The 130736-nt window shown below is 37.0% G+C and overlaps 1 protein-coding gene and 1 non-coding gene across 9 annotated transcripts; one reads left to right on the top strand and one right to left on the bottom strand.

Moving 5' to 3' along the window:
* Nucleotides 1-16773: 16773 nt before the first annotated feature.
* TTC21B (tetratricopeptide repeat domain 21B) lies at nt 16774-115161 on the top strand. Of its 8 annotated transcripts, none has more exons than XR_009009063.1 (32): nt 16774-16891; nt 21790-21919; nt 22008-22118; nt 24872-25038; nt 27512-27634; nt 30406-30563; nt 34423-34507; nt 35614-35712; nt 37119-37311; nt 37756-37853; nt 38161-38361; nt 41824-41953; nt 46099-46256; nt 48118-48342; nt 49941-50179; nt 51969-52041; nt 53011-53121; nt 53862-54000; nt 59680-59786; nt 63984-64172; nt 68670-68780; nt 69743-69824; nt 86559-86709; nt 86912-87073; nt 89191-89386; nt 93260-93484; nt 97195-97315; nt 101045-101112; nt 102338-102391; nt 102526-102588; nt 106236-106361; nt 115071-115161. XR_009009063.1 is itself a non-coding variant. In XM_057551467.1 (31 exons), exons 1-31 carry the CDS (start codon nt 16871-16873, stop codon nt 106302-106304), a joined length of 4059 nt encoding a protein of 1352 aa, XP_057407450.1. In that variant the 5' UTR covers nt 16774-16870; the 3' UTR covers nt 106305-108145. The 8 variants fall into 8 exon arrangements, 3 of the variants coding, with proteins under 3 accessions (XP_057407450.1, XP_057407451.1, XP_007183275.2); XR_009009064.1 differs by lacking the exon at nt 115071-115161 and adding an exon at nt 107128-108145; XR_451083.2 differs by lacking the exon at nt 102526-102588.
* On the bottom strand, nt 61231-61337 carry LOC114238059 (U6 spliceosomal RNA). The gene has a single exon (XR_003623487.1). It is a non-coding gene; the product is annotated as a U6 spliceosomal RNA (small nuclear RNA).
* Nucleotides 115162-130736: the final 15575 nt, after the last annotated feature.

Here is a 130736-nt window from a genome sequence, read left to right as displayed (position 1 = left end):
TTTTGAAGCCTGAAACAGGAACGTGAACTTGATGGAAAGAGGAGAGGTCACACACAGTGCTTCTCCCCATCCTTCAACTTCCTGACCTTGTCTCTTCATGACATCATCTCCCTAAAACACCACAACAACTAATTCTGATTTACTAGTGTGTGAAAAGAATTCCCCATCTCTAACCAACAAAAATAAGGGTTATAGGATAATCCCGACAGATTTTTTTTTGTATTCCACATCCATACCAGTACTCACTGGTACCTTTCCAAATACAAAACATAATCATATAAATCACCATATTCATTTTGGTATTTTTTGCATAGCAAATAATGATAGTTACAGCTTTAACCCATTGAATAAAATAAGAATTCACAAGTATATACTGACATAAATAAATGGAGAAAAGGAAAAATCTCTTCCTTACAGTTGAATGTTAACGAACAAAGGTAGAAGAAATAATGAAGTTAGAAAATTATCACTTGGCAACCATCATAATTACAACTGATTCATGCAAGAATAATCAACGAATACTAAAACTCATGGGTGAAAGTTTGATGAGGAATAGGACATTTACATTGTCTCAAAGTATTCTGTATTAATTAAAATTTTTTTTAAAATAAGAAAGCTTACAGTGGAGAAAACTAGCAGACACTACCTTCAAAGATAACATCATCAATTATGGGAACAACTTTACTGAAGAAGACACATCACTTCCTGGTATCCAGTCAAAATGGCATAACCAGAACTTAATCATAACGAAAATCAAATTGAGGACTTTCTATGAAATAACTGGACTGAACTCTTCAAAAATATCATGAAAAACAAAGAGGCTAAGGAATGGCTTGAAGTTGAAGAGCTATGAAAACTAAACACAATGTGTGATTCTGGATTGAATACTAGACTGGGAAAATAGTAATAATTATGGATATTACTGGGAAAACTGGCTAAATTTGAATATAGACTATTGATTATTAGCATTATAAAAGTATTAATTTCCTTAATTTTAGAAAGTCTAAATGTGACTATTACATAATTAAAGGTAATACCCTTGTTCCGGAAAATGCACATTAAAGTATTTAGGGATGAGTGTGATGATGTCTGCAACTGACTTTTGAATGGGATCGAAGGAAAATAAATTATATGTGTATATGTGTGTATATAAAGGTTGATATAGATATGTGTGTGTGTCTTTGGGGATGGGAAGGGTTTTTTTTGCCCTTGTGTTATTGAAGTGTGTGTGTGTGTATTCATTGTATCACCTGTTTTTTGTGTCCTGGAATTTATGATTCTACCCTTAAAATTAGGTGTACTAGCTCTAATTACTTCAAAGAACCCTGTATTTTAACTACTATTCTTGTTCCCTGGAAGTCATCTTTCTGAAGAGACAAATGATTACATTCCTTGCCCTTCATGATAATCCTTATAGTACTAAAAATGAGAATATTTTAGGAGAGATCTGTGGCTTAGTGGTTAAGACCTCAGTATTTGAAGCTAGACAGATCTAAATCGGGGCCTTTTGATCTAAACTCTGGGGATTCTGCCCATATCATAACAGAAGGTGGCTTATTGGCTATATGAGTTGGGGTACGAACATTGTGTCAATCAATAACCCCAAACATATTTCCACAGACCAGCACCCACATGGCAAGGGTTTCATATGCCTGCAGTTAACCTAGGAAATTAAGAATAATGTCACAAATATTTATAAAGCTAAACATATTCAATTTAAAGAACTTTATTGTAAAAGTGTGACTTTATTTTTTTTTAATTCCAAAGACTAAAAGCATTTTATGTTAACATCCTCTTTTTGAAATGATGGTGGGAATAAATGATAATAGGTTGTTTTAATACTTTATTTGGCCAAATTAAAAATTGGCGACCCTGGACTTCCCTGGTGGCGCAGTGGTTAAGAATCCACCTGCCAGTTCAGGGGACACGGATTCGAGCCCTGGTCCGGGAAGATCCCACATACTGAGGAGCAACTAAGCCCGTGTGCCACAACTACTGAAGCCCCTGTGCCCAGAGCCTGTGCTCCACAACAAGAGAAGCCACCGCAATGAGAAGTCCGCGCACCACAAAGAAGAGTAGCCCCTGCTCACCGCAACTAGAGAAAGCCCACATGCAGCAACGATGACCCAACGTGGCCAAAAAAAAAAAAAAAAAAAAAAATTGGTGACCCTGTGTTGGTCCTCTCATTTTATTTAACTGGTACATGAAATCAAGAGTCCAGGAACCAGTGGGATAGACAATCACTACTTAACCTTATAGGTTAATATGTTTGTATGTGTGTACCAACAGGTTCAGACATTAGAACTGTATAACCTGTATTAAAGTCTACAAATTTGTCCTGTAATTGTGTATTCTATCATGTGTGCATTAGAATTTCATATTATTATGTAAGAAGATAAATGTTTCTGAGTCACTACAAATTTATCAAAATGTTCATAGTCAAGAAATATTATTGCTTCGATCATGTACTATACTACTCATAGTACTGTCCTTCCTGGAACATGGGAATATTCTCCAAGGTTGTCAATTAACATTGATTCAACCAGTGTGGCAGCAAAGGCACTAGAGGAGAAAAATATTACAGGCAGTCAAGTATTGTTGGGGAAGATGCATCACCAAGAAATTCTTGACATCACTAGTAGATAATCTTCAGTGTCCACTGAGTACTCAGTGTTGCTCAAGTCCCTTACTACCTTCTCAGAACACTCATATTTGCAAATAACACTGCCTCTTACCCCACCAAGAAACATGAGGACATTATCATGAACTTCCTCAGCTTCTTTCCTCTGCAATGAAAAATGTCTTCCTTCCCTTCCCTCTGCTTCCCTCCCCTTTCCTGCCTTGCCCCCTCTTTGCTTTTCTCCCTTTCCCTCTCCCCCTCTACCTCCCTCTATTCCCTACCTTCATATCTTTCCAGAGATCATTTTCCCGCATTCATTTCTACATACTCTGATACCTTGCTCCATGAGTTATTCACCTTCTCTTGTGTCTTTATTCTCTCCTTCATGATTGATTCTTTCTGTCCAGCTTCGCACTTTCAAAATTGTTTCTTCTAATTTTGAAAATTAACTTTTCTCAACTGTGATGCATCTTTGTTCACTGTCCCGTTATCTCTTTCCTTTTAAAAATTACCTTCTAGGGACTTCGCTGGCGGTCCAGTGGTTGAGACTTCACCTTCCAACGCAGGGGGTCGGGTTCAATCCCTGGTTGGGGAGCTAAGATCCCACATACCTCGTGGACAAAAACCAGAAAACATAAAACAGAAGCAATATTGTAACAAATTCAATAAAGACTTTAAAAGTGGTCCACATCAAAACAAAATCTTTTAAAAAATAAATAAAAATTACCTTCTAAAATCAGGGTTCTGTACTCAACACTTTCACTCTTGGTTAAAATTAAATGAAATATAGGTCTTAATGATATTGATGAGAAAACTTGGCTGTAAATAATCTTGTTGATATAAGCACATTGAGTTTTCAAAATACTGTGCTGGCTATTATTCTTCTCAATAACATTATGAGGAAAAGACTGGAAAATATTTTCAAATGGTGAATATAGGAACAAGGAACATTAACCATGTAGAGGAGAGCTGTATATACTCTGTATCTGGTTATCATGAATACCTCCTCTATTTAATGTTTACTTAGAAGGGTAAGATGTTCACAGAGCTATTCAATTGTTAACTGCAGCATTTTGTTTGTTTGTTTTCCAGGAATGTAGCTTTTATTTATGACGGTGTGGAGACCAGAAAGTTCTTAAAATAAATTTATAGGAAATTATATTTCAATTATATTTTGAAGTATAAATTCTTCATTAAAAATATGTTGTTATAGAAAATTCAATTTACTTACTAAACTTTCATGAATCACTACCCTTCGTTAAACTGCCTACAGTGTGTCTGTGTGTGTTGTTGGAAAGCATTAAGGTGCAGGTTTTATGTTTCTTCTTCAAGCTGTTTGAAATAAACTGAGACTAACAGATTCAAATACCAAACCAATGTTGAATCTTATTCTTCCCAAGCACCTTCTCACTCTCTTTAATGCTCTCGGATCTGGCTCCTCTTCCCACCAGTCTACAATTAGCCAAATTCAATGATCTTTATTCAGTCTTTATCATATTTGGCAGATTTTTAGAATTGGATGAGGATGGTCATCACCACCTCCTTCACTGAATTGCGTCTTCCTTTGTCTTCCATAAAACTAAACTCTTCTAGGTCTCTTCTTACATTTTAGATTCTTTGCCTTTACCGTTTATTAACTTTTTCCCACTTCTTGCAGATTTATTCAGCAGCATCAGCCTTTTTGTTGAGCTGGTGCTGCAATTCCAACTTTCTGTTGGTCTTTTATACTTGCATATTTGCCTATCATCTTCAACTTCATACATCCAAAAAGTGATTTGACCCTATTCTATTCCTCTCAACCACCAGCAAAACTGACCAGAAGTCAACCTGCTTTCTCAATATCTGTTATTGTTTGGGTCCTTCTTCAGGCTCAGCAAAAGAAGTAAGTACAAATTACAGAATATATAGAGGAACGAATGAGTAACTCTACAGGCGGATTCAGGGACAATTATAACTGTAAACTCTAATCTGGGTTTGAAGAATGTGAGGGATAGGGCAGTCCAAACAGCAGAAATATTATAGAAAAGTGGTCAAAAGTATAGATTCTGCAGCCAGATTGCCTGGATTCAAACATCAACTATACTGTTTACTAGCTGAACAACTTTGAAAAGTTTCTTAGCCCCTCTTTGCCTCAATTTTGTCATCTGTAAAATGGTAATAATAATTTGTATGAGGATTAAATGAGTTAATACAAGTAGAGCTTTCAGATCAACAGTTCCAAGCCTATGGTAATTACTATATAAGTATTTTCCCTGATGATGATGAAGACCAAAGACACACATGAAAATCAGAAACAGGATGGCATGTTTAGAGCATTCACAATAGTTCAATATGGCTACAGTGAAAAATGGGTATTGATACTGACAGAGAGGCAAGCAGGGGCCAGGTAATGAAGGGCCCTAAGTGCATGTTGGCTCTTTGGCTTTAACATATGACATAACATAACATAATGGTGATGAAGAACCATTAAGACATTTGTAAAAGACATAAAGGTAGAAGTGAAGATGCTAGAGTAGATTCTGACTTTAAGGAAAAGGAAACAGAGAGCAGGGTCATAATCTGAGAAGTTACTGGAAGAATACAGGCAAGCAATGATGAGACATAAGCCCTGACTACTTCCTCATCTATCTTTCTACCTCTGAAATCAAACCCATCCTTCAGGATTCAGTGACATTTTTCTTATGTCTTATTACTGGAAGAGAATTTTCTCTCCTGTGAACTTCTATGGGACTTTGATGTATATGTTCACACCCAGACAGTTTTGAGAGTGAAGGAGACTATTAATAATTATAATAAAGCAACAGGCATAAATGAGGACTCTCCTAGGCAAAGCAGGACATAGGATCACCACTGTATTCCATTTATATGGCACTTAGCCATGAAACAGTGGTTTAAAATACAGTTTTCTTCCTCTCATCACCCTCCTTCTCCAATTTTTGCCACAAGAACACACACACCAGAAAGTGTATGATTGGCAGAAACTGGCCTTAAATACTTCTGTATCTTCTGTACTTTGTACAGAGAAAGTGTTTTCTAGGTATTTAGTAAAAGGTCAAATTAGTTAATTTTTAGCATTGCTCTAAATAGTTCTATTTTTAAAAGTCTTTTATCCCTCTAAGATATTTTGCCCTTTGCTTATATACTCTAACAGAGGGCTGTCATTATATGCAAGATATATAAAAGAATAAAACATCAGAAAAGTTACAAATGAAAATTGACCTTGGTATATTATAGTAATATTGGATATATGTAATAAATATTTAAATGGACATATATTACATCCATAAGAGCAAACATACTACCTCTCTGTTACCTATAAAGAGATATAGATATAAGTGTGGGTATATGTATAATTATGTATATACATAAATATTTCCAAGGTATAAGGTCCATAAATTGATTTTTGACTCTTTAGAACTTAAAGATTATATAATACTCACCTTGTTCTTTGCTGTGATGGAACTACTGAGTTTGCCATTTAAAATTTATTCCTCTAAAAGGAATTAGGGATTCTGGACCTTGTTTTCTCTTCAATATCACTTGGCCTGATTCTTATCTGCATTATTAATGTCCATCGTTCATCAGGGATGGTAAAGAAACGTCTTGTTCAGCAGTATTTCTTGCAGTCACAGAAAACACACATTTCTAAAGGCAAACAGATTGCGCCTTTGGTCAACCTTAGTCATAAGTGCAGCCATTCTCCCTACCTCAGGAAAAATGTCTATTGAGTTATGCTGACGGATATTGTCAGTAGGTGCAACGCTAGAGCAAAATATAGTATCTATAAGATTGTGATCTTATAAATATGCAAGGAGGTGGATAATAGGATTTATGGAGAATGGTTAAAGTATGTAGACATATTTCTTTCAGAGACAAGGATAGGAGGAAGGACTTCATTCAAATGCAGCAGAGGTTTCCAATTTGTAATGTTATGATTTGCTAAAATAAAACTCATTAGGCAGTTAACTGCATGAAATTTAGTCTAAAACTAGCCAGGTATGTCTTAGAATTTTATTCTACCATTCCTCTTTCCCCACCCCAAAATCTTGGCATTTCCATGGCATTCTCTCTGGACTATGCCTTAAATGTCCAACTCAATCCAAAGATAACTTCAATGTGGTGAGCTCCAAGTCTCTGGGCTTATTAGATAACCTCTCTTACCTTTCAATCTTAGAGCATTAAAAACAAAACAAAACAAAACAACAGCAACAACAAAAACTCGTCTAATTCTAAAAGCCTACCAGGGCAATAGTTACAAATACAGTTCCAAGTCTCATCTCAAATTAAATCAGAATCACCATAAAAGGGTCTAAAATGTCTAATGAGTTGTACTGTTAGAATGAGGTAGAAGAAAGCTATAGCAAGCTCCCTAGGAGGGTCTTATAATCAGCAAGTCTGGGAAAGCCTAGCTTAGTGGTTGGTAGCCTGGTAAGGTTCAAGGCCTTCAGGAACTCATCATTAGTTGATTATAATACTTAATTAATAAAATACTCAAAAGTCAGAATGGGCACATCACCAAGTATCATCCCTGAGTTACAGAGTTTGATTCAGTATGATACTGTTATGTAACCAAAGACTTCCCAGCAATATGGGCCGAATAAAGAGAATAAAACAGCTTATCCTTCAGCCTACATGATTTAGATATACTAAAAGAAAATGAGTTCTAACATCAGGGACTTAATTAGCTCGTATAGACCTTTGTAAAAAATTAGGGGAAAGTCTCCTTTTCTCCTCTGGGGAAAACAGCTCTGTGCTGGGACAAAGGATACAGTAAATGGATTTCAACTGGCACTTTTGTGCAGAACAACCTGAACAACTGGTTGTCATTATTGATCTAAACTACCAACACCAAGAGAGATCACAGAGGAAAAGATTAACTTCTAGGCCAATAACCATTCTAATATTTCAAGGCTGTGGAATGCTTTTATACACCCAAATGGCATATTATGATTCACATGAGGACTAAAAAGTTATGATAGGGAATGGGACAAGTACCCATAGGTCTTTGCAAACTTCATTGAAGTTTGCTGTTGCTTTTTGGTTAGACTGTAAAAATATTACCTATTATTTAAGGAAAAAAAACTAAAATAGTACAGAAAGGTATAAAATACTATTATCCCACTCTCCTCTCAGAGCAATTTCCTGAATAACTGTCCAGGCATTGTTTCTTTTGTTTCTGTTTTTTAAAATTTATTTATTTATTTGTTTATTTATTTATTTGTTTATTTATTTATGGCTGCGTTGGGTCTTCACTGCTGCATGAGGGCTTTCTCTAGTTGCGGAGAGCGGGGGCTACTCTCCCTTGTGGTGTGCAGGCTTCTCATTGTGGTGGCTTCTCTTGTTGCGGAGTACGGGCTCTAGGTGTGCAGGCTTCAGTAGTTGTGGCTCGCCGGCTCTAGAGCGCAGGCTCAGTAGTTGTGGCACGCGGGCTTAGTTGCTCTGCGGCATGTGGGATCTTTCCAGACCAGGGCTTGAACCCGTGTCCCTTGAATTGGCAGGTGGATTCTTAACTACTGCGCCACCAGGGAAGTCCCCAGGCATTGTTTTACACATATGCAAACATACTGTTTGTTATTATAAATAATGAAACGTTTTTACATCATTCTACACTTGACCTTACCATTAATATAGCTTAGATATATTTCCATTTAGCACATATAAATCTACCTCATTCTTTGTAAATAATGTGTAGCATTCCATTCTGTAGATTTAATTAAACACTTATTGATGGACACTTAGATTTTTCTAGTTTTGCTCTATAGCTAGCAAGGCTGTAATGAATATCTTTCTTTCTGTATTTTTGTGAAATCTATGAATATTTCTGTTGGATAAATTCTTGAAACTGGATTTTCTAGGTCTAAAGTATTTACATTTTCCATGTTTATTTTAGACAGCTGGATTAAGTGTAGGTGCTTCTCCTTGAAGCAGGGGCCATCATACGATCCTCTTTAATTTTTCATCTCCCAACATATCTTCTAGGCCAAATAATTCTACAACCATAACAACTGCAAGGGGAGGAACCATGCCCATCCTACATGGTATAGAAAAGTGCCTGCATTGCACTTTTTAAAAAGTTGAATAAATGAATAACCTACCAACTTGAAGAGTGATTGCAAACTGCATTGAAAACATCCTTCACAATATCTTGAAATTTAGGACCAACCACATAAAGCCAATAATGCTTTTTTTTTTTTTTTTTTTTGCAGTGAACCCAACACAATCAGCATGTACAGCAATGTCATATTTCAGATGGTGGGAGCTGCATGACATCATATTAGTATTCAAAAACAATGACTACTTGAGAATGAAAATGAGGAGGTATGGCAAATACTATCAGGACATCTGATGCTGTTAAATTTTTACGTATCCTATGAATGAGAAATAAAGAATGTAATTTAAATTATCTTTTAACAATTATACTTAAAAGAAACTATCTCATTCAGCAATAAAGTTTTTATTTTAAAATACTGAAGAAGATTGGAATATTTATTTCTAAGATAGGAATTATCTACATTTTTTACTACAATAGCAAAACATGGTTATCATAATAAAGTCAAGACTACAAAATTTACACAGTAGAAAATAAGAAGCCCAAAGACAACTCTTGCTAAAACTTGGTTTATATTTTTTCATGAGTTATTACTACCTGTAACATTAGATCAAAAACATTTACTTAACCTTTCAAACTTCCTAAGCTGCTGTTTCTTAATTGATCTTCCAGAAGACCAGAAATACTATTGTTATAAAAACTATAATACCTGAAGCTCATCATTTAACTTTCCTGAACACTGGATTCTTATTGACATAATGAAGTGTTTGGAAGACATGAATTTTCAAGGTCCATTCTAGTATCAAAACACTATTTTTCTGAGAATAAAACCAATTTCTGGTGGCATAAAACAATAAACTATCATAATTAACATGGTGAATCTAGTAAACCTCACATTAGTTTTCTAGGCTTCTAAGACAATATACAGAGGATTTCTCATAAGGAGGGATAGCTGCTGTCTACACATTGATTTTGTTATAACAACTGTCTGAGGGAAAAGATGTCCACATTACAGAAGGTCACCTGGTTCTTAGGAATCTGTGGAAGATGATTTCCTTTCTGCTCTGTGAGGCTGTATTTCATCAGGCAGCCCACGTTCCAGCCTGTAACGCAACTCTAAAATAAAACCTAACTCTGAATTACCCTGACAAATCTAGTCTCCTTGGTATTACCTGAACTACAATTTGGAAATGAATTGCTGAATTTTAGGGCCTTTTATAGCCAGGTACAATTTTTGAGAGCATCTCCTAAATCAATAGTTTAGGGATCAAGTTCTGCCTAGACCTAAGTTAACTGTGTCTCAGAAGCCATTTAGTTTTTTGGTCTTAAACTTCATTGCTGATCCCCTTCCGCCATATATATAGAAGGATGAACGTCAACTAAATAGAAACTATGACTTGCTGAAGTGCTCTTACTATTGACACCTTAAAATCACATATAACCTTTTTCTATGCTAGACTAAGGCCAACTATTAGTACAGCATGCAGATTTTTCTCTGTGTCCATTATAATATCCTAATGATGAAGGAAGTTTGGTCAATAAACAGTTTTAATATCATATTTTTAAATTGTTATTAAAGCAGTGGTTTTCAAAGCATGGCCCCCAGACCAACAGCATCAGTATCACTTGGGAATGTGTTAGAAATTCATATTTTTGCCTCCCCGTCCTCATTGAACTAGAACCTCTGCAGGTGGCAGCCTAGGAATCTGTGCTTTAACAAGTCCCCCAGGTGATTCTGACATGTGCTCAAGTTCAAGAACCACTGCTCCAAAGCATTCTTATGCATAGGGCAACAATGTTACCCAGTGGCCAAACATATACACTATTTTTCAAAAATTATATATATTGTGTATATATATATACTATATGTAATATGTATACTATATTTTTTCACAATTTTCGCTCTTTTTAAAGTGGGCTTGGAACTCAATCCCAAAATTCACATATGTGACAAATTTCTACCTCTTCTTCTTTTAAATCTAATAAAATCCAAAGTTGAGCACTAGTCTCACTGGATTGCCAGGAAATTAAATCTCACTCAGTATTACAACCTTCTCTCCCAGGACTCAACCAGAATCCAAGAGGCTTATGTGGTGTTCAGAAAATAGGAAGTCCATCATAGCCTCTGATGGCATCCTTATTTTCCATACTACTGTGGATCCCTGAGGCCAGTATTCCAGATTCAGCTCTGCTGGGCACACCATGCAACCATTATTCTGAAGTTTTGCCTCCTTCTGGGTGCACTGTCACAGATTAGGGGGTGGAGCCCTAGAAATCACAGGACCCTATTGCATTTGGTCCCTGTCCCAGTTTCTGAAAAGGGCTCCTCCCTCTCTTGCCTCAGAGGCACTTCTCTGGCTCCTTCTACCCGCCAAGAAACCAACTCATTTCTTTAGTAAACTTAGTCCTTTACAAAAGACCCCAAAGCTTAAACTGCTTTAAAATAGAATTTCCTGAAATGATGCAAATGTCCTCTATCTGTCCTGTCCAATCCAGGAACCACTAGCCACAGTGGTTCCTGAGCATTTGAAATGTGGCTAGTGCAACTGATGTATCTAATTTTTAATTTTAATTAACCGTAATGTAAACAGCCTCATGTGGCTAGCGCCACCTTTCTAAAGGCTTTTGCTTTCACCCTGCTACAAAAATACTAATGGCCTAGCCATCCTCATGAATCTGGCGAATGGAAAATATGGAGAGCAATACGATACAGCATCTCAAGAAAGTTCTCTGGTGGTGAGTAGGGGGGTGTTCGTTGCGCTGTTCAAATTTCCTGCACGTTTGAAAATTCTCAAAATAAAAATTTGTGGGAAAAAATATCCTGCCGTAAAAGCCCATTTGTAAAGCCCAGTTACAAATGGATTTATGAGCAGGGATCTTGAGGGATGAGCTCCAGCTGTTTTAATTCAGCCGATTCAGACAAGTGGTAGGACTGATGAGGAGGGCCCAGTGCCTGAGAAATCAGGAGATGGCTGTGAAGAGAGAGAAAACCTGGGTACTTTGACGTGAGAACAACAACAACAAAATCTCAGCCGTCAGGGGAAGCAGAAGCTCCTCCTCCAGGCACGCCTCCGAATGGGAGGGTTCTCTTCCCAAGGGAGACGGAGGCGGTGACTTCGGGGTGGAGGGGCCGTCAGCGAGTCAGTGGGAGGTGGTGCGCTGGTGAGCTTCTGGCCAAAGTTGTTACAGATAAAGAAGTCAGGCTGGCGGAGTGAGAGGTATTTAGGGCAAGCAAGTCGGAACCAGAAGCTAGGAAGAGGCAACCTGGTGGAGTAGAGACAGCACACAGCGGCTGTTAACACACAGATGCTGAAATGGATGCAGGGAGGGGAGAGACCAAGGGAAAAAGGAGAGAAAGGAAGATGAGTGAGAAGAATTGCATTTGAGGTACCCAAAGAAGATCCTGCTAGAGCATAACATCCTGCGTAACCGAGTCTGCCGGGCAGGCGCGAAGTCGCTCTTGGCTCCTTTATTTTTGCAGACTGAGCTCTTGACATTAGCGTGTATTGACTCCAAGGAGCGTTATGACTGCTTGGAAACACTGCCATAAACAAAGTTTCCAGAATCAGACACCTAGAAAGCTAAGGCCTGATTCTTCTCAACCTTAAGATAAAAATTAGAACAGAGCTCTGGTTATCTGACATCCAGAAATAACAGTGTCTAGGAAGATGTGCAGTGTGAATTTGATGTCAGGGAAGATTTTTCAGATGTGACCTTGGACCTAAGTGAGTAGAATCTAAAGCAATGTACTGTCTACCTCAATGTCACACCAGGCAGAGGGGGAGTGATCACTATTCTTTGTTCTTATTCTATCGACCAGAAAAAGATTCTTTAAAGAAGTAGAAGGAAAGACAGATGGCATCTTGACAAGATATTCAGTATATCACAGTTGTAAACATTTAAATAATTCATTGTTTCTATTTCAAAATACCAGACTCTTTTTGAAATCTATTTTTCTGTGTTTTCTCTCTCCTACTTTTGCATAGATGAAATGTCAAGATATAGTCAAGAACATCAAGAAAAAAATAACTCCTGGTAAGTCTGTGTCATGGTATTTGAGTAGAAACATTCCTTTCATCTGTTAGTTCAGGTAAGCAAGAAGCAAATTTCCTGTTATTAGAAGTTCTTAGCCATCAGATATCTGAGCTGCTCAGGTATTTTTAAAGAAAAACAAAGTATCATTCAGTGGTCTAAAAGAAGTTAATTGTAGGAATTGAGTGGAAGGATTCCCTGGACTGCCGCAAGTTAATGTGAGTTTCACTTCATTATTGATATATTAATCCTTAAAACTGGGCAAAGACCACACAGTTTAGTCTGTTTATTGCACTTACTAAAACAGCTATTAAAGCTGTCACTACTTGTCATTTATTCATGTCCTTTTGTGAATATCTCTTCAAGGTCTGTCTCCTTTTACTAGACTTTAAATTCTGAGAGGAGAAGACAAGAATTTTATTCTCTGCCATCAGCACTCATTAAACGTTTGGTGAATAAATGAATGATTAAGTAACACATGGTTAGAAATCTGATCACTTCCTCAACTTTCTCCATAGTATCATTTAGCAAAAAAAAAAAAATGTGAAAGGTAAGTGACTGATGATTATCATCGTCTCCCTAATTTACTTAAATGAATAAAACTGGAGAATTTTAAAGGGATGAGTTATGACAACCATCTTATTTTTTGCATCAGCAGACACCATGCTTCATGCACGATTCAAAAGAACGGTACGTTTGTTCTGTGTTATTTGGAGAAGAAAAGAGCACTAGATAGCATACGGAAGGCTGGATGATGTCAGGGAGGTAAGATGTCTTGCCCCATAGTCAGCTCATTCGGTAAGAGGCTTTCCTGTAGCTGTGGTATGAACTTTTACAAGGTGGTTTTCAATTTTTGAAATATTTTCACATAATCTCATTTAGTCTATACACTAACAAAACAAATATTACAATCCTAGTCCCAACTGCCCACTGCAAATGTATAAACTAAAGCAGAGAAAAGTTAACAACTTTGCCCAAAGTTGCAAAGTTATTAAGGGATAGAGCCTTAACTCAGATTCAGCAATTTTGACTTCAGTTAACTTCTAACTTTTCCATGGTATCACCTGTGAGACTAAACTCTGTGCCAATTTATTTGGATTTCATACATATTTACTCTCTATATTTTCTGCTTCAACTTTATGGTAAAATAGCCTTAAGAAGAAAAGACAAACACCTCATCTCTTTATTATTCATAACTGCTTTGAAGGCTAGATCGGAAGTAGAAAACTGTGAAACCTTGGGTAGATTATTTCACATCTTTGGGCTTCATTTGTAAAATAAAGAGATTGGACAATCGTTTCTAAAGTTCCTTCCAGCTCCCAAATTTAATGAGGTCATAGATTTATCTCTGTTTTATTTTTTGGGTACTTACTTTTACTTTTTTCTTCACCAGAACCACCTATTTTTCTTAAGGGTTTCCTTTAACTTCTCGGATAAATGATAAAATAATATATATACAAGTGAATCGGTGTAAGAATTGGGGGGAAGAAAGCCAAACAGAGGCACAATTGAAGGGCTTCAACAGTCCTGTAAGATTTACTAAATGCTTATGGAATCAATACTATGCTCTGTGTTCAGAGTAGTTGGGAGTACAAATAATTATAGGTTAAAGTTATTCAATGCCTACCATGTATCTAACACTGCTGTGTTCATTAACTATTAACTCATTTAATCTTCTTAACAGCTTTCTGAGGTATTAGTCCCACTTTACAGCTGAAGCACAGAGAAGTTAAGTAGTTTTTCCAAGTAAACAGCTTGGGAATGGTGGTGTCAGGATTTGATTGCAGGTGGCCTAGCTCCAGGGACCAAGATGTTACCCATCTCACTATATTGTGTGCCTTTAAGGTACTCCCCATTTAGTAGAAAAGATTAAACAAACAAAAAATACACCATAACTATAATGCAAAAAATATAAAAGTGTGTTAAGTCTTACAGAGCACTATGTGTTTTACGGAAATTAATGGTTATGTCTATTATGTGTCAGGAACTTTTCGTATGTGGTTAGGTGTTTAGTTTCTTTAGTAAATACGGAAAGTTAAGCTCAGGAAATTACTTTCCCGAGTCACAAAGATAATGGCATGCCAGGAGTTCCATCTCACGTCTGGGAGACCATATTCTTGCTACTGCACCAGGCAATCTCACACATCCAATCAGTTATGGCCATCCCTAAAGGCTTCATAGACAATGAGATTTGAGATGAACTATGAAAAAAAGAGTAGGTTTCTTTTTTCAGATGGAGAAAGAGCTCAGAGCAAAGTAAGGAAAGGCACCCAGAAGAAGGAATGGTTGTCCCATTTGCCTGGAATAAAGGCTCTATGAATGGAGAAGTAGGAGATAAGGCTTGAAAGATGATGAAAGGTCTTAGATGGCAGACTCAAACGTTGGTAGGTAAAAGTGAGCCAGTAGAAATGCTTGAGCTAAGGAACACTTCAGTTTTTCAGGGAAGACAGAGTTTTTCCTGGCCTGAGATCCAAAAGAAACTACTCACGTGAGGCCTTATGCAGGGAACAAGTTTACCAGGCGTGGCAAAGCAAATTCCCAAAGTAGTTTTAATCCAACAAACACTCATGGAGTGCCAGGCATGGTATTTTGTGCTAAATACTTTAACCTTAGAACAAAATTCAACAAAGGAAATTTTATAAAGGGCTAAATTAATAGGGCCCAAGTGTGCAGCCTTCCAATAGTCCGACAGCCCAAGTTTAGGCTTTAAAGATCTCAGAAAGGTAGTTTGATCATCTGTTCCTTTAACTATGATCCTCAGAAATTTTCTTCTGGATGAACTCTTCACTTGAAGCCAAAAGCATACAGGTTAAGATTATACACTCGGATGAGCACCTTAGTTTCTGATATTCTCTGCTGCACACCAAGTGCAGATTAATCCACAGGCTTTGAAAATCAGACCAGCAGGTATTACCAGCTGTCCTTTATCACAAACATTTAGCTTGACTATGAATGATGGAAACAAACAAAAGCAATCTTCATGAAAATAATATGTGCCTCTCTGGGTAGAATGCTCTTTTAAGGGAAACCAGTGAGAAATATTGCCTGGCACTGAAGTCTGTAATCATACTCACCCTTTCCCTCAAGATTGTCATTACCTAACCTACTGGCATGGAAAAAGCTTAATGTTCGTTGACTGCTTAACAGAGTTAAAATCTGATTAAGGCAACTACGAATCACATCAACTCAAGTAAGATAATTAGAACTAGGATTGAAATTTGGGATCCATGTAAAAGATTCCACAAAGATTACTTAAACCTCAAATCTTATTTTAAAAATATCTTTAGGCAGAAATAGGAAATCTCTTTGTTCATTCTATTTCAATTCAATTCACTAAGTAACTGAAGAAATCTACGAGCAACAGACAGTTGCCTGATCCGTGCAAACATAAACGTTTGCGTAGGGATTAATTTTATTCTCAGTTTAAAATCAGCAGTGTTATTTTTTTTTTTAACTGAAAAAATAGGTTTACTTCATTGGTTCCTCCCACTATCAGGGCTGGTAAAAAAAAAAAAAAAAAAAAGAAGACTAATTTAACGTGCTTTCTAACAAAAAACACGGGATTGCAGCACTGCCTGCAAAAATGGGCGCAAGAAGCTCATCCCTTTCTGTTAAGAACTTGTGATTTTTCTGCTCCACCTTGTGGCCATAATGCAACTACTACATGTGAAAGTTAAAGGTTTTTCTCTGAGCTGGTCAGGCCTTCTAAATAGCCGCATTGCGGGAACCCGCCTCTACACAAACGTGTAGAAAATGGTGTCTTGCTTTGTAGCCGGAGATGGAAAACAGACTTGCCCTTTTTCCTACGTCCTCCCCCATTTCCTTCATTCTTTAATTCCTAATCCTCAAGCCCGCCCACCCACGGTGCCCCTAGGGTCGTTTCGCTGTTTGACCTCCGCCTCACCCAGCATCCGGTTGGTCGCGCCCCCTTCCCCACCCTCCGCCCTCCCTCCGGGTCCCCGCCCTTGCCTCGACCCCCGCAATCCCTGCCGCGAGGGCCCGCCCCCTCCGCCGGCAGCCAATGGCGGCGCGGCCCCGCCCCGCCCCGCCCCTCCCGCCGCGTCCCAAGCTGGTTTGGGCCTGGGCTGCGAGACCCTGAGACCCTTGGCTCTTCTGCTGGGCTTCGGCAAGCGCGCGCCCAGGAGGCACGCGGCTCGGCCTTGGAAGCCATGGACTCGCAGGGGCTGAAGGTGAGCAAGAGCTGGCCGTGTGTTGCCGTGGGGGGTGCCGGGCTGGCGAGGGGCCGGGGGGCGTGGGGAGCTCGCGGGCCGACCTGGCTAGGCCGTTGTTACCCTGCGGTACCTGCCGCCCCGGCTGGTTAGGTGCCCCCGCCTGGGGTGCGGGCCTGTAACCTACATCACTTGCTCTCCCTCCGCGGGCCCTGCTTTGCAATCTTGAGGTCTGGGCAGCCTTACCCGCGCGCTGCTTTCCGAATTGCCGTTAGTGTGCTTTTCCCACCCTGTTGGTCGTGTTTACTTTTACTTTTGTACCCTGTTTATTCGGAAGGTTTGGTCAACATAGGACGCCTAGTGCGTCTCCCGGGTGCAATTTTTAAGGACTTACAGCAAACTAGTGCCAGCTCCCCCCGTGGGACGGTAGAACGAGCACGGAAAGATGATACGAAATCAGTTAAAGACATAGGCTTGAAAATGGAGGAGTATTTTAGGGTGATGGTCTTCTCTGTTTATCAGTGATGCATCCGTTCAGCAAATATTTAATGACGGTCCACGTAAGAAATGATATGAAAACAAAGACATGAGACTTGAAAGTAAAAGAAGTTACTTTTTAGGATGATTATCTTCTCCATCCATTTGTTCACTGATTCCCTTATTCAACACATATTGATGGAGGGCTCACTGTGTGTCCACTGGAGCTGGAGATAGTGATGAACAGAAAGGAACAGTCCCCGCCTTCACAGGGACTGTGAATTTATAATCTAATGTTGGCGAAAACCTTAATTAAATTAATTCAACAAATGTTTATTGAATGCCTCCCATGTGTCTGGCACTATTCTAAGCCTGAAGATAATAAGCCCTGCAGTAATAAAGCTAAGAAACCCCCCCCCCCCCGCAAATCTTTCTACATTTGGCGAGGGGGAGTCAGTCAGTAAACAGGTAAATGCAATGCGTACCATGTTAGCTGGTGAGGAGTGGTTGGAGGACAGTTTGGCAGTGATGGGGGTGCTGGAGTGTCTTTTGCTTTTTTGCCTAAAGTTTTGCATTACCTTCCTGTGAAGCCTTCCCTCATCCCCTTAAGTATTTTCATCCCCTTAAATTTATCCTTTGTACTGCCACCCAAATGAATTTTTTAATAAAAACACTTTCATGCTAAAAACTGATTTAACTCCTCATCACTTAGACTAGAGGATCAACTCAATAGGAGGCCCTTCTTGACCCTAGCTTTCTTCTAACCTTGTTATCCAATAATCCCTGTTCTACTTAACGTTCTAGAACAGGAGCCTTAAGTAGAACAGCAAACTTTAAAGGGCCAGGTGGTACATATTCAGGCTTTATGGGCCATAGGGTCTCTGTGGCATCGAATCTGCCATCGTATCATGAAAGCAGCTATAGACAATACTTAAACATGGCTTTGTTCCAATAAAACTTTACTTACGGACACTGAAATTTGAATTATTTGAATATAGCTCCCTGTGCTATACAGTAGGAACTTGTTGTTTATCCATTATCTATATAATAGTTTGCATCTGCTAACCCCAAATTCCCAATCCATCCCTACCCCACCTCCCCTCCCCCTTGGCAACCATCAGTCTCTTCTCTGTGTCTTAGTCTGTTTTTGTGTCGTAGATAAATTCATTTGTGTCATACTTTCGATTCCACATATAAGTGATATCATACGGTATTTCTCTTTCTAACTTACTTCACTTAGTATGATAATCTCTAGGTGCATCCATGTTGATGCAAATGGCATTATTTCATTCTTTTTTATGGCCGAATAGTATTCCATTGTGTGTGTGTGTGTGTGTGTGTATGTATATATACACACACACACCACATCTTCTTTATCCATTCATCTGTCAATAGACATTTAGGTTGTTTCCATGTCTTGGCTATTGTAAATAGTGCTGCTGTGAACATTGGCATGCATGTATCTTTTTGAATTTTCTCCGGATATATGCCCAGGAGTGGGATTGCAGGATCATCCGGGATCATACAGTATCATCCAGATATATGCCCAGGAGTGGGATTGCGGGATCATACGGCAACTCTATTTTTAGTTTTTTGAGGAACCGCCATACGGTTTTCCATAATGGCTGCACCAATTTTGTTCCCACCGACAGTGTAGTAGGGTTCCCTTTTCTCCACACACTCTCCAGCATTTGTTATTTGTAGATTTTTTAATGATGGCCATTCTGACCGGTGTGAGGTGGTACCTCATTGTTGCTTTGACTTGCATTTCTCTAATAATTAACGATGTAGAGAATCTTTTTGTAGAGAATCTTTTCATGTGCCCGTTGGCCATCTGTATGTCTACTTTGGAGAAGTGTCTATTTAGGTCTTCTGCCCATATTTTGATTGGGTTGTTGGGCTTTTTTTTTTTTCTTTTCTTTTTCTTTTTATTTATTTATTTATTTATGGCTGCGTTGGGTCTTCGTTTCTGTGCGAGGGCTTACCCCCGTTGCGGCAAGCGGGGGCCACTCCTCATCGCGATGCGCGGGCCTCTCACCATCGCGGCCTCTCCTGTTGCGGAGCACAGGCTCCAGACACGCAGGCCCAACAATCGTGGCTCACGGGCCCAGCCACTCCGCGGCATGCGGGATCCTCCCAGACCAGGGCTCGAACCCGCATCCCCCGCATTGGCAGGCAGACTCCCAACCACTGCGCCACCAGGGAAGCCCTTTTTTTTCTTTTTTTTTCCTGAGTTGTTTGAGCTGTTTGTATATTTTGAAAATTAAGCCCTTGTCAGTTACATCATTTGCAAATATTTTCTCCCACTCCGTAGGTTTTTTCATTTTGTTTGTGGTTTCCTTTGCTGTACGTAAGCTTTTAAGTTTGATTAGGTCCCATTTGTTTATTTTTGCTTTTAATTCTATTACCTTGGGAAACTGACGTAATAAAACATTGGTGCGATTTATGTCAGAGAATGTTTTGCCTTATGCTCTCTTCTAGGAGTTTTATGGTGTCATGTCTTAATATTTAAGTCTTTAAGCCATTTTGAGTTTATTTTTGTGTATGGTGTGAGGATGTGTTCTAACTTCATTGATTTACATGAGGCTGCCCAGCTTTCCCAGCACCACTTGCTGAAGAGACTGTCTTTTCTCTATTGTATATTCTTACCTCCTTTGTGGAAGATTAATTGACCGTAGGTGTGTGGGTTCAAATAGTCTTTAGATTCTAGTCTCAGTTGAAAATTTTAAGCTTTTCTGGGACAGGAACCATATCTTATTCATCTTCATGTTCACCGTACCTAGCCCAGTGCTTGGCACTCGTAGCAGTCAGTAAATGTTTGCTGGATTGAACAACCTAACCTGAACCAAGGGAGTGGAAATAGGTGCGGGGAGTGGGAAGCAGACTAGAACAACAGAAGAAGAACCTACTGACTGGTTAAACTTATGGGGACTGTGCAAACAGGAAGAGAGGATTCCTGACGCCATGTCTGGCTTGGGTTTTGGGGAAATTGAAATAGGAATCTGGAGCTGTGATGAGAGGTCTTGGCTGGACACGTGTTTTTGTTTTTTTTTTTTAATATCAACATTCGGGGTTTGGAGGAACTTTTTTTTTTTTTTTGGAATAGGAGTTTTACAGTATGATATCTCAATCCTTACAATGACCTATAAATGACTACCAGCATTTTACAAATGAGCAAACTGAGTGGCTATAAGATGGACCAGAAAATTGAAAACAGGTCTTAAAATCCATGCCCTTTTTATGATAGCATGCCTTTTAGGAGAGTTATAGTTGCTTAGTGATACTAAACGCTGGACAGAAGTCAAGTAAGATGATATTAAAAGTGTCCTTAGTTGTGGCAAGCTAAGAAGTCATTTGCAACCTTAGGGAAAGGGCTCTGGAGGAAAACTGCACTTTCCTGAGGTGTGCTGCGGGGATCTTGGAATTGGTGTCCGGATCACACTTTGAAGAAACAGTGGCTGAGAAGGGACTGGAGAACAGTAACCACAGGAGAGAAGCAGAGTAAAAGTTGGAGGATGTTTGCCAGACTGTTCTAGAGAAACACATGGACTGTAGCCCTCCAGAAACAATGGACTGTAAAAGAAAAAAAAAAAAGCTGTTCAGACACTCATTTTAATCCTGTCAGTGCTTCATCTGTATTTCTTGCTCCTGCTGAACCAGCTGAAGAGTCAGACTAGGGAGGTATGGGATGGCCCGAATTGGTTTGTGGGAGTGAATCAGGTATATCATGGTGATAGTGAATATGGCTTCCCTCTTTGATTAGGTTAGCAACTAAGCCTTAGATGTGATCCTGAGAAAAATGGTGTAAAGCATAGCTCCAATTAATCAGAACTTTGTATCTCCTGATAACTAGTTTTCTGCCTCATGTATAAATAATATCATTTTGAAAAAAGCCTAATGATAGTGATTTCCATTAAAAAATAGATCCTTTGTTTTACTGACAGTTATTTGTTGTGGAACTCAGAAAACAGGATAACCTTTGACAATCAATTGCTGCGTTTAATTGGTCATTACTTTGTGAGGCTATAAAAACAAAATAGAAGGGTTTTTGTTTTTAAAAGAAATCTGGTCTGGCAGTGGAAGCCTCTTGTCTTTTTTTTTTTTTTTAATTCCTGCTTTTTGTCTGTTTTCCCATTTTCTAAAACCTTAAGAAAATGTGGGGAAAGGAAAGAGGTGAAAATACCCTGACTTCAGTATTGTTAAGAAATAGTTTAGGAAAAAGAAGATGGAAATTATTAGAAAACATTGAGTTATTTCAATAATTTTGTGTTCACTGTGTTCTACATTCCTTAAGTGCTAGCCTTTAACAGTATTTAAGGAACTTGGAAGAAAAAAACACGTTATCGAAGTTTTAGATTATTCAGGATCTTAGGTTTATATCTGCTTAGAGTATTTCAGAACATCAGAATCTCTTTTAACATTTAGTCTTTATTTCCTCTTAGACTTTGATTAATTACTATTGTCAAGAGAGATATTTCCATCATGTGTTACTTGTTGCCAGTGAGGGAACTAAGAGGTATGGCAGTGATCCCGTCTTCAGGTTTTATTATGCCTATGGTACATTGATGGAAGGTATGTGCTAATTATTAAACATTTCCATAAGTTTTAAATTCTTGTTTTGCACGAAGAACAATTTTCACTTCGTAATTTTGATTTTCAGGTAGAACTCAAGAAGCTCTTCGAGAATTTGAGGCTATTAAAAATAAACAAGATGTATCACTTTGTTCTCTAATTGCACTGATATACACTCATAAAATGAGTCCCAATCCAGGTATAGTATTTAAGTACAATGCTTAGACAGTTTTTTCTACTCAGTTCATTTTGATTTTTCTCAATTACCTTAACATTCAGTCTAATCATACTGTATTATGTATTATCTGTAGATACTATTTATGTCATAGTTGTTTTATCTTCCTGACAAGACTTAAGTGTATCAAGCATGAGAAATATGGGTCTTCTATTGCTTTCATATTCCTTATATCCCATGGCAGATGTTTCATTAGTATGTAGGGATTGTTTGAATTAATGTAAAGGTGAATAAATATTAGCAATGGTTAAACCAAAAAAGGACAGCTCAAAACAGGTATATACAAAAATTACTCTGTAGCAGCCAACTTTACAACTTGTTTTGTGCATATATAGCTACATGCAGTTTCTCTCTTCTACTATATCTTGAGCTTCTTAAAAGCCTTTACATCCACCAGGGGGGCTAGCTCTTTGGAAGATATTCAGTAAATTTTTATCCAGTAGTAGGTTGGGAAATATGATTAGATTATAGGAGGAACTTTATACATAAACCAGCAATTAAAATTGTGTGAACTGTCTTAATACATAGCATATCTTAATGGCTGAGGCAGAACAGTATTGGAATTATAGGTAATAAAAAAGAAATAGTATTGTATTCATCCATCTATATCCAGTAACAGCTAATAGCATTGTAAAAATAGGTCTTGTTTCAAATAATTAAACCATTACCAAATGTCATAACTTTTTTTAAATATTAGGAAACAGTTTTTTCTTAAGCAAAGTATCACTTACATCCTTCACCCACATATACTTGTACAAATAAATAAAAAGTTATTTAAAACACTAATATGTTTAGTTCATAAACAAATCTAATGACTAGATGCTTTCTAAAACTTTTAAGAAAGTGTGGGGGAAATGGCCTGTACTGTTTATCCATAGGAGTAGGCTGGGAAGACTTTGTGGAAGTGGGGACTTGATCTTCTCAGACAGGAGAACTCGATGGGCAAATATGTGGAAATGGTTCAGGATTAGGTTCACCTCTGGATCCCCTTCCTCTGTGTTCCAGCAGGAGTGTGTAGCTGGAGCAGAGAATTGGTGTAGGAGAGCTGTAGTCAGTAAGCCTTAAAAAAAAAAAAGAGAAATTAACAAAATGTTTTCTTCCTAGAATCAAGTTTTTGTTTAATTGGTTACTCCCAAGAGTACTGGTTCTGTTAGAAAATGTGATTTCCAGGATTGTTTAGAGACACCTGAGTACTCACTCCACTTTCCTCCATAGATAATGCTGAGTGCGCTTGAGTTCAGGAGAGGCCCAGATGTCTGTCTCGCGTAGGAAGAGCCTACATTGTTCTCGTACATTCTTCCTGAATGCTAATGTAAGCCCTGTTTATTAAAGGGCTGTGATGCATTAAGAACTTGAGCTGATATCTGGAAAGAACTAGCTTTATGCAGACTATCACAGCTAGCTGATGCCCCACTAGGGACTTGATGGAAATCTGGGCAGGAAGGTACAGTGCCTGCTCCTGCCCCGATAAGTTCTGTTTCTGTATCACGCCTATTTAGTGAGAACTTCTGAAGGTGTTGCAGTGGGTGTGCTGTAGGCAGGGCAGAAGGGGTCCCTTGCCAAGCAATCTCTAGCCCTCCAGAGTACAATTTTGTTTCCTAAACTCCTAAAGTTGTACCTTAGTAATTCCACATTTAAATGTAAATTTGTATCCTTAGAGTTAAAAGGAAGAGTCACGTACCTTTCCTTGGTAGCCATTTCCAGAAAGGTGGTCTGTTAGAATCTCAGTCCTCAACTTTGACATTTCTTCTTTCTATTGCCTAGCTGATCCACATTTTGATTCGACCTGGGATTTGGATCTAACTGACATTTGTGTCCCAAGCATTTACATAACAGATTAAAGAGAAGTGATTAGAGTTCTAGGCATAGACCATCTTTTTAAGGGAGCAGTCAGGCAGTCAGTATTAACTATATAAGTAGCAGTTTATACCACCTTTCATTGACCTGTGACAGCAGCCTGGCTTGGTTATATGTTTTAGAATTGGATTAGGAAGTAGGGTAATTTGACTCCTAGTTCTGAATTTGCCCCTAATAGTTGTCTCATTTTAGAATCATTGCCAACTTTTTCATCTTATTATTAAAAAAAAAATATTTGCATATATAGCCTTTATGTCTTGAGAATGACATGAACTGTAGAACTGTAGTGTGGTCACAGTGGTCATTAGCCACAGGTGGATGTAGAGCACTTGAAATGTGTCTCGTTTGAGGACGTGAATTTTAAATTTAATTCTAATTAATTTACTTTAAAATTTAAAACTGATACTTGATTCAGTTAGAAAAATTATGTTTAGAACAAGTATATGATTCTGCTTTTTCCAAAATAAATTTTATGAAATCTAAGTATAAAGATTTGCTGAAGAAAACTTCACATCTTAATTGAGATGTGCTTTGTGTAAAGTGCGTACCAGATTTTAAAGATTTGGTAAGACAAAAAAAAAAGTATCTTCTTAATAATTTTCAAATCAATTATGTGTTGAAATGATAATTTGGATATATTGGGTTAAATAAAATATATTATTAAAGTGAATTTTACTTGTTTCTACTTCTTTGATGTGACTACTAGGAAATTTTAAATTACGTATGTGGCTTGCATTTTATTTTTATTAGTGCTGCTGTAGAGAGAAGAACTATATTCTCTGCTGTTAATTATCTGACCTATTATAAACTCTTAATCTAGAATTTAATTTTCACTTAATGTCTTTTTCTCCTTCTCCCAGATAGAGAAGCTATTCTGGAATCAGATGCCAGAGTGAAGGAGCAGCGTAAAGGAGCTGGACCAAAAGCTTTGTACCATGCAGGCTTATTTTTGTGGCACATTGGTCGTCACGATAAGGCGAGAGAATATGTTGACCGAATGATCAAAATGTCAGATGGTAGTAAAGAGGTAGCTGGTTTTCTTATTTTGAAATACTAACATTAAAGGAAGCTTATGTTATTTATATAAAAGCTTTGTTATTGCCCACTCTATTCTCATTTTATAAATAACAGCCTTATTTTAATATTTTATTATTTTATAAAATTGTAGTTCTCTAAGGTTTTTTTTTTTAAATGTTATTTATTAACTCTTGACAAGAGCCCTCCCTGGTTCCTTCCCTCCCTTCCCTCCTTTTCTTTCTCCTTCCTTCCCTCCCACTCTCCTTATTGAACTGCTCTAGGTACAAGGCACCATTATTTGCACTGTTAATAATAGAAAGATAAAAAATACATAAACTTTACTTTCACGACTGGATCATCTAGCAGTGTTATAGAGCACACACCCAATTAACATTGTGAGAAAATTGACAAATGGAATGAGAGAAGTGTGATTAAAATGTGCAGGAAAATAATAGTTAACATTTATTGCTCATTTACTTTGTGCTAGGCACTATTTTATGTACTCAAGGGGAGATCACATCGATAACTGTTAGGCGAATGAAGAAGAATTTCTTGAAGGAAGTAGCATTTGAGCTAAAACCTGAAAGATGGATACAGTTTCCACAGGCAAAGATTATGGAAAAGGGAAGTAGATACTCCCAGGGTGGGAGATGATAGATAGAAAGGAGAAGAACAAGGAGACGTGTAGGTCTGGGTACAGTGAGAACCTCACACCTGATGGGAATACAGGGTACAGAGAAGAAGAGTGTGAAAGAAAAGGTTGGAAAAGTGGGTTGGGACAAATTGAAGGATCTTGATGGCTAGGTACAAATACTTGTATCTAATTTGATATGCACTGAGGGTCATTGAAGATTTTTAATCATGTCAGTGATGTTATTAAAGTGCAAATTCAGAAGATTAATTTAGCAAATGTTTATAGGATGAACTGACCTGGGAAGAAACCAGAATGCAGGCCCCCAAAGATAGTACTTTCTGGCAGAAGGCTTTAAGGGCCTACACTAAAATACTATTCAGTGGGTAGGAATTTGAGAATTATCAAATACCCACAGGACTTTTCAACTTATTATAAATATTGGGGGAAAGATATTGAGGTGTCAGATATCAAGGATGTCTCTCTGAGGTTTTAAGCCTGGACAATTCAGAGACCAGTTAACGTGACTAGAAAATACTTTGGGATGAGAAGGTAATCTTGGAGGGAGGTGATGTGTTTGGTTTTAGACATTCTATATTTCAGGCTCTGACAGAACAGTGAGATGGAGACAGTAGATGAGCTTTTAGAAAAAGAAGAGAAAAAATTAGAAAAGGTATTGGACTAGAAATAAAGGTTGGGAATCATCCACACAGTTGAAATGATTCAAGAAAGTACAGTGATCTAATGAGTGGAAGTAACATTGTTTAAGTATTCTTACCTGTCTTTTCAGGTGAAATATAGGGAAGTAAATATGATCTTAGTTAAAGATTTATAAGGTTTATTAATTAACCTAGAAATTTTTTGACAGACGAGCAGTTTTCATAATTTTTTATTTGGCATTAAAAAGAAAAATAATCAACGTGTATTCATCTTCTTTCTAATCCTATAAACCTTACAGTCCATTGGCTCACTAACATTTCTGAAGGTAAACGTTCATGGCTTCTTCATTTTTTAATTTCTGAGGCCATTTTATCCTTTCACTTGAAGCTCACTGGACTAGTCAAAGAGGTTGAGATAGTTGCCAAATTATCTTAATTTTTAATAAATGTGAAGCAAGGCACTTCTTTTTTCCCATCTTAGTTCATTTGGTCTGTTTCCCCAAAAAGAGGTAACAAATTCTTATTTACGTATTGAATTACATGTTTAGCAGTTATTAGTAATTTATTAGCAAAGCCCCATGTAAGAATATTGGTTATTTAGTATTAAGGGAATATTTTACAAGCTCCTTAATATTAATATCGACCACGGTAGTAATCTTTTTTTTTTCTTTTTTTTTAAAAAAATTAATTAATTAATTAATTTATGGCTGTGTTGGGTCTTCGTTTCTGTGCGAGGGCTTTCTCTAGTTGTGGCAAGCGGGGGCCACTCTTCATCGCGGTGCGCGGGCCTCTCACTATCGCGGCCTCTCTTGTTGCGGAGCACAGGCTCCAGGCGCGCAGGCTCAGTAATTGTGGCTCATGGGCCCAGTTGCTCCGTGGCATGTGGGATCTTCCCAGACCAGGGCTCGAACCCGTGTCCCCTGCATTGGCAGGCAGATTCTCAACCACTGCGCCACCAGGGAAGCCCCACAGTAGTAATCTTAAAGGCTGAAATTCATAATAGTTCCCAAGACTGTAGACTAGCAAGGGTTTGAAAGTGATTTTATTGCAGTTTTATTTTTCATAACATTATTTGATAGAGTGATTTTTGTTACTAATTACAAATAAGAATGATGCTTAGTTTAACTTCTTCATCAACATTTATTTCTTTCATTTCCAAAAAAATGAAAATATTAGAATTATTCATTTTACAGGGACAGGTTTTGAAAGCATGGCTTGATATTACAAGAGGAAAAGAACCTTATACTAAAAAAGCACTGAGGTATTTTGAAGAGGGATTACAAGATGGAAATGATATTTTTGCTCTGCTGGGTAAGGTGAGTTGGCGTTACGTTAATAAAATGAAGTTTTAAAATTTATTTGTAATATATATGAAACCCAACAAAACCAAGTAGCTCAAAAAGATAGTTTTTATGTTACTTTTATCAACTCTCAACTGCAGGGAGGGACTTGCATTTGTATGGGACGATGAACAGTAAGCTAGAGAAAAGTACTCCCTGCCAAATTCCTGAATCCTGGATCAGTTTTAATTGTTTTTGTTGTTGCTGTTGGTAGTTGTGGTGGTTCCTATATTATTTACTCACCAAACATCTATGATGTATCTAATATGTGTGAGGCATCACTCTACATACTAGGGATGCCCTAAGCAAAATAAAACCTCTTGCTTTTATGGAGCTTATGTTCTACTGGTGGAGACAGACAATAAAGAAAGTAAGTGAATTATATGCTATATTAGAAGGTGGTAAGTACAATGGAAAAATAAAGCAAGGAAAGAGGGAGAAGTACAACTGGGGTATGAACTTGCAGTTTTAAATGATGTGGTCAGAGAAAGTGACATTTGAGCAAAGACATGTAGGAGGTGAGGGTTAAAGCCCTGTGGGCACCTGGGGAGAGCATTACAAATAGGGGAGTAGAGAGTTCAAATACCTTAAGGCATGTTGAAGGCATTGCTAGGAGGCCTGGAGACTAAAGCAGAATGAGTGAAGGGGAGAAAAGTGAAGGCTAGAGGGAGAGAAGGTGAGTGTCAGGGCAGGTGGGCATGGGGGAGAATGAGGAGAGGCTGGCTGATTCTGTAAAGCCTTTGGCTTTTGCTTTGAACCAGATAGATGGGCAGCCGATGAAAAGAGAAATAACATGATCTAACTTACATTGAGAGGGATGACCAAGTGGCAGCGTCATTAGAAATCATTGGTGGGTAGAAATGTTTAATTTGGACTTTTTCTTCAATTCCATGGATGCCGTCTGAATGCCTTAAATTTAAAAAAAATCATTTTTTATTTCAGCAAAAAATTAAATTTATATTAGGAAAACAGTCTATTAAATTAGCAGTAATCTGGTGTGGGGGGATAAAAAAGAAAGCGAGGATTATTGGTGTCTTGGCTATTGCCAATGTCCCTACATTGCTTTTTTCAATTTCCCTGGCTAGTGAGCTTGTTCAGATGTTTGCCACCGGTACAACTAGTATTCGTGCTGCTTGGACTCAGGTTTTGCCTAATGGCACTGCTAGAGGTTATGGGCATTTAAGCAAGTTTTTAAAAAAGTTTTTCTTGATCATTTCTGCTCCCCTCTATTCCTTAAAGAAAAGCTAGTAGGTAATCTAAGGTAGGGCTATTTCAAGTGTCAATATAAGCAGCTTAGGAAGGATTTACCTTTTTCCTCTAATACTTTAGACTGGTTTAAATTCTTTTTCTGATATGACCCATTCCAATTATGTATTTATTTTTCAGTTCATTCAGCAAGAGGCTTGCATAAGTTGAATTCCAACTAGGAATGATATGAACCAATTATATAGCAAATTTAGTTTCATTTAATATAGTATGTTGCATTCATATGGGAGGTGATGGTCTAAGGAAGTATTAGATGTGGTCTATTTGCATGATTTTTGTTATTTTATGTTACCAGCTATTTAGGCAGATTGCAAAGGCATATATATTTTTAAAAATTATCTGCATTAATCTTTTTTGCTATTATTGTCCACTATTGAGAAATTTAAATAATAATTTATTTTGACATAGTGGCATCTTTGGATGGTTCTCATACTTTCCTTTAATTATATGGGAACATAATCTCAAACTGATTTCGGGAATATATTGCAGTTTTACTATACATCTGTTGAGGCTGGATGCTCATTTTGAACTGAGATATTCTAGGACTAAATTTATTCCTAAAGGAGATTCAGAAACACATTTTTAAAAATCTGACATATAATAAATATGCCTCATCATCTGTTCTTAAAGCACTTACTATATTTATAGATTTATATTTTCTGACTATGAAAGTAATACATGTACATTGTAGAAAAATTTTAGAATACAATAATATCTGAATTAATAAATATCACCATTGGTGATAACCAGCTAAACTATTATATCGTAAATGACATCGCTTCGTGTCAGTAAATATCGATCTACAAATTAACAGAATGAGTTTTAATGGCCACCTAAAATTTTATTAAGTAAATATGCTATCATTTTATCCTAGGTGGCCATTTCAGGTTATTTTAATTTTTTCTATTATAAATAGTTCTGCCATAAATATGCTTCTTTTTGGTCTTATCCATTTATGTCCTTAAGATAATTCATAGAAGTGAAAATATTGAGGTAGTTTTGCACTTTATTTTGCTGATTCTTTAAAGTCTTATCTTCTTTAGCCTGAAAGTAATTTTTTAAAAAAGATACAATATCTATTAGTTTTAAATGCTACTTGCAAATATCCTGGAAATATTTTATTCTAAAAGGTAATTTTTCTGTTATAAATAGAAACATTCCTTACGATGTTTCTGAAAATATTTCAAAATTTTCATCCTGTAGTTATATATTTCTCAGTTACTTAAAAGCGGATTTCAAAACAGTCGCTTACAATGGAAAATATTTTTATTCTGTGATGTTTCAAAATTTTGTTTGATTAAAACTTATTTTGTTTTTTCTGATCATAAAAGTGAAAACTATTTCTTACAGAAAGGTCAGAAAATAAAAATATAAAACATGTTAAACACTGGAATCCTACCTCTTCCAGGGTAAGTGCTGTGAGACCCTTAGTCTATATGATCAGAGTTTTGATGTCGCTTTTTTCTTTTTTCTCCCATTAGGCACAGTGCCTTGAGATGCGCCAGAATTACTCCCGTGCTCTGGAGACCGTGAACCAGATAATCATGAACTTTCCCAGTTTCCCTCCTGCTTTTGTAAAGAAAATGAAACTACAACTAGCCTTGCAGGATTGGGACCAGACGGTTGAGACAGCACAGAGGTTAAGTAAAAAAAAGCTGTCACAAGTATCTTTGGATCTGGTTATAATTTTGAGAAAAAAAGAAAATCTATGTGTATTTTTATTCTTATAAGGTTCTTTTAATTTGAATTTTTCAAACAATGTAGAATTGAGGAAAACCTTAACGTTGCATTGTTTTTAAAGGGTGAATGTATTGATTTACATAAATATCTGGGTAGCTATTCTAAAACACTCTTATATGCAGAAAGACAAATATCCTATCCCTGACCTCATGAAGCTTAGATAATAAGCAGAACAAGTAAGAAATTACGTAGTTATTACGTAAGTGCTACGTAATTACGTAGTAATTACGTAGTTAAAAAGTTATAAGTGCAATGGAGAAAAAATAAAGCCGGAAAGTGAAATAGGGACCGAGGGGAGGGGCTTCAATTTTATGGGTTGGCAGGGAAGGCCTGTTAGAAGATGGCGTTTGACAGAGGGAGCAAGCTTGCAGACATCCCGGAGAAGACTGCAGTAAGAAGCGAATACAAGTGCAGAGACCTTGAGGCAAGAGTACGTGTCCTATGGTTAAGGATGGGAAGGAGCAAGATGACTAGGCGGTGACGTCAGAGCACGGGGTCTTGTTGGTCATGGTAAAGATTTTGGTTTTTCTTCTGAAGTGTGAAGGCATTGGAGGGTTCCCTCTCTCCCTTCTTCCCTTCCTGCTTTGTTCCTCTTTCTCCCCAACAACCCCCTCCTCTTTTTGTTCTTGCTAAATAAGTTAAAGAAACCAGTATTTTTATCCTACAGGTTTTGAATGATATGAATTGTATTGATTGTATGCCATATAACTGTGTAGCTTATTGCTTATCCTCAGTATTTCTAATAAATTGGTGATGGATCTAGAGACTAGGTTAGATTCACATTCAATATTTGTTTCTTTGTTTGGCAGTTAATTCGTAAGTGCTGATGTGTTCTTCCATCAAAGAGACATAATCTATGCTTGTCTCTCTTTTTTTGTGGTATTAGCAGCAATTCGAGCTCAGTACCTGGGTACTTGGTTTAGGATTACAGTATGGTTATGTCATTCTTTCTGCATTTCTTAGCTAGAATCCTCCTATAAAGAAAAACTTCCAACCTGCTGATTGGTTATCTAGTGTTATAGTTCATGTAAGAGAAGTTGGATAAGTGCTTGAGTCTTTTCCCTTATTTCCAGGTTTCAGAAACAAACAAGAAAGGCCCCTAGCATCCCTAGCATTCTCCATTGGTGATTGATAGTGGTTTGGGTTTGTTTATATGATATGGATTAAACTTGAGTGTTTCTAACCATTTCGGTTATTATAATTGCTCAGATTGAGTTATCTTTGGCCACTAGTAGCTTCTTCAAGTTAGTTCTGGAGTCTTTTTTGACATGACCCTAGTAGTCTTTGATAGTTTCCTTACTATTTGGTATGGCAAGATATACCAGGGTTATTTTGTGTGTTTACTGCCCTGTATAGGTATCAGCCGTGGTCCAGGGCAATCTAATTCCTTTCACTGAGAAATGGTATTTGGAGACCACAATTTGGGTATAAGTAGCTTTCTGATGTTTATATTTTTCCAGATTTCCTCTCTAGGCACTGTGGGGGGGGGGGGGTGGGTGGGAGTGGGAGGTATCCACATAATGTATAAATATATGCATATATCTTGGGGGGCATTTAAAAAGTGAAAAATAGACTTGTTATATAGCTTTTAAACTTGATTTTTCTTTAACTTAGTATTTCATGGATATCCTTTTATGTTTATTAACAATGAATAGCATCTATAAAGTGAACATAAATATAGTTTATTTTATCTTTCCCAATTGGTAGGCATGTTTCTAATTTTTTGCTGTTCTAAATATTGCAGTGAACACACACACACACGCACACGCACACACACACCTTTATACACATAGGAGTATTTCTGAAGGATGGTTTCCCAAATGAGGGATTACTAATTTAAAGGGAATTATATTTTTTTAGGGCAAGCTAAGCTCCTCTAAAAAGTAGATCCAAACATATGTTTTAGCACAGTGAGCTTTTTTTTTGGTCACACGTAACTGTTTTGAGTGGTTGTAAGATTTGATCAGGCAGCCTTCTTCCACACTGTCTTCACGGGACCCAAGCTCTCCATCTTGCAACTCTGCCATTTCCTAAAACCTCATGACATTGGTGTCCAGCTGGTAAGAGGGAAAAGAGTGTGGAGGCGTCATTCCGCTTTTCTTAAAAGCCCAGGCCCAGAAATGCCATAAACTGCTTCCTCTCACGTTGGCCATGGCTATGTGCGGAGATGGCTGGGAAGTGTTGGCTAGCCCTGAGCCCAAGCAAGTAAGGGGAGAGTGGACTTGAGGAGAGATTGCAGTCTCTGCCTCAGGTATACACATTTGACGTTTTGATAAATGCTGTCAAATTGTTCTTGTAAGAAATTATACTAAGATTCTCATTAGTAGTCTATTGCATGCCCAACCCCTATCCTTACCAATTCTGGCCATTGTCAATGTGGGGTTTTTATTTGTTTTTTAAGCAATCTGGTAGAATAAGAATGGTGACTTATTTTTATTTTCATTTCCTTGATCATGTTGCCATTGAGCATCTTTTTTATGCTAAAAGCTATTTTTTTTCTGTATATTGACTTGTCCTTTTTTTCTTTTTAACTGGATCTGTTCTTTCCTATATTTCTAATGGATTTTTACATCTTTTAGGGGAAATTCTCCATCATGTTTCTTTTTTGATAGCTTTTTTGGCCCTTCTTTTGCAGTTGACTATCAGAATAACTTGTTTTAAAAAAAGAAAAACTTTACAAGATATTGGGTTGAATTACATTAAGTCTGTAGATTATTTGGGGAGAATTTTTTTAACCCCAAATGAGTATTATCATGAGGCAGCTATTGATCTACAGCAAACAACCACACATCTCAGGGCATGTGATACTGTGCACTCATTTGTACTTCGGTGTGGGTCACCTAGGGTCACTGACCCAGTCCAGATGTGGCTGGGACTCTGCTTCAAGTTTCAGATCCAGCCGGGAGGGCGTGGCACCTCATTGCAGTTTGGACTCTGGTCCACTCGAAGGGTGTTCTTCCCTGGGCTCCAGCCAAAGAACACCAGCTTCCTAGAGAAAGCCCTTCTTATGGTGATAGCAGAGTTGCAGAGGACAAGCAGAAATATGCAATGCCTCTGAAACAGGCGTGGCACACTGCCATTCCTATCCACATCCCATTGGCCAAGAAAAATGTCCAGGTTTATAGTTGGGGGCAGTGAAGCACAAGCCAGCATTTGTAGGGGGAACTGCTCAGTTACATGGCAGAAAGCATGTAATCAGGGAGAGTGAAAAAGCTGGAGCTAATAATTCAACATAGCATCCCGTGCATGATAAGAAACCTAGTGTGTTACCCCATTTATTCAGTTCCGTTTCTGAATACCCTTGATAAAGTTTTATAGGAATTTCTGTAGCTTTTGCGTATTTCTTACTAAGTTTTGTTTTTGTTCCTATCATTAAAAGGATCTTTTAATAACATTTTCTAATTTATTTTTACCACATTGGATCTATTTTAATGTTGTGAATTCCATTAATAGAGTTTTTGATATTCAGCCCATCTTTACATTCCTGGAATTCTTGTAATAAATCTGTGTGGTCAGGGTGAATTATTCTTTTAATATACTGTTGAGTATGGTAGAATGTATTCACATCTTTCGTAAACATATGAAAATTAAGATCCAGAGATTCTTTGGGGTTTAAATAATGAGATTGATAATTTTCATAAAGGAGATGTCACCTTACTAATTAAAATTTCTTATTTAGACAGTGGAATAATCAACAAACCAAGTTTTCAAGCCGTCAAATAAAAATAACGTAACATTAACTGAAAAATTTTTTTCAGGTTAATGCTGCAAGATAATCAAAATGTGGAAGCACTAAGAATGATGGCCCTTTACTATTTGTGTAGGGAGGGGGATATAGAGAAGGTAAGTTGTATTGTACTATTACATTTATGTTTCCTATACTAAATATGTATTTAGTTACACACACACATGCACATACAAAAGAGCCTTGAAGTGCTGTTTTAGAATGTATGTCATGGTAGTTTTTAGTTGATTCCTAGAAATATACCTTAACAAAGAGGTGGGTTTGTTAAATCACCTAGTAAAGCAAAAGTATCATGTAGTTAAAATTACCCATGAAAACTTTTAAAATTATTATCTACAGCATGTGCTGTTTCTATGTAAAACTCATGTGCAGTAATATATATGATTAATGTAACAAGTGATACTGGGTATGGAAGAGAACATATATAAAATATAATTCATAGTACTTTTACAATTTTATTGAGTTTGCATAAGTTAAATGGGTTTAGGATGAAATCCCATTGGACCTTATAAGGCACATGTTTTCTCTGCTAGTGAACACATTGACTGTACACTAGATTATGGAATGCCAAAATCCAGTCTGAAGTAAATAGTATTATAACAAGTAATAGATTTAGACTGGTATTTAGTCTGGTTAAATTGGATAATGTGATAGTACCTAGTAAATACTTCAGTAAATACTAGAAGAATCTTAGAGGAGCAACTCTTCAGTAAATTTTCCAGGCATTGAAATTATTTATGTCAAGTATCTGATTTTTCTGTTCTAGAAAATATTTTAAATATAAACCAGGCTATCTAGGTAATCCAAGGACTGATCTCATGTTATAGTAATGTTTGTAAGTGTGTTATCATTCATATCTCGTGTGTTATGAATTAATTATTGGAGAGGGAGCTTGGCATGTATAGTTAATTGAATATTATGGGTATCTTTACCCACCCTTAGGAAACCCAGAGGTTTCCATGCAATAACAATTATTAAGGAAACACATTTTAAAATGCAGTTATTAATTTATAATTATTCAACTGTTTGTAAAAGGGCCTTTTATCCTCTTGCAGCATATAAGATTTCATTGGAAGAAGGGGACTTTATAAAAGCAAAGATCTTTTTAAATATTAATAATAATATTTATTAGTGTACATGTCATGTATTATGTTCTTTTATTCTTAGTTTATTTTTAAATAATACCGAGTACTTTTTGTTTTAGGCTGCCACCAAGCTGGACAACTTAGGAAATGCACTGGATGCCGTGGAACCACAGAATGCTCAACTTTTTTATAACATCACAATCGCCTTCAGCAGAACTGTAAGAGTGCCAGCGGAGCTCTGTTATTTGTAGCTGGAAATACAAAACTAGTCACAAATGTTGAGGCACCAAAAAGCACATGACCTAGAGTGAAAATGTGATGTGTCTATAAATACGTGATACATTCTTAAGGTAGTTCAGAGGAGATACAGTTTCCAGCTATCAGAAGCCATCATGGAGGTATCATGGAGGAAGTGGCACCCGTGAATCCTTTAAGGATAGGGAAGTGCCTTCCAGACAAAGGAAATGGGAATCAGGGCGTAGGATTTACGACTAGGGTTGTTCTTTGTTTTATGTTTTTAAAACTATTTTTTGAACGTTGTAAAGTGGGTAGTAGACTATTTGGGTGGGGGAAGTGGTTGCTATCTTATTTTTTTATAATAATAAAGAAATGATTTTATTACAAGCACCCAGTAAAAAGAAGGTAATTGGGAATGGAATAGAAAAATACAGCAGAATTTTAAAATCACTACAAGAAATGAGAGGATTGAAAAGTTAACTAGAAAAAAGTAAATAAGGAAAGGAGACACAGAGTAAGTAAAATAATTATTAAAATAAAGTTGAAAGAAAATAATCAAGGATATTAATTGTTAAATGACATGAATAAACTGAATTCTCTTATTTAAAAACAAAGGTTGTCAGATCATGTGAAATTTAGAGGAACTGCCCCTGCCCCGCCTGCCCCACTATTATGGAAGTTTGAGTTAAGGGGGGGTATTTACCTTTTTTTATTTACCTACTGCCAGACACGTGGTTTTTATTACTTTACAACAAATCAAACAATTTAGTAAGTAACGACTCTTCAAAGTTGTTATGTTCAAAAAGTATATACTTATTCTGACAGCATTGCCATTTCTTGAAATAATTTTGAAGGCTTTTTTTCAAGAAGATTCTAAGGCGTGGTTCTCACTGGTGGTATACTTGTCTTTAGGGGTAAAGCAGATCCTTGTCCTAGTTTTTGATTCAATAAAAATATATATATTCAATAAAATATATATATCTCTATATATTACTCTAGATATACACACACGTATATATACACACACACACATAAATATATATAAAACCTTAAAGTAATGATTTTTGTTTCTGATCATGAGACAGTTTGAAAAAAGAGCTCTGAAGATTTTGCTTGTGCAGCATCATTAGAAGCAGTAAACTTTTCAAGATAGCTGTTTTTTAAAAGCATTACTCATAAGGTTGTTTAAGTTCTGTTAGGATATGAACTCTTGCTGCACTGCCTAGATAGTAAATAGAGCAGTTTCATTTTTCTTTATGAAATAATTTTATTTTTTTCCTACATTCTGAATCTGTGAAATAAAAATTATTTACATGTACATTTAGAAAAAATGAATTCTTCCGAGTTGAAGTGTTTTAATGTAACTTAAATTTTTTTTTCTTTTTAGTGTGGACGTAGTCAACTGATTCTTCAAAAAACCCAAACATTACTAGAGAGAGCTTTTAGTTTAACTCCTCAGCAATCAGAATTTGCTACAGAACTTGGATACCAAATGATTTTACAGGGGAAAGTTAAAGAGGCATTGAAGTGGTATAAGACTGCCATGACACTAGATGAAACCAGTGTCTCTGCACTAATTGGTATGACAACCATATCTATGAGTGTTCCTCATACAGATGCGAGTAATGATTGCTTTTCATACCTGCCATTAAAGAAGAAAAGACATATTTTATGGTTTTCTAAAATTAAACTGTTCTCCACTGTCTATAACAGAAAAAAAAATCATGTGCCTTTAAGAATAAAATTTTTACTTCTTAAATACTATCTTAAGAGAATAGATTTTTATGAGATAATTCACATAAATTATGAATTCCATAGTAACTGATTTTCTGTGGGTACAAAGCTACCCATTTTCTTTTCTTTCACTCTTTTTCTTCTTTCTGTCTTTGTTTTTAAATCTAAAACTTTGATGTATTATGGCAAAAAAACCCTTGTTTAATTAATATTGTTTGTGTTAGCTTGAAGTGTACGTGCCTGAAATGATGTGGATTTTTGCCATTTTTGTCTTTTTTTTTTTTTTTTAGGATTTATCCAATGTCAATTAATAGAAGGACAACTACAGGACGCAGATCAGCAGTTAGAATTCCTTAGTGAAATTCAGCAGTCTATTGGAAAATCGGCGGTATAGTATTTTATTTTATCAGATGGTAGATCCTAGCTACTATTTATAAAATATGAAATTTTAAATGTCTTAATATTTAGTAATGGTTTTAGAGGACTAATGTACACTAATTTTAATATGTAATTACATTTATTAATTTACCTCCGTGCATAATTAGACTTAAGATTCTAAAAATCCATCCAAGCTAATATTTAAGTTTGAACAAATACTGTACATAAATAGCACTTCATATACTTTTGAAATCTAACTAGAAATAAATGGCTTTATAGCTGCATGGAGTAATTTATGAAAACTACCTATTTTCCAGGAATTAACCTATTTACATGCAGTTCTCGCTATGAAGAAAAATAAACGACAAGAAGAAGTTATTAATTTGTTAAATGATGTCCTAGACACTCATTTTTCACACTTAGAAGATTTACCTCTTGGCATACAGTATTTTGAGAAGTTAAATCCTGATTTCTTGCTAGAAATTATTACAGAATATCTGAATTTCTGTCCATTGCAGGTAAGTAATTCTGGGACTTATTTTCAAGGATGCATTTACATGGTGTTTTATGAAAGTTGCTAATAAATTATGTTCTACATGTTAGACTATAATTGGCATCTTAAAATGGAAGTATTTGTATCTATATTAGGTGAAATAATTTTTAATGAAACTATTTACAGTAATGACTACTATCAACTAATAAATGTGTTGGTTTAAAAACATTCATTTGTAATTCATAAAATCTTAAAATCTTAAATTTAAACAAACTATTAGAGGTCATTTAATTCAGACACCCACCTTGTATTTGAATCTACTCCACAACATCCTCATTAAGTGCCCATCCCATCTCTGGATGCACTCAGAGATGCAGTTCTTATTGTATAACTGTGATTATTAGACTGTATTTCCTATGTTAAGTCAGACTTCTCTTTATATTAAAAAATTCACTCGTTTATTGGTCCTTCTTCTGCTCTGGAGTGACACGGAGCAAGTCCAGTTACTTAGTCTAGGCAAGGACCATTCCTCATTCATAAAACACACCTTCAGATTTTGGAAATTAGTTTTCATGTTCCTCTAAACAATTCCAGGTTTCCAACCATTTCTTTTTTCATGACATAGTTTGAGAAAGCTGGTTGCAAGCCTGAGGATATTTTTCATTTTATCAGTGCCTCATTAAGCTCACTCTTCCAAATATGGATTTGGACTGCAAAACTTAGACTAGATTCTTTGCTCCCTAATTCTGGATGTCCATCTAGCTTCCTTTTTTGTGAATCACATTACATTATTGACCCCTATTGAATTAACTGTTAACTAAAGTCCTTAGATTTGTTATTCACTGTAACTTTGGACCCAAGTGTAGGACTCTACATTTATCCCTGTGAAATTTTCTCTCTCCAGATTTATCCCATAATTCAAGATTACCTTGTCCTTTTGGATCCTGATTGTCATCTGCCTATCTAGCTCTGAGTAGAACTAAGAATGGAGCCCTCTGTTGTATTGCCAGGGAGTTCATTCCAAGTTAATGTGGATCCATTAGTCAACACTCTCATTACAGACAGTAAGCAGATGACTTGACTTTATTATACTTAACTCACAACTTAACACAGGGATATCGTGACGGGCACTAGCAAATAATTTCATTCCTAAAAGCATAGTTTTTAGCCTTCTGTCTGATTTACAGCTTCAGTAACTGTAAATGAACTTCAGTAACTGTTCATGACCTTCCCTTAGGGAACTCGTGCTGCCTTTCATTGATCATCATGTCCTTTTCCAGACTTTCATAACCTTTTTTTTTTTAACTAATCCGTCTGGAATCACACCTGGGATTGATCTCAGTCTCAGTCATGATCTGTTTTCAGTTGCTAATGAGTTGGAAAGCATTTTACAGTACTCATGCAGTGTTTAGATTTCATTCAACAAGTGCTTGTACCAGTGTGTTGCACAGAGCTGGGGAAATAGTTTGTAAAAACAAACTACAACCCTTGCCTTCTTGAAACATGAGTACTAGCAGGAGGAGACATAATATAATTAAGTCAATCATGTAGTATGTTGGAATATCACAGAAGAAAACAACAGGGCAGAGGGGGTAGTAATTTTAGATAAGGTGGTCTGGGTAGGCCTCATTAAGATGGTAAAATTTGAACAAAAACTTGAAGGTCGTGGGAATATGGTATAGAGTGTTTCAGGCAAAGGGAGCCGTTGTGCAGGTGGCCCAAAGGGACACAGGGATGCGTGTGCCCAGGACAGAGTGAGGAGTTGGGGAGTGGTCACCGCGAGGCCTCAGCACAGAGACCAGTGTGGTAACTTCTGTGGCTTCAGTTCTGAGTACAGTGGGGAGCCACTAGAAGGCTTCCAGCACGATCCAGTTCAGCATTTTAAAAGGAGCCTTCTGGCAGCTGTGCCGAGAGTAAACTGTACAAGGAGCAAGAAATAACGTGTTGAATGGTAGTTGGGTCCCTAGTCCACAGACATCCTATTTTTCCATAATATAACCTTCATCAGCATGATAGAATCTGATTAGCATTTAAAATGCTGTTTTCGTGGGGAAATATCAGAAAGGCAGACTTGTCTCTCCAGCTCCGTTTCTACTTTGGCCCTTTTATATATATATACTTTCTAAAATCAAACATATTATCTTAGAGGTTGTCCATGTAAGTCCTGGTTTTTTTCTATGATTCTCTGTGAAATTACAGTAAAAAACAATGGTTGTTTTCAATGAGTAATTCTTAGCAATTGGCAGAGAACATTATCAGAACTTCACCCTTTTACCTATGCTTTCATTATTTCCAGTTACACTGAAGAAATAAATGTTTTAAGAATATACTCTGTACCCATTACTGTGTGAAGAAGTTTTAAAAGTCTGGTCTTCGAGACACATAAAGACCCTTAGCCCTATAAAAGAGGCAAAACTAAATATGAAACTACTATAGAACTGTATAAGACAAAGAATGCTGAATTATTACGTAGATTATAAGTGCCTTAGAAATTTCAAGAAGTTGAAGTATTCTAGGCACCAATAGTTTTATACTCTGAAAATCCTTGTGAGCACCCATTTTTTTGGTGCCTCAACATAGTGAGAAGATAACCACACTTTCTTGTTAGTAACAATGGCTCTTCGTAGGAGTGACGGTCAGTAACAGGCGGTGCTCCAGTTAAGAATCTGTGTATGTGGAGTGTAAGATTGGGGGGATGGGAGGATCATCCTTCAGATAAAGGAAGGAGCATTAGTAAGGCAAAGCAGGGAGAATGAACATTTGATATTTAAACTCTAATATCACATTTCTAAGTTGTGAGTGAATAACCACTGGATAAAGATGGGTTGAATAGACAGCCATTAAAAGAATAAAAAAGTGGTCTAGTACTGCTTTAGTTATCGTATTCACTATTAATAAAAAGAGAAAAAAAATTTGAGGGCCTACAACATGCCAGGCGGAAAAGTGGGGAATATGAAGGTATGAGACATTTGGTGTAGTATACATGAGTGTTCAACCTTCGGATTTTTACTAGAATGATGAAATCTGAATTCTCTAAAAACTGACCTTACAGTATTCTAGGGGGTGGTGCAAGTTACTCAACTGAGTAAATCACAAGGCAGGTTTAGAGTTAGAACTCACATTGCCTTGACTCTGAATTCCAGCAAGAAACTCTACCTCTCGTTATCATTCCTTTGAACAGATACGTTTTCTTGATAAAGTTTTTAAACAGATATGCTCATTTCTTATGTTATCAAATTAGTAACTGTATAATAATTTCACAGTTATTTTGTTGAGCAAAAGCCATCATTTATATAGTCTGTTCATAGATCCCAGGGAGATAAATTAGTATTAGTCCAGTCATAGTAAAACTATTGGGCAACAAATAGAATAAGAGAAATTTTAGAAAAATATGTGATTTTTGCTCTTCACATTACAATTAATATGTGTTTATTTTTAGCTAAATACTATTATAAACCTATAAAAAATGATCTGCTGATTTGTTTAGCCTGCAAGTCCTGGGCAACCTCTTTCTCCACTTCTCAGACGTTGTACCTCAATCCTGGAGACTATAGTAAGAACTGTTCCCGGTCTTCTGCAAGCTGTCTTCCTAATAGCAAAAGTGAAATATTTGTCAGGTAAGGTACACATTAAAATCTTAAAATAACCTTTATATTCTGATGTTGATAAGAACTAGTATAAATAAACTAAGCACTCCTCGTATGAATAGTCACGTAAGATAGTCACATAGAGTAGTCTTCATAGAATAGTCACATAAAATGCACATTTTACGTGTTCACAGATGAGTAATTTTTATCCAAAATAAAACTGCATAACTTTCTTTACTATTTAATTCTTTAAAAAAATTACTATAAACTTCTGTGGTTCAAGTGAATTTCTGGGAAAATACAGTTCTACCACTTAGAAAAAGTCCATCAGATGGTACTAGGTCCTGGCAGTATAATTTATAGTCTTTAATCTCTCCTTTGAACAGAGTATAATTTATAATTTTTGACTCATTGGCATGACCAAATGTGATGTTCACCAGGTTTCAGGCCCTTAAGAAATTCATTGATTAATTCCTATTTAGTTTCTGTGATTGGTTATACATAGCTTTAAAAAAATATCCTGTTATAACCTTAGATTTTTAGGACACAAACATATGTATGACAATATATATAAAAATAGACCATCATATGGTACTTATGTATGTATCTTTGCTGGCTGAATGCTATGCAAAGTAAGTTAAGTTTGTAAAGTCCTACAGGACAGAAACCAACTTCAAGGTGTTCATTATCGTTAACAGTTACTTCTTGTACATAATGGAACGAGTGAAGAGTTTGACCTTACTAATTTTTTGGATTTCAGTTTTAACTGTTTTTTTGGGTTTTTAAAAAATAAATTTATTTATTTATTTATTTTTGGCTGCGTTGGGTCTTCGCTGCTGCGCACGGGCTTTCTCTAGTTGCAGCGAGCGGGGGCTACTCTTCGTTGCAACGCACAGGCTTCTCATTGCGGTGGCTTCTCTTGTTGCGGAGCACGGGCTCTAGGCCCGCGGGCTTCAGTAGTTGTGGCATGCGGGCTTAGTTGCTCCGCGGCATGTGGGATCTTCCTGCACCAGGGCTCGAACCCGTGTCCCCTGCATTGGCAGGCAGATTCTTAACCACTGTGTCACCAGGGAAGTCCCTTTAACTGTTTTAAAAAGAGAACCAAATAATCACAAAAGCTTGTTTCACCTCTGAAATACTCTAGTTGTAAGAAGTGACTCTCTAATACCTTCTTCTGATTGAGTTCTATTGAGCCACATTATATTTCTACTTTCTTCCCAATTAGAACCGGTATCACCTACTAGGTGATCAAACTGGGACTTTGAGTTCTGTGATTAATTTAGTAAACACTCATTATTTATTTTGAATTTTGATATAAATCAGTTTCAATATAGCAATGGTTAATTGCCAAAGTCTTAGGAGGGAAAGTCTTGTATATTAACCCCATTTTTAAAAAGAGCAGCCTGAAATAATGTGAAACAGTGGTGGCACGTGTCTAAATAGCAGTATTCTTGCTACATTGCCAACTGCAGTGACTTCTGGCACCAACTACCTGGAGTTGGACTAAACTTCACAGGTTAAGGGCACAATTCTCCATCATACTGCCCTCATTTTAGATAGCAGCCACAAGTTCAGGGGTTCCCAGGGCCTCCTGCACTTCTGACTACCTTGCTACTAATTTAAGGGTTCTTATGATTCCCTTCAGGTTCGATAATTCACTGGAAAGACTCACAGAACTCAGGAAAGCACTATATCTAGGATTAGAGTGTTATGATAGCAAACTGAAATTTGAAAGTCATCCGAACCAGCAAAAGGAAGAGATGCACAGGGTGAGGTCTGGGAGGGTCCCAGATGTGAAGCTTCCATTGTCCTCTCCCTGTGGAGTCAGGACACATCAACTTTCTGACACATCAATGTATGATGACACCTGTGGAACATTAGCAACCAAGAGAGCTCACCCAAGGTTCAGTATCCAGAGTTTTATTACATAGACATGGACTGAATCTTTGGCCATGTGGTTGAAGTCAGTCTCCAGCTCCCCTCTCCCTAGGTTAGGCTGGTATAGGTGGCTCAAAGCCCTACCCTTCTATTCACAGGGTTGGTCTTTCTGGCATGGCCAGCCACCATCCTGAGTCACATCATTAGCATAAGCTCTCAGGGCCCACCATGAATAACAAAGATTCTCCTATTGCTTGGGAAATTCCAAGATTTAGAGACTGTCTCCTGGGAACTGTCTCCCTGTCTCCCTGGGATAAAGGCCAGCCAAATTATTACATAGGACCTGACAAAGGCAGAACTGCAGGACAGAAATTTGTTCCATTTTTCTCTCAAGAGAAATTGGGCTGCTCTTAGATAAGAATGTGATATCGATGTGATCTTTGTTTGTTTTTGTTTTTGTTTTTTTTTTTTTTAAATTTTATTTATTATTTATTTATTTATTTATTTTTGGCTGTGCTGGGTCTTCCGTTCGTGCGAGGGCTTTCTCTAGTTGCGGCAAGTGGGGGCCACTCTTCATCGCGGTGCGGGGACCGCTCTTCATCGCGGTGCGCGGGCCTTTCACTATCGCGGCCCCTCCCGTTGCGGGGCACAGGCTCCAGACGCGCAGGCTCAGCAATTGTGGCTCACGGGCCCAGCCGCTCCGCGGCATGTGGGATCCTCCCAGACCAGGGCTTGAACCCGTGTCCCCTGCATTAGCAGGCAGATTCTCAACCACTGCGCCACCAGGGAAGCCCCTGATCTTTGTTTTTATGGCCTGTTTTTTCCCAACAGTGATGACCCGTTTCTCCATTTTGAAATACTTAGTGGCCTCCTGAAGCTAACCGGACATATTCTTCCTCCTTATCTTTAGAAGAAACAAAAAAGATTATGATTTCAGTTATTCATACAGTCCTCATTTTTTTTTGCAGTCTCTTATTTGCAAACCCTAATTCTTTTCTATGTACTCTCTCCACTTAGTAATAACCTCTTTTTTCAAGTTATCTCCTTAATCCTCGTCCTTCCTAAAAGAATATGGGGGTGGTAATTTGCATGCAAATTTATTATGCTTAATCTTCCCTTCTTTTTTTGTCTGCACAGTTCTGAGTGTTGGATTGCATCACAGTGAAAAAGAATCTAATGTTTATTATGCTTGATGGTTAACTGACAAATTTAGACACTGTATTTAATAAGTTATTGTGCTACCCCAGCTAAATTATTGTTCATTAATCCTCTGTCTCTAAGAAAGTGTTTTCTGTTTAAATGGATTTCTGTTAGAAGAAAGTTGAGCATTTGGGAACTGAAGGCCTGACTGTTAGCCTTACTTTGTCTGTTAAGGTGTCAGGTAAGGTTACAGAGAGTAATTGAACGTATACCTTAGCAGAGTTAACATGGGGAGCTGGCCTAGCTACACCTACTTAAGGCCAGGTTATGAGACAGCTAAATGCAAATCAGTGTGGGTGACATCACGAAACTTCTAGCACCTAGAGTCTGTGCTGTTGTTTCTCTGAAGAGCCTCTTCTACCTTATCTGTCAGCCCAAGGTAGATTCCAATATTCTGTTCACTTTCATCTTGATCATTTCCTTCTATTTTAAGATTCCCAGATGTACTTACTAACCTATAATGGAATATAATCTGCAAAAATGCTGAATCATTACGCTGTACACCTGAAACTAACGCAGTATTGTAAACCAACTACAATAAAAGAAAAAGACTTCCAGATGTCCAATACCTGTGGTTCCAAAACATTTGATATTTCAGTTAGTATTTAAAGGCATTTTAAATCTGTAACTCACATTTCTAAACCCCTGGAATATATCCTTATTCCTTTTTTGGTTATTTTTTGTACAGTAGTAAAATTTCTAGCCTAGATGTGGCACTATAACATTCTGTTTAAATTTCTATGTCTTAACATAACTTATTTTAATGAAATTGTAAATTAAAAAAATTTTTTTGACAGGGAAAATACAGGTACATTTAAAGGGCTCTCAGTTACAGTGGTGATGGATTCAGATTTTTTCACATACTTTTCCTGATTTGCTCCTGATGACCAAGGTATGGTCTGGCTTTAGGTGTATTCTTTCATGCGTATTAGAAAGAAACTGACTAGTGCAGGTAGAGGTTAAGCTAAGGCCTTATGAACAGAGAACTTTCAAGTTCAAACACCAGAACTATCCATAGACTAAATACTTTTCTCCGTGTTCTCTCAGGTTTCCTCTTGATCATTTTGTATTATAATAGTGCTTTGTTTCCTCATTAGGTGATACTGAAGCAGCTTATAATAATCTGCAGCATTGCCTAGAACACAGTCCTTCCTATGCAGATGCTCATCTCCTGATGGCTCAGGTTTATTTGTCTCAGGAAAAATTCAAATTGTGTTCTCAGTCTCTTGAACTTTGTCTGAGCTATAATTTTAAGGTAAGTGTTCCAGACTCAAGTGGATGAGACATATCGCCCTCCTTGAACCTTTAGCGAATGTTTACATATTCAACTATTTTGTTTTTTAGCCTGTAATATTTTGCTAATAAATGCATTTTTAATGGAAAATATTTTGAACTCATTAGCAGTAGGAGAAAAAAATGGATGCAACTGTGGTGTAGTTACACAACTATATGGACTTGGCAACAAAAGACCTGGAGATAGTGTCTGGTCTTTTCACCTGTTTCTCTCTGAAGCTCAGTTTTCTTTTCTAGAAAACTTATAATACCCTACAATTATAGTGAACATTAAATGCAATGTGAATATGTAGAGATGATTTTAGACTGTAGAGCATTGTGCCAAATATTTTTATGTATAAGGATTTTATTTTATTGCCTGTTTCTTTCTTGGACCTTGGTTTTTAATAACTTCTTTTTAGATACATCATCAGAGAACAGCTAGTCATTTTGAAAGTTGGTATGTGGTTTGAGGATATAAACACACTAGATTTCTATCCAAGATATTCAGTGTGAACATGTCATATTCCTGAGCATTACGGAAAATCCTAGGTCCAGTGGCTTCCTGAGCAACCTGGAGTCAAGGAGGAGCCTCTCAGACTTCTGCTTTGGTTGGCAGTGTCTTGAGCCCTTCTATGTGAGAACCCTTTAGTGCACTGGAGACTTCAAGCTCCAGGCAAGGTTTGCAGAAGATAATGCCTGCTGCTTAGGACGGTAGTTCTCAAGACTGCTGGTGCATTGTGACCCCAGTGCCAGTGCCCCACCCAGTGAATCAGAATCTCTGAGAGAAGAGCGTAAGCATGATTGTTTACACAAGGCCCACAGGTAAACACGATGCCTAGCTACGGCTCAGAACCCAGCATTAGGAGGACTGTAGCCATCCCGGAGGTTAGATGGCTGCCACATCCTCTCATTCTGGACCATCTTCTTCCCTTTGACTCCTTCCTCATCTTTTGTCATTCTCTTTATTTTTTCTGTATATGCTGTTGATAGCCAAAATAAAGACAGGAGATTCATTACTACGTGTTTCGGAGTAGTATCAAAGGGTAAAACCAATGTTTGATTAACGTGTCCTGAAATTTTTAATCTTAAATTATTTATGTATTTATTTATTTACTTTATTTACTTTTGGCTACGTTGGGTCTTTGTTGCTGCGCGCGGGCTTTCTCTAGTTGCAGCAAGGGGGCTACTCTTCGTTGCGGTGCGCGGGCTTCTCATTGCGGTGGCTTCTCTTGTTGCGGAGCATGCGCTCTAGGCACGCGGCCTTGTGACTCGTGGGCTCTAGAGCGCAGGCTCAGTAGTTGTGGCGCACAGGCTCAGTTGCTCTGCGGCATGTGGGATCTTCCTGGACCAGGGCTCGAACCCGTGTCCCCTGCATTGGCAGGTGGATTCTTAACCACTGTGCCACCAGGGAAGCCCTGAAATTTTTAATCTTAAGATTAGAAAATAAAGAAAAGACGAGAAACTGTGTAGAAATCTGATAACTTTATTTCAGTACGAGAAGTCTGAGGTAAAGAAATTCATTTCCTGAAAACTAAAATAATTTCTTAGAATATATTTGCTAGCCTTATAAACTTTATGTGCAATTTCTTTCCTCTCGTGGTAGAAGCATTTAACTTGTTTGTTAACCAGCGGAACACTAGGTAGTGTCAGGTTACCTGAATTCTGATTTAATATAATAAATGATCAGAACATGCGTAAGAGGACAGAAATAGACCTCATGCATACAATCACAGGGTAGACTGTCCTCAAAGATACTATTACTATAACATTTGATGGATTGTAAACTATGTGTTGATGTTGTAAACACTCCAAGGAAGTATTTCTGAATATTATTTTTTCAGGTGAGAGAATATCCTTTATATCATTTGATAAAAGCTCAGTCACAAAAGAAAATGGGAGAAATAGCAGAAGCAATTAAAACCCTGCATATGGCAATGAGTTTACCAGGAATGAGGAGAACTGGAACTTCCTCAAAGTCAAAATACAGAAAAACTGAAGTCGATGCAAGCCATCGTTTATCAGTCTTTCTTGAGTTGGTAGAGGTTCACCGTTTAAATGGAGAACAGGTAGGTCAAGTGTAATTCAATGGCTCAGATCTGAACTTTGTTATTCAAGTATATAGAGTCATAGGAAATGAAAAAGCTAAAATTCACTTGACCAAGTGGTAAAGTTTAGAAAATTTATTCTCATCACTTGGCACCAGATCATGTTACTTTCTATAGCCCCTGAAGTTAGACATAGTTTGTACTGGGATGACTTTATGTACCAGTGTACTTACGTTGGCTACCATGAGATGTAATACTAGATATACACTGTATGTGTAATATAAGTAATAGTATGATGTAATGTGATGTACTGTAGTATGTATTAATATAATGTGTATAATAATATAATGTGTGATTACTTTGGCTATCATGAAATGTAATAATATAATATAGTTATAATTCTGTGAATTCCTAAAAGGGCTCACACACACACACACACACACACACACACACACAGAGAGAGAGATGTACTACTGGAATAAAATCAAAGTACCAATCTGAAATTCTAATAGTTGAGAAAATAAAAGAACCACTGAAATAATACAGCTTTGGTACAGTAATAAGACAATCATGAAATCAAATACTTAAAAAAATACAGATAGATCATAAAATCAAATACTTAAAGAATAATATAGATAGGTAGATGGATAGATAGGTAGAAAGAAGGTAAACAAAAATGTAATTCTGAGAAAAGAATTAGAACCTTGTAGAAAATGAGAACTTAACATCATTTATATATATTTTTTAAGTTGCAGCTGTTGCTAATTAGTTATTTCATATTTCATATTTTAGTGGAAATTAAGAAGGCTGTGTCCAGATACTTGCTGAATCTCAAAGAATTTCCAGTTCACTAATAAATTAATGTAAAATGCACTTAAGAAGAAGAACCAATTCTACTATAGATAGTTGATTCTGAAATGCACTGTTCTTTTCACATTTTAGCGTTTCTTAAATCAGAATGTTTTAAAATCTCTAAAGTTGAGATGAATTAAAATCAATGACATTTTAGATTCATTGAGGTACAGATTTGGAAATTATGAAATATATTCACCTGGGGTATAACAAAAATGACGTCCTAGTGTAGGGGATAACGTAATCTGCTATGTAATGTAGAGCCACCGGGTACAGAGGGTGACTGTGGACTGGATCCCACTGAAGATGCAGTAATGAACATGGCTAAGAATTTAGGCTTTGGAGTCAGGCTGGTTCTATCATTTGTTAACTTCTTAACTGTCTGAATCTCATTTTACTTACTGCAAAGTGGGGGGTAATTATAGTAACTACCTTAGAGGATTTTTGTGAGAATTAAATGGGTTAATATTTACAATGCTGGGTGCAAAGTAAATGTTTATTAAATTATAATAGCAACAAGTCTTATGTAGAAACTGCTGTTGTCCTAGTTATGAGAACACTTTTCAGCTAACAAATATTTATAATGTCATCTTAATTTGGTCTCTGAGTTTAGTTTTAAATTTTTGTACTTTTCAAAAAATCTGTCATTATTTCACAAATATCATAACTGTACTAGCATTTATTGTTCATTCTGTATTAGTAGAAAACCTTAGTTTGTACTGTAATTTGTTGAAATTTTGAATGTTACTTTAATTTCACCTTTACAGCATGAGGCGGCCAAAGTTTTACAAGATGCCATCCATGAATTTTCCGGGACATCTGAAGAGTTGCGTGTCACTATTGCTAACGCAGACCTAGCTCTGGCCCAGGGAGATGTGGAGCGGGCTTTAAGCATGCTTCAGAATGTTACATCTGAGCAGCCTTATTTCATAGAGACCAGAGAAAAAATGGCAGATATATATCTGAAGCACAGAAAAGAGAAGATGTTATATATCACTTGTTACAGGTAAATGGTTCTTTCAACCCATTATATTTTGACAATATTTATCTCCTAAAATTAATCCCCAAATTTCTTTCTTTTAACTGCTTTTCAGATACTTTATAGATCCCTTCCTTAATGTGTTCTTGCTTCCTTCTACTACCACCAAACACAGTCACTCTAACCAAGTTACTCACGCTCCCTAAAATGTAAATCATGGTAATTATGATTTATTTCAACCTGTGGCTTACTTTAGTTTCTCAGCTCTCCTCTCTCATCAGATGTTATTTTTGGACTTTGAAAGAGCTACAATTACATGTATTCTAATAGCTTAAAAGCATTATGTAATGTAACAATTTAGGGGCTATATAGTCACATTCAACACTCAGTATCATAGTTATAGCAGAAGAAAATTATGGCTTAGTATATACCACACTAAGGCATGGATTACAGAAATGGCAGGGGTTTAAAAAGTGTCATACACTGACGCCCTTAGGAGTTACTGGGATACACAAAACACACACACACACGAGATATGGGTGCACACATGCACACACAGGTTGCTCTTACACTTCTCCCCAAACAAAAAGATAAAGATACAAGCACACACTCCATGTGAGAGAAAATTAATGTTTTTATCCTTGAGAATAGTAAAATGCTGATGAATTAAGTCATATTGGTTCATCTATATTTTGTAAATATCAAAGCCCAGAAAGCTGCTCAGATTCTTTGTAGGTACTGAGTGATTCAAAGAAACTGAGCAACGCCCCCTGTATAGATGGATGGACTGGAGTTTCCTAGATTATATTTTCTATGATGTTTCTAAAATATCAGCACTATCATCTCTAATGATATGACAATTTTTTTTCACTCTTCACACCTTTTATATTATTATTTTTTAACATCTTTATTGGAGTATAATTGCTTTACATTGTTGTGTTAGTTTCTGCTGTGTAACAAAGTGAATCAGCTATACATATACTTATATCCCCATATCCCCCCGCTCTTGCATCTCCCTCCCTCCCACCCTCCCTATCCCACCCCTCTAGGTGGTCACAAAGCACCGAGCTGATCTCCCTGTGCTATGCGGCTGCTTCCCGCTAGCTAGCTATTTTACATTTGGCAGTGTATATATGTATGACAGTATTTTAAAATAGGGTTGATGTGTTTGGATGCACTATAGTATAGTAGCTAAAAGCATAGGTTTTTTTTTTCAAGTAGATCTGACACATTAGCTATAGTAAACTCAGCATTATCTATATAATTGTAATTTCTTCTCTGAGTTTTTGGACCAATTAAGTGAGATATTGTACATTAAAGACTTAGCATCACATTATTTGAGCAACCTTGGTATTTTGACCTTTAGCAGTTTACATTTTGCAGGTAAAAAATAAGCAGCAAATGTTGAAGTAGAATATTTTATATTTTTTAAGGTAACTCGTTGTATATGACTTATGCCATGAGTATCAGAGCTGAAGATGCATAGGAGAATGATAAGTGTTTGTCATATTTTGGAACTTCATTCCCACATCATATATTTCTGGATAATGAGAGCTTATATGTTTACTATCTCTCTGTATACTTTTACCTGCATTTCAGGAAATAGAAAAATTTAATGAAAAAAATTGTTGACTTAGCATGAACAATCTGAGTGTGGGTATGGCTGGGGTTTTTAAACAATATTACACTGCTGGATATGAAGAAGGCACTCTGAAGGCTATTAGTTCATTGAAAAAACAAGCTTATCTTTTATTTAATTAGTTTAGAAGAAGAAATTTGTATTCAATATACTAAGTAGAGTTCGTCTGATTTCCAGAGAAATTGCTGAAAGGATGCCCAGCCCTCGTTCTTTTATTCTCCTTGGTGATGCATACATGAATATTCAAGAGGTAAAGTTTCTGATACTACTGAACTTAGATTTAAAAACAAAACAAAAAACAAAAATTCTTCTTTGTGATTAGTGTAACATTCTATTGAAAGGAATTTGGGTTTTTTTCTTCCAGTTTTATTGAGATACAGTTGACATGCAGCACTGTGTAAGTTTAAGGTATAGCATAACTATAGTTTTTGATTTAACTTAAATACATCATGCAATGATTATCACAGTAAGTTCAGTGAATATCCATCATCTTACATAGCTCAAAATTAAAGAAATAGAAAAAAATATTTTTCCCTTGTAATGAGAACTCTCAGGATTTACTTTCAGCAGCTTTCATGTGTAACGTACAGCAGTGTTAATTTTCATGTTGTACATTACATCCCTAATACTTACTTATCTTGTAACTGGAAGCTTGTACCTTTTAACCACCTTCATCCAAATCCCCTCCCCTCATTTTAATAACGTTTACTTAATAGTCAAAGATCCAGTCATCACAATAAAAAGGGAGACAACCATTACAATTAAAAAGTTACAGTTATTTTTCAAATTGAGATCCAGTTATTCAGCACTATCATTTGAAATAGAGATGATACCAGAAGTAAGGTGAGTCACCTTTAAACAAAAGGATGAAAAGAGCAACTGGCTAAGGTGGTGTTTTCTTCAAAGGGAAGCAATCCTCTTACCTCTGGTTCTGGCTTTTATAATGATGCCAGATGAAAAGCTGTCAAGAAGCTGTCTCTAGTTCTCATATGACTATTTATGAGGACATGGACCTAAGTAACATGGGTGGGATTATACTAGTGAGTTACACCTGCACTAGTGATTATCACCTCTCTGAAATTATTAAGGTTTCTGGACTTAGTATGTGCTTTATTAGTAAGTATTCCAAATGTAGACCTTAATTATAGAAGTGTTGCCATTTAATGGGAGCCAGCTAAGCTGTTATTTTATTGCTTCATTTTTTATCTGCCAACATTAGCCTGAAGAAGCCATAGTAGCATATGAGCAAGCATTAAATCAGAACCCAAAGGATGGAACATTGGCAAGCAAAATTGGGAAAGCTCTTGTCAAAACTCACAACTACTCAAAGGTAAATACTTTATATTTTGAAATGTATCTGTTTTAACAAATCTGCAAACCCTGCTCTGTGAAAGATCTTCAGCAAGCACTGTTTGTATCTTAATGGTTGGAAACTCCAAATTTGTCTTTACAAACTGGAATTTGTGTTAAAGACTTTCTCAGTGTCTCAGATTCTTCTCTGCTGCATTTTGCAAAGACTTTTTGGACGCTAAAGTTTACTTCAGGTTTCACCTTACAGCAAAATTCTGCCATGAAATAAATTATGATAAACTTACTGTTGTTACATCTCTTTTATCATATGACAAAGCATAATAGATGTCCTTTCTGTTGAACCAGTTTTGGTAAGCCATGTGCTTTGAGGGTTTTTTTTGTTTTTTTGTTTTTCATTTTTGTTCATTTTGTAGTAAGGATAGTAGATTTTCCTTTAGTTATATTCTTGCCCTATTCCTGGTAACTGTTGAACATATATACAACAGCTAGCAAAGTATTTGCATTCACTAACTTTTGGAATAAAACTGGAAAAAATTTTAACAAAGTACTTTGCTTTAGTTACTTGTAAGAAATGCTAGTTGTCTTGTGTAATATTGGATTCTGTAAGAAAAATGGCACACTTAATCAATAGTGCAAGTCCATGCATAAGCTGCTTTTAGGTTACTTCCAATTGCTTTAAGTCGTAATGTGTGCAGGATCTATGCTTGAATGCCATTCTCATTGCCTTTTTTTCCCCTAACTGAAATGGATTTTGTTTAGGCAATCACTTACTATGAAGCTGCTCTGAAAAATGGACAACAAAATTATCTTTTCTATGACTTGGCTGAGCTCTTATTAAAATTGAAATGGTATGACAAAGCAGAAGAAGTTCTTCAACATGCACTAGCTCATGAACCTGGTATGAAAATCTTTCTTATTTGAAAAAGTATACCTAATATATCTGATTCTTTTTATTTTTATATTAGTATTTGTATTTTTAGTGTATGTGAGGTTGGTTCTTTCATTTGTCAGAATGTCACTCTACTAAAATATTTTAAAAATCTTAAAACAGATTTGTGAAACAGTTTGTGTTATAGAAAACTACTTTCCAAAGTGACATAAAGGAAGTTTCCTGTAGTTTTTTTTTTTTATTTAATTTTTATTTTGTATTAGAGTATAGTTGATTTACAATGTTATATTAGTTTCAGGTGTACAGCAAAGTGATTCAGTTATACATATATATATGTATACATTCTTTTCCCATATGGGTTATTACAGATTACTGAGTGGTGTTCCCTGTGCTATACAATAGGTCCTTGTTGATTATCTATTTTATATATAGTAGTGTGTATTTGTCGATCCCAAACTCCTAATTTATCCCTCCCTCCCACCTTTCCCCTTTCATAACCATAAGTTTGTTTTCAGACTCTGTGAGTCTGTTTCTGTTTTGTAAATAAGTTCATTTGTATCATTTTTTTAGATTCCATATGTAAGTAATATTATGATATTTGTCTTTCTCTGATTTACTTCACTTTATATGATAATCTCTAGGTCCATCCATGTTGCTGCAGATGGCATTATTTCATTCTTTTTAATGGCTGAGTAATCTTCCATTGTACATACGTACCACATCTTCTTTATCCACTCCTCTGTCGATGAACACTTAGGCTGCTTCCATGTCCTGGCTATTGTAAATAGTGCTGCAGTGAACGTTGGGGTACATGTATCTTTTTGAATTATGGTTTCCTCTGGATATATGCCCAGGAGTGGGATTGCTGGATCATATGGTAGCTCTATTTTTACTTTTTTAAGGGACCTCTATACTGTTCTCCATAGTGGCTGTACCAATTCATATTACCACCAACAATGTAGGAGGGTTCCCTTTTCTCCATGTCCTCTCCAGCATTTATTGTTTGTAGATTTTTTAATGATGGCCCTTCTGACCAGTGTGAGGTGATACCTCATTGTAGTTTTGATTTGCATTTCTCTCATTATTAGCGATGTTGAGCATCTTTTCATGTGCTTTTTTGGCCATCTGTATGTCTTCTTTGGAGAAATGTCTGTTTAGATCTTCTGCCCATTTTTTGATTGGGTTGTTTATGTTTTTGATATTGAGGTTCATCAGCTGTTTGTATACTTTGGTGATGAATCCCTTGTCAGTCACTTCATTTGCAAATATTTTCTCCCATTCTGAAGTGGGTTGTCTTTTCATTTTGTTTATGGTTTCCTTTGCTTTGCAAAAGCTTTTAAGTTTAATTAGGTCCCATTTGTTTATTTTTGTTTTTATTTTCATTACTCTAGGAGGTGGATTGAAAAAAATCCAGCAATGGATGTTGCTGCAATTTATGTCATAGAGTGTTCTGCCTATGTTTTCCTCTAAGAGTTTTATAGTATCCGGTCTTAGGTTTAGGTCTTTAATCCATTTTGAGTTTGTTTTTGTGTATGGTGTTAGAGAATGTTCTAATTTCATTCTTTTTCATGTAGCTGTCTAGTTTTCCCAGCACCACTTATTGAAGAGACTGTCTTTTCTCCATTGTATATCCTTGCCTCCTTTATCATAGATTAATTGACCAGGGGTGTGTCGGTTTGTTTCTGGGCTTTCTATCCTGTTCCATTGATCTATATTTCTGTTTTTGTGCCACTACCATAGTGTTTTGGTTACTGTAGCTTTGTTGGAAGTTTCCTATAAATTGTAACTACAACTGGTGTTTAAACAAGTAAACATTTTTATAATCCTTTTTAAAAGTTGTTTTTTTTAAAAAAATTCAGCATTATTAAAGAGTATAATGTACAAGTCTCCAGTTTCTCCTGTGCATTCTACTTGCCCTGTTCTCAGACCTCCCTAGAGGTAACCATTTTTGTGTTTTAGTGTATATTTTATATATATTTATGTAACTATCTAAGTAATATGCATATTGTTCTTTTCAAAATGCATCATTCTTCCTATTCAGCAATTTTTTTCACATACAATATGTTGCAGATATAGTTTGATGTCAGTACACCCATATTATTCTATCTAATGGACTCACAATATTTTATAACTCTGTAAGCTATTTAACTTTTCCCCAATTAGTTTGTGTTCCAGTCTTTTGATGTTATAAACCATGTTAAAATGAATATCCTTGTATCTCATTCTTTGGTATACACTTGCTTATATTTCTTAAGAGCAAGATGCTATGTTAAAGGGTATATGCACTTAAAATTTAATTGGATACTATCAAATTGCCTTCTGACAAGTTCATACAAATTTACTTTTTAAAGATCTGTACTTTTTAATAAAATCTAGTGCTTGTTCATTGCAAAAATTTGAAGATTACAGAGGTGAATGAAAGTTGTGTCCCTCTCCCACTCTCCAGAGAAAACCACATCCTGATCAATCTCCCTGCCCCTATCTCTCACACACTGTTACATAACACTTTTTTCTACCAAAAAGGAGTCATATTATACCTGTAGGTCTGCAGTATGCATTTTTCATTTAATAGCCTCTCTTCATTTTGGCAAATATAGCGCTTTTAAATTTTTTAACATAGATAGTGTATTTTACTGTATGGCAATATCATAATTTATTTGATGAATCCCCTATCGATAGACATTTAGATAGAAGAAAACATTACTGAGATAGAATCCTTGTTTATATAGCACTGTGTACTCCTAGAATTGAATCTTGCTCCATTGTTTTTTCTTAAGGGTAAAAATGTCCCAACATTATGTAGTATTAATTATAGAGAAAACAAACTTTTAATTTACATTTCTTTGATGATTGGTAAGGTTAGGTATTATATCTATAGATCGTATTTTCACTAGAAACTTTTCATTCATATCCTTTGTCTTAATCCTTTACCTGTTATTCATTAATCTTTTACCTGTTATTCATGTTGCAGATATTTTCTCCCAGGCTGTCCTTTCTTTATCAAATTACTTTATCATTTCATTGGTCAAGTAGAATATTTAATTATCATATATAATACCTACCAGTCTTTTCTCTTTTTGACTTTTGAATTTCTTGTCATGCTCAGAAAAAGCTTCCCTAATCCTAACATTAAAAAAAGTTTTCTTATATTTTTCTGGGGATTTTGTAATTTTAATTTGTATAATGGAGAATTTTAATTTTTATAATGGAGCACTTTAATTCACATACAATTTTTACTATATAGTTTCCCAAATGGATAGCCAATTATATCTCAGTGTCATTTATTGAAATGCCACCTTTATCATATAATAAACTTTTTTATACATATCACTCTGATTCTGGCAATTTTTGTTTTGAGTTCCTTCCTTCTCCTCCCCTCCCCATTTTTATTTTTGCCAATACCATGTTTTCTGTGGTTTTAAAATATGTTTGGATCCATAGATAAGGCAAGCCAACTCTAAATTTTCTAATGTCTAAAATGGTCTTTTAATTTAGCTTTGAAGTTGATGCTTAAATTCTCCTAATTTGAATGCATTTATTAATTCCATAAAAATACTTGCACGAGTCTTGTCAGACCTTGCTTGAAACACTACAGGTGGCCTAAATGTGGATATGCATTTTTTAAAAGGTTGTAGAGGAGGAGAGATTCAAGTAGTATGTTTTACTTATATGGGCATAAGTATATTACATTTATGCAGTATAAATACTTTCATTTAATAATTTGCTGAGCACATCCAATGGTGTACTTAGATGCCTTCATGTGCATTTCATTATATGTTATCAATGCTCACATTAGTTTTTGAGGCAAATAAAATTATCTACATTTTAAAGTTAGCATCTAATACTCAGTTTTCTTGAGTTATTCAGGTTCACCTAGCTGATACAGTAGCCCCGGGGTTCTAAGAAACATCTTAAACTTAGCATGTTTGAAAGTGAATTCCTTATCTGCCTCCCCCGTCTGTTTATGTGCAGCCTTCTCTATCTCAATAACTTCATCCTTCTTTGTAGTTTTGAAGAACCAAAATCCTTGCCTTCACCCTTGTGCTTGTGCATAGGAAATCCTCTTGGTTCTGCCTTCTAGATACATTCAGAATTCTCCTGTGTCTCCTTATTTCCACTGCCGTCACCCTGTCCTAGCTACATCGTCTCTTAGGTGGATTAAAGCAGTAGCCTACACTGGTTTCCCTGTTACCCAATCCTCAACCCCACAGCCGGACACAGTCTTTCCCAACCCAGCAGCACGATTGGACCTTTTAAACAACCAAAGTTCAATCACACCTGCTCAAGCTCCCCCTTGTCTCCCATTTTCTCTGAGTTAACCAGTCTTACGGTGGCTGACATGGCCTTCACATGTGCATGCTGTTGCTCCTCTGACCTCTCCTTCCAACCTGCTCTCACCATGGTCACGGCTTCCCTGTTCCTTGTACCACCTTAGAGCTTTTCTTACCTGTAAAATAGCAATAACAAAACCTGCTTCTCAGGTTGAGATTTTAAATAAATAATGATGTATGTACACCACTTCAAACAGAATATGGCTCAGGCCATGCTGTCGATAAATGGTAGAAGAAACATCTTTTTGTTAATTATCTAGGGTTCTTTTATTACTCTTAGATTACAAAATAATAATACCAAATATTTAAATAGCACTTGCCATGTACAAGACTTCAATTGCTTTGCATATATTAGCTTATTTAATAATTTATTAACTTTTTAAATTTTACAACAATCTTATGAGATAGGTACTATTTCTTCCCCTATTTTACAGATGAAAGGGAGGCACAGAATGGATAACTACCTTGTTCAACTAGTACCTTGTTAACTAGAAAGTGATAAAGCCTAGATTTGAAACCAGACAGGTTGGCATCAAAGTCAGTATTTATTATGTATATATGTATGTATATATATGTATACTTTATTCAGTTCTGTTATTTAAAAATAAATAGCAGTTATCTTCTTAATTGCATGTACCAACTACCCTATCTTGTTTTTAAATGACTTCAATAAACGGAAGTGCTTATACACTTAAGAATGGAAATTGAGGACTTTCCTAGTTGTGCAGTGGTTAAGAATCCACCTGCCAATGCCGGGTACACAGGTTCGATCCCTGGTCTGGGAAGATCCCACATTCTGAGGAGCAACTAAGCCCATGCGCCACAACTACTGAGCCTGTGTGCCCTAGAGCCCGTGTGTCGCAACTACTGAGCCCCACACGCCGCAACTACTGAGGCCTGTGTGCTCTAGAGCCCACACGCCTAGAGCCCGTGCTCCTCAACAAGAGAAGCCACCACAATGAGGAACCCATGCACCGCAACAAAGAGTAGCCCCTGCTCACCACAACTAGAGAAAGCCCATGCGCAGCAACAGAGACAGATAAACAAACAAATTAATTAATTAATTAAATCTTTAAAAAAAAAAAAGAATGGAATTTGAAACTCTTCTCTGTGTTGTTGTAGTGTTATCTCTTGTATGTCTAAGAAAAGCCTCCAGTTCTTTAACTTTTCTTCCAGCCAGTTTTTATCCTAAATCTTTTTTTTTTTTCCAATTTGGCCATTCTTCAGTTAACTTACTGAACCTTTTTAAACTTTATTCACTATTTTTCAGAATCAAGTATAAAAACTTGTAGAAAAATGTAAAGATTTATTTTAAATGAATTATTATTTTTTCCCATTATATTTTATTCTTTCATAGTAAATGAACTGTCAGCTCTCATGGAGGATGGACGGTCTCAAGTTCTTCTAGCAAAAGTTTATAGTAAAGTGGACAGACCTGGTGATGCAGTTACTTCATTACAACAGGTAAACAAATGCCTTTGTTTGTGAGGGGTTAAGGGTGGGTGATGGTCTCAGAAAGAAATATGCCACACGTAAAAGGAAGACAATCTTTTGGCCCAACTGTCATAGAAAATAAGTCAAATAGAAATAATGATTGAATGCCAGTGGATTGTACTGTTTAAATATATTGTTGCTAAATATTATAACAATTAGGAAACGTTGATATTTTTAATCCTGTTTTATAGCTGAGGGAGCTTGGTTTAATAACTTGTGTGAAGTCACATGACTAGTGTCATAGGCAGGAGTTGAACTCATTTTTTTCTTCCACTTATTTATATCTTCTTTAATTTCCTTTAATGTTTTGTGATTTTCAATGTAGAGATTTTGTACACATTTCCTTAGATGTATTCCTAAGTGGCTAATGTGTTTTGATGATTTTTCAATTTCTAGTTTGCTAACAATTTTGTGTAATGCACTCTCTGCATCTATCAAAATGGTCATGTGACTTTTCTCCAATTTTTTTTTTTCTGTTTATTGATTGATTTTTGAAAGTTAAACCATCCTTATAGTACCGAAATAAATGTCACTGTTGTGATTTTTTAAAAGACATTGCTGGAATTTAAAGATAGTTCCTAATATTTTGTTCAAGGTTTGTACGTATATGTTCATTAGAAAGATTGGTCTCTAAGACATGCTATTTCTTTAATGTTTGGAACAATTCAGTATTAGCACCTTTGAGACCTTGAGGTTTCTTTGACAGAAGATTTATTAATAGATTCAATATCTAGATTTCATCACACAAAATGTGTGTGTGTGTTTTTCAGGCAATGTCCAATAATATTTTTTTGTTCAAGTTGTGAATGAATTGAGCTCACACTGTTAGATTTCTGTGACCCCCATGTAAGCTTATGATTTCATTAAGATATGTAATCTTCAACAATGTAATATCTTACCCTTAATTGTTGGTATGTTTTATCCCTGTTTTCTGAATTACATGATAAAGGAATGGCACCTAACCTGAGGTTAGCTACCATTAGCTAAAAGGAAAGTGTAATTTTCATAAATTTAGGCTTTCAAAACATTTTAGAAGTGAATTTGGCATATTTCATTCCATTATGAATATCATTAGTCTCAGTGACTCTGGTTGCATGAGCTTCTGTGTTCTATGAGCAGACACATTGAATAACACTAAAAAAAAAAGGACAAACTGTGGTTAGACAATGCCAACAAACCAAAATCAAATTCATTTTAAGTTTATATGTTATATAGCACAGGAATTTTTCACCTTTCATAAAATTTGAAGAGCTATAACGTTCTTTCCAACTATAATATTCTTTGCATTCTGATCTCTGAAAAAGTAAATCTTTTTGAGGTACAATACAAACAATTTGAATTTGAATATAGAATTACAGTACAATTCAAATAGAAACTTATAAGTGTAATCAAAGTTTTGTTTTGTTTTGTTTTTTTAAATATGGAACGCTTCACGAATTTGCGTGTCATCCTTGCGCAGGGGCCATGCTAATCTTCTCTGTATCGTTCCAATTTTAGTATATGTGCTGCCGAAGCGAGCACTAATCAAAGTTTTTGATATTTTAAATTCATTTATTCAGCAACCATTTATTGAGCTTAATTCTCCACATTATGGAACTTGGGAGTTCCATCATAATATTTTTGCATAGTTGCTAAACATATGAAATATGAAATATGTTTCGGACTTCCGAAATTACTCCACATTTCTTCATCCCTCTCTGTCAGCTTTTAGCCCTATCCATTATTATCTTTTAGCCCAGACTCCTCCTAACTGATCCCCATCCTCTTATTGAACAGTAGAGGTGAAAATCATGGGATCCATCTTCAAATATGTTCACCATGACAGGAGCTCGAAATTTTTGTTGAATGGCTGAAAGGAAATCATAGATTATTTTAATTGTTTAATTGCAGGAACAGTTAAAGGAAAAATCACTTTTTAGTATATGCATTATCTTTTCTGTGAAAATAAAATCTAAACTAGAAATAAAAAACCTATGTGCCATAAAACACTAACAATTTTAGGACATTATAACTTTATATAGTTTTAATTAATATGTACAAATTATACTTGTTTTTGCTTCCTTCACTTAACATTCATTTGTACGGATTTTTCCAGTATAGCTCCATCTTCATCATATAAAAAGTAATGTGATATTCTGATTTTATTGGTATATTTTGCTTTGATGAGGTCTTTGGTAAGATATACAATAAGGCTGTCGAAATAAAAAGGGAAAATTAAGAATTCTTTGAAATAAGATGTTTATATATATACTTTCTTCTACCCAAGGGTTTGATGGAATTTAGAAGAATATTATAATAAAGGAAGGGGGAGGGAAAAGTAATGGTGTTGACAGATCAGGGTTAATATGGTTATTGTAAAAGATCATTAAATTTATTTCTGATAAAACCAAGGAAAAGTATAGGGAATGGTATCAATTCTTCAGAAAATTTTATTCTGTGTGAAAATGTTTTTTAATGATTAATATATATACTTAGAGAAATTGAGCATTGTTTTATGATATCTTTAATAAAAAATGAAAAACACTTTTGCTCAAGATCCAACCCCCCCAATTATTTACCTTTAAGAAAATTGCAAGGTATCACAAAACCTAACTTATAAAGGTTTTTCTCTAGGAAGTTAAGCTCATGAGGTCCACCTATTTGACATTTAGAGATTTAGTTGATGCAGAGATAAAACACACACTGTCTAGAGAAAGAAGTGCATATCTTTTAACCTAGTGCAACCATATAATTTATCATTCAAGCCAGAATACTTTTGAGAAAGAAAGAAGAATTAAAAATTAAGCTGGCACAACAGGTATAAAAGGGTACTGTCCCTATTTAGACCAGTTGTTTCAGAGTTCTTTGTGAGTGTGTGTGTGCGCACATAAGCAAAACCGTGCACACTGGTACATGCATAATATAAAACATCAAATACACAAACGTGCACATACCTCTATACTTATAAACACACATTAATATAACCAAAATTAAAATTTCATGAAACAGTGTTAACCTTTACCACAGGCTATATATACAGTATTTTTTAATCCTTTCTCTTTCATTTCCAAAAGAATGCTTATCATGATGCCCTAAAATATTATGACCTGTGGTTCCAAAACATAATCAGCTTTAGACCATCTTCATCAAATACCAGTTGTCAACCAACGTTTTGACAGGAGTCCCCAGAAGGGCTCGCAGTGTGTAGCGTAATGTGTGGCAGATGGTGGGCATTTATTGTTCATTAAATGAATGCATGAATGCATGAGTGAGTGATTAGCTCAAAGCTAAAGTTTATTGTAAAGGCCTAACACCTAGGAGTTCTCTGTCACTTGTTAAAGGAAGGTCTCGATGTTTCAGAAACCAGACTTGTGGGCGGGAAGGCTGATACTCTTCCAATTTAGCAAATTACTCTACATTCTTAGTCTGAGGAAGGCCCCTACCTCCTTAGGAGTGTCTGTGCATACTGTGGGACCAGGTATATACACCATCAATTGGTTAGGCATTTCCTTATCATCAGACATTTGGGTTGCTTCCAGATTTGTTTTTGTTTTGTTGTTGTTCTTTTGTTTTTATAACAGGTCATTTTTTTTTTTAATAACAAATAACATGTGTCCTTTTTTCCTTCTAAGTGGTGTCCTTAATACCTTCCCAAGAATGAAACATTTAAGTTCAATAGCCTGTTAATTTTAGGGAGTTAGTATGTTTCATGAGGGTGCTCCCCAGAAAGACTGTACTGATTTATATGCCATTGACAATATGTGGATGTACTTACTCCCATGCCAATATTTGATTCAATAACTTTTAGATACTATTTTATTAATTTAATAAACATTTACAATTTCATTTTTTTAATTACAGCATGTAGACATCTTTTCTAAATATTTGTTTTATGGTTGCATTTCCTCCTTAGTGAGTTTCCTGTGCATATTCTTATAACAGTGGGAAAAGATTCAGTACTTTTATAGCATTTTAGTTGCAAAGATAAGTGCATGCTGGCTTATTTGCAAACAAGTACATTTTTAAAACCTCAGTTAAGACATTTTCTTTGGATCAGGCTTTGTTAGGTTGAGGGCCATTAATGCTTAAATAAATCTGTAAAATTATGCTACATGTGAGTTACTGAGAATTGTTTAATTTCTTTTTCACTTCTTTTTAAAATTCCTTTTTATCCTTATATTTTTCTAGGCTCGAGAGTTACAAGCTCGGGTACTAAAACGTGTTCAGATGGAACAGCCAGATGCAGTTCCTGCACAGAAACATTTAGCAGCTGAAATTTGTGCAGAGATTGCAAAACATTCTATTGCTCAGCGAGACTATGAAAAAGCAATTAAGTTTTATAGAGAGGCTCTTGTTCATTGTGAAACAGATAATAAGGTCAGTACTTTTATCAAATTTTAAGCACCTTATATTCCAGATGTCATCTAATTTCCCCAAATGTAAACTTCTTAACAGCTTATTTATAAAGATTTGAAAAGAAATGTAATAAAAATGCAAGTTAAAATGTTAATATTGGTTTCAGAAATACTTCAAAATACATGATGCCTTAAATTAATAATGTTAGTCTAAAATTATTATGAAGTGATATAAAGTAAATCTGTAAGCTCTTTTTACATTCATCTGTGTTTTAATAATTACTTTAAAACAATTCTCAATTTCAAATAAATATCTGAATCTAGAGGATTCAATTCAGTTTACTAAACAGCTGTTGTATTTTAATTGCTGATTGGTGCTGGATATACAAAAGCAACTAGATTCAATCTCTTAACTTCAAATGGCACAGCGTGAGAATAAATGTAAAGATAATATTAGTGTAGAAATCTTATATACATGGCCAGTTTAATTTTTCTTTTAATTTTCTTTTAATTATATTGGAGTATATAGTTGATTTACAATATTGTATTAGTTTCAGGTATACAGCAAAGTGATTCAGTTATACATATACATATATTCATTATCAGATTCTTTTCTCATATAGGTTATCACAGAATGTTGAGTAGAGTTCCCTGTGCTATACAGTAGGTCCTTGTTGGTTACCTATCTTATATATCGTAGTGTGTGTATGTTAATCCCAAACTCCTGACTTATCTCTCTCCCCCACGTTTCCCCTTTGGTAACCATAAGTTTGTTTTCAATATCTGTGAGTCTATTTCTGTTTTGTGAATAAGTTCATTTGTATCAGTTTTTAAAAATTAGAGTCCACATGTGAGTGATATCATATGATATTTGTTTTTCTCTTTCTGACTTACTTCACTTAGTATGATAATCTCTAGGTCCATCCATGCTGCTGCAAATGGGATTATTTCATTATTTTAATAGCTGAGTAATACTCCACTGTGTATATGTACCACATCTTCTTTATCCATTCCTCTGTCAATGGACATTTAGGTTGCTTCCATGTCTTGGCTATTGTAAACAGTGCTGCAGAGAACAGTGAGATGCATGTATCATTTCGAATTACAGTTTTCTCTGGATATACGCCCAGGAATGTGATTGCTGGATCATACAATAGTTCTATTTGTAGTTTTTTTCTAAGGAAACGCCATACTGTTCTCCATAGTGGTTGTACCAATTTACATTCCCACAAACAGTGTAGGAGGGTTCCCTTTTCTCCACACCCTTTCCAGCATTTGTTTCTGTTTGTAGACTTTTTGATGATGGCCATTCTGACTAGTTTGAGGTGATAGCTCGTTACGGTTTTGATTTGCGTTTCTCTAATGATTAGTGACGTTGAGCATCTTCTCATGTGCTTTCTGGCCGTCTGTATGTTTTCTTTGGAGAAATGTCTATTTAGATCTTTTGCCCATTTTTTGGTCCGGTTGTTTGCTTTTTTAACATTGAGCTGCGTGAGCTGTTTGCAAATTTTGGAGGTTAATTCCTTGTCAGTCGCATTGTTTGCAAATATTTTCTCCCATTCTGTGGGTTGTCTTTTTATTTATGGTTTCCTTTGCTGTGCAGATGCTTTTAAGTTTAATTCGGTCCCATCTGTTTTTGATTTTTTTTTTCCATTACTCTAGGAGGTGGATCCAAAAAGATATTGCTGCAATCTATGTCAGAGAGTGTTCTGCCTATGTTTTCCTGTAAGAGTTTTATAGTGTCTGGACTTACATGTAGGTCTTTGATCCATTTTGAGTTTATTTTTGTGTATGGTGTTAGAGAATGTTGTAATTTCATTCATTTACATGTAGCTGTCCAGTTTTCCCAGCACAGTTTATTGAAGAGACTGTCTTTTCTCCATTGCATAATCTTGACTCCTTTGTTGTAGATTAATTGACCATAGGGACGTGGGTTTATTTCTGGGCATTCTGTCCTGTTCCATTGATCTATATTTCTGTTTTTGTGCCAGTAACATACTGTTTTGATGACTGTAGCTGTGTAGAATAGTCTGAAGTCAGGGAACCTGATTGCTCCAGCTCCATTTTTCTTTCTGAAGATTGCTTTGGCTATTCGGGGTCTTTTGTGTCTTTGTACAAATTTAAAATTTTTTGTTCTAGGTCTGTGAAAAATGCCATTGGTAATCTGCTAGGGATTGCAGTGAATGTGTCGATTGCCTTGGGGAGTATAGTCATTGGGACAATATTAATTCTTCCAATCCAAGAACATGTTATATCTTTTCATCTGTTTGTGTCACCATTGATTTCTTTCACTGGGGTCTTATAGTTTTCAGAATTACAGGTCTTTTGCCTCCTTAGGTAGGTTTATTTCTAGGTATTTTATTCTTTTTGATCTGATGGTAAATGGGATTGTTTCTTTAATTTCTCTTTCTGGTCTTTCGTTGTTAGTGTGTAGGAATGCAAGAGATTTCTGTGTGTTAAATTTTGTATCCTGCAACTTTACTGATTTCATTGATGGGCTCTAGTAGTTTTCTGGTAGCATCTTAAGGATTTTCTATGTGTAGTATCATCATGTCATCTGGAAACAGTGACAGTTTTACTCCTTCTTTGCCAATTTGGATTCCTTTTATTTCTTTTTCTTCTCTGATTGCTGTGGCTAGGACTTCCAAAACTATGTTGAATAAGAGTGGCAAGAGGGGACATCCTTGTCTTGTTCCTGATCTTAGAGGAAATGCTTTCAGCTTTTCACCGTTGAGTATGATATGTTAGCTGTAGGCCTGCCATATATGGCCTATATTATGTTGAGGTATGTTCCCTCTATTCCTACTTTCTGGAGAGTTTTTATCATAAGTCGGTGTTGAATTTTGTCAAGAGCTTTTTCTGCATCTATTGAGATGATGATATGGTTTTTATTCAGTTTGTTGATATGGTATATCACACTGATTGATTGGCAGATACTGAAGAATCCTTGCATCCCTGGGATAAATCCCACTTGATCATGGTGTATGATCCTTTTAATGTATTGTTGGATTTGGTTTGCTAGTATTTTGTTGAGTGTTTTTGCGTCTGTGTTCATCAGTAATATTGGCCTGTAGTTTTCTTTTCTTCTGGTATCTCTGTCTGGTTTTGGTATCAGGATGATGGTGGCCTCATAAAATGAGTTTGGGAGTGTTCCTTCCTCTGCAGTATTTTGGAATACTTTCGGAAGGATAGGTATTAACTCTTCTCTAAATGTTTGGTAGAATTTACCTGTGAAGCCATCTTCACAGGTGTTGCACTTTTGTTTGTTGGAAGTTTTTTTATCCAAATTTGAGTACTTGTGATTGGTCTGTTCATATTTGCAATTTCTTCCTGATTCAGTATTGGGAGATTGTATCTTTCTAAAAATTTGTCATTTCTTCCAGGTTGTCCATTTTGTTGGCATATAGTTGCTTGTAGTGTCTCTTATGATCCTTTGTATTTCTGTGGTGTCCATTGTAACTTCTCCTTTTTCATTTCTAATTTTATTGATTTTTGCCCTCTCCCTTTTTTTCTTGATGAGTGTGGCTAAAGGTTTATCAATTTTGTTTATCTTTTCAGAGAACTAGCTTTTAGTTTCATTGATCTTTTCTATTGTTATTTTAGTCTCTATTTCATTTATTTCTGCTCTGATCTTTATGACTTCTTTCCTTCTACTAATTTTGGGTATTCTTTGTTCTTCTTTCTCTAGTTGCTTTAGGTGTAAGGTTAGGTTGTTGATTTGAGAGTTGTCTTGTTTCCTGAGGTAGGATTGTATTTCTGTAAACTTCTCTTAGAACTGCTTTTTCTGCGTCCCATATGTTTTGGATCGTCATGTTTTCATTGTCATTTGTCTCTAGGTATTTTTTGATTTCCTCTTTGATTTCTTCAGTGATCCACTGGTTGTCACGGCCAGTTTTATAAACTAAAATGTTATTACTCTCAGGTCTTGATAGATGATCAACATTTTAAAACAATAGTCTAGTAAATGGCTAAATATTCAAATAAGTGACGTAGAACACAAGACAACCATGTTCTAGAATTTAAAGTTTAAGATTGGACATTTTGAAATAATACAACTCTTTCAGATGTAAGGCAAAGATAATCTTTATTAAGTCATAACCAAACAGGTACCTTGTTCAGTGGTGACTAAAGTAACTGGAATCATAGTTGTAAATCTGGAGCATATCTGCTTCAAGCTTTTTATTTTACAAATGAGGAAACAGGTTTAGAGAGGTAAACGGCCCCATCATGGAGAAGCTTGGACTAGAATCGTAGCTCCTAATTTAAGACCAGTGTTCTTTTCACAATGCTTTGTGTCCCTCTACTTTCCAGGTGAGGCACAGCCTGTTTTTCCTTTTTTTTTTTTCCAGTATAAGAGAAACTAGAGATGAGCAAACCTATAGTTTTCCTGCTTATCATGCTTGGCATTTTTATTGCAATAACTTTCGGTCAAATAAAGTTTCATCTGTGCCTAGACATTTTCCTATTTCACTTTTTATTCCAAACATTTTCTGACTAATCTTGCCCTTCTTCTCTGTAGATAATGCTGGAGCTGGCACGATTATACCTGGCACAAGATGACCCTGACGCCTGCCTGCGGCACTGTGCTCTGCTTCTCCAGAGTGACCAGGACAATGAAGCTGCCACCATGGTTAGTCCAGGACACTTCACTGCTGTAAAGGCAGTTGTGTTTTATATTTATTCCATGGAGCAGTTTTAAATTTTACCTGATAAAACTAATAGTAGATGAGATGCCTGGCTCATGTTGGCTTTTGGAAGAAATAACACTTTTAACATTATTAGTATATTTTTCCAATAAACACCAAGACTCTCTTTATTTTATAAGAATGGTGAACCTAGGTCAGGCTTTTGCTTGCCCTCTTGGGCCTAGTTAATTTTTCTTTATGCTTGGTCAGGAGGAGTTCATGTGGTAAAGTTCTAATTTGCTAAAGACTAATTGTTAACAGTTTCAGTGGCATTTTCTGAGTTACAGAAAAAAGTCTTCATGTATCATTTTAAAGTGTGTGTTTATTAAATAGAGTTTTGCTTTTCTTTCTCATTTTTACCTGGGTTGAGGTTTTTGGTAGCTTTTCAAACAGCTACATAGATGACAGTTTGTGAGGTTCATTTAATAATTTTACAAATGAGTCACTATAACTAAAAAGAAATATAAGACCTCTCCCTTTTAAAACACATAATAAGAAAATCTCAGTAGGTCTTGCTCATTTTAAATTCCTTTGAAATACTTAAGGTTTCAGAATGTTCTGGGTTTTTTTTTTTAAATCTTCTCGTTATTTTAGCCAAGTGAGACACAGAGAGTGTGCAGTTCCCTTCAAGTTTCTGTTTTTAGAATAACTACTTGAAACATATTTTATGCTAAAAATACAGTTTTTGCAAACAGAGAAATGTTTCACATCCTTGATTATCTTCTGTTATACTGATCTCAGTGCTAATCTGCTTAAGGTGTACTTGAATTTTAAATGGATCCGTTTTATAAAACTTTGCCCTCCTCATGTTTCTCACATGTGTTTTCATAGCAATCAATCTTGATAGGAATACTGTGCTTTGTAAAATATATGGCACTATTTTTAGAACCAACTTTTACCTTTATAGATGATGGCAGATCTCATGTTCAGAAAACAGGACTACGAACAAGCCGTGTTTCATTTACAACAGCTTTTAGAACGAAAACCAGGTAAATATCCACTGATTATACCTTCTAATGCAGTCAACTCCCTTTCTCTTCTTTTTGGCTGTTATGCTGCTTATTCCACACCTGCCCTTGAGCAGCTGAAATGGTTATAAGGAAAACGACCGGTCATTAAAGTGACTGGTCTCACTTTAGATTATGACCAGAGACCCCAGATGGGCCCTCAGATTCTGCCTGGCAGTCCTACTGTACTTCTCTAATGAATTCACTCACTCCATCCACCTTTTACACTTTCTCCTCTCCTCAAACCTCTGACACCCTTTCCCCTTTCCTTGTCCTCAGCTACAAACCTTGCCTCCTACCTCACCGAGAAAACGTGAGCACCTGGAAGAGAACGTCTCCCTCTTCCTGTCCCCAGGGCTGCCTGCTCCACCTGCAGCAGCTGCTCCCTGTGGGCACTGGACGCCTCCCCTCCCCTCCTGAAGGGCTTTCCTTCTGCTGTTCTGTCTCTCCTGTACCATCATTTTCTTCCCAGTCAGCACATAAATATACTGTGACACCTGCCCGCTTTAAAGACATTAGTAAATAAAACCCAGCTCTTAAGGTCTCCAGTTACTCTCCCCTTCCAATTACAGCTCCATTTTCCACTGTAGCAGATTTCCTCTGAAGGATTTCTGTCTGCTGTCTTCACTGTCTCCTCCACTCCTGCTCTCCAGGGAGGCTGCTTCTGCAGGGTGGCCAGTGCCCTCCGTGCTGCCAGACCCAGGTCTGATTCTCAGTTCTCTGCTTTCTGGGCCTGACATTGTACTTAGCACGGCTTACCCGCTCCTTCATGAAAGACGTCCTTGACTTGTCTTCCAGGATGCTGGGCTTACCTGATTCTTCCCAGCTGACCGCTCTGTTTCACCCTCCTTTGTTAGATCTGTCTTCTCTTTACGACCTTTAAATGTCAGAATGTTCTAGACATCAGTTCTCAAACGTTTTCCCCTTTAATACCTACACCGCTCTAGGTGACTTCATCCAGGCCCCCCAGCTTTACGTCCTGTGTCCCAACTCATCTACACCACTGCCTTTTTGCATTCCCACTCAGCTGCCTAGGAGGCTCTCCAGCTTAACCTGTCCAAAACACAACACTGGATCTTTTCCTTCCCTCCAGATCTACTCCTTCTCTTTTTCTCATTTCAGTAAATGGCATTACCATTTATCCATTTACTCCAGTCCCAAACCTTCTAGTTACCTTTGTCTCATCTTTTTTTCTCATGTACCACATCCAGTCTGTCAGCAAATCCCTGTTAGCTCTACCTTCAAAATATATCTAGAATCCCATCACTTTTACCACCTCTACTGCTGCCACCCTGGTCATTTCTCACGCAGATTACTGCAGTATTCTCATAACTCACCTCTGTTTCTACTCCTTGCCTCCAAATAGTTTAGAAATGCTTTCAGCTGAAAGTAGCAGATACCCTCCCCCCTATACTCTAGTGGCCTAAATAATTATGGCTTTTATTTTTCTCTTATGTTAAAGAAATTTAAAAGTAAATTGTGCTGGGAATGGCCCAGAGGTTCCATGGTATCATCAGGAAGTCTGAGTCCTTCTGTCTTTTTCTTCTACCATCATTAGCCAAATTTCCATTTTAAGTATCACGTCCAAGATGACTGCTGCAGCTCTAGGCATTGATGTTCCTGGATGGGGAAGGTGGAGGCGGGCCAAAGGGCATACCTCCTCAGTGAGTCATCTTTTTTTTCTTTAAAAAAAAAAACCTTTCTAGAAGCACCTCTGTAGCTGCAAAACAGAGTGGGAAATGTCATCTTCTAGCTGAACACAGCGCCATGTAGAGTAAAATCAGAACCCTGATAGTGAAGAAGAAAGGGATAGTAGATATTAAGTAAGCAACAGCCCAGGCAGATTAGTTCCTTGAGACTCTGCAGTTGCTGTTCCTTCTTCTTGGAGTATGTTCTGCTTTATTCCACTCAGAACTTTGCTCTCATGCTGCCTCTTCCTGAGGGTGCCCTTCCCCAGCCATCCTGTGTCAATAACACCTCATTGCCCTCCATCCTCTTATCCTGGTCTTGGTTCTTTGTTTTATATTGCATTTGTAAAACAGAGCAAAACAAAAATTGTAAATAATAGATCATAAGCATCAAGTGGCCAGGAGCTGTGTCTTCACTGCTATGAAGATTTAGAACAGTATCTGGCTGAGTATAAATATTGGATAAATAGAAGAGTGGGAGGAGAAAAGGAAAGAAGGGAGGTGGGGGAAAGGGGGAAGGGAAGGGAATGTATGTTACTTATGTGTCAAAGTACTGGCTGAGAAGAGTTTGCGATCTCAGAGGAAGTCCTTGAGCTGTCGTTCAGTTCTTCCAACCCCTATACCTTGTCTCAGGATGATGCCATGGGCAGTCAGAGCTGCCTGGGTGGGGCAGCGTGCACACAGAGAGGTGGGCATGCCTCAAGGAGGGCAGCTCAGAGAACCAGATACACTCCACTTGTTCCATTTACTAATGCTGTCACTTGCTGAAGGTTTGAATTTATAGAACAATCCCTTCTGCTTACAAATAAAACATTCCTAATTCCTAGTTAGGGCAAAGATTAAAAGGGAAAAATCTTGTTCTTATGGTGATGTCAACACTTTTAATTTCTTATTATTTTTATCATCTTTTAAGATTGTCTCCCACCTTTGGACTTCCTCAGGTCATGTCATTTCTCACACTGTCTGCTTCAGCTCATATTTAGATGTTATTTGAAAGAGCGCTCTTAATTACTTTAACTTCATACCTTTTCTGCTTACTCCAAGTCTAAAATATGGGCCATCCTCCCACTTCATTTGCCCAAACCTTACTCATACTTTCTTCAGGCCTAAGTTGTCTTCCTGCCATGGCTTCTCTCTTGGCTTCTATACTCTGTTTTGTCTTTTTTTCCTTCTCTGAACTACTGTTTAAGGTAATACACGTAATATTTTCATTCTGACTATCTCAAGCTGTTCCCATACTGCGGCATTTCCCTCTGAGTCAGTGATCCAACCTGGTTTCTTTAAAAAACAGACCTCTTTCCTTGTGAATATGTTTAAGCCATTGGTGGCAACAGCGCCCTCACATGTAAGATTTGAAGAAGCCCCTCATCTGTCACGTGAATTTTGTATCACCCAGGTTACTTGGCCCCAGCACTTTTTCCAAATACATAATAGTGATAGTGGTGCTTTGGACTGTCTACTTAAAAACAAATATAAAGTGAATTATTTATTTATAAATTCAGTAGAACGACCTAGTACTCCAGAACTACCAAACAACATACAACCACCAGCATCAGGTATATTTCCAGGCACATAGATGGTGCAAAGTAATTGTTTACTGGTTGAATGGCTCAATGAATGACTGTGAAATACCAAGTTGTTTAAAAATACAAAGTTTTAAGTAAATTTTTATTGTCTATGTGATATTTTGTTTTTAATCTTGCATTCTATGCTTTATTCCTAATAGGATTTTATAAACTTATCCACTAGTCAATTTTTTCAGAATTATTCTAAAATCTGTGCATCTGTACTTACTTTGTCATGTGTTATAGATCATTCTCAGTAGCACATCTTACACTTTAAGGCTGTGTTTGAGCTTACTTCAGAAATGTACTGTCTAATTTGACTTAACCTAGCTAGTAGAAAATTCTCCATATAGATCTAATTACTGCTCTCTTGACAGATTACAAACCTTTTCTCTCTCAGAATCTCCAAATCCTCCTGAGTTCTCCCCTTCCCTCACACTAATTGGTTAGCAAGTCCTATCAGTTCTCTCTGCTGAGTAGCTAACTATCACATCCTGTCCATCTTCTCCTAGCCCACCACTCTAGTGAAGAACTTTATTACCTCTCACCCAGACTAGTGCAGTTTCCCAGCTGATCTTCCAGCCTCTAGTCTCTTGCTGTTCCAGGCCACTGTAGGAACTATCATATTAATTCTAAAGAATCGAAAACTAGCCCTCTGCTTAAAATTTAGGGTGACTTTCCAGGGTAAAGTCTAAAATACAGCATTATTTTGATAATAATACACCCCAGGATTACCCTTCCATCCGTATTTCTTATCCCTCTTCCTCTACTTCAGCATCCAGCACTCTCCATGCTCTTCTCAGCCCTGTCTTTGCACATGCCACCTGCCCTTGGAATGCCTTTGTCTGCCTAACAAGACTCAAAAGTCTGATCCTCTGTGAAACCTCTTCTGCCTCCCCCAGGCAAAGTTAGGAATTCTGTGCATTGTAATTCCATAGCACTTCATGCCTAATCACATCACATTATGGTTTTTCTTGATATTTTCTCACTGTTCATTAATAAACATGAACTAACTTTTCAGAATATAATACATTTCAGCTTTTGACAGATTTCTTAAGTGCAGAAATTTGCCTTCTGTCAGATTTCATGGTTAACCAAAAGACAAGTTAATGTAATCTAACCTGTCAGTGGTAATTATAACTTCAACTAATAATGAATGCATTTCAGTAATATTGTAAGGTGGTAATTATTCAAGAAACTGGCCTCCCAAGGTTGACTTTAGATAATATCAGTAATATTATATATCACACACATTACCAAAATCATACAAACAATTGGGGGGCAGAAATTTCAACCTTTACTTCCTGTCTAATCCAGTTTAGCTTCTAGATTCTGTGGCTTTATTATAGGGTAGTCATCCTAGTTCTTAACAAAATATTTGGTATTATAGATATTACTATTGAAGTTTATAGTTTTAAAGCTCTTTCATGCTTTTATTTGGTTTCCATGGCACTCTGAAGGTCAATATTATAATCCTATTTTAAGAAAGTAAGTGATTCTAGACTCAGAGAATTTGAGTAATGTGCTGGAATTCTCATAAAGGATAAGACCAATATTCAAATACTCTTTCTGAAACCATATTCTTATCGCGCTCCTCTTTTTAGTGATACCAGAAGGCAGAGAGAACAAAATTTTGAAACCCAAGATTATGGGTCAAGAAAGGCAAATGGTGGGGGGGAGCGATCAAGATGGTGGAGTAGTAGCATGTGCAGCTCATCTCCTCCCACGAATACATCAAAAATACCTCTACATGTGGAATGATTCTCACTGAATATCTACTGCATGCTAGCAGAAGACCTCAGACCTCTGAAAGGGCAAGAAAATCTCCACATAACCGGGTAGGACAAAAGAAAAAAAGAAAGTGAGAAAGGAATTGGGGATGGGACCTGCTCCCCTGGGAGGGAGCTATGAAAGAGGAAAGGTTCCTGCACCCAGGGAAGTCCCCTGATGGGGAGATCAGCTGGGACAGAGGGTGCACTCCGGAGCCTCAGAGGAGAATGCAGCAACCAGTTTGCAGCAGCTAGAATGGAGAGAGACCTGCACAAATGCTCAGTGCCACCACTCTGCACTCCCCAGCCTGAAACACGCATCTGCCAGTGCTGGTGGGGGCTGGGTGCGGAACCTCAGGCTTCGGAGATCAGACCCGGGGAGAGGACTGGGGTGGGCTGCATGGAAACACCCCGAAGAGGCTGGAGTCTGGTGCAGCTGCACCCGCGGATGTACACAAAGGAAGCCTGGGCTGCCTTAGAGGCCAGGCGCCATTGTGTGGGTGGTGCGCAAGGGGAGGGGTGGGGCCCGCCATTACAGCTTTTTTTCCTGCGTGAGCTCTCAGGTGGCAAGACACAGCCTGCATGAGCTCCAAATGCAATTGTGAGCCACCACTGTCCCCTAGGCTTCAGGACCAACTGTGAGCCACGACCACCCCTGTACTTTAGGAGTGGTCTCAAGCCACCAACTCAGCCCTGCTGGATTCCAGGAGCAGTCGTGAGCCACCACTGCTGAAAACCCCACAACCAGGCACCAGCTGCTGCATCTGTGCACCCCCTTCAAGGGGATAACGACCAGCACATACTGAGGAAAGCGGTGACAGGCATCCATACTAAAAATAGCTCTTGCACCAAAAATATTAAACCCACACGAGCTACACAGGGATGCTTCCACATATAAATAGCCCTCCAAGACCACAATAGATAACTGTTTCTCCTAAACTCACAGAATAAGAGAAATATAAATAAAATGAAGAAGCAGAGGAACCATTCCCAGTTAAAAGACCAAGAGAATTCCCCTGAAAGAACAAACAATGAAACAGATCTCTTCAGTCTAATAGACACCAATTTCAAAAAGGAGATAATGAAAATACTGAAGGAATTAAGAAAGGCTGTCGAAAGAAATGCAGAGTACTGTAAAAAGGAACCAGAAACTATAAAGAGGAACCAAGAAAAATTAGAAAACTCATTTGTCAAGACAAAAACTGAACTAAAGGCAATGAATAGCAGAAGAAATAATGCAGAAGAATGAGTAAGTGACCTGGAAGATAGAATAATGGAAATCAGCCAATCAGGACAGAAGACAGAAAGCCAAATGAAAAAAAATGAAAATAATATAAGAGACCTATGGGATAATATAAACCATGCAAATTTATGCATAATAGGGATTCCAGGAGGGGAAGAAAGAGAATAGGGGATGGAAAATACATTTGAAGAAATTATGGCAGAAAACTTCCCAAACCTAAAGAAGGAAACAGATACCCCAGTACAGGAAGCACAGAGGTAGAAAATCATCCACACACAAATATGACATCAAAACCAGCAATCACGAGAAGAAGGGAGTACAAATACAGGATACTGAAAATGAATTTAAAATTAAAACACCAGCAACTTAAAACAATCTTATTTATACATAGACTGCTATATCAAAACCTCATGGTAGGGACTTCCCTGGCGGTCCAGTGATTAAGACTTCGCCTTCCAATGCAGGGGGTGCAGGTTCGATCCCTGGTCAGGGAGCTGAGATCCCAGATGCCTTGGGGCCAAAAGACCAAAATATAAAACAGAAGCAATGTTGTAACAAAATTCAATAAAGACTTTAAAATTGGTCCACATCAAAAAATCTTTAAAGGAAAAAAAAAAAAAAAACTTCATGGTAACCATGTACTGAAAATCTACAATAGATACACAGAAAAGAAAAAGGAATCCAAACACAGCACTAAAGTTAGTCATCAGATCACAAGAGAAGAGAACAAAAGAGGAAGGGAAGAAAAAAGACCTACAAAAACAAATCCAAAGCAGTTAACAAAATGATAACAGGATATATGTATCGATAATTACCTTAGATGTAAACGGGTTAAATAGTCCAACCAAAAGACATAGACTGGCTGAATGTGTACAAAAACAAGACCTGTATATACGCTGTCTACAGGAGACCCACTTCAGATCTAGAGACACATACAGACTGAAAGTGAGGGGATGGAAGAAGGTATTCCATGCAAATGGAAATTTAAAGAAAGCTGGAGTAGCAATACTCATATCAGACAAAATAGACTTTAAAATAAAGACTGTTACAAGAGACAGAGAGAACATTACATAATGATCAAGGGATCAATCCAAGAAAAAGATGCAACAATTTTAAGTATATATGCACCCAACATAGAAGCACCACAATATATAAGGCAAATAGTAACAGCCATAAAAGGAGAAATTGACAGTAACACAATAATAGTGGGGGACTTTAACACCCAACTTTCATCAATGGACAGATCATCCAGACAATAAAATCAATAAGGAAACACAGGCCTTAAATGACACATTAGACCAGGTGAACTTAAATGATATTTATAGAGCATTACATCCAAAAGCAGCAGAATACACATTCTTCTCAAGTGCGCATGGAACATTCTCCAGGACTGATGGACATGCTGGCCCTCAAAGCAAGCTGCGGTTCATTTAAGAAAATGGAAATCATACCAAACATCTTTTCAATCACAATGCTATGAGATTAGAAATCAACTACAAGACAGAACTGTAAAAAACAACAACACGTGGAGCTTAAACAATATGCTACTAAACAAGCAGTGGATCACTGAAGAAATCAAAGAGGAAATCAAGAAATACCTAGAGACAAATGTCAACAAAAGCACAATGATCCAAAACCTATGGGACACAGAAAAAGCAGTTCTAAGAGGGAAGTTATAGCAATGCAGGCTTACCTCAGGAAGCAAGAAAAAGCTCAAATAAACAACCTAACCTTACACCTAAAGCAACTAGAGAAAGAAGAGCAAACAAAAGTTAGTAAAAGGAAAGAAATCATAAAGATCAGAGCGGGGCTTCCCTGGTGGCGCAGTGGTTGAGAGTCTGCCTGCTAATGCAGGGGACACGGGTTCGAGCCCTCATCTGGGAAGATCCCACATGCCACGGAGCAACTAGGCCCATGAGCCACAACTACTGAGCCTGCGCGTCTGGAGCCTGTGCTCTGTAGCAGGAGAGGCCGCGATAGAGGCCCACGCACCGCGATGAGGAGTGGCCCCCTCTTGCCACAACTAGAGAAAGCCCTCACACAGAAACGAAGACCCAACACAGCCAAAAATAAATTAATTAATTAATTTAAAAAAAAAAGATCAGAGCAGAAATAAATGGAAATAGAGTTGAAGAAAACAATAGAAAAGATCAATGAAACTAAAAGATGGTTCTGTGAAAAGATAAAATTGATAAACCTTTAGCCAGACTCATTAAGAAAAAAAGGGAGAGGGCGCAAATCAATAAAATTAGAAATGAAAAAGGAGCAGTTACAACAGACACCACAGAAATACAAAGGATCATAAGAGACACTACAAGCAACTATATGCCAACAAAATGGACAACCTGGAAGAAATGACAAACTCTTAGAAAGATACAATCTCCCAATACTGAATCAGGAAGAAATTGCAAATATGAATAGACCAATCACAAATACTGAAATTGAAATTGTGATCAAAAAACTTCCAACAAACAAAAGTGCAGGACCAGATGGCTTCACCGGTGAATTCTATCAAACATTTAGAGAAGACTTAACACCTATCCTTCTGAAAGTATTCCAAAATACTGCAGAGGAAGGAACGCTCCCAATCTCATTTTATGAGGCCACCATCATCCTGATACCAAAACCAGACAAAGATACCAGCAAAAAAAGAAAACTGCAGGCCAGTATTACTGATGAACACAGATGCAAAAACAGTCAACAAAATACTAGCAAACCAAATCCAACAATACATTAAAAGGATCATACACTATGATCAAGTGGGATTTATCACAGGGATGCAAGGATTTTTCAGTGTCTGCAAATCAGTCAGTGTGATACACCACGTCAACAAACAGAAGAATAAAAACCATATCATCATCTCAGTAAATGCAGAAAAAGCTTTTGACAAAATTCAACACCGATTTATGATAAAAACTCTCCAGAAAGTGGGAATAGAGGGAACATACCTCAACATAATAAAGGCCATATATGACAGACCTACAGCTAACATCATACTCAACGGTGAAAAGCTGAAAGCATTTCCTTTAAGATCAGGAACAAGATAAGGATGTCCTCTCTTGCCACTTTTATTCGACATAGTTTTGGAAGTCCTAGCTGTGGCAATCAGAGAAGAAAAAGAAGTAAAAGGAATCCAAATTGGAAAAGAAAACTGTCACTGTTTCCAGATGACATGATACTATGCATAGAAAATTCTAAAGATGCCACCAGAAAACTACTGGAATCCATCAATGAATTCAGTAACGTTGCAGGATACAAAATTAATACACAGAAACCTCTTGCATTCCTATACACTAACAACGAAAGATCAGAAAGAGAAATTGAAGAAACAATCCCATTTACCATCACATCAAAAAGAATAAAATACTCAGGAATAAACCTACCTACGAAGACAAAACACCTGTAATTCTGAAAACTATAAGACACCAATGAAAGAAATCAGTGATGACACAAACAGATGGAAAGATATAACATGTTCTTGGATTGGAAGAATCAATATTGTCACAATGACTATAGTCCCCAAGGCAGTCGACAGATTCACTGCAATCCCTAGCAGATTACCAATGGCATTTTTCACAGACCTAGAACAAAACATTTTAAATTTGTATTGAGACACAAAAGACCCCAAATAGCCAAAGCAATCTTCAGAAAGAAAAATGGAACTGGAGGAATCAGGCTCCCTGACTTCAGACTATTCTACAAAGCTACAGTCATCAAGACAGTTTGGTACTGGCACAAAAACAGAGATATAGATCAATGGATCAGGATAGAAAGCCCAGAAATAAAACCATGCACCTGTGGTCAATTAATCTTATGACAAAAGAGGCAAGACTATACAATGGTGAAAAGACATCTCTTTAGTAAATTGTGCTGGGAAAACTGGACAGTTACATGTAAAAGAATGAAATTAGAACATTCTTTAACGCCCTTTTTTTTTTGTTTTTACATCTTTATTGGAGTATAATTGCTTTACAATGGTGTGTTAGTTTCTGCTTTATAACAGAGTGAATCAGTTATACATATGCATATGTCCCCATATCTCTTCTCTCTTGTGTCTCCCTCCCTCCCACCCTCCCTATCCCACCCCTCTAGGTCGTTACAAAGCACCGAGCTGATCTCCCAGTGCTGTGTGGCTGCTTCCCACTAGCTATCTATTTTACATTTGGTAGTGTATATATGTCCATGCCACTCTCTCACTTTGTCCCAGCTTACTCTTCCCCCTCCCCATATCCTCAAGTCCGTTCTCTAGTAGGTCTGTGTTTTTATTCCCATCTTGCCCCTAGGTTCTTCATGACCACTTTTTTTTTTTTTTTTTTTTTTTAGATTCCATATATATGTGTTAGCATACAGTATTTGTTTTTCTCTTTCTGACTTACTTCATTCTGTATGACAGACTCTGGGTCCATCCACCTCACTACAAATAACTCAATTTCATTTCTTTTTATGGCTGAGTGATATTCCATTGTATATATGTGCCACATCTTCTTTATCCATTCATCTGTTGGTGGACACTTAGGTTGCTTCCTTGTCCTGGCTGTTGTAAATAGAGCTGCAATGAACATTTTGGTACATGTAACACCCTTTTGAAAAATAAACTTAAAATGTATTAAAGACCTAAATGTAAGGCCTGATGCTATAAAACTTAGAGGAAAACATAAGCAGAACACTCTTCGACATAAATTGGAGCAATATCTTTTTCATCCACCTCCTAGAGTAATGAAAATAAAAACAAAAATAAGTAAATGAGACCTAATTAAACTCAAAAGCGGTTGCACAGCAAAGGAAACCATAAACAAAACAAAAAGACAACCCACAGAATGAGAGAAAATATTTGCAAATGATGTGACTAACAAGGGATTAATCTCCAAAATCTACAAACACCTCATGCAACTCAATAGCAAAAAAACAAACAACCCAATCAAAAATTGGGCAGAAGACCTAAATAGACATTTCTCCAAAGAAGATATTTAGATGGCCACGAGGCACATGAAAAGATGCTCAACACCACTAATTATTAGAGAAATGCAAATCAAAACTACAATGAGGTATCACCTTACACCAGTCAGAAGGGCCATCATCAAAAAGTCTACAAACAATAAATGCTGGAGAGGGTGTGGAGAAAAGGGAACCCTCCTGCACTGTTGGTGGCAATGTAAATTGATACAGCCACTGTGGAGAATAGAATGGAGGTTCCTTAAAAAACTAAAAGTAGAGCTACCATATATATGATCCGGCAATCCCACTCCTGGGCATATATCCAGAGAAAACCATAATTCAAAAAGATACATGCTTCCCAATGTTCATTGCAGCACTGTTTACAATAGCCAAGACATGGAAGCAACCTAAACGTCCATCAACAGATGAATGGATAAAGAAGATGTAGTACATATATCCAATGGAATATTACTCAGCCAATAAAAAGAGCAAAGTAATGCCATTTGCAGCAACATGGATGGACCTGGAGATTATCATATTAAGTGAAGTAAGTCAGACAGACAAATATCATATGATGTCACTATATGTGGAATCCAAAAAAAACTAATACAAATGAACTTATTTACAAAGCCGGAACAGACTCACAGACTTAGAAAACAAACTTATGGTTACCAAAGGGGAAAGGTTGGGGGGAGGGATAAATTGGGAGTTTGGGATTGATACATACACACTACTATATTTAAAATAGATAAGGACCTACTGTATAGCACAGGGAATTCTGCTCAATATTCTCTAATAACCTAAATGGGAAAAGATACATGTGTATGTATAGCTGAATCACTTTGCTGAACACTTGACTGTACTCCAATATAAAATAAAAATTAAAAAAAAATAATGTAAGAACAGCTTTACTGATATGTAAAAAAAAAAATTTCTCAGACAAGCAAAAACTAAAAGAATACAGCAATACTAAGCCTATCCTTAAGGAAATATTGAAAAGTCTTCTCTAAAAAGAAAAGAAGTAGGAATATATAGGAAAGAGAAAATCACAATTGGAAAGCAAATCACCTGAATAAGCCAGTACACAGATTAAAAAAAAAATCAGAAAATTTCTGTGAAAGTGATGATAACCACAATGAACAGCAAAAGGAAGAACATGAAGATGTAAAAAGATGGGTGAGGAGAGTAAGAAAAAGTGGATTTTTTTTTTTCATTTCCTAGAATGTGTTTGAGCATATATGACTACCAGTCTAAGGCAAGTAGATATAGGATGGGGTTAACATACTTGAAAAACAAGGTAACCACAAGTCAAAAACATACACTAGATTCACAGAAACCAAAAAGAAGAGAACATAAGTATAATACAAAAGAAAATAATCAAACCACAAAAGGAAAAACAAAAAGAACAAAAAAGGGACCGAGCAGAAATATAAAATCAATGGGAAAACAAGGTTAAAATGCAATAAGTACATATCTATCAATAATTACCTTAAATGTCAATGGAGTAAATGCTCCAATCAAAAGACACAGAGTGGCAGATTGGATAAAGAAAACAAGAGCCTACAATATGCTGCCTACAAGAGACCCACTTTAGGGCAAAGGACACACATAGATTGAAAGTGAATGGATGGAAAAAGATTTCATGCAAATGGAAATAAAAGAAATCAGGAGTTTCATTGCTCATATCAGACAAAATAAACATTAGAACAAAGACCATAAAGACAGATAAAGAAGGACACTATATAATGATAAAAAGATCAATACAAGAGGAGGATTTTATACTCATCAACATATATGTACTTAATATAGGAGCACCCAAATACATAAAACAAATACTAAAGGGGGAAATTGACAAGAATACAATAATAGTAGGGGACATTTACACCCCACTCACATCAATGGACAGGTCTTCTGGACAGAAAATCACTAAGGCTACAGAGATCCTAAATGATATAGTCAAACAGTTAGACTTAATTGATATGTTCAGGACATTACATCCAAAAAAACAGAATACACATTCTTTCCAAGTGCACATGGAACATTCTCTAGGATTGACCACATACTAGGGCACAAGACAGGCCTCAACAAATTTAAGAGTACAGAAATTATCTCAAGCATCTTTTCTGACAACAATGGCATAAAACTAGAAATCAACCACAGAAAAAGAAATGAGAAAAAAACGATTTCTTGGAGACTAAACAACATGCTGCTAAAAAAACAGTGGGTAAACAATGAAATCAAAGAGGAAATTAAAAAATACCTGGAGACAAATGACAATGAAAACGCAACCATACAAAATCTATGGGGTATGGCAAGAGCATTTCTTAGAGGGAAGGTTATAGCAATATAGGCCTTCCTCAGAAAACAAGAAAAATCTTCAACAGCCTAATGTACCACTTAAAAGAATTAGAAAAAGAAGAACAAACAAAACCTGAAGTCAGCAGAAGGAAGGAAATAATAGAAATCATAAAGGAAATAAGATAGAGATTAAAGAAATAGAAAATATCAGTAAAACCAAGAGCTGGTTCTTTGAAAGAGTAAAGCTTCTGCACAGGAAAGGAAACCATAAACAGAATAAGAGGACAGCCCACAGAAAGGGGGAAAATATTTGCAAACTATACAACTAACAAGGGCTTAATTTCCAAAATATACAAACAGCTCATACAACTCAACAATAAAAAAAAAAACCCAATTGAAAAATGGATAGAAGACCTAAATAGACATTTCTCCAAAGAATAAATACAAATGGCCAATAGGCACATGAAAAGATGTTCAACATCGCTAATTATTAGAGAAATGCAAATCAAAACTACAATGAAGTACCACCTCACACTGGTCAGAATGTCCATCATTAAAAAATCTATAAATAACAAATGCTGAAGATGATGTGGAGAAAAGGGAACCCTCCTCCACTGTTGGTGGGAATGTAAGTTGGTACAGACACTACGGAAAACAGTGTGGAGCTTCCTGGGAAAACTAAAAATAGAATTACATTTATGATCCAGCAATCCCACTCCTGGGCGTATATCCAGACAAAACTGTAATCCAAAAAGAAACATGCACCCCTGTGTTCATAGCAGCACTGTTCACAGTAGCCAAGACATGGAACAATTTAAATGTCCATTGATAGAGGAATGGATAAAGAAGATATGGTACATACATACAATGGAATACTACTCAGCCATAAAAAAGAATGAAATAATGCCATTTGCAGCAACAGGGATGCAACTAGAGATTATCATACTAAGCGAAGTAAGTCAGAAAGAGAAAGACAAATACCATATAATATCACTTATGTGTGGAATCTAAAATACGACTCAAACGAACCTATCTACAAAACAGACTCAAGGACATAGAGAACAGATTTGTGGTTGCCATGGCAGAGGGGGCTGGAGGAGGGATGGAGTGGGAGGTTGGGGTCAGCAGAGGTAAGCTATTATATGTGGAATGAATAAACAGCAATGTCCTACTGTATAGCAGAAAGAACTATATTTAGTATCCTGTGATTAACCACAATGGAAAAGAATATTTTAAAAAGTATATATATGTGTAACTGAATCACTTTTCTGTAGAGCAGAAATTTACACAACATTGTAAATCAACTATACGTCAATAAAAAATTTTTAAAAGGCAAATGATGATATTGTCAACCTGGATTATTTTGACATCATGTTAAAAGAGTAGATACAAAGCCTACAGAGGTTCCTTTTTTAATGATGTTTTGCTAAAACATACGTAAAATTTGCCATGTTAGCCATTCTTAAGTGTATCGTTCAGTGGCATTAAGTACATTCACATTTTTGTGTAACCATCACCGTGATCCATCTCAAGAACTTTTTCATCATTCCAAACTGAAATTCTGTACACTAACTCACCATTCCCTGTAGGCCCTGGCAACCACCAGCTACTTTCTGCCTCTATGAATTTGATTCCTCTAGATACCTTATACAAGTGGAATCATACGGTATTGTCCTTTTTTGTCTGGCTTATTTCACTTAATATAATGTCTTCAAGGGTTATCCATGTTGTAGCATGTCAGAATTTCCTTTTCAAGTTGAATAATATGCCATTATATGTATATATCATGTTTTGTTTATCCATGCATCCACTGGTGGACATTTGGGTTGTTTCCACCTTTGGCTACTGTGAATAATGCTGCTGTGAACACTGGTATACAAATATTTGATTAGGTGCCTGCTTTCAGTTCTTGGGGGTATATACCCAGAAGTGGAAGTGCTGGATTATACAGTATCTTCTCTTTTCTTGGAAAATAGAATCAGGATAAATTTCTTTTAAAAGTTTTTGTTTCTATGTGTGTTTTAATTCTAGGAATTCACCCTATCAAAGTGAATCGAATAGCTTATATAAATAAGGATTTTTATAAATTCCCTACTATGAGTCCTGTGCTAATTGAAACTTGTGAGCCCAAATATTAATACATAAAAAACACAACTATAGAGAAATAAAATGTGAGCCATCAATATAATAGAATATTGTGCAGTCACTAAAGTGTTTTTGAAGTCCATTTAATGACAACTGGGAAATGTTTACTATATAATGTTGAATCAAAATCAGAACCCCATGTGTGACTCCAACTTTGTATATATGTAAGCAACATATTTCACTGTTTACATTTAAATATTTATAGATTGATTTTTACTCATAAATATATGACAGGAAAAGTACCAAAATGTGGTAATCTCTAGTTGGTGGGAATATGAGTGATTTTTTTTCTCCTTTATACTTTTCTGTACTTTTCCAAATTTTCTAAAGTGTCCATACATTATTTTCACTGTCTTAAAATGTATTAACATGATTCTCAAAATTTAGTATCTTAGTGATGAGAAAGAACTGAATAGAATTAGAAGAAGCCATTCTAGAAACCTGCCAGGAAATTATACCTTGGACTAAATAGCTAATTCTTTTTCCTTAGAAGAAGATAAAATAGGATTAAAATACTGGGACTAATATGTTACGGTTATAATATAGTAAGCTGGTATCGAGTGTGTTAGGTACATGTACACCTTAAGGCAAGTCTGGAGTAAAATTCCTAATTGCCCACCCTAAACATTATCATCAAGGTGTACTGTTCTCACCTGCTTCCTAGCTGCAGTAAGTAGGAAAGCAGGTCTCAGAGGTAGACTACTCCTGTGCAATCAAATTGATCCTACTGAATTTTACATTTAAGAGTTTAGGTTATACAGAGGCTGTTTCTAGAAGGTTTTGGTCCCAGGAATGACGATTGAAAAGTAAGGCACAACAAATGTACATTTTTATAGACTTGCCTATATTGAACATTCTCTCACTGTGACCAGACCAGCCCATCCCTTATCATTTGATAAATCATCCGTGTCTGTACAGTCTCTTTAGGGACTTATAACCCCTAAGGCACTAAATTTAAATTTATATTTAAATTGCACTTCATTTGAAGCAAAGTATACTTTAATGAAGTAGGATTTTAACCATCAAAACAAAAGCTATAAAATGTCCATAACTGAAATGTTCTTTGTTTCTAGATAATTATATGACATTATCTCGTTTAATTGATCTCCTAAGAAGATGTGGAAAACTTGAGGATGTTCCGAGATTTTTCTTAATGGCTGAGAAACGTAACTCCAGAGCAAAGCTGGAGCCAGGATTTCAGTACTGTAAAGGATTATATCTTTGGTAAATTTATTGGCAAATAAATTCTACATAATAGGTTGTTTTCCTCATTGTGACTAAAGTACAATATACTTTGAATTTTAAAAATTCTGTATTTTAAAATATAATAGTTTTATTTACCAAATAAATTAAAAATAAATTATAAACGACTTAAAGTTTGTAGTTAGTGACTGCAATAAGTAATTTTTTTTAAACATCTAACAAGGTATACAGGAGAACCAAATGATGCCCTTCGACATTTTAATAAGGCTCGGAAAGACAGTGACTGGGGCCAAAATGCCCTTTATAATATGATAGAAATCTGTTTGAATCCAGACAATGAAACTGTTGGAGGTGAAGTATTTGAAAATCTGGATGGAGACCTGGGGTGAGTAGTATTTGACAAGTTACGCTTTTTTCCAGAAACACTTGTTAGGGATAATAAGCAAGGATATCTTATAAAAGAGAACTAAATTCCAGGATAGCACTAATGGCGGTTTAGTGAATAAATCATAGCTGGAATAACTGTTCTCTGAAACAAGCATGACATACTTTTAGAAGGTTTTCTAAATCAGAACAGACCTGCTATTGAAGACACTCCCCTAATTGCCCTGTGGAAAATAGAATGAATCGTAGTGTGTGATTACCTCGGGAAAAATTGTCCGCATAATAATAATAGTAACTTCTTAACAGATGGCTCTCTGCCAGATCTTGGCTGTATACTTTATATGCATTGCCTTATTTATTCCCTTTAACAATGTGTGAAAAAGCTCCAAGTTAACCTAACGTGATGGAGTTAGAAAATGGTGGAGGCAAGATTTAGACTGAGTCCTCCCTGGCCTCAGAGCTCCAGCTGTTGGCCACTGTGGTGCACTGCGGGTAAGTGGTTATACTTCTGTCAGCCTGCATTTGTTGCTTGCCCTCTCCTCAGGGTCAGGGAAGGCAGGGTGGGGAGTGTATAAGGGTGTAAGGGGAGTAGGAGAGGTCATTTCAGCCCCCAGGAGCATGCATGCAATTTACCTGGTCGGCAAGACAGTGTCTGAAGCCTTTCAGTCTGCAACAAAACGGAAGTGAGTTAAATTGTTATTAAGTGTTGCAGGAATTCATAGACATCATAGTGCAGAGCAGTCAGGGGGAGCTGCATAGAGGAGGTGGGGGAAATGAGAACCCGACTGCTGAGAGGTTTCAGTGGCAGTCCTGAAGGCTTGGATTACAGAGACCATTGAAAGATTTAGAGCGGGGCAGAGGCTTTTTTATTTTTTGTTTGTTTTAGAAAGGTTAAGGTAACATTCCGTTTTGCAACTATAGGCTGTCCCCATGGAAATCTTCAGCAATAGGTTGAAAATACCAAATTTGGAATATATAACTCAGAAGGGAGGTCACAGCTTGAGATACAGATTTGGGGGATAGGTGCTCAGAGTGGGTAGTTGGAACCCCATGAATGGCCTCTTTTCGAGTAGAATGTAGTGACGGAAGTCTGAGAACTAAATTTGGGGTGTGCTAACTTTTAAGGAGATTGGAGGAAGGGAGGTAAGGAAAGGGCAATGACTGGTGGAAAGAGAAGGAAAACTAATCTTATAGAAGAAACAAAAGGAGGGGAGCTTGAAAGAAGATTACCAACAGCGTAAAATGTTTTAGAGAAGGTAAAAGCCTGAGAAGAAGATCAATAGCTTTAGTGATTAGGCTTTAAGAATTTAATTTCCTTTCATTAATTGATTTATTTATGTATTATATCTGGGTGTGGGTATGTGTATAAGAAAATTGCTATTAGACATTCAAATTGTTATTGCACTTAAAATTTATAACCTTTTGACAAAGAATTTCTTTTCTGAGAGCCTAATAGGCAACTGGGTGAGGAGCATTAAGTATACTTTATATGTCTGGCAAACTTAGATTCAAATCTATTAGTTATGTGACCTTTGGCAAATTACTTTATCTGTTGGAGCCTTGGTTTTCTCATATATAAAATGGATTCAACATACATTGAATGAAATAACACAGTGCTTGGCACATAGCAAGTGCTTTAACAAAGTTAGTTACTTTCTGCTCCCTCCTTTTTTTTTTTAATTAATTATTTTTGAATTGAAGTATATAGTTGATTTACAGTATTTTATAGTCTCCCTTGTTTCTTTTGTTTTCTGAGTAGGTATGCTATTTGATAATTGTATGATTCTACTTACCCTGAATTCTAGTTTTATATTAGCTAAAATGAACACACTTACCACAGGTTGATAGTATCCAATTTTTGTTTTCAGTCTAAAGTGAATAAACATTTAATGGTGTTTTATTGAAGCTATGTTAGTTTTGTTCTTAAAACTGTAACTGTGCTTTACTTTGTATTAGAGGAGAATGAGTGACATTCTTCAGTAGGATTACTTTTTTTTTTTTTTTTTTTTTTTAGGATTACTTTTAAACTGGTGAGAAAAATAGAAACCAATGTACCCTCATCTCAATGAATTTTACTTCATGAGTGATAGACATAGATTTATTTTTTATTGTATACAGTAATTCAACTGAGAAGCAAGAGTCTGTGCAGTTAGCAGTGAGAACAGCAGAAAAGCTCCTTAAGGAACTAAAACCTCAGACTGTTCAGGGTCACGTACAGCTTCGCATAATGGAAAACTGTTGCCTAATGGCTACCAAACAGAAATCTAATGTCGAGCAGGCATTGAATACCTTCACTGAAATAGCAACGTCGGAGGTTAGTAGATTTTCTTTTCCAACTTCATGTTAGCTTTCCTTGGTGGTGTTGAAATATGTACTTTAATTAGTTATTTGTTTTCTGAAGATTGACTTCATTATTTACTATTATTAAAAATTAGATACATAGTTTGGTATGATTTTACATCATGTACCTTTGTTTTCAGAGGAGGCGTTTTTACATGTTGATGTGTTACGTTTATCTCTATTAGAACAGTGAGTTCTAGAGAAAGGAAATTCTGCAAGAGGGCATAAATTAATTCTCAAGGCAATGGCTTTATCCTCTGTGTTGTAAGTGTAGCCTAGGTTAACTTACTAAGTGAAAACAAACACCTGGCTGCCTTGATATCTCACCTTTTCACTTACGTGAACTTGAAATTTTTCCAGCTGTAGAGCTAAGTGAGATCAGTACTGACAACTTATAATTCAGTCATGCGGATAATGATGTTGTTCTTTAGTGACACTGAAATCACCCCCTGCGATAATAATAATAAATATTAAATATTAATTAATGATAAATTATTTTATTATTATTAGATCAAAGGCTTTCTCCTCTTTTCAGCCCATTCAGATCCACTGCCCTTCTCACCCTCTGGGCCTTTTATTTTTCCTTCCCTCACACAGTGCTGTATTTCTCCAATTACTTGTTATTAAGGAAGGAATTCTAGGTACCCACCCCATCAACAGTTGGTAGTAGCTAGTTCTAAGCATGCACTTGGGATTTCATGTCCTTCTACTCACTGGTGCTGTAAGCCGTGGGAGACTCATCATGTGGGGCCTCTCACAGGATGTACAGAATTTTGCTGTGTTTTCTTGTGGTTCAGAGGTCACAGCAGCAGCAGTAAATGACCAAAACCTCCTACAGTGACCCCTCCCCCCTGCCTCCCAGGACCCTGGAGGGCTTTGGAAAACCTGCAACTCCTGTTGGTGTTTAGGTGCAAGTATCCATGGTGGCACTTGACCGCCACTGTAAGCCGCCCTGGGGACGAAACAGCAAGGCAGCAGCCGCCCAGCTCCATCCTCAAGCGGAGCCCCTCTGCTGACATTGAGGTAGTGCTCAGGGTGCTCCGTTGAATTGACTGTGCAGCAGCAGATGGATGACAGCAGCTGACAGCACCAGAAATAGGGCTGTCCTGTAAGTCTAGGAAAATCTGTAAAACATGATAAAGCACCGTTGCAAGTAAGGTGTCAGAGCTCCCTAATGTTGTGAAGTAACATTCTATCATGTAAGGAGAGTTTAAACTGTGAGGTTTGAGAGAGAACACTAAAGGCAGTAAGTGACATCACAGCTGTTTCCTAGAGAGACTGTGCCAGTTCTTTGTTTTGCTTAGACTACAATATTTTTTTATCATCCTTACATATGTGATTAGTAATATACGGTCCTCAAATCTGTTTACTGGCCATATATGTCCAAAGATTGATGTATGAATTGAAGTTTAGTAAGTGAATTTTTATCTTGCATTTTTCCCTTTTAACTCATAGGCTGCATATATTAAATATAATGAATATTCATTAAGTGACCAGTGGGTGCTGAGCATAGTCAGAATCACAAAGATAAACCACATATAGACCCTTTCTTCAAGTTTCTCGTAGTCTAGGGAAGATGAGACATGCATACTGAGTGTAATGCAAAGCAAAATCTGTTACATTCTGTCCTAAAGTTGCAAATGAAAGTGCTGTAGGACAGGGGCTCCCAACCCCCAGGCCGCGGACCGTCCCTGGCCTGTTAGGAACCGGACCAGCCAGCAGGAGGTGAGCAGCGGGCGAGCGAGCGAAGCTTCATCTGCTGCGTTCATGGCTCGCGTTACTGCCTGAACCATCTCCCCCCCCCCCACCCCCCGCCCGTGGAAAAATTGACTTCCACGAAACTGGTCCCTGGTGCCGAAAAGGTTGAGGACCACTGCTGTAGGAGGTAGTATAAGGAGAGCTGAGACACCCTTTCCATGGAAGAAGGTATGATTTAAGAAGAACCAGGATAAATTGCATTTTCACAGGCAGAGTTGGAGGAAGTGCATTCTAAGTTAAGGGAAAAATGTGAACAAAGGCAGGGAGGCATCGGAGCATAGGGTAGATTCATTCACAGCACTATGCGGCCTTCAGATTGATTGAAAAATGACAGGAAGACATGGGAGGAACCAGTGGAAGAAGCATTAAACCCAAGCTAAAATGTTTCCACTTCCTCTCTTCCCCTCACCTTGAACCATAAAGGTACACTGTTTATAATAGAGCTATATTGTCCTTTGTGATGTGAAGTTATTGCAGTTCAGAGTGACAGAGAGAGAAAAGCTGGCTGAACATCTTAGGATGTCCGCACCAGAAAAGGCGTCATGGGCCTAGTGTAGGGGTTAGAATGCAAGTCTGCAGTTTTAGAAACCATTCTTCAGTTCACTCAGGAGTGATTTCAAGCTGTGAGGAATTGATTCATTCTAATCAAACTCAAGGTGTGTGATTTTTAAATCAGAGAGTTTATTTTTAAATGTATAGTGTGGGATATTTTTAGTATGTGAATAGGTCTGGACATTTTTCCAGGACCCTTCTCTTCTTGGGCTGTCCTAGGATCTGGCTGACAAATGCGTAGTAGGTCTGTATTTTCTTCCCTCTCTAGCCCTCCTGGGATGGGGGATACCGTTCAATAATTAATAATATCCCACACGTCTTCAAAATCTACTACCAAATTGGTTGTATTTGGCATTCAAATAAAAAACTTTCTGCCATTCCTTAATCAGGAGAACAAATTACGTATTGGGAGTTTATTGATAGACATAAAATTAGACCCAAGGAAGTTTTATATTCCTACAAACCGTGTTCATCAAACTAGTGAATTGCCCTTCTCTATTCCAGGGTTATTTCTGACTTCCAACCATGATCAGTGTTGGACATTGCACTTTTTACCACTCTACTCTCCTTTTGTTCTTTATTAGTTACTGAAACTTGCTATCTTACAGTGCACCTTTATTATAGTCATGCTATTATAATTTCTACATCACAGTTTCTCATCTTTTATTTATATTTTAAATGGAAGTCTTTCTCTTTATAAAAGCATCATGGTCCCTCTGCTGAAATTTGAGAAGCACTTTATCTTTATCAGACACATACACATAACTGCTTAGGTATGTTAGTTTTCTGGATAGATCGCTAATGGTCTCCATTTTATACCAATTCTTAATAGCTTGTTGGTTTCGCCGAGTGACATTTTCTGACTCTGAACTCTGTCTAAAAGAATATCGTCTTTTATAGTTACTATCAAGGAGCTGCAGACTCCAAATCTAAAAGCATATTTTAAGGCATGAGTTTATTTCATATAGTTTCCAAATGATTAATTAATTGCATGCCTTATTTATAACATTTCATTGACCAAACTTTATTGGGAGAAGAGGCTTTTGAATCAAATGAAAAGGGAGGAGGAAAAGAGCAATAGAAGTCAGTATAGATAAGGAATATCATTTGCAGGTAAATCGTTGTTATTCCTGTTTTATAGGTGAAAGAACTAAGGAGCCAGAATGCTGACTCTGAAATATAAATGTTCAATTAGGACTACAATGAGATAGAATTTTATTTTTTCTGTTTCTGTACAAAACCAAAACAACCAGTCAGTCTCATTAAAGAACAAGTTTTCCTAATTGTCTGGAATTGTGTGGTTACGGCACCTGCATTCTTACTGAACTACCTGGACCAGATGGTTCCTCCTGGTAGCCTGAGGTTACTGGATGTGTTACATAATGACCATATCACAGTATTTAAGTGAAGCCAGCAATAGAAGCCACAGGCCAGTCCTTATATTATGTAGCACTTGCTACTGTCCATGTGTTTTTCTTTTAAACGTGGCACATTTATGTTTGTGTATCTGGGGGTGTCAACTCTTGTTTCCTTATAGAAAGATCATATTCCAGCACTTTTGGGAATGGCAACAGCTTATATGATCTTGAAACAAACTCCACGAGCCCGAAACCAGCTGAAACGGATTGCAAAGATGAACTGGAATCCTGTTGATGCTGAGGACTTTGAGAGGAGTTGGCTGCTGCTTGCTGATATTTATATTCAATCAGCAAAGTACGACATGGCAGAAGAGCTGTTAAAAAGGTGCCTGCGTCATAATAGGGTAGGTGACTGAGGAGTGAAAAATAATTGGTAGCCTTTGTTGTATAAGCTTCCTATATAGGTTTTTATAGAGTGTTGGTCCATTTCTAGGGATTTCTGTGTGTTTTCAGAGAATTAAATGTTTGTTTTTACCACAATCAGGAAGTAAACATTAGTAATAAAAAAGAAGCCATTTGCCCTTGAAAATAAAGAAAGAGAGATTGCAGTTTCAAGTTTCAGCTGTGGTTTGCCCTACTTTCAGAAAGTGTTTTGGAATGTCAAGCGTTTGCCTGTGATTATCCATCTCATCCCAGAACTAATGAAAGTTGCAGAAGAGCATTAATTGCGGACGTCTGTCCCTCCTGTTAAATACTCCTGATGAACTGACTGCAGCTGCATGTTGTTTTCACATTATTAGAATCTACTCTGCATAATTTGTAGGGAAAAGTGTTTTAAGCATTTAATTTGATTTGTTTAATGAAAAGTCCGTATCATTAGGTATAAAACTGAAAATCTTCAAGTCCTTAGAATTTAAGGCTCTTTACTAACAGTGCATTTTGGTATTTAATTGCCCAGAAAAGGATGTCTTTTTATAACATGTTTTAAGTTAAGAATTTGTTACTATTTATTGAGAAATAATGGTGCTCAATTTAGAAACTTGAGGATATTTATCTTTATAGAGTCTTATCAGTTACTTCAAAATCTTAATCACAGCAAATCTATGTTTTATTCCCTTTGAGCCAGTTAGATTACAAAATGGATCATTTGTTTTTCAAAGAGGAGTCATGATCATCTAATACTATTAAGTTATTTTCTTGGGGACTTTAAAAACCTAAAATATCAAGCCATTTATCAATTTATGTAATTATACATGTAATTTAAGTTACATTGGCCTTAAAAAAAAGAATACTTATTAATAGGCTCTGAAAAATCTAAACTGCCACATAACTAACCCTTACATGCCTAATCTAGGATTAAGCAAGATTTCATGGGAATTAAGGTTTCAGTGCAGATAGAATTTCAATTTGCCAGAATGCAGACAGCAGTACATTGCATGGTTGAACATGATGGCTGCTTTAGAGGCGTCAGCCCTACTGCTTAGGCATGACAATATTGGAAGCCTGAAATTCAGGAACCAGAGCTTAGAAACTTTGAATTATATAATTAAAAAATGGAGATCATCCAGATCTGGGGCAGGAAATGTGCAAGATGACACTAGACCATCTTGTCATACCAGATGGCAAGGAAGCTATCAGTGATAACTGGAGTCATGTCAGGGACTCAAGAGCCAACTTGAGGATACTCCCACTCGCCAAAGTTGAGACACTTCAGATATCAGTAATAACTGCATTGAGTTGGAACACACCAAATATGTCTAAGTCCATGAGTTTACAAAGATCTAAAAAAGAAAAAAAACCCTAATTGGTCACCACTGAAATATGCTAGTAAACTGACTTATTTCTAAAGCTGGCAAATAAAGGGAAAGAATTAAGCATCTATCCTGCCTTTTCTGTATGAACAATACTGCTGGGAAACAAAATAGTGGAAAAGGAGTTGTTTCTCATTATAGATGTTTTCCAGCTAATAAATGAAGAAAGAATGATAGAATGTCACTGTTTTCCAACCATGATGAATTAATGAATGGGTATAACATCACAAGACATTACGTGCCACGTGATGGAAGAACACACCATCTATGAGAGGGTCAGAGTGGGGTGACACAGGTGAAACACTCACTCCAAGTCTGAAATTTAAAGGAGTACTTAAAATCTCAGTAATTATCGGGATTTCCCTGGTGGTCCAATGGCTAAGGCTCCGTGCTCCCAGTGCAGGGGGCCCGGGTTCGATCCCTGGTCAGGGAACTAGATCCCACATGCCGCTACTAAGAGTTCGCATGCTGCAACTAAAAAAAAAAAGGATCCCACATGCCACAACTAAAAAGATCCCACATGCTGCAATGAAGATCCCACGTGCTGCAACTAAGACCCTGCACAGCCAAATAAATAAATAAATAAATAAATAAATAAATAAATATTAAAAAAAAATCTCAGTGATTATCTTAGTTAAGTGATGCTGCTATAACAAAGTACCATAGACTGGGTGGCTTATAAACACCAGAAATTTATCAATATTTCTCACAGTTCTAGACGCTGGAAGTCTAAGATTAGGGTGCCAGCATGGTTGGGTTGTAGTGATAACCCTCTTCCTGGTTGCAGACTAATGAGTTCTCACTGTGTCCTCACATGGCAGAAAAAGAGGGCAAGGGAGCTGTCTGGGGTCCCTTTCATAAGGTCACTAATCCCATTCAGGAGGGCTCCACCCAAATGACCTGTTCACCTCCCCAAAGCCTCACCTCCTAATACCATCACATTGGATGCTAGGATTTCAACATATGAATTTGGGGGAACATAAACACTCAGTCCAATGTAGTGATCAGGATGAATGACATTTAATGCAATATTTTTTAAAAAATCAAAGTATCAAAAGGTAAGACAGGTAGGATCTTACAGTGCTGCGCTGAGCTATATTGAAGCCTGAAGCAAAAAGGGAAAACGTGTGCCCTGATCCATGTTTGTGTGTATTTTTTAATGGTTAATAGTTTTCATGAAAATATTAGTGATGTCTCGTCTTGCATTAAAGTAAGGAAAGTAAAATTATGATAAATAGAAAAAATATTCAAATTTAAAATAATGCAGTGAATTTTAATATACCTACTTTTCTATTTTTCGATTTTTTAAAATTAACACTCTGGGAAAACATAGCAATTAAAAAATACCTAAAAACATGTATACAGCATTGTGCATTTTTGCTTTTTCATAAGGAGTAGTGTGACTCGGTTGAGCACTGATCTATGAAGTAAGTAGTTTCACCTCTTTCCCCGCAAGTCAAAATCGGATACAAACCTCTAGGTCTAATACAATTTCCAGGAAATATCAATGACATAGGAATATATTATATAACTACTATAAGGATGCATTCACCTAAATCTGGGCTGTGAGAAACTCTAGGATGAACATTCTTGTTTCTTCTACATTTAATTGCAAGGAAAGAGACAGAGACACAGAGAGGAGACTTCTAGATCAAAAGGAAGTTTAGGGACATTTCAACCAGTCACAGTGTGTGGCCCTTATTTGAATCCTCATCCTAACATGCAAACAAAAAAGTATGTTAAGACTATTTGAAATTTGAATAGTGACTGGATATTTGGTGATATCAGGGAGTTGTTACATTTTAGGTGTGATAATTTGTGGTTATGTTGAAAGAAAGTCCTTATTTTTAAAGAGGCATACTAAAATATTTATGGGTGAAATGATGTAGTATCTGAGGGTTTTTTTTCTGATAATACAGAAGGACAAGTGTATGGAGTAGTGAAACAGTATCAGTCAGGAGTTCATTGTTGAAGATACGGGTTCAGGGGGTCCATCATACTGTTATTTCTATATGTGTTAGAATTATTTGTAATAAAAAGTGTACATGTATATGTATAAAACATCTCCTTCCCTCTCACCCAAACATCCTGATTCTGTAGGTTTGGGATAGGGGCTTGGCATCAGAATCTTTTTTTTAAGTCCCATAGGTGATTGGATTGCACAGCCAAGGTTGAAAATTCAACCACTGTTTTACGTGCCATTTAAATTAGTTAATATGGTTGACCTCTATAGTCATAAGCACTCCATAAAATCTTAGTGATATCAAGTGTAATCTGTTGATACATCTTGCATTTTTCTTCAGTCTTGCTGCAAAGCTTATGAATATATGGGATACATTATGGAAAAAGAGCAAGCATATACAGACGCTGCCTTAAACTATGAGATGGCGTGGAAACATGGCAATCAGACAAATCCAGCAGTAGGTGAGTTTAAAATTTAGACACTAGGTTTTCACAGGAAACGTGGGTTTTATATGTAAATCTTCATTTAAATGCATTTGTTTTTTCTCTTTAAGGACAAAATACACATTAAGAGCCAACATCCTTTGTCGGACCTTCTGAAAAATAAATTTTATATTTATAATAGATTATTAGCTACTAAGTTATTAGGTGTAGTTTCCTGAGATTCAAACTCCACCTCAGTCGCCTTAAAGGACATCCGATCTAATTCTGCCCTTTCTTTCCCTTCACCCTCTAATTCCAGAATGCTGATGCTGTGGGGGGAAGGTGTTCTATTGTGAAGGAAGTGGGAAGACATTGCATCAAATCAAGTCCTACTGGTTTCTTTACTGCAGAACTTCTCAAAGCTTCTAAACCCTAATATGTACTGTGATGGATATCACAGAGGGGACATCATGTTTCCCACAGTAATTTGACTACGGAACTTTTTTTTTTCTCTTGAGCATCTAGAAACGTCATCTGGTTCCAGTGGTAGCCCGTTGGTTTGAGGAAGGCTAGTCTCCAGTATCCCTAACAGATGGGCAGCATCTGGAATATACTTAGTGACTCCTGTCTCCCACAGTGTGAGGGAGCTCCTCCCCAGGCCTCTCTTTCTTTGTGTTGCGCTGAAATAGGCTTCATTGACACTGCCCTGTCTGTTCTCTGGAGCAACACACAGAGTCCTTCCGCCCTTAGACATAATGGCCCTCTAATTGCAAACTCTGTCATGTCTCTCCTCAGTTTCTCTCCAGACCATCCTCAGGTGCTTGTCCATTCTTGCTTTCAAGTCTTTCACCCTCCTTGCTGACTCCTGGAAGCTCTCAAATAGTATTTCCCAAACTTTGCTTTGGAATACAGGGTGAGATATTAAAATTTTATTTGTCCATGTCCCTCTTGACCTGTTGTACCAGAAATGAACAATTTCTTAAGTATGATTTAAGAACGAATTGTATGTATAATGAAGCTTATTTTTTTAAATTAGGCATTTAGTAGTTGATAGTTCAACCTAAGATGGCATCTGTCTTTTTAGCAGCCGTGGCACAATAATGACTCAGATTTAATCTGCAGTCAGATTGGTCATCTTTAGACTTACTGCTGTCAGTTCAGGACTTCCCCTACCTTGTATTTTTCTGAGGTCTGTTATTTTACTAGACTTGTATAGAGCACAGGAACTAACGCTTCCTTCTCAGGTATTGTCTTACAGAATAAAATCAGCTTGTAAAATGAACATTCCTTAAAATCCTTAAAATATATTTAATTTTGATGCTTTATTCCCCAGAAGGAATACAGTTAGAAGCTCAGTTATTTAAATACTCTGTTCCTTGGAAGACCAGCAAATAAAGAGATTTCAAGTCAGTAGCTCCTTCACTGTGTTATCTTTGTGTTTTTATAGGTGATTTTTTCAGTTCCTTTGACTTCTCCTTAGTAGGCATTTCTCTGAGGCTCTCAATTAATTCTCACAGTTTCTTCCTTAAGATTATCATTGCATCCAGTATCCCCAGCCTGCCTGGCCAAGTTAATGATGCATTTATTTCACTTTTTCACTTGTCAGGAAATCCTTAAAATCATGGTTGTGTTCTTTTCATAGGATTCAGGCGTGAGTACTGTAACTGTGAAAGGCACCAGGAGCTGAGATCCACTGAGAGGAGAACACAGTCATGTTTCTCCCTTCACAGTCATTCCCAGGTTACGTGACAGTCACTGGGCTGTTCACATTGTTCGTGTTCACGAGCGCACTCTCTCTCTCTCTCTCCCCCGTTTTTTTTCCTGATTACAAAGAGTTGAATTCTTAGAAGCCTGACACGTGTCATGCAGCTGCGGTACACGTGTTCTTTGCCATTTCTAGCTCTTCATTTCCCCTCTGAAGTTTTTTGAAGGAAATAATCTATCAAGTTTCTTTCAATATGAAAACTTTGTGCTTCTAATTTAGTGTTTACACAGGAAAAAAAAACACTAATATTTGCGTGATACTCAAATTTTTAAAAGCATTTCACAACAAGTATTTCATTTGATCTTTAAACTTACACTAAGAGAGAGCAGAGTTATCCTTCCATTTTTGGGTGAGGAAACTTGAAATTGACAGCTCAGGTGACTTGTCTAAGGTCTCAAAGCTAGTCAGGAAGCCAGAAACCAAAAGTTAAGTCTAGGTTTTTTTGGCTCTAGTTTCCATGTTTGGCATGACATCTTAAGTTGTTTTCCTTTTTAAATGTTCTTTTAAATGTTCCTTTTTTTTTTTTTTTTCCAATGCTTAACAGTGGCTTTATTAGGTGAATGCTTGAAAGTATTCAACATTAAATTCAATTTACTTCACATGTTTGCAAACACATCATTAGCAATTCTTAACTATTTCAAATCAACTAATTTGAAGTACAGAAGGCTTGTTTTCAAATAACTGTTCTGAGGTGACACTAAGACTGAAAGAAACCTGAGTCCAGGTCTCTAATAAACTCTATTTATTAATCTGTTTTATAATTATTTTCTAATGATATCAAGTTTACCTCTCTGACACTTATTGTTTTCATCTTGGACATTTCTCATTTCTGTGTGTGTGTGTGTGTATCGAATACAATGAATTTTGATCATTCCTTTTCCTTACTTTTTGCTACCATATGATTGCATTAGCCAGCAATTCTTTTAAAACATTGCTTTGAAATTCTAAAAACTTGCTTTGGTACTTTGATTAAAGCCTAAGAGCAGCATTCAGATTTCCCTTTTTCATATTTCTAAATGGTAAAGCAAGATATTTAATTTATTAGTTACATATTATTTTACATCGTGTTATATCTTATTTATTGAGTCCACTTTTTTTGTCTTTTCCTTAGTTTGCTTACTATTATGGCATTGTTACAGAACAACAGTCAGTTAAGAATGTCTTAAAACTTTCTTCTAAATTGTCAGTATTTGAAATGTGACATTTTAGTATCCGTAACTGTGGTACTTGTTACTCATCGCTGATGTGGCTATCTGATGACTAACCCAGTGTCTTCTGAGCCGCTCTCCCCCCTGCTCTGCCCTCCGCTCGTGCGCTCCAGGTCCATTTGGTTGCTATGTCTCGCTCTACCACTGGCCTTTCCGTGTGCAGTTTTTGCCTAACAGTGTTCTTGCTTCCCACCCCCTTGGCCTACATTATACCTCTTCCTTCAGATTTCAGACCTTGCCTGACTCCCACCCCCTCCCCAACCAGGTTTCTTATTACAGTGCTCTTGGCCTGTACCTTTATTTCATAGCATTTATCTCAGTTTTGAAATTATTCAGGTACTTACATAATTACTTAAATAAGGTACTTTCTTTCCTAATGGGATGTAAACCTCATGACTGAAGGAACCAGTTTGCCTGACGTGTTAAGTAAATCTGTACTGTATAAATGAATAGCTGTGTTACCATTTACTGCCCTATGATGAGTTTTTACCATAATCTGAAACAAATGGGACTTTTCTAGTAAGTTGCAAAACCGCATTTGTGGGATGGCTGGCCATCTTCTAACTCAACTGTGGTCCTTTGTTACAACTCCATTTTCTTTCCTACCTGTTCTCCTTTTATGTCACTCCACCTTCTATTATCTTATCATTTCTGTCGTAGTACAGTCACCAGCCTCCACTAAGAGTTCTCTGATATTAGAGTAAGCAAACAAAGGAGGAGGCCGAAAAAGGTAATATTAACAGTATGCTCTATAAATATAGTACTATATCATTGTTGGGTTTTTTGTCTTTACAGGGTACAAACTGGCATTTAATTACTTAAAAGCAAAAAGATATGTGGATGCAATTGATGTATGTCACCAGGTAAAACTTAAATTTAGATTTCTTAAAATTTTTCAGATGCACTATTTCCTACTTTTATTTAATATCAAGATGTACATGAATAGAGATAGAAGACATCATATTTTGGTTAAATGACTCATCAAATATATCTGGGAGATACTACCAGTTTTCAAAGTTTAGAAAATAAAGTTTACTTAAATTGAAAAAACATGTTTTTCATTGGGCTCAAATAATAAAATGTTTACGTCAATTTAAAGAAAGAGGCTAGAGAAGCACGTTAAATAAAATTTAATCCTTAAGTCAGAAGATATCTCAGGATTATTATAGATTCTCCACGTCACTGTTCTGAGTAGAAGTTCTTATGTATGTGTCTTAAGTCTGGTTATTAGGGGATTCAGATTTATAAATTAAAGAGGTTTTTTTTGTCATTTAGAAGTCATTCAATTACACTTACGGAATTGATTCCTGACTAAATGATCCCTTGTTAAAAATGACAAATATTTAAGTTGCAGTTTTAGAATTTGCAGTTTCTTTATATACATTGTCACACTGATATTCCATATAAGACATTTTACTAAACATTATTGGGAGCTCCAAGAAAAGCTCATTAGCAGAGAATTATGTAACGTGCCTTATCCCAGAAAGCTGTGTGAGCATCAGTATAGTAAATACTTGGCCCCAGCGATTGCTGTTAATTACTGAGTCTCTGTGTAAGGCAGCATTTCACATTAAGGTTAAGGTTGTATATTAATGTAAGGTTATACATTAGAATCATTTGTGGAGGTTTTTTTTTTAATGAATTTCCGCTACTCCTAGACTCTTTGTATGTTTCAAGATCATTCCAGGTAAATCTGATGTGTGCTCCTGGGTAAAAATAACTAAGTGTTTATTAAATATCATGCATAAATAGCTAAATTTTTAAAAGTATCTTAAATCATTGATACATAATTGTTTTCTGTAACTGATCTATTAAGGAAATAATTATATTTGTTGTATTTTTCAAGTGTAGTATTATATTCTACCTTTTCCATTTAATTGCTGTTAATAGAAATGAGTCATCATGTCATACACATCTCAGATATCACCTTTAAAAAGTGTTGTTATATTTGTAGTATTAATATAATGAAATCTCAGCTGTCATGCTGTTTCTAGTAAGTTGTGTCACTCCCCAGTTCTTGATAATGAATTACAAGTTCTTATGCTTTTGTTTTATTTTGTTTTTTTGTTCATGTGTGTGTTTTTGCAGGTTCTCGAAGCACATCCAACTTACCCCAAAATCAGAAAGGATATACTTGATAAGGCTCGTACATCTTTAAGACCTTGAAAATTATTTTAGCTTTTTTAAGCAAGAAATGAAAAGAATCTGAGTTCTTCCAGTTCAAAATAGCTTTAAGCTAATACTTTGTAATAGAAAGCATACTTTTCTTTCTCCAGCAGAGGCTGCTGTTGTATATAAAGAGAAACGCTATGTTAAATGGATGTCTTCTGATGGAGAAGGTGAATGAGAGCTGGTTTATTTAATTGACTCTCTTGATTAGGTGCAGATTTGGTGACTCTGTGGTAAAGATTATAACCCATTTCTATAAAAAATATTTTGTTAAAATCTTGGTAGTTAAGTATCCTATATCTTTTCTAAGGAACATTAGTTGTTTCTTTCAGGAAATACATTTACAATATTGTTGTTCTCTGTTAAACATTTTTGTGATAGCCTCTGTCATTTCAAAGGTTTGAGTAAATTTCCCTGTAGATATTTATGAAAAAGAAAATATATTTTTTAATAAAGATTTTATAAATTTATGATTTGTATTCCTCTTGGAACTCAAAAGACATGGTGAGTTTTGCAAAATCAGGGTAGGCTCCCCATGCTAATGGGTAGTATTACAGAAAATGTGGCTTTCCTAGAAAAATCTTTGTGGAAAAGTATAAAGAGTGTGTGTGTTTCGCTTCTCTGTTGAACTGATTCTTCCTGCTCCCAATGCCTATGTGATCCTTTTAAGAAATAACCAGTACCTGAAATTAGTTTAAATAGGTAAACCTTTATAGCAATATTTAACCTTAGCCCAAAGACGAGGTCTTTTGGTGTAACTTTAGACGCTGTAGCATCTGGTGGAGAATATTTCTGGTCAGTAGGGACTCCCAAAGCACACCGTGTAAAAGCAGCTGCAGACCCCGCTCTCCCTAGAATCCCTGCCGCCACCCTGGGAGAGCACTCACTCTTTACACTGAATTTAACCTAATCTTCATAAACTCAATTCTTAACATGATTTTTAGTATGTTATCTATACCTTTTTCAGTTGCCTTTAAAAATAGAATAAACGCAGTCTTCAATTTTAATTGCATTTTCAATAAACAGTATTTTTCAAAGTCCCTTGCTTTTCCTTAAGTACCTCATGTTTATTTCTTTTGAGCTACATTCTAGTTTCTGATCACTTCTCCAATTTTCCAGAGTCCTTTTAATTCCAATTATATGTTATAAAATTCTAGTCATTCTTTTATGTATGGCATTCCATGAAAATGTTTAATAAGTAGAGCATTTATGAAACATTTCATGCCTGTTAAAACGCTTTCACATGTCTTATTACATTTATCCCCCATTCCTATAATATAGACATTATTATCCCTGTTTTACAGTTCTGGCACTGTGACAGATTATCTCTTTCTCTATAACCTTTCAGCCTGAATGGACATTGTTAAAGACGTGATATAACAGAATACCCTTAGCAGTTCCAGTGAGCCTGCATCATGGAATGCTAGAATTATGGAAGTTGGATAGAGAAAGTAGAACATCTCTTTTCCCAGCAAGACATTTCCAAATCAGTTTTCCTATCTGTAAAATGAGTTTGTTTTTGTTTCTTACGCAGCCACTTATTCTGCCATTTGTTAGATACTATTCTAGAAACTTTCTTTAAACTAGGTCTTTTATTTCTCAGTCAGCTCTCCAGAGAAATAGTGTTTTTTCAGATGATGAGGCTCAAACTAAGTGATTTGCCCAAGGTCAGAGAAGAATTGTCAGAGCCTGGATTCCACACCAGCCTTTCCTATATTAAGGTTCCTTCCATAACTAAGAGAGACGGTGTCTATAAGAAAAATTCTTTTATCTGCATCTGGCTAGCAGATGAAGCTGAGTGTTCTGTCACGGAGGTGGCTGGGTAATGAGGAACGAGAAGAGCTGAGCGGAATGAACGTTCTTACAAATGTGGCAGCTTCCAACGAGAGGTGTAAGTGAGGAGCAGTGTAGTGTAGCAGCGAAGAACACGGCTCTGAAGTCAGACCGGCTTAGGTTTCAAGTCTGGCTTTACTACTTTCTCAAGTTACATAGGCTCTCTGAGCCTCGTTTTGCTTTTCTTATCCATAAAGTAACGTATCGGGATAATAACCTTCCTCGGGTTGTTGTAAGAATTAAGTGAAAGAACGTACATAAAACCTAATGAATCTAACTCACTTGGGCTCTTAATAAATAGTAGCTCTACTTACTTATTATAAACCAAACAGGGTCAAGTAGTAGTTGCAACTGAGAAGAACCTTCACAGAAGAAAAGAGACAATGCAGGCAAAGGTGAGATGGAGAGGACTAGTCAGTTCCCCGAGAAGCACAGCCGTACAGGAGTCAAGATTCTCATTCATTGTCTCCCTCCCTCCTTCCCTCTCTCTCTTGCTCCCCTCCCCCACCAGAAATTATGTTGCACTCTTTACATGCATAAATCTCATTTCATCCATCTGGAACAGACTTTTGACCTTCTCTCCTCTGCTGGAATTCTCTCCCTAATCCCCGCTTACTGTCTCCAAGCTTCCCTCTCTAGGCTTATTCTTTCTTTCATTCAGGTACCAGTTTATTATCACCTCCTCAGAGACCCTGTCCATGCCCAGGCCAACGCTCTAAAGTAGCCATCATGTCAGTCTGTACCCTGTCACCCTTGTTAAACTCTCTATTTAGCACTAACTAATCTCTGATGTTTTTCTTGTTCACATGCCCAAGATCACACATCCAGGAAAGCTGGAACTCAAACTGAACTGCTGCTTGAAGGAATCAGTGCCTGTGGCATGTTCAGTGATAGTTTGGGGCCCACACGGAGGACGGGGAGGGAGGGACACAACATGAATGAATTTTCTGTGCTTTTGGGGTTTGAATACCACCACCCTCATAGCCAGGAAGCATTTTTAAGTTCAATGCCCTTTGACATTAGGCCAGCTAGTATGGGGAACTGGGTCCCAAAAGGAAACCGCTCTCTCTCCCATAAGTCAAGAAGCTAGAGTAATTCTGGAAGGGTTTTATGTATGGACAGCTGAGGAAGCTAGGTTAAACTTTGCACTAGGATAGATAATAGAATCACTATGGAAACCAAAAGACCAGTTAAGACTGACAGGAACTCTCCTAGTTTGGTTCTGGAGATAAGTGAAGAAAGAGCCTTATAACAGGATCATATTAACAGTGCTAGTGCTGATAAAGTAGCAAATGCTTTTATGTTTTATTTTGCTTTTTGTTTTTAATGAAACATTGGCAACAGTGCAAGAAAACCACCACATTCATCCTTTCCGAAGGGAATTTGGCAGTATGGATTTAAGATTCTGTCCTTTGACCAAGTAATCCCACTTAGAGAAATTTATCATAGGGGACATTCAGAAATTTCCTCAAAGCTTTTTGGTTTAAAAAACCGTAGAAGCAAAAAGCTTGGGTTTTTTGGTTATTGCCAAAACATTCAGCATAAATGAAGTGGTCAAATATATTAGTTTACCCAATAATGGAGTACTATGTAGTCATCAAAAACTGTTTTCAAAGAGTTTTTCTTTTTTTCCTATTTTTTAAAGAATTTTAAAAGATTTTTAACTGCTAAGATTTTCACAAAATAAGTGAAAATGCAAGAAACATAACTGTTCCTATAACAATTTGCAAAAGAATATAAATAGATGTATATGTAAGATACACACACACAACTAAATGAAACTAACCCAATTTTTAACAATAGTTCTATCTGAGTGATGAAAAATTTGCCATTTTTCAAGTTAACTGCAAGGAACACACACTAAAAATAAGGATTTTTGCTTTTTTTTTAAAAAAAAGATTTCTTAAAGATGAATAGAAAAACTCTTAACACCCACACTTTAATGGTTTGTACAAAATGTAATCTGGTTTATTTCAATTGTTAGAGAAAAAGATTCAAGAAGGAGAAGATTGAAAAAGACTACCAGAAAATGGCAATAGGAGAGTGGCGATAGCAACTTAATAGGAGAGCACAGGAGTTACTGAGGGAGAGAGGAGTACCACTTGTCAAGGTGAGTGAAGAGTACAGTCCTGTAACTGCAGAAAAAAACCAGTTCTCTGCACTTTGCATGATTCTAGTAACAGAGTTTTAAAGATGATCCTACCAAATGTAACTAATAAGAAGCCGGAGGAAATACCCGAGATCACACAGGGCCACAATGTGTAGTTGTGTCGTGTGAGCCCTGGACAGAGTGACCCACCCGAGGGGGTAGCAGAGGAGCAGAAGCTAGCACTCTGGGTCTCACAACTGCAACTGCACCCCTTGGAGGAAGAGGATCCCTTACTAATTTGAACAAAGTTTGAATGAAAGGTGAGGAACTAGAGACAGAAGAGAAAAATGTTTGGCTATAGGGCTGAGGGTAAGGGAGCAATAGAGTGATGGCTACAGAGGTTTATGAAAGGGTTTTTGTTTTCTGTTTTTCAAGACAGGAGCTACTTGAGCATCTTGGAATATTTATGGGGAAAGGTCAGTAGATATTGAAGGTATAAGAAAGAGAAAAGGGAGAAGCCTGAGGAGGAAAAGGGGTCCAGGGGGTGGTTTAGAAGAATTAGAGTTCAGAGGGATGTGTGATTTTTGTAAAGGGAGTAAAGGAACAAAATAACTGTAGAAAGAGGTATTACATATAAAGGTGTGCTTAGGAGCCCTTATGCTGATTTGCTCCATCAGTTTTATAGTAAAGTGGACTTTGACCTAAAGGCAGTACCACTCTTTCATATGCATGGAATTTGGGGGCCTCTGTTTTCCTTGAGCTCTGAAGTATTTTCACTTACTTCCAGGTTCCTGGTTGTGGTTGCTGGAAGTCTGCCTGCCAGATTAGAGGGGGGTTACTGTAACATCATAAATCATAGTTACGAGCAAAAAAGTGTTACCCACCTTTGAATCCTCTTCTTAAGAACCAGATGTTTTCTAGAGAAATGCCTGACTCTACACTCGGCCTTATAGTGCACATAAATGGATCTGGCACGCTGCCCGTAAAACAATTTGATCCCATAAACGAGGAAAGCTGAGTAACGAGCAGATTCTAAATGTCTTCCTTCCGAGTGGTACAACCTTAGAATCTATGGCAATCTTTGAACGGGGCTGTTTTCAAATAGTGTGTATGTTATGTTTATCTTTCTTCAAACAAATTCTTTTGGCAATGTAACAGAAACTCTGTTTTAAAAAAACAAGTGTATTTTAAGAAAGTAATTACTATTTCAGTTTCCGCCAGAGGCAGGCTAGTTTTATTTTTAATGGGTAAATGATGTAAGAACCTTAAAAAAAAAAAAAAAAAAAAAAAACTTGAAACACTAAGAACAGGGCTGGGAAGTATTCAGTAGTATCCTCACTTATAATGGGTAATAGGTCCTGTTTCATGGGTAGAGATTAAACTTTTTATGGAAAACACACTAAGCTTAAAGAACACTGGAGGAAAAAATGTGCTAAAATGCTAAGCAGTTACATAAATGCTCTCTTCAAACCGTTTAAGTTAAATACTTGAAGTTGCTCTAGTCAGTGAATGAAAACTCCCTGACATACACTTTCTTGACAAGTTTCCAGCCAGTTTTTCACATTAAGTCACAGATTGCAGAGGATAATTTGAGGGGGATACGGGGATTGGGGAAAGTCCAGGATATTGAGAACACGCAAGAGCAAAGTTAAAATGATGGAGCACAGACCACACAGAGGTCAGGGGAAGAAATGTGACCAAGGAGATGTGTCTGGGTCCTGATGTCAGTTCTTTGTGCTGAACAAGTAACTCTACTGTCTCTTATGAAGTGTAATATCTTTTTTGTGTGAGTGAGCTTACTGCTGTTTCCACAGATTTCTTAAATTGTAAATATTCATTACTTTAGTTCCAATAAAAATTGGGTTTTTTCCACACACAAAAAAAATTTGGGGTTGATTTTTCATTTGGAAGTCATTTCAAACTTAAAGAAGTTTCGTGAATAAGAAAAGTACAAAGAGCACCCACATGCCATTTACCCAGATACATACTACAATATTGTTAGTATTTTACGTCATTTGAATCTTCTCTGTGTATATACAAATTTTATATATACATTTATACACACACACATATACACACCTATACGTAAAATGTTTTTTCTGAACATTTTGAGAGTAAGTTGCATGCATCATACATGCCTCTGTACTCCAAAGTACTTCATTGTGTATTTCATGAGAATAGGGATATTCTCCAGTTTAAGGACAGTACAGTTTTGAACATCAGTTAATTCAACATAGATACAAAACTTTTAATCTGCCACTATTTACCACCAACTGATCCAATAATATCCTCTACAGCATCTTTTCCCTCCAGTTGGGTTCCATTCTAGGATTGGGTATTGCATTTACTTGTCATGTCTTTAGTCTTGTTTAATCTGGCGCATTTCCACAGCCTTCCTCTGTCTTTTATAAAATAGCTATTTTTGAAAATACAGTCCTCTGCCCCCCCCTTTTTTTTTTTAATTTGAGTGTTCCTTTGTTTTGGGTTTGCCTGATATTTCCTTAAGATTCAATCTGAGTTGAGTGTCTCCTCATTGGAGACATTAATTTTGATTACACAAGTCAAACTTTTCTACCATATAATTGTTATTTTTCCCCTTGCAACTAATAACCAATCTGTGAGGAGATTTTTTTAAGATCTTACAAATATTCTGCTTCTTCAAAAACTTCCCCTAGATTAGCCTGATTCCTGCCTGATCTAACATTCACCATGATGATTATAAATGATGATATTCTAACGTCACCACTTTCTCCACATGTTCCAAGCAGTCAGCCCTTAGCATTTTACTATAAGCAAGAGCCCCTCCTTTGCTTATTTATTATTCTTTTTACTTTTTTACATATTTATTATTTAATATCATATGTGTTCATGAATTCCTATTTTTTCATTGGTTCATAATTCATTAATGCCTTTCATTATTTTGGTGCTCAAATGGTTTCAGATTTGGCCAGCAGGACCACTTCATGTTGGCTCCTTTGGTGTCCTTGTGACTACCCCTATCTTTTTCTTTCTTTCTTTTCCTTTTTTTTTTTTTTTTTCTAAGCATGTTCCTACTTTCTAGCATAACAAAATATCCCAGGTTCAACTTCTAATTACCCTGTCCCAGCCCTGGAATCAGCCATTTCTCTGAGGAGCCCTGGTTCCCTTTAGTGGGGCAATGGTATTAGAGATCAAGAACTTAGTGTGAAGTGTGTTCACTGCCACTAGGGTGAATTGTTTCTAAACCCTTTCAGCAAATAGAAAACATATGCATGTATATATGCACTCACATGCATACATACACATATATATGTGCACACATATACATGCATACACAGGTGTAAGTACACACATACTGAAATATGTTTCAGAAATCACAAATTTACACCAATTCCTCCAAATCCAGTTTATCACCCTAGGGTTCTTTCTTGTGTTCCCCCAGTTTTCATTTGTATGTCCCTTCTTCCACAGTGAGACCCTGAGTCCCAGCAACTTCATCATATTTGTTCATTTCTTCAGTCTTATAATCCACCTAAAATAGTTTCAAACTTGCTTCACCCATATGCTCACAACAAAAAAAAAACCTACCAAAAAGAACTCAGGATTTGTCTCCCACTTTTCCCAGTACCACCAATTTTGATTGATTTTGATGTTTACAAATTTAACAGCATATTTTAAAATGTTACCATAAGCCTTTCCCAGTGGTATGAGATATTTTAAAAATCAAACTAAATAATTTATTGATGACAGGAGGGTGTGTCTGCTTCATAGACCAGCTTTGCAGTTTCCTTCCAAATATTCATCTACTTGCAAAATAAATACCATCCCTTCCCACACCAACCAGTATCATATTAATGACGCAGTAGCAAGAAAAATAGTAGGAGACTCTGGAGCTTAAGCAAAACATCATATACTAAGGATTGAGAGTTAAGATTTTTTAAAAAATATGTAGTAGATATATATGATCATAAATGGATTTATTTTTGTTTGCCCTTAGGTATTTTCAGACCCCTTGCTGTGATAGTTTACATGGCAGTTATAAACATGTCTAAAAACATAGGGAAATTTTCTTCTTAGATTATTCAAAATACTAGTTTCTGGTTTATAGCAACTAACACCATTTTACCCTCAACCTGCTTTTTCAAACTGCTGCCTTTTTTCATTGAGTGAATCCTGGTCGTTGAAAAATTCAGGTTTATTTCCCCTATTCTTTATTTTTGTATTTACATCTTATATCTATTTTCTTGAGTCCTATGGCCTCACAAAATGCTTTTAAATAGCAGAGCTGCAGAGATGATGGGGAGGTCAGCTATGTTAATTTCAAAGTGCCCCAGTCTTCAGTGTGAGGTTGCCTAGCAACCCATCACTCAGGCCTCCTTTGTGGATGCGAGAAGAGGAAGCAATTCTCCTATACACTCTCAAGCCGAGATGGTTTTATAAAGTGAAAAACCTTTTGCAAAGGCTTCAGCACAACCCCTGTCTCTCCGTTTCTGCCCACTTTGTGCACTTCACACATGATAAGAGAAATGGTCCACCTTTTGATGCCTTAGATCTGATACAGATATAAAATGGAGCTATACATGCTACGGTCAAACAGTGGAAGTGACCTGTATCCCTATGTTAAGCTGAAACACATTAATTAAATCTCTCGTCATCCCTTCTCTTACATGAAAGCATACTTTCCCCTCAAGTTCTAAAAGCCAGTTATGTTAAATGAAACTGCAACTGCCTGCTGAGCATCAGTTACCATAGCGACGTGAGGCAGGAGTATTTTTCTCCTTAGGCACAGGATGGCTGAAGTGTGTTCAATCAAGGACTCAAGCAGCATGCTGACGAGAAATCAGGCATCTGGGAAGAATCTGCTCTATTCCCTTTTCTCCACACTAACTTGAAAAAATAAATTACCCCTCTGCTATTCCCCCAAAGCTATTAGCTTTTTAGAAGTGAACTTCAGTGGGTGGCAGAAGTGCCCTACCTTAGGGCATATAGGAAAAGGGAGGACAATGACACATGCCAGTAAAGTCCATGTGAACCGCTGAGCCACGTAGAGATGAGTGCTGAAGAAGATAAGCTGCCCTTTCAGACATTCTGAAAATACACAGCGAAAATAACAGCTAGAAATCCATGTATTTCCACACTGTAAAAACACTGATGTACAATTTTTGAACCGTTTATGATCCCCTGAACTTATTTGCTAGGCAGCCAATGCTATTCAGGAGCACATTATGATTCAGATCCATATTGGTCTGTGAAGAGTCTATAATTGATAGTTAAATCAGGTATAAGGCAAAACGCTTTGTGCCATTCTCACTTGCCTCCAAATACGGTTGAAAAGAGAGAGGCAGTATAGCATAGTGAGCTTTGGAGTCAGACAAGCTGGCTTAGCATCCTCTGCCACTTATCAGCAGTGTGATTTGGGGAGAGTTCCTTTCGTTCTCTAAGTCCCGATTTCCTAACATTTGAAATGGGAACAAAAAGAGGATTGTTGACAGTGTGAAATAAGAAAATATATGTAAAAAAATATATGTAAAGCAGTTGGCATTAATGAGGATTCAAACACTGATGACAGCTGGTGTTATGAACTTGGCTTATCAATCACAGTGTTCAATCATTTTTGAACACCTGGGCCACACCCAGCATTGTGCTTTATGTGTGAGGGATATTGAGGTCCCATCAAAAAGAGGGCAGCCAAGTTTGGGGATGCCTACTGCTGGTTATTCACCCTTTGGACACTTCAGTTTGCTACATCATTCCCACCAATATTCTGTCCATACTGACGTGGCACTCCTCATGGTTTTCCTCCAGGGCCAGTTCACAGGGGAAAGTCTCACTGCTACTTTACAGCTAAATTTTGCTATTTTACCCAAACTGGTGTTACCAGCACCCTCAGTCACCATAGACTGGAGATCACCTTCCAAGGGCAGAGTTAAAATAACAGGCAACCACCAGAGAATGCACTTCCAAAAGATCTGCCAAACTGTTTTCAACAATGAAACAACATGGAAAGTATATGAACTCCCAAAGTGGCTATCTTGGACTCTCTTTTCTGGCAACGGTATACCTTCTGGTGATTTACTAACAAATCATTGACATAATTCTTTAAAGTATAACCTCTTAATTCAGATCATTAGTCTAACCCCTTTATTTTAGACATAAGGAATGGAGCTCAGGGACATTGATTTATCCAGTTCATATGGATATATGCGTATATATACATATACATACACACATGACACTACACAGACATGCATACACACTCATAAATATACACACATATATATAAAGAGAGAATAAGTTCCATAGATTTTTGTTCATGTTTATCTCAAAGTCAATTCCAAGCTCCTCATTATTAATAGTGACTATAATTTGCAAGTAACAGAAACCAACATAAGATGGCCTGAGTTATGTGTAAAAACCCAAGGATCATGGAGGCTTACTAAGGTCTGCACGGAAGCTAAGAGGCAGGAAGCCACTGGAACCAGGGACTGGAATGTCTGCTGCTTTGGGCATTTCTGTATTCATCTGTTCACCCATTTACTAAGTCAGGTCATTCAACAAATACTCACTGAAGACCGATTCTGTGCCAGACGTTGAACCCTCACTGAGCAGACATGTTCTTCACCTCTCACAGATATTTCACTGCTCCCATCCGTGTTACAAATTTAGCCACATGCAGTGACCCAAGTATACAGTCCCTTAGCCTGGACCCCACCTCACTCTGGTGAGGAGGGTGGGCACCCAGTGAAACAAGTCGCTCAGATCTACCTCTATGGATCAGAAAGTTGCTGGGCAGACAATCCCACAGGCTCCTCTACAAGCATGTCATCTGATCCCTTTGCACCTCTCCCTGCAAAGTACTTAAGCCAGTATTTTTTTTTTTTAAAGTACCCAGGCACTAGCATAGCCGACCAACTACACAAAAAAAGCACAAATTTCAGTTAAAAAATGGAGAAAATAAATTTCATTAATAAAATAATTTTCAAGGTGGTAAATTATTCATTCAAAATCATTCTTCCACCTGTTTTCTTTCTACCAGATGTCTAAAAACCCCAAACCCGGATATATAAAGGGCTGTACTACTTCAGTTTAACCAGGAGATTAGTGGAGTCTGTGTTGTCGAGAGTCTCAACAACTTGGTAACTGCCTAGGCCAGTACTTCTCCAAATCAGGGAGAAAGCCTCCATAAAGACCCGTGCTTCTCCAAATTGATTAGTAAGCTATTTCAAAATGTATGTTGATAATATAACAGGACTTTTGACCTTTATATTCCTTCCTCTGTGCAAGTTGACTCTTAATTTACACATTATTATCAGGTAAAAGGAAGCCATTAACCATTATCCCAGCTCATTGAAAGACAGGGAGGTGCTGGGAGGGGAATAAATCAGGCTGCATCCATAAAGTGCTATAGGATTCCTTGTTATGCCATCCCATTAAGTGCCTAGGACTCCCCCTTCTCTCCCCCTACCTGCCTTCTTTTTCTTCTTTTTTTTTTTTTTAAGAATGTCCAACTTGGGTAGTACTAACTGTATACTATTCTAAGAGATTTACATGTATTAACTACTTTAATCCTCAAAGCAACCCTGTGAGGTAGGTGCTATGATCTCTATTTTGAAGTTGAGGAAACTGAGTCAGGAGAGGCCAAGTAACTCAGCCAAGGCCACAGAGATAGGAATGGATGGAACTAGGGTTAAGACCAAGGCAACCTGGCTCCAGAGGCTATGCTCTTAACCCCAACTCCAAATCACCTCCCTTGCATACAGTTGATCCAAGACAAACATATAGCTGCAGCCAACTCAAAATGTGCCATGCCACTGGTAGACAGGGAAAGCCCAGACGCGTTTCTAACATGAGCAATCCAAAGACTTCATCATTACCTGAGCTTACATGTGTCCTGGGGCATTGTGAGGTGAGGGTAAGTTAGAAACCAGGCAAAATTTAAGGAAATGGATAGGAATCATTTTTTCAGGGAGGACCCAAACAAGATGTTAGCTGATGGAGTGAAATCTTCAGGAGAAGCAGAAGGCAAGTACAGCTAACTGAGCCCCAGGAGCAGGAGATGCTCATTTGGATAAAACTTAAGGCTTCTCTGCTCAGTGAGCAGAGACAGTGATATCTCTGCTCCTATGAGTAGGACCATAACTTGCCAGCACACACTTGGGCAAGAATATTGCAAGGTTGCCCAAGGTCCCATCTGCATAGTTCTAACCACCACCCCTTGCCCCTTCTCCCTCACCCCCCTGCTCATATATACATGGTGTTTTCCTCTCTCTTCTTCTTGTCTGTCCCCATCCTAGAACTCCTTCCTTGCCTGGAGTGAAGCCCTGTGCTACTTTCTGTTTCTGTTCAAGATGTTTTCTTGATGCCCCAAATTCTCTTGTTCTAGCCAAAGTATTTTGTCCTCTTTCATATAACTAATCTAAAAATGAAAATCTCTTTAATATTCAGATTTTTTTTTAATAATTAACCTTGATGGCACATTAGACCCCAAATCTAATCAATGACGGGAACAACAACGAAATATCTACTTTTGCTCAAGTAGCAGGAGGAGCTTAAAATCCCAACTCGTTGAGTGAAGTTAAGAAAGAAGAAGAACAGAACAGTTGGTTCTGAATTAAAATTGTAACAGGAATGGAATATCTACAATTCAAAAGATATTACTAAAGAGTCAGAAAAGTAAAAAGTGTGCTTTGAAGAGTTCCTGTGTCATGCTGGCCTTGTTACATCAATCATTTCCTTCCTTCTTTCATGTAGATAGATGGGCGCTGCCTGTCCTGGACTTCTATCTGTCATCAGCAGAACAGGACCATCTGGAGTCAGAACAGATCATCAATCCTTCCACACATCCAAGTTACTTTTTTTTAATTAAAAAAATATAATACAACTGAGAAGACTGTCAGATTCCTCTGGTGGTTCTGTCTGATTTCTGTTAGGGATCCATGACAACTCAGAGTGATGTGAGTGATGCCATGATATCAGGGCAAAAGCCCTGCCTTAGGAGTCTGTATTAGTTTCCTATTGCTGTAGTAACAAATCACCACAAACTGAGTGGCTTGAAACAACACAAATTTATTTTCTTAGACTTCTGGCTTCCAGAAGTCCAAAATGGGTCTTATATAAGGGGAGAAAATCAAGGTGGCAGTAGAGCTGTTCTTCTTCTGGAGGCTCTAGGGGAGAATTTGTTCCTCGATGCTCCCAGCTTCTAGAGGCTGTATGCATTCTTTGGCCCATTGTCACATGACTGACCTCTGCTTCCATCATCACATCTCCTCTGACTTTCCTGTCTCCCTCTTTCCCTAATAAGGACCCTTGTGATTATATTGGGTCCACCTGGAAATGCAATATAATCTCTGCATCTCAAGGTCCTTAACTTGATCATGTCTGCAAAGTCCCTTCTGCCATGTAAGTTAACACATTCATAGGTTCTGGGGATTAGGATATTGATATCTTGGCAGGGTGGGGGTTGGATTTCTCTGTCAGCCACATGGTCTGACATAATCGGAGACTTTACTTTCTGGAAATCAGAAAGACTGATTTCTAGTCCATGATTAGGAATTTCAGTCAGAGGAGTGCATGGGGATTGTTGGTGTCTGGGTTTGACCTTGGCTTACTTGACTATAGTCCCAAATCCTGGCCTTGGACTATAGGGTTTTACAATGAGGAGCACTGGCTTTCAGTTAGACTAACCTGGGTTTTCATCTCTGCCACTTAGGAACTCTGAGAACTTGGGCAAGCCCCTTGGCCTCTCTGAGCTTCAATTGTCACCTCTCTTTTATGGGATGTTTTAGGAGAAACCGACTCAGACAGAGACTTCCGCACATGAGTGCTCTTGGGAGTGACACTGGTAAGAGAGTGAGGGAAGCAGGATTGGACTGGGATGAAGTCATAAGACAGGCTCCAGCTGGTCCCACAGGAACTCTGTTGCTGGGATGACCCTTCAGCATTGTCTCCCTGTAGGGCAAACGAGCCAGGCGTTGTTACCACCTGCCACGGCTGGGACAAGGGTGAGGAAAGAGAGGCACTCACCTCAAGGACAAAATTTAGGGGTGCCAAAAACTCAGTAACCAGGATAAATGATATGTTATTGCACTATTTTTAAAAATCTAAGTTAATGCAAAATTCCACAATGAACAAAATACTGAACATATTGAGTAAAGACAGAATAAGTAAGAGTGCTGTGCAGGGTCACAAATGATCCTCCAGCAAAAGGATGAATCTGTCATTACTGATATTGTCTTTATTTAAAATTGTGATACTTTGAGCATTATGGACTGTTTGCATTTTTGATTTTTAAAAATAGTGCATTAAAATATTATTTATCTTGATTTGAGTTTTTTGACACTCCCTTAAATTTAGCACTGAGGCCTATTCCTCACTTGCTTCACTCTCCTACTGGCCATGTGTTGTGTGCAGGCTGCCCCTCCCCTCCCTCCAGGAGGGGAGACGATCTTAGGCCAAGGATCATTCCTGGGGCTTAGCTGTAAGCTGTGAGCCATCTGCAGCCAACACTCCTGGCACCTGGGGAAAGTAATACCTTGATCCTGAATAGGGAGATGGGACCTACCACAGCATCCACTGGCAGGATGATGATGCCTACCTATAAGGAGGTTGCTTTGTCATATAGTTTTCCCCCCACTGCAATAGAAAGATAGCCATGCAGCACTTGTGTGGCTACTAAAGCTAATTGTTTCAGATGCTAGTGAATGTGGTCACAGCCAAACCTTGGCCTGACCTCTTCCTTCCACCTTCCTGACAGCCAAACATGTGAGTGAAAGGTCCAGATTATTTACTTGGACCTGAGTCTGCCATTAATACTACTGTCAACATATGGCTTTGATTTATGGTTTATTAGCTTTGGTTAGAATTGCTGAGCAAATATGCTAAAGTGAAACTTTTCTATCCCATGGCCTGACTAGACCCTTACTCCCAGACAGCCTCCTTATGCTAGTGATCACAACCAAGTGGTGGATAGGCATAACTACTTCATTGCTACAAGAAAAAAATATATAGATATAGATGATATAGATATAAGTATCAGTCAAGGTGCAAGCCCTACCAATTGTGGGATCATGAATGCCCTTGGTGAATCTAGCCTATACACACCATGTTCTAGAAACTTGTTAGCCTGGCATGAAGTAAAAATATAAATTCTTTTTCTTTGTTCAAAGATTACTGATTTTCAAAATGGGAAGGGGTTTATAACCCCTGGGGGTTGTGTCAGAATCCCCTGAGGAATGTGTTAAACTCCACCATCCCTTCTCAATTTCCCAATGAACTAACGCCATAAAAGGAGAAATTGACGGCAACACAATAATAGTGGGGGACGTTAAGACCCCACTTTCATCAATGGACAGATCATCCAGGCAGAAAATCAATAAGGAAACACAGGCCTTAAATGACACATTAGAACAGATGGACTTAATTGATATTTATAGAGCATTCCACCCAAAAGTAGCAGAATACACATTCTTCTCAAGTGCAAATGGAACATTCTCAAGGATCACATACTAGGCCACAAAGAGAGCCTCGGTAAATTTAAGAAAATGGAAATCATATCAAGGATCTTTTCCAACCACAGCACTATGAGATTAGAAATTAACTACAAGAAAAAAAACTGTAAAAAACACAAATATGTGGAGGCTAAACAATATGCTACTAAACAACCAATGGATCACTAAAGAAATCAAAGAGGAAGTCAAAAATACCCAGAGACAAATGAAAACTAATGCACAATGATCCAAAACCTATGGGACATAGCAAAAGCAGTTCTAAGAGGGAAGTGTATAGCAATATATTCTTACCACAGGAAACAAGAAAAAGCTCAAATAAACAACCTAACCTACACCTAAAGCAACTAGAGAAGGAAGAGCAAACAAAACCTAAAGTTAGTAGAAGGAAAGAAATCATAAAGATCAGAGCAGAAATAATTAGAGTTGAAGAGAACAATACAAAAGATCAATGAAACTAAAAGATGGTTCTCTGAAAAGATAAACAAAATTGAAAAGCCTTTAGCCAGACTCATCAAGAAAAAAAAAGAGAGGGCTCAAATCAACAAAATTAGAAATAAAAAAGAAGTTACAACAAACACCACAGAAATAAAAGGATCATATGGAACTACTACAAGCAACTATATGCCAATAAAATGGACAACCTAGAAGAAATGAACAAATTCTTAGAAAGATACAATCTCCCAATACTGAAGTAGGAAGAAATAGAAAACATGAACAGACCAATCACAAGTATTGAAATAGAAACTGTGATTTTAAAACTCCCAACAAACAAAAGTCCAGGACCAGATGGCTTCACAGGCAAATTCTATCAAACATTTAGAGAAGACTTAACACCTATCCTTCTGAAACTATTCCCCAAAATTGCAGAGGAAGGAACATTCCTAAACTCATTCTAAAGGCCACCATCACTGTGACACCAAAACCAGACAAAGATACCACCAAAAAAAGAAAATTACAGACCAGTATCACTGATGAACATCAGTGCAAAAATACTCAACAAAATACTGCAAAGCTATATCCAACAATACATTAAAAGAATCATACACCATAATCAAGTGGGATTTATCCCAGGGATGCAAGGATTCTTTAATATCTGCAAATCAATCAGCATTGTGCACAAAAAATTGAAGAATAAAAACCACATGATCATCTCAATAAATGCAGAAAAAGCTTTTAACAAAATTCAACACCCATTTATGATAAAAACTCTCCAGAAAGTGGGAATAGAGGGAACCTACCTCAACATAATATAGGCCATATATGACAAACCTACAGCTAACATCATACTCAATGGTGAAAAGCTGAAAGCATTTCCTCTAAGATCAGGAACAAGACAAGAATGTCCACTCTCACCACTTTTATTCAACATAGTTTTGGAATCCTAGCCACAGCAATTAGAGAAGAAAAAGAAATAAAAGGAATCCAAATTAGAAAAGAAGTAAACCTGTCACTCTTTGCAGATGACATGATGTATACATAGAAAATCCTTAAGATGCTACCAGAAAACTACTAGAGCTCATCAATGAAGTCGGTAAAGTTGCAGGAAACAAAATTAATGCACAGAAATCTCTTGCATTTCTATACACTAACAATGAAAGATCAGAAAAAGAAATTAAAGAAACAATCCCATTTACCATCACATCAAAAAGAGTAAAATACCTAGGAATAAACCTACCTAAGGAGGCAAAAATCCTGTAACTCTTAAAATTATAAGATGCTGATGAAAGAAATTGAAGATGAACCAAACAGATGGAAAGATATAACATGTTCTTGGATTGGTATAATCAATATTGTCATAATGACTATACTACCCAAGGCAATCTACAGATTCAATGCAATTCCTATTGAATTACCAATGGCATTTTTCACAGAACTAGAACAATGTATTTAAAAATTTGTATGGACACAAAAGACCCCGAATAGCCAAAGCAATCTTCAGAAAGAAAAATGGAGCTGGAGGAATCAGGCTCCCTGACTTCAGACAATACAACAAAGCTACAGTCATCAAAACAGTATGGTACTGGCACAGAAACAGAGATATAGATCAATGGAACAGGATAGAAATCCCAGAAATACAACCATGCCCCTATGGTCAATTAATCTATGACAAAGGAGACAAGACTATACAGTGGAGAAAAGACAGTCTCTTCAGTAAATGGTGCTGGAAAAACTGTACAGCTATATGTAAAGAATGAAATTAGAACATTCTCTAACACCATATACAAAAATAAACGCAAATGTATTAAATATCTAAGTGTAAGACTGGACACTGTAAGACTCTTAGAGGAAAACATAGGCAGAACACTCTTTTTTTTTAATGAAGTGAAATTGTTTTCCTTATTTGATGTAATTTACAGAGAAATGTTTGATTCTAGAGCCCAGGGACTTTTCTTTTCTTTATTTATTTATTTATTTTTGGCTGTGTTGGGTCTTTGTTTCTGTGCGAGGGCTTTCTCTGGTTGTGGCAAGCGGGGGCCACTCTTCATCGCAGTGTGCGGGCCTCTCACTGTTGCGGCCTCTCTTGTTGTGGAGCACAGGCTCCAGTTGCGCAGGCTCAGTAGTTGTGGCTCATGGGCCTAGTTGCTCCGCGGCATGTGGGATTTTCCCAGACCAGGGCTCGAACCCCTGTCCCCTGCATTGGCAGGCAGATTCTCAACCACTGTGCCACCAGGGAAGCCCAGAACACTCTTTGACATAAATCACAGCAATATCTTTTTGGATCCATCTCCTAGAGTAATGGAAATAAAAACAAAAATAAACAAATGGAACCTAATTAAACTCAAAAGCTTTTGCACAACAAAGGAAACCATAAACAAAACAAAAAGACAGCCCACAAAATGGGAGAAAATATTTGCAAACGATGCGACTGACAAGGGGTTTCTCTCCAAAATCTACAAACAGCTCATGCAGCTCAATATCAGAAAAACAAATAACTCAATCAAAAAATGGGCAGAAGACCTAAATAGACATTTCTCCAAAGAAGACATACAGATGGCCAAGAGGCACATGAAAAGATGCTCAACATTGCTAATTATTGGAGAAATGCAAATCAAAACTACAATGAGATATCATCTCACACCAGTCAGAATGGACGTCATCAAAAAGTCTACAAACAGTAAATGCTGGAGAGGGTGTGGAGAAAAGGGAACCCTCTTGCACTGTTGGTGGGAATGTAAATTGATACAGCCACTATAGAACAGTATGGAGGTTCCTTAAAAAACTAAAAATAGAGCTACCATATGATCGAGCAATACCATTCCTGAGCATATATCTAGAGAAAACCATGGTTCACAAGGGTACATGCACCCCAATGTTCATTGCAGCACTGTTTACAATAGCCAAGACATGGAAGCACCTAAATGTCCATCAACATAAGAATGGATAAAGAAGATGTGGTACATATATAATATACAATGGAGTATTACTCAGCCATTAAAAAGAACAAACCAATGCCATTTGCAGCAACATGAATGGACCTAGAAATTATCATACTAAGTGAAGTAAGTCAGACAGAGAAAGTTAAATATCATTCCTCTGTGGAATTTAATTTTAAAAAGTGATACAAATGAACTTATTTACAAAACAGAAACAGACCTACAGATATTGAAAACAAACTTATGGTTACCAAACGGGAAACGTGGGGTGGAGGGATAAATCAGGAGTTTGGGATTAACATACACACACTACTATATATAAGATAGGTAACCAACAAGGACCTACTGTATAGCACAGGGAACTCTACTCAATATTCTGTGATAACCTATACGAGAAAAGAATCCGAAAAAGAATGAATATATGTATATGTATAACTGAATCACTTTACTGTATAGCTGAAACTAACACAACATTGTTAATCAACTATACTGAAATATAAAATAAAAAATTTTTTAAAAAAACTTCCCACTGGAGAGAGGTTCTAACACTTAACATTGTCTCCTACAAAAGATTTCATGATTACTTAATGAGCCACTGTCACTGATGGGAAAATAATATTTACATAAGGTGTACTGAAGCATAAAAGTAAAGAACCAGTGTTACAAACTGTTGACACAAGTGCACATGAAACAAAACAGTGGCAAAACATTGCATAATTAACTGACATGCATAGAGGCATATGAAAAATATAACTGCAGCTTTTTTTTTTTTTTCAGCAGACACCACCATTCTTTTTTTTTTTTTTTAATATTTATTTATTTATTTATTTTATGGCTGTGTTGGGTCTTCGTTTCTGTGCGAGGGCTTTCTCTAGTTGTGGCAAGCGGGGGCCACTCTTCATCGCGGTGCGCGGGCCTCTCACTATCGTGGCCTCTCTTGTTGCGGAGCACAGGCTCCAGATGCGCAGGCTCAGTAATTGTGGCTCACGGGCCTAGTTGCTCCGTGGCATGTGGGGTCCTCCCAGACCAGGGCTCGAACCCGTGTCCCCTGCATTGGCAGGCGGATTCTCAACCACTGCGCCACCAGGGAAGCCCCAATAACTGCAGCTTTTTCACGAGCCAAATTTCAACAACAGCTATTGAATGGTATTGAGAAAGCACATCAATTGTAGAAACAACCTTTTTTCAAGTATACTGAGGTTTTTAATTTTTATATATTAGCTGAAGGATAAAATGGTACTTTATTATATTTTAATAATCCCCCATCACATTGGGAAATGAACATTGTTGACACTGCCTTTTGCTTCTTGACTTGATACTAGTTCTCTAGCTTTTTTTTTTGCCTTCTCCTTTAAATAACTTCGCATCCTTACTAATGCAAACCTCAGATTGATTGTGATGAAAGCAGCAACAGAATTTCTGGACACTGTGTCCTCTTCAGATAATGCACCTCTACAGTGAATCAGTTTTTCTAATTTTTCAGATCATTTAGCAAAGTGTACATCCTAAAATGTATCCTGTAAATGATTTTTCATCTGTGAGCTTATTTTATTTCCCTGAGACAGTTTTCTTTGTGGTTTTAACATCTTCTGGGGTAGGGTGGTGATTCTTTATATTTAGTTTAAAAAATTCTCCCTGATTGCCTTTTAAATCCAGCAGTCACTTCACTTTCCTCATGATAATCATTTCTTTTTTTTTTTTTTTTAATTTTATAGCTACTTTATTTATTTCTTTATTTTTGGCTCTGTTGGGTCTTCGGTTCGTGCGAGGGCTTTCTCTAGTTACGGCAAGTGGGGGCCACTCTTCATCGCGGTGCAGGGACCGCTCTTCATCACGGTGCGCGGGCCTCTCACTATCGCGGCCCCTCCTGTTGCGGGGCACAGGCTCCAGACGCGCAGGCTCAGTAGTTGTGGCTCACGGGCCCAGCCGCTCCGTGGCATGTGGGATCTTCCCAGACCAGGGCTCGAACCCGTGTCCCCTGCATTAGCAGGCAGATTCTCAACCACTGCGCCACCAGGGAAGCCCAATCATTTCTTTTATGAGCTGAAAGCACTTTTTTTTTGGTGGTGGTGTTTTGCTGTACTCCTAGTTGATTATACAGTATCTTCACTGTTGCTCAGTGCATAAGTCTTTGAGGTTTCAACTATAGTGTCCAAATCATGAGCTTCCATCACCACCACTGACGAAAACTCCAGCTTTTCAGCTGGTCTTTGGAACAACATTATTTACTGCCTTTATTATAATGTTGTCAGACAGTTGTGTATCTAGATGATCTGATGGAGGTTACACTTCAGAATCATCCTTGGAATTCCAAAGATTTATTTTCCTCTTGTTCGTTAGAAATGAAAAAAGAAAATACACCATGAACTTAAGAGTCTGCATGATAGTTATCTTTTTGTATTTTTCCCTCCGTACCCTTCTAATTTAAACTAAGATAGTGTATAACTAAATGCCCACTCACATTTCACACGTATTTTTTTTTTAAGCAACTCCTTCGATACATCAAAGGGGAGAAAATATCAATATTTTCAGAAACCTGGGAATAAGTTTGAGACCTAAAATATTAAAGGGAAGTTTCAGACAAGTTAATCTTGAAAGTATTAAATTGAAATAAATTACAAAATAAATTATGGTAACATAGATGAGTTGTTGACCTTTAATGTGGAAAATGTAAGGATGATGTTTTGAATTTAATGGACTGGAGATAGTTTCATTACTGTCATATTATGCTTTAATAGTGGCTTTCTACTGGACATCCTTAAATCAAGTTTTTTTTTTTTAATTAATTAATTTATTTATTTATTTTTGGCTGTGTTGGGTCTTCGTTCTGTGCGAGGGCTTCCTCTAGTTGCGGCAAGTGGGGGATACTCTTCATCGCGGTGCGCGGGCCTCTCACTGTCATGGCCTCTCTTGTTGCGGAGCACAGGCTCCAGACGCGCAGGCTCAGTAGTTGTGGCTCACGGGCCCAGTTGCTCCGCGGCATGTGGGATCTTCCCAGACCAGGGCTCGAACCCGTGTCCCCTGCATTGGCAGGCAGATTCTCAACCACTGCGCCACCAGGGAAACCCCAAGTTTTTAAAGTTACATTACATTTTTAATTGCCATTATAGCCCTTCTAATTTCTATGTATATGTATACCAGAAGAAAAAAATTAGATATACATTTATTTTTGCATGTACCATTATTGAAAAGTTTTTATGGTACTACGAAATGCATCAAGTATGGATTACTTAATTTCTGTCACAAATAGTAAACTGATTCGATTATGTTTGATAATTTTCTTCCTTGAAAATTATCACCTATCACTTTGTTGGTAATCTTATCTGAATGTAGCTCAGAAATATGCCTAAATGCTTTGTCACTTTTAAAGGAATGGGGTTCTTTTAGGGGTGGGGCGGGAACTATGTATTACATGTAAATTTGTGATACAATATTTGTGGCTTGTGAGTGTAATGAATATGTTAGATTTACACAAAAATATTGTCTTAGTATGACATCAGAGTTGACTGTACATTATTATTTAATAACATTAAAGAAATAAAGGTAGGAATTAGAAGATAATCTTGCAGCATTTTTCATTCCTTTCAGAAAAATAACCTGTGAACCCTTGAAAAAGGATCTTCCATTAATACTGGTTTAGGACATTACTGGATTAGAAGAGAGTGATTGTAGCAGCCCAGCATACTGCGGTTTATGTTTTTTAGACTTTGTGTCACTCTCCTGTTTCCCCTCTGACTGTGCTTACACAGTGAGAACCACTCGCAGAGGCATTCAGTGGTCCTCGTGCTGTTCAGATGGTCATTTGAACAGGCAGTGCATGATGTGGTGCAGAGCCCAGACCACTCAACCCTTCCTCAACTCTTAACAGTTGCACTTCTGCAAAGAGGGATGGTGGCTGATGCTTAAGGGAGACTAAGTTGGGAGCATTCAGACCAATGCAGAAATGGTTTCACCACTGAGCCTCTGTAACCAGCCTGGGTAGTCAGTTCTATCTTCTTTCACAGTGACTCAATGGGGCCAAATGGTAATTACTATTATTTTTCTTTCATTATTAAAAATGAGATAAAAATGTTTACTAGTTAAGGCTTTTGGGGGGAAATTAAGGGAAGGGATATTGTGCTCTACAATTTACAGAATATCTACCAGGAAGAGGGCACTGTATTTGGTGTAGGAAAAGCTTCTGTTTGCAGGTTGACTTCGAGGTACTGTCAGCCATGGTAATAGTTCAACTTCAGAGGACCTCCAAAGAAAAGTCGGTCACTGTAATTTTGATACAATTCTGTTGCTAAGTCTGTGGACATAGTCTCATTCATGACACTTACTCTATATCTGGAGAGTAGCATTTTTTAAAATTAATTAATTAATTAATTAATTTATGGCTGTGTTGGGTCTTCGTTTCTGTGCAAGGGCTTTCTCCAGTTGTGGCGAGCGGGGGCCACTCTTCATCGCGGTGCGTGGGCCTCTCACTGTCGCGGCCTCTCTTGTTGTGGAGCACAGGCTCCAGATGCGCAGGCTCAGTAGTTGTGGCTCACGGGCCCAGTTGCTCCGCGGCATGTGGGATCTTCCCAGACCAGGGCTCGAACCCGTGTCCCCTGCATTGGCAGGCAGATTCTCAACCACTGCGCCACCAGGGAAGCCCTGGAGAGTAGCATTCTAATGAGAAAAATGCCTGGGAAATTCTACTGCTATCTCTTCAGATTAAGTAATGTTTGTAATTTCCAATGCTAAATTTGGCTGTTGTTGTAACTAGGAGCAAATAAAATTCAGATTTTGTTAGTCTCTGAAAATTTTGGCAGTAGCAGAAGAGAGAAAAGAAAATATTTACTTTGAACTCACTAGTAAAATACAGGAACTGCCCAATAAAATAGGTACTACTAAAATTCTATCCAGTGCATTTGGCTGATCACCTTGTAGAATGAAATGAACTATGAACTCCAAATAGGATATATATATATTAGTAGATAGAAAAATCCTAATAAAAATCATGACAGTTTGATTTAAATAATTTTGAACAGAAAGGATACCACTAAGCTTTTAGAGTTTCCCTTGGGTATGTAGGTATGCACACACACACAGACACACCCCCATACCTGGAAGTAAGGAGAAAATATCTTCCCTCCATGGTTGTCATGAAACCCATGGATTTTTTTCCCATAGGAGAGGGTGTCTGCAGCAGGCATGGGGATGGCCAAGGAAGGGTGGAACAGGTAAAAAAAAATCATAGCAGAAAGAAGTAACAGAAGGCAGAGAGAGAAGATACCAATAAAAGGCGCATTGAGTTTATAAACATGTAGAAGTTTAGGGCTATCATCATTTCCTAAAGGAATAGATAAATGAACTAATTTCTTATTCACTTCATTGTTTCTTTTTCCTCCATCTATCTGCTACTTATCAAAATAGGTAAAAAATATTTTGAGCCAAATGATAACATTTATTGTGGGACATACTTCCTCAAATTGTAGCTAAGTGTGATAATTATATTTAAGGCAAGGACACGTATCCTATTTTTTCTGTTTTGTTTGTTTGGTTTGCTTTCATTTGTTTATTCATTCATTTATCATTTCCAATTCATGTAGAAATTCATTTATAATTTCAGTCTAGTGTTTCTAAAACACTAGACTGAAATTATATTCTGAGCCTGATGTCTAAATAATGTCAAATGTGTATGATTGTTTGGAAAGGAATATATCAACAATTCCTAGTAATTTATTCCTTGGGGAATCAGACTGACCAGTACAAAACAAAACAAAACAGTTCCATCGGTTTGCCCTGCCTTGTTGAGCTGGGTATCCACACAGACCTGAGCACGCAGTCCCATAGCCTTTGGTTGGAGAATATGAGTGAGATGCACCATAAAATCCAGGCTGAAGGGCTCTTTCGGCTGTTTATACAGAGTAATGATCTACCACAAGACTGCTCTGCTCAAATGGAAAATTTTTGTCAAACAGCTTCCCTTCCATTAAGACAAGACTAATGCACAAGTTCTAATACCTTGCCAAAACATTAGTCACTGTGTTTTCTCTAAGTACAAATCTAAGAAATTACCCATTTTATTTTTAGAAACAATTTCCCTCCAATCCTCTCAGCTTTTGAGAGTGCATTACCCTGATGTGGCTTCTCTCCCAATAAAGAGTTGGGTACCCTTATTTTTTAATTGAAATATCTCAGGTTGGCATAAGGTCTTTAGCCAATAATAATAGAGCTTCATTCCACAGCAATTTTAGTTGTCTTTTGGGGGACCTCAAGGGCTGAGAGGTGAGTTAAACATACCCTTTAGCTCATAATGAACAATCACCAGTCTGGTCGAGGCCCCTTGCTTGTTTTCCTTTACATGTTTTTTCAGTTCATTCCTGATTACCCACCCCCTACCTCCCCTCATCCATTTTTCCCCTCCCTACAGATGGCCATTTTAATGAGTTTGATATATGTTATTAAATACGTAAATATCTTTGAAAAAGACATAAACTTGTTATGTGTATGCATGTTTTAATCTACATAAGTGGTACTGTAACAACAGACCTCATTCTCTGCCACACTTTTAATTCACTCAATGCTATGTTTTTTAAGATGGTGCTATATGTACCAATTCATTGCTTCTAATCACTGCGTATTATTCCACAGTATGTATCCAACACATTTTACTTACCCATTCCCCTAACAATAGATCTAGATTGACACCTAGCTCCCAGCTCCTACAGACTATATAGTAGAATCTAGTGCTGGGTCTTGGGTATACAAGTGCTAAATTTCTCCAAATATTGCAAACTGATCTCATCAATTCTAAGCAATTACTAACCTTGTACAAAGTTTCCCACATCTACCTAGGACTTGGTATTTTTGAAGGTTCTAATTTTTACCAATCTGATGAGTGTAAAGGGATATCTCATTTTGATTTGTGCTTCTCTGATTACTAGTGAGGATGACCATTCTACTGCATACTTATTAACCATTTGGAGTTCTCATCTGTGAATTGCCTTTTCACATCTTTTCCCAGTATTTAAATTTGTTTTACACCATAGCATATTCAGTGTTTTTTCTAATACAAAATGATAGGAGTGAATCGGGATAGTTGCCTGTATATCCTTGGGCTTAAAATATTGCATGAAAGTTGGAAATCAGATTGTTTGGGAGAATTTCCAGATAGTGCGAACTGTTAAATACGGGTCTGAATCACAATTTCACAACTTAATTGCTCGCTGACTTGGAGAACGTTACTCTCTCTCTGTATGTCTCTGGTTGCAAGTGTATGGGGGGGTGTGTGTGTCTGTGCATGTGTGTGTGTGTATAATAGGAGAAATAATACTGTGGCCTATTATGAAAGGCTTATTGTTCTTAATTTAAGGTTATTTATATAAAGTTTGTGGTACTGTACCTGGACTATTGTAGGTGCTCCATAAAAGTCAGTTTCTTCCTATTCTGTCTGATATATATGAGGAGCTCAATAAATGGAAGCTCACTTATTGAGTTTATTATTGAGAATATTATTTATTTCATTCATTTTTTTATTTATTGAGAAAATTTCTCATATATATTTCATTATAAATTCTCATTTATTGAGAATTTTATTGACATAGTATTCATGTCATCATCATCATCATTGTATATTGGGAGAGTTTAGGAAAACCCTTATCTAAAGATAAATATAGATCACCTGTCTTTTTCTTTAAACATCTTTATTGGAGTATAATTGCTTTACAATGGTGTGTTAGTTTCTGCTGTATAACAAAGTGAATCAGCTATACGTATACATACATCCTCATATCCCCTCCCTCTTGCGTTTCCCTCCCACCCTCCTTATCCCTCCCCTCCAGGTGGTCACAAAGCTCAGAGCTGATCTCCCTTTGCTATGCGGCTGCTTCCCACTAGCTATCTATCTATTTTACATTTGGTAGTGTATATATGTCAATGCCACTCTCTCACTTCATCCCAGCTTACCCTTCCCCCTCCCTGTGTCCTCAAGTCCATTCTCTACTTCTGCATCCTTATTCCTGTTCCTAGGTTCTTCAGAACCAATTTTTTTTTTTAGATTCCATATATATGTGTTAGCATACAGTATTTGTTTTTCTCTTTCTGACTAGATCACCTGTCTTCTTAAGCTCTTTTCCGGTCCTATGTGTTCATAGAATTCACACATATAAATTTGCTTAAACCTTAGTGGCAATGAGTTGTCAGATTTCTTACATTCCCTCTCAGGTCAGATAAATATTTGATGTTTGTTATTTTAAAAAAATCTTACAAGATAATTTCTTTGGATGTTTTCTACACAGATTTTAAAATCACCAAATTAAGTCAAAAAATAAAATCCAGAAGCTTTAACTAAGGCTATATTCCTTCCCTCCCTCCTCCCTCCCTCCCTCCCAGTGGGGGATTATTTTTATAGCTTCTTTATAACTTAACAAACATCTTATATTAGTTATTTCTTGCTGTGTCATGAATCATCATAAACTTAGTGTCAATAAAACAGCACACATTTATTATCTCACAGCTTCTGTGAGTCTGGAGTCTGGGCGTGGCTTAGTTGGGTCCTCTGCTTAGGGTCTCACAAGGCTGCAAGCAAGGTGTCAGCTGGGCTGTATTCTCAGCTGGAGGCTAAACTAGGAAAGAATCTGCTAAGTTCATTCAGGTTGTTGGCAGAATCCATTTCCTTGCAGTTGTAGGACTGAGGGCCCTGGCTCCTTGTTGAGTGTCAGCTGGGGGTTGCCCTCAACTCCTAGCAACCACCCCTATTCCTAGAGGCCACCTGCAACTCCTTGCCATGTGGGCTTGCCCTTGGCTTATTTCAACAAGCCAGCAAATTAGGGAACTATTTTTTTCTTTACATTTATTTTTACCTCTAACTCTTATTCCTAAACATACTTTTTATAAATTCCATTTTTTCATCCCAATTTCTACATGAGTTCCTCTGTCTGTTTCTGCTTCCTTTCTTCTTTCATTCTGCAGATGTTTATTTAGCCCTCTTTATAGTTCCAAACACTATTTTAAATACTGGGGATACAATGGTGTAAAGAAATACCCAGTAAGTCATCTTCACAGAGCTTACAGATTATAGGGAACCAAAATTATAAATGACAACTATAATATAGTGTCACATATGTTATCAGCCAGAAAGCCCAAGGTGATGGGCAGGCATGTAGGAGGAATACCCAAACTATTCTGGAGGGGAAAGGAAAAACTTCTTAGAGGAAGTGACCACATTTTAGTTAAAAACCTAGAATAGTAGTAAAATAGCAGAATGTAAAACTCTATACTAAGGACCAAACATTTTTTGTGACCTAAACAGCAAGCAGAATTGCCTGTATTTTCACCTGTCTGCTTGAAATTATAGCTTAAACCTCAATCAATTAAGTACGTAAGAAAAAACTAAAAATAGAACTACCATACGATTCAGCAATCCCATTCCTGGGCATATATCAGGAGAAAACCATAATTCGAAAAGATACATGCAACCCAATGTTCATTGCAGCACTATTTACAATAGCCAAGACATGGAAGCAAGCTAAATATTCATCGACAGAGGAATGATAAAGAAGATATGG

The sequence above is a fragment of the Balaenoptera acutorostrata genome, chromosome 8 (genome assembly GCF_949987535.1).
Source record: "Balaenoptera acutorostrata chromosome 8, mBalAcu1.1, whole genome shotgun sequence".
Classification (NCBI taxonomy): domain Eukaryota; kingdom Metazoa; phylum Chordata; class Mammalia; order Artiodactyla; family Balaenopteridae; genus Balaenoptera; species Balaenoptera acutorostrata.
The sequence above is the reverse complement of the archived record's forward strand: the minus strand, read 5'-3'. Positions and strand labels throughout refer to the sequence as shown.

Excerpts from the sequence above, each read along its gene's own strand:
- TTC21B (XM_057551467.1), top strand. The coding sequence starts at position 16,871 with ATGGACTCGCAGGGGCTGAAG. Across the intron at positions 30,564-34,422 it reads ACGGTTGAGACAGCACAGAG|GTTAATGCTGCAAGATAATC; the intron begins GTTAAGTAAAAA and ends AATTTTTTTCAG. Across the intron at positions 69,825-86,558 it reads GCTTTTAGAACGAAAACCAG|ATAATTATATGACATTATCT; the intron begins GTAAATATCCAC and ends CTTTGTTTCTAG.